General features: G+C 40.8%; 1 protein-coding gene, 1 long non-coding RNA gene and 1 pseudogene across 2 annotated transcripts; 2 read left to right on the top strand and 1 right to left on the bottom strand.

Moving 5' to 3' along the window:
- The first annotated feature begins 609 nt into the window (after positions 1-609).
- Positions 610-84,409, top strand: ASS1 (argininosuccinate synthase 1). The gene is made up of 15 exons (XM_074210920.1): positions 610-718; positions 12,626-12,735; positions 18,501-18,569; positions 19,176-19,364; positions 29,288-29,344; positions 32,108-32,182; positions 40,549-40,619; positions 41,051-41,081; positions 48,103-48,193; positions 52,126-52,210; positions 54,797-54,861; positions 68,806-68,937; positions 75,289-75,445; positions 81,891-81,956; positions 84,110-84,409. The coding sequence occupies exons 2-15, from the start codon at positions 12,631-12,633 to the stop codon at positions 84,153-84,155; spliced, it is 1,239 nt and encodes a 412-aa protein (XP_074067021.1). The 5' UTR covers positions 610-718; positions 12,626-12,630; the 3' UTR covers positions 84,156-84,409.
- On the bottom strand, positions 84,105-91,211 carry LOC141505249 (uncharacterized). Its single transcript, XR_012473569.1, has 3 exons — positions 91,070-91,211; positions 87,670-87,767; positions 84,105-85,508 (listed from the first exon to the last, which is right to left on the bottom strand). It is a non-coding gene; the product is annotated as an uncharacterized LOC141505249 (long non-coding RNA).
- A 13,635-nt stretch (positions 91,212-104,846) lies between these two features.
- LOC141516739 (eukaryotic translation initiation factor 2 subunit 2-like) lies at positions 104,847-106,035 on the top strand (annotated as a pseudogene).
- The last annotated feature ends 15,861 nt before the right edge of the window (positions 106,036-121,896 follow it).

Genomic DNA, 121,896 nt, shown 5'->3' with positions numbered 1-121,896 from the left:
CCCACCTGAGTCTGAAGGAGTGTAAGGAAAATAAACGTGCAAAGCTAGATTGGAACTGGATTGTAGAGGACTTTGTACTCCGACTAGCAAAGCGGTTTATTTTATTTGGAGGCAATGGGGACCATAGAAGATTTCTGAGCAGACTTAACGGATCAAATGTGTGCGTTTGGAATATTAATTAAGCTATGGTCGTAGGATGGATTCTCTGAGAGCGGAGAGAATGGAAGCAGGGAGGCTATTAACCTAAGCTTCTATTCTGGCAAATGGGATCATTGCCTTCCCCTTCCTGCCCCCCGCCCGCAGGGCGCTTCGCTAGAGCTCAGCTTGTTTTTGTGGGGCGCCTTCCAGAGTATGGGATTCTCCCCTCCCTACTAGCCTGGGGGAGAAGGGAAGCTGCGAGCTGGGCAGGAACTGGAGGTGAGGAGGGAGTGGCTGCCCGAGGGGACGCGGTGCCCTGCTCTGGACGCATGCCAAGCATCCCCAGAGCACCGCGCCGGGGAAAGTGGTGGATGAATGGGCAGGGGCGGGGCCTGAGGTGTGCGCCATCTCTACGTCGGGCACCGCCCCCTGCCCCCTCCTCCAGCCACTTTCCGGTGGGGGGGGCAGAGGGAGGGGGAGTCTGTCGCTCTTATAGCGCCAGAGAAGAGCGCAAGGATCGATTCCAGCCGCCTTGTCTCTGCAGCAGGTCGCACTCCTCCAGGGGCCTCACCAAGCACCGGTAAGGAGGACACCCGTCCGCCCACTGGCTTCTGTGCTGATGCACCGACGTTTCCTGCTCCTTCCTTGGGGAAATGAGGCCGGCTCAGGCTCCCCCGGGCTCTCAGTCCTCCCCCGGCCGCGGGGCCACTAGGCGGGCCCTGGGTCCCCAGGTCGGCACCTGCTGGAGCTGGAGGGAACAGAGCCCGGCTCCGGCCCATGCCTCCCGCACCCCAGGGTCCCGCTACCTTGCAGGGAGGGGGATGCCGTAGGCTCAGACGTAGAAAAAGAGAAAAAACCTAAGAGGGGAACGGGGAGAGGGAAAGAAGCGAACTGTGGGACGGGGAGAAGATCGGTTCAGAACAGAAAAGAAACAAAATTTAAATTTCTCGAACCTTGTTCAGCAGGTGCTACCTATGTACCTGGCTGCTAGTGGGGTGGCGTAGGGGCTATCCCGATCCCTTGGATGGGCAAAACCGGCTTCTAGCCCTGCCTTTGGGCCAGCTTGTCTGCTGGACCAAGTCACTTAACTCTGAAGCGGATTAGGGGCGGACTTGTACTTCCCAGGTACTTCCTACGCCCCGAAAATCAGAGGTCATATTCCTAAAAAAGATACGTGCGAGGGACAGTGCTTGGGAGAGAAGTTGAGGTCAGAATGATACATGGCTAAAGTTAGAAAAGTTCTCTCCTCGAGATAGCCCCGAAAGGTATTTACACACTATCCCGATTTACAGATAAGGAAACTGAGGTCCATTTAGGTTGAGGGGATTTCTCAAGTTGTAGGCGAGGAGACAGAGATGAGGTACAGAAGCGAACAAGGAGAAGAGAGAGAAGTCAGGGATAATCGAAGAGAGGCAAGGGTGAACTCTCAAATAAAGAAGACCAACCTGCTAGGGATGGGAGGCAGAGCCTGCAGGCTAAGGCAAGAGGATGTAAACATTTCTGAAAGCCCCTTAAAATGCTATCCCTGGCCGCTTGTTCTTGGAATACATCAATGAATTGGAAACAAAGGGTCTTGGGGTCCCGGGGCGAATTCAGTTCTTGCCCACATAGTTCTTCGGGAGGTCTGAAAGGGGTCAGGTTGCCTTGAGCCTTAAAGAAAGAATGAGCCTGGACTGGTAGATCCCTGCCAACACCGAAAACAGACCTTTCCCTGAACTTCATTCCCCCCCCCCACTTTTTTCCGGTTGAACCTGCCAGGGAGCCACCCAGCCTCCTTCCTGCTGGGGGCTGGGGGACTGGGTCAGCCCTCGGAGTCTTTGCAGAGCAGTCCTGCCTGGCCTAGGGAAGGGCTAGGGACTTTGCTTCATCTGAGTTGGGTAGGTAACTTCCTTCTTCCAATTCCCAATTGCTCTGTTTTTTGCTTAGAAAAATTGAGAGACTGTGCCTCTTCTTTTGCTGCTTCCCAAAGGAGCTGGCCCAGGGAAGCTAGAGAAGGATATGGGAGTCACCCCAAAAAACGGGAAAGGTCCTCCACCCATGGGGGTTTTCCCCTGTCTGATTTTCTGTTGTCTTTGGCCCTGGGGACAAGTTTTTGGAGATGGAGGTTGAGGACATTGTGAAAGAAAGGAAACACCTCCCCATCACCAGTCTCAACTATGTGCCAGAGGAAGCTCTGGGGTGCCCATGGGACTGAGACTTGGGTTGGACTGGGGCACAGGTCTACAACTATTCCCTGCCCTTCAGTTAACCATTTGCAAGATGGATGCCTGAGGTAAACAAGGATGAGGAGTTATGAGAATACAGCAATATATCACCCATTGGCCAGAGGCCAATTTAGAGCCAGCATATCTTCCTAGAGAAAGTGCCTGATGTGGTTCTAGAAACAACAAGAAGAATAAATATTTATACTGTTTTTTAAGACCTGCAAAGTACAAATATAATTTAATCCTCAGAAATATCACTATGAGGTAACTGCTATTAATATCCTCTCATTTTACAGATGAGAAAACTGAGGCTGAGAGAGCTGAAGTGACTTGCCCAGGGTCACACAACTAGTCAATGTCTGAGGATATACTTGAAATCAGATCTTTCTGACACTGTGCCACCTAGATTCAAATCTAGCCCCAATGGTTATTGATTGGATGATCATAGGCAAGTAACTTAGGCTCTGTCAGTCTTACTTTCCTCAGCTACAAAATGTCCATAATAATTGCATTTACCTTGCAGGGTTGTTGTGAGATTCAAATGAGTTTATGGGAGCAACTCGTACATCTTCAAGTTTTGTGCAAACACTTGATATTATTGTCTTCTGTCTTAGGGACAGAGGGGGCTGTCCTTGGTGAAGCAGGACTGGAAGTGGGGGTGGGGTGATGTGGAACCTATCTGTCATCCAGAGGAGAAGTGGCTGGAAATGTTCTCACCTGGGCTCTGGCAGAGGTTGGCAAGGAAGTGACTTTTTTTTCATCTGTCACAGACGGAGCAGGTTTGGTTTGGCCCACTGTAGGTTATCCAAGTTCTATCACCCTGACTCTGGAGTGAAAGGAGAGCAAGGGCTAGAGAGTCCAGAGTTAGACCATCTTCCCTGTAAATAACTTTTTTAATGTGATATCAGTAAATTGTGATTTGTTCAATAAAAAAATCTTAACTAAATTTTTTTAAGTTAAATTTTTAAAAATTATATTCATGGGGTGGCTAGGTGGTGCGGTAGACAGATCACGGCCCTGGAGTCAGGAGTACCTGAGTTCAAATCCAGCCTCAGACACTTAATAATTACCTAGCTGTGTGGCCTTGGGCAAGCCACTTAACCCCATTGCCTTGCAAAAAAAAAAAAACCTAAAAAAACCAAAAAAACTATATTCATGGTTCTTCCTGATTCCTCTGCCCAAACCCCATACAAAACCAACTGTTTCCTCTCTTACCTTAGTCCATAACCATATACATCTTCTAATAAACTAGCACAAGTTCAGGACCAGGAAGGGGAAACCTGTGGTGAGTAGCTAAGGTGATTTAAGCCTTCTCTACTCTTGACTGGAGAAAAAGGAGACACTTTTGAAGGAAGAGGATGGGAAACATCCAGAGGCAAGTAAGAGAGATTGGGATAGGCTAAGTAAAATTAAGTAGTCCTAAAACTCAATACTCTGCATCTCCTTTGCAATATACATAATTTCTTGTAGTTTTTACACCAACTGGAAGATAGACTATAGCAGGGATTTATTGCCCCATTTTACAATTGAGGAAATTAGGATTGGGGAGAAGAACTGGTTGGCATGGTTCAAACTCACTATAGAATTTTAAACTAGCAAAAAAATTCTGAATCCTGGGTTCTTAGCAAAGATGAGGAATTTTTGTGCTCCTGAGCTTCAAGAAGCTTGCCCTTAGCTAAGAGGGAAGGATCAGCCAACCTGCTCTCTGGCTTTCTAGTTTAACTGACTTTCTGTTTCACTAGAAACCCTTTAAATTGGAGTTTTGAAGTTTGTCTCCCTAGGGCATCATGGTACAGTGAAGCACACATGACCTGGATTCAAAACTTGCCTCTATCATTTAATACCCTAATGACCTTGGGCAAGTCATTTAACTTATAGTTTTGAATATCCTTGGCTGTAAAATAAGTTGGAAGTGAACTCTAATTCTGTGGGCTCTAATTCTATGATTCTATGATTCTCCAACCACCCCGCCTTAGTTAGAGCTTTAATAACATGAGAGCTCCCTCTAGGGCTGGTTTGAATGCTTCAGCAGGCAGGTTAGTTACTGGGATATTGCCACTTAACTTTAGCAGTTTCTTACTAGAGGACACTAGAACATATTGACTTGCTTCTTGTTACCCCAAGGTAGGCTGCTTCCCCTTGCCTTCACCTACAACTCTTCTTGAAAATACCCAGCTTGGAGACCTTGTGGCATTCACAGACTCTCTGGGCAAGTACTCAAGAGCCTGGGGAGGGAAAAATCCAGTTCAGTTAGCCCTTTGATGGTTGGAGGAATTCCATTGACTTTCAGGCTGTTTGCCCAATGAATGAAGTACTGATTATGAAGTTAGAAAGCTCTGAATTCAAATCTTACCTCAGATATTTAGAATTTTCTTAGCTATAAAATGAGTATTATAATAATAGCAAGTACCTCCCAAGGTTGTTTTTATATCAGATGAGATCATATATGTAAAATGTTTTGTAAATCTTGGGACTGTAGGTATCACTAACTTTCCTTGCCCATCTGGGTCTCTGAGTTCTACCCTCTGTTCAAAGTGGCTTGTTTGAATGGTTCAGTAGTCAGCAGCCTGGAATGGAGCTCACCAGTCTAGTTCAGCTAAAATAGATGACCTGGTTGTTGTAGGTCTGTCAGCTTCTAACCCCAAAGAGCTCTCTTCTCCAGTATCCAGGCTGAGTAGCAGCCTGTCAGGGGTTAGTGGGCATGATTCCAGTTCATTGGCATGATACTCTTAGCCTGGTAGATCCAGCCTTTTATGTGGATTCACATCAAAGCTAAAGCGGAAAGATGATTGAGGTAGAGCCATGACTAGGGTGGGGATGACTTGGGCTTTGCCTCAGGGCACTAAACAGAGAGAGGGCAAATAGCTTGCAGTACTTCAGCAGAACTAAAATTGGAAGCTACCAGATGCTGCATACTTCCTCCCTCTGCTAACCCTACCTAAACTGGAACTCTTCTCCAAGCTGACCTGGCTTCTATCCTGAAATTTTCCTAGGATTTGTTTTCTTCTGCTTGTCCCCAGCACAAAAATTGCTGGTTATAGTTTACTAAGAGGTCATAGCTCAGATAAGACTTTTCAGAGACCAAAGTCTATGTTGCTTCTTTTCCCACTAGAGTAGTCTTACATGTTGATCTGCCTCCCCCAAGTTCTTTAGACACACACCCCCATCCTTGGAGAGAGAATATGAAATATTTGAATTTACCTAGATCAGAACTAGTGGAGAAAAGAACAGAAATCAAAGGGAGGCCTCTTCTATATATTTTTTGTGTAGTTTTACATTGTATATGTATCTATCTATTTTATTTACTATATTATCATATGGTATTATCTAATCTTATCTCTATTATATGCAGGATTCTTCATATATTTATATTAGTTATGTATATATCCATATTATGCTTATATTTAGAATGGAAGCTTCTTGAAGTCGGATATCTGGGTGGCATAATAGGATAGAGTAAAGGAAGACCTGAATTCAAATTTCCCTTTAGACATTCCTATCTGTGTGATTCTGGGCAAGTCACTTAACTGCTCTGGACTTCAGTTTCCTCATCTGAAAAATGGGAAGAGTAATTATACCTACTTCTTAGGATTGCTGAGGGGATCTAATGTGTTCTAAAAAGTATTTCACAAACCTTTAAGCACTAGCTAATTTTTATTATTTCATTTCTGTCTTAGTATCCATCTAGTACATGCTTAATAAATGACTGAATATTGAATGTGAGAAATGTTGAAAATTGTCTTGCAATCCCTCTGTATCTGTGTTTGAACCTTTTGCCTTTGAGACCTGGAAAGTGAATTCTTTCTCCTGCTTGAAGCACCTAGATCTTCTTCTCTTTATCTTTTTAAGTTAAATTAAATTAAATTTTTTATAATTCTATGCTAAGATAGTTTTCATCATTCATCTATTTGTAAGCTTTTGAGTTCCACATTTTTTCAATCTCCCTCCCTTCCCTCTTCATGACAGTGAGTAATCTGATATAACTTATATATGTGCAATTATGTTAAACATATTTTCATGAAGAATCAATTAAAGGGAAAAACATGAGAAAGAAAAATACATATAAAACAAGTTTTAAAAAGTGAAAATAGTAGACTTTTCTACATTCTACATTCAGATTCCATAGTTTTTTCTTTGGATGTGGATAGCATTTTCCATCACAAGCCTTTCAGAATTGTCCTTGATCACTGAACTTATGAGAACCCATCATACATCCAAGTCCATTATCCAATATTGCTGCTAATATCTACAGTGTTCTGTTGGTTCTGCTCAATTCAGTCAGTATCATTTCAGGCAAGTCTTTCCAGGCTTTTCTGAAATCTTCTAGCTCATTATTTCTTACAGAACAATAGTTCTCCATTACATTCATATACCACAATTTGTTCATCCATTCCCCAATTGATAGGCATCCCCTTAATTTTTCAATTCTATGCCTCTACAAAAGAGCTGTTATAATACATGTGGGTCTTTCCCCCTTTTTAATAATACCTTTGGAATAGAGACCCAATTGTGATACTGCTGGATCAAAGGATATGCACAGTTTTATTGCCTTTTGAGTGTAGTTTCTAATTTTCCTCCAGAATGGTTGGATCAGTTCACAACTCCACCAACAGTACATTAGTGTCCCAGTTTTCCCACATCCATTCCAACATTGATCATTTTCCTTTTTTTATTATTTTAGTCATTCATATAGGTGTGAGATAGTACCTCAGACTTGTTTTAGTTTGCATTTCTCTAATTAATGATTTAAAGTAATTTTTCATATGACTATAGATTGCTTTGATTTCTTCATCTGAAAACTGTCTGTTCATATTCTTTGACCATTTTCAATTAGAGAATGACTTGTAGTCTTATAAATTTGATCCAGTTCTCTATATATTTTAAAAAGAAGCCCTTTATCAGAAACACTAGCTTTGAAAATTATTTATCAATTTTCTGTGTTCCTTCTAAACTTGGTTGCATTGATTTTATTTGTGCAAAACCTTTTCATTTAATGTAATCAAAATTATCCATTTTGCATTTTCACCCTTGCTATCTAAATACTGAAACCATTTCTATCTGATCTTGGTATAGGGTTTGAGATGTTGGACTATGCCTAGTTTCTGCCATACTATCTTCCAGTTTTCCAAGCAGTTTTTATTAAATAAGCACCTAGCTCTCCTTAGCAGGAATTGGATCCTCTTCTGTCCCTAGGCTTCCCAGGAAGCTTGGCTTAACTACCTCTTGGGATGGATGGAGAGGAGAGAATATAAGCTGGTAGATGCTAAGCAGGTTGAAACCTGCCTTGGGAATGCCAGGCTCCTTTTCTGAATTGTCAGTCCTGGGATACAGTTCCAGCTATTATAAATGCAATTCACAATGTATCTGCATCACCTTCTCTGATCACTCCATTGTTTTCTATGCTTATTAGCTACCCCCTCCCCAGCCCTGCCACCTCAATATACACATCCCAGAGATCTGCAGTGGAGAGAGAGTTCTAGGTTAGGAGTTGGAAGAGTTAGACTCAAATAGCAATTTTCTATCTATATGACCTTAGTCGAGTCACATTCATTTTCTGTTCCCCAGTTTTCTCATCTGCAAAATCAGACAGTATGACTTATACAGTCCCTTCAAATGCTTAACCTATAAACAGGGGAAAATATATATACAGGTACAAATCTACCTGGGCTACTAAGTGATAAAGTGGATAGAGGGCCTGGCCTGGAGTCAGAAAGACTGAGTTCAAATCTTCCTCAGACATTTACCAGACTGACCCGGCCAAGTCACTTAATCTGGTTAGCCTCAGTTTCCTCATCTGTAAAATGAGCTGAGGAAAGAAGTGGCAAATCACTTCACTAGTTTTTCCAAGAAAACATCAAATGGAATCATGAAGAGTAGGACATGACTGTAAACAACAACAACAAATCTATATACATATACAAATATGTGTGTGTATATAAACATATAAATAGACCTGTACATATAATTGCACATGTATACACAAATATGTGCACATACAACAGCAAAGATAAAAGAAATAGAATCAGATTTTGATGTGGAAAGGACCTTAAAAGTTATCTAATCCAACCCTCTTGTTTCTCTGATGAAGAAACTGAGGTCCAAAGATTTGTCTAAGATCACATGGTAATCAGAGGCAGAGCTAGGGATCAAAAGTGGCTTCCTCTGACTCCATCCTCCTTTCCATTGCACCATCTTCTCTCTACAGGGTTAAAGAAAATTCAAGGAAAGAAAGTTGGGTCTTCTGGAAACCCTAATGGTTTTATTGACTGCATTGTTTGTCAGCCAGTCAACAAACATTAATTTAGTATTTATTCTGTGCCAGGCACTGCCTGGTAAGCACTGGAAATACAAAGAAAGGCAAAACAAAAAAATCAGTCCCTGCTCTCAAGGAGTTCAGTCTAATGTGAGTCAATATGCAAACAACCATGTATAAACAGGATACATATGGGATAATTTGGGGATCATGTCAGAGGGAAGGCATTAAGATTAAGAACTGGAATAGGCTTTTTGAAGAGAGTAGATTTTTAGCTGAGACTTGAAGAAAGCCAGGAAAGCCAGGAGATGGAGCTGAGGAAGAGGAGATTTTCAGGTAAGGGACACAGTCAATAAAAGTATTCAGTGAGTCTTTAGGTTCCATGGTATGAAAAAGAGCACTGTACTAAGAGCCAAGACCTTGGTTCTAGTCCTGGTTCTGCCAACTAACTCACTTATATGAGCTTGCTCAAATCACTTAGTCTTTCTAAGCCTAAGTTTCCTTATCAGTAAAATGGATGTGATAATCCTTAACCTATTTGTGGAAATGTGCTGATAACTGTAAAACCCAATGTTTAGGCAAGGTGGTCCACCATGGATCTCCTGGGCTTTGCAATTATAAATCCTTCCTAATCCTTCCTCTGGTTATAGTCAGTGTCTTCTTATGGCCCAAAACCTTATTCAGTGGTCTTACCAGCATTTGTACAAGTTTCTTACCTCCAACCACTTGTCCATATTACCCACCTTTCAGATGTGGGCATGACAGATACTGAAACTGGCATAATGGAAATAGCATTGAATACAAAATCAGGAGGGTCAGGTTCAAATCTTTTCTTCAATACTAAGTAACTGTGTGATACCCAACAACTTATTTTCCCTCTCAGAATCTCAGTTTCTTCATCTGTAAAATGGGAACAATAATACCAGCACTATTTCATGGAATAGTGATAAGGAAAAGTGCTTAGTAAACATTAATGAGCTACATGTACACAGGCTGTGTGTGTAGGAGACCTGCTCTGGAGGCAGTAGGGCCCCTTCTGGCTCTCCCAGTCTTTGATTTGCTGCCCAGTCACATGTTGCTCAAAGGGGATTAGAAGGAATTTGGATGCCCCTCCCCACACTCATCCTAGCAGTCACTTGACCTGCTTCTGCCTCAGCAGCCTAAGTTCACTCAACCATAAAGAGAGAAATTCCTGAGCTGAGATACCAGGGCCTATGAGCCCTGGGAAGATTTAGAACTAGGAAGCCCTTCTAAGATCACTTAGCAATGTTTTCTGAGATCAAAAGAAGTGCAGTGATTTTCTCAAAGTTTCAAAAATAATGAGGAGCAAGACTGAGATTTGAACAGTCTTCCAATTCCAAATCCTTTGCTCAGGTAATTTCACTGTATCCCCCCCCATCCCCCTAAGAAGATACTCTTCCACAAACTTTTAGAATGAGAAAAATTCCTTAGTTGGATCCAATTGCAAGGGCTCAACCCCTGCAATATGAAATGTTTTCTCTATCCTCACCCACTTTTTTGTCCACTATGGTGAAAAGAGCATTGGCTTTGTGCTGTAAGGACTTGAGTCCAAATCCTGCCCATCTCTCAATACCTATGTGATCTTGGGTGTCACTTATACTCTGGGCCTCAGTTTCCTCATTTGTAAAATGAGAGGGTTATCTTAGATAGCCTCTTAGATTCCTCCCAGCATCCTCCTTATCAGTTCCATTGCCCAGTCCTATTTGCTATGCAAACCACCTACTGGGACTGTGGCTGAGACTTTGGATGAGAAACTGGGGCTGTCACATAGGTCACTAGACTTCATGGTTAGCTCACTCTGCCGGCTGGTATTATCCCATTCTAGACATCAGGGTGGAAGTTGAGCTGTCATTGTATGTGGGTCATGGTCAGCTCTCCCTTCTGTCTCCCCTACCTTCAGGCACAGCATCTTCAAAGACAAGGGATAGAATGATCACTGATGGGCTTTATCTATCACATATATGCCTTTCTTTAACATTTATCTGATAAATCACATAGGACATATTTTGATTTGTGTTTATGAAATCTATGGTAGTCAGTTTACTTCTGAAAAAAAGATCTGTTCTCTTGGATGGGCTTAGCATAGGATGTGGAACATTATAGGTAAATGTTTGTAAATGTTTGTTGATGGACTGATTTGAGTATGGATCTGAAGTCCAAACTCCCTATCTATTTTTAAGTACCTTACTAAAACTATTTTCCTGCCCATCAAGAGATCCTGTCTGACTGAATCCCATTTTAGTTATTTTGACCTCCAAATCATGATTTTCACAGCTGAACATCCAACATGCATAGTATGAGGACATGTGATTTATCAAGTGCTCTCATGCAAACCATCTCTTCTGATCCTCAAAGATCTATGAAATCATCAGGAGAGAGATTTTTATCCCCATTCTAAAGATGTGAGTACTGAGGTTCAGAGAGATAAAAATACTTGCCAAGATTTGAGATCCTAGACCAGAACCAAGGTCTCCTGATCCTTACTCCAAGATTCTTTCCATTTACTCTCACCTCAAGCTTTTGCTTTGTTATAAACCTTGAGGAACAAACTTTTCTCTGATATGATTGACTGATATGATTCTCTGAGATGATTGACTAACTGACCTACAAGTTGGTTCCCTCCTTGAAGCCTGTCTTGGAGACCTTCCTGGCTATAACAGATTAGATACATAGATAATGTTTGTCCTTCCTTCTTGAAGAAGACCATAACATCAGGGGAAGTGATATCATGACTAGCACATGAGTGAGGGGAGGTGCTGTGCCACACTTTCTCCTCTAGAGCCATCTGGGGTCCAATGGTCAGATGTGAATCAGGAGATGGAGATGGCCCTGGATGTGAGGCAGTCAGGGTTAAGTGACTTGCCTAAGGCCACACAGCTATAAGAGTCAAATGTCTGAGGCTGAATTCAAACTCCGTCTTCCTGACTCCAGGGACTCCAGGCTCTAGCTGCCCTTAGATGGACAGATTGATACATACATACATACATACACACAGGCAGATAGAGTGGAAGTCGGAGGCAGATATATAGACAGATAGATTAGAAAGATAGAATAGAATAGAATATAGATAAGTTTTTGTTGTTGAGTCATTTCAGATTCTTCATGATTCCATTGGGGTTTTCTTAGCAAAGATACTGGAAGGGTTTGCCATTTCCTTCTCCAGATTTTTTTTTTTTTGGCAAGGAAATCAGGTTTAAGTGACATTCCCAGGGTCACCCAGTTAGTAAGTGACAAATGTCTGAGGATGGATTTCCAGCTCATTTTACAATTCCACAGACTGAGGCAAATGGGATTAAGTGACATGCCCAGAGTCTCATAGCTAGGAAGGTCTGAGGCCAGATTTTAACTCAGAGCTTCCTGCCTCCAGGCCTGGTGCTTTGCATCACAGGCTGCCTCAGTTGATAAGATAGGTATAGGCAGATAAATATCATATAGACAGATAGATAGTAGATCATTTATTAAGAAAGGGTTAGCTGCTAACCCCCTCCCCCTTCATTCCCTTCTTTCTCCCTTCCCACTTCCCCACCCCCCACCTCCATCACCTGCTTCCAGGGAGGTAGAAACTGTTCAGCTGATACTGTGTTTGAATGTTCTCTCCTCTGCCTGGACAATGACCTTCTCCTCCCCCAGGGCCTCAGTCTGTGAGATAAAACCCCCAGGGGAACTTGAGGAGGAGAGCCAATCACAGCTTCTTGGGGCAGGAGGAGGGATTGGATGGGAACTTGGAGCTGAGGACGGGGCAGTGCTTTTGTTGGTTCAAGCAGCAGGTGGGGAGGCCTGGGTGGGAAGATTCTCTGGTCCCCACTTCTCTGGGTAGCCTGCCTTCGGGTCATGGCCACATTTTGAGTGGTTGTTGGCTTTATAAGTTGGGCAATCATCTGCAAACATTTATGAAGGCCAGTTGTGTGCCAGACCCTGTATTGGGCACTGGAGTAGGGATATAAAGACAAACGTGGCATGTCTTGCTGCCTTCTCTAGAATGTCACTAACTCTCCCTGTATTTTTCTAGATAAGATGTCAAGCAAAGGCACTGTGATTCTTGCCTACAGTGGGGGCCTTGACACATCCTGCATCCTGGTGTGGCTGAAGGAACAAGGCTATGATGTTATTGCCTACCTGGTGAGCCTTTCCACTTGACTATTTGCCTGTGACATCTGGTTCCTTTGTCATCTGTCTCCTGGCTAGCCTCAGTATGTCTGTCTCTCTTTGTGTCAATGTCAAAGTTTCTCCTTGTCATGGCTAAGGCACTTCCTACTTAGATGGGGTAGTAGTGGAGAGGGTGGGAGATAGGGAGATAGGGTGTGAGGGAGAAGACTGGTAAGGGGCTCAGACTCTTCCTTTAGTCTGATGACCTTAGGCAAATCTCTTTATTTTTTCACTTCTTCACTTTCTTCTTTAAAATATCTATTTTTTCTAGTTGTCAGTAGATTCAGCATTGTCTGGGGGCAGCTTTGTTTCAAAGAATCTTGCATACTAGAATATCAAAGTTTTGAAGAACTTTAAAATATCAGAATATCAAAGAATATCAGAACTGGAAAGAGGGGGCTCTAGGAGAGAGAATGTCAGAGCTGGAAGGGAGCTAAAAAACAATCTCGTCCAAAACCTTCATTTTGTAGATGGAAAACTGAGACACAAGAAAGACTGCTCACGCTCACCCTGGACGATATCCTTACCCAGTCTGTGCCACATCCTTAGAGTCTGTCTCTTTATATCTACTCATCCAGAATTTACATGACTCTCCATTTGTTTTACAACTAACCAAGGGCTACGGGGAGAGTGAAATGGTATTCAACTTATTCACTAGTGTACTGTATTGTTACATTGTGATAAAGCAGGATTGAACCACAATAAAAAGGGCAGCTAGGTTGAACAGTGGGTAGAGAGTTTGGAATCGGGAAGACTTACCTTCATGAGTTCAAATCCAGTCTTAGACACCTACTAGCTATGTACCCTGGGCAGGTCACTTAACCCTCTTTGCATCAGTTTCCTCATCTATAAAATGAACTAAAGAAGGAAATTGTAAACCACTTCAATATCTTTGACAAGAAAACCCCAAAATGGGGCCATAGAGTGTTGAAGCCAATGGAAAGAACTGAATAAATACAACTTTAAAAGCCCATGAATTGAGATATTACATATTTAGAATTTCTTATGGTTCCTCAGGAACTGAGCTAATATTTGTCGAGTTAGACCTCAGTGGTCATCAGACTTGAGATAATGTAATTTAAAAGGGAAAAAAGTCAAGAAGCCCCACTGAATTTGGAAATAAAAAAACCTGATGTGAAATTCTTGTTCTGCTACATAATTCCCCATGTAATCCTGAGTGGATCACTGCATTTCTGGATCTTCTTTCCTCATTTGTAAAATGGGGGGACTGAAATAAATGCTTCCTATGTGTCTATCTGGTAACATGTCAGTTCTGAGATTTATTCCTGTAAGATCCCTTCCACATCTTCACTTTCTGTGATTCTGTGACCAGGACTAAAGGTTCAGCCTAATAGGAAGGGGAGTCAGCAAATTCTGTACATAAGATAGGTCAGAGCTCAAGTTGAGTAAGAAGCAGTTAAGGCAGGGAGGGGCAGGCAGGTAGTATGGATTATGGACATACCAGGGAGCAGGAACCCAGGTTAAAAGGTTGGGGTACAGACATTCATGAGACCAGACTGAGAATCCAGTTGGCTGGTCAAGAATTCAGGAGCAAGAGGTCAAGATCTAGGGGAAAGACACCCTTGGTTGGAATGGGGAAGAAAAAGGGTCAGTGACCCCTTTTCCTTACAAGTTTATCATTGTATTGTCTATGGGAGACAGTTTATCTCAGCAAGTGAAGGAAATGCAAATATTTGGAAATTTTTACTTACCAGAGAGCAAATGGTGGTTTAGAGATAATCTCCATGTTAATTACAAGCAGGACCTAGTTGATGATCTAAAGATATTTTATTAACTCATAGTGATTGCAGTGACTTAAGCCCAACAAAATAGCAATCCTTTATAAAACCTCTAATTCAGACAGGTCTTCCTCAAATTAGTCTGAATCCCTGATGTATGACAGTTCAGAAATGTCCTTGCTTGCTTCTCATTGATAAGAACATTATCTTCACTGAGCCAGAAGCATTAGTAGAAATTCCTATGCTTGAGTTAAATAATAATAATAAATAATAAATAATTATTAATTAATTAATTAATCATTAGTAATTAATAATAATAAATAAATAATTCTTGGGCCAAACAGCACAAATGTGCCTCTGTTTTGGGGAGGGGAGTGTGAATACCTCCTCAGAGTGATATTCTCTAAGACACTCTGAGACACAAGGTTTAGGATTTTTCCCAAACAGTGAAAATCAACTTTCTCTCTTTACCTTCCACAAGCCCCAAATGGGAATGAAAGAAAAAACTACTCTGTTACAAGCATGTATAGTCAAACAAAAACAAATTACATTTTGGCTGTCCAAAAAAAAATTATCTCATTTTGCTCTTTGAGTCTTCTAGATCTTGTTTTCTCATAAGTCTTCTGGAATTGTATAATAAGAGTTCCTAAGTCTTTCAGAATTATTTGTCTCTACGATATTGTAACTTCTCCCAGTTCTGCTCACTTCACTCTGCATCAGTTCTTATAAATCTATGCAGGTTTTTTTTAAATCATCCCCATTCATCATTTCTTACAGTGCAATAATATTCCATCATGTTTATAAATAACATAACTTGTTCTGCTGTTCTCTAATTGGTGGGAAGCCCCTCAACTTTCAATTCTTTGCTACTCTAAAAAGATCTGCTATAAATATTTTTTGTAAATGCTTAGTTATAATTTATTTAGTTAGAGACTACTTCCTCCCTTAATCTATTTACTCTCTTGTTCTGCTTTCACCTTTTTCCCTTTTCTCTCTCCTGCTGAGTGAAATGTGGAATGACCCATGAGAGTGAAAGTCAAGTGTTACTACTCTCCCCACTGCTTCCTTGTTTTTATAGACTTCCACTTGTACTACCTGATGGTATCAGTTAATTTTCTCTAAACTTCCTCTCCTGGACATCTTACTGTTGGGAAGGCTGCTATACTGAGGGAAGAGAGAAGTGCTGTAAGAAGCTCAACTCACTCCTTACCATTTGGTGGTTTCCTATTTTATTTTAATAGTTTCCTATTTTAAATTACTCTTCTTATTTAGGTGTTAATCTATTTCTACATGACTGAAAGATTCTAGCTGTTGTCAATGTCCTTTAAATTAGGAAATCTTTAAATGCTGTCCCTTGGGATAAAGTCCTAATAACCCAGACTTAGATATATCTCTGTCCCTAGACTTCTATCAGCCATAGTGCCAAGAACCAGACCTGAGTTTTAGTATCACCTTTGACATCAACTGGTGTGCGGCCAAGTCATTTCATCCCTGTGGGCTGTCCAGTGGAATTGAATTCAGTTTAAATCTGTAGATATTTATGAATATACTATGTGCTAGATGTGGAGACCTAAAGATAAAAAAACTCTACTCTGTAGAAGTTTACAATCTATTAGAAGAAGCTGCAACATAAATTAAAAACACTCTTTGTATTTTTGCTCCTGAATATCCCAGTAGAATATCCCAGCATAATATGACTCCTTTTCAGCGCCATTATTTATTTATTTATTTATTTGGAAGGCAATGGGGTTAAGTGGCTTGCCCAAGGCCACACAGCTAGGTCATTATTAAGTGTCTGAGATCAGATTTGAACCCAGGTACACCTGACTCCAGGGCCAGTGCTTTATTCACTACGCCACCTAGCCGCCCCTTCAGTGACATTTTTTAATCACTTACTATATGCAAAGCACAGTAGGAACAAATATTGGGATAAATAAGACAATTTTTCCATCCTTAAGAAACTTATAATCATTTATGATTGGACTATTTATTAAGTTATTTTTAATGTGCAATGGGTTAAATTGGGTCCTTGGTGGGAGTTGGGGGTGTGGATAAAATAAAAAAAAAAATCAATCAAAAAGCATTGAAGTATTTACTATGTACCAGGAACCTTTCATTGGCCCTACCAATACAAAGAGCAAAATTAGAATCTTGGGAGTGTACATTCATTCATTTCACAGACATTTTAATACCTTTCAAGCAGAATTCAATTCTGCTTAATTTATCAAGTATTTACCAACTATCTACTACATATAAAGTACTGTTTTCAGTGCTAGGGATACAATGATGAAAAATTACTTAGTTCTTGCCGTCAAAGAGCTTACCATTTAACCAGTCTGCCTCAATTTCCTTATCTGAAAATAGGAAAAATAATAGCACCTACTCCACAGGGATGTTGAAGTATCAAATGGGATATTGGCAGAATTTTAAAGCAAAATGCTAGCTATTAGTAGCTATTTTTTTCTAGAAAGGATTATGCTCATGGTAAGTGCCATGAAAGATAAAATGTTATAGGGGCAAAGAAAGACAATGTCCTTCAAAGCTCTGTCTTTTTTTCTGCTCCCTCTTTCTTAGGAATTTCATCATCTAAGCAGATGGTTCCCAGATTTATAGATTCAACTGGAGTCTTTCTCTTGAGCCCCAATCCCCTATCTTCAACATCTATCCCTAACTGAATGTCCTTTAGGCATCCCAAATTTAACATCTCAGAAACAGGACTCATCTTTATCTCACCTTCCCCCCACCTAACTCAATTTGCTTTTTATCTTTTCCCTGTTAAAGGTACCATTTATCTTCCAGCCATCCTGGTCTGCAGCTTTGGAGATTTCCCCAGTGTTTTGCTCTTCCCCACCTCATGCAAATCAGTGCTAAGTTTGTAGATTCTGTCTCCACCATATCACTCACATCTGTCCACTTCCCACTACCCCTGAGGGCTCCATCACTTCTCACCTGGAATGTGCAATAGCTTTTCCTGCAGGAAAATTCCCAGACTCTTCTTTCCTGTGTTCCACTTTCCATTCAAATTGGCCTTCCTCTCATTTCTCCACACTTGGCCCTTCATCTCCTTCATTCATGCCTTTTTTACAAGTCTGTATTCCAAACCTGGAAGGCCTTCAAGATCTAAGAATTCTGCAGCACTCTAGTCTAACCCCTCCACAGAAATAATTCTGATTATTATGTCCTGAACAAGTCATTCAATTCTTTTGGAGGCAGCCCAGTCTTCTCTCCAGCTCCACCCCTTAGAATACCTGGTTTCCTTTAAGACCCAGCTTACTTGTCATCTCCTATGGGTAACCTTTTGTGATTCCTTTAATTATTAGTATTTTCTCTCTCTCTCTCTCTCTCTCTCTCTCTCTCTCTCTCTCTCTCTCTCTCTCTCTCTCTCTCTCTCTCTCTGTTGGTATGTCTCTATCTGTGTCTCTCATTCTCTTCCTCTCTTTGTCTCTGACTCTCAATCTCTTCATCCCTCTGTTTTTGTCTCTGTCTCTATCTTTCCCCACCTCTTTCCTCTTCTCTCTCTCCTTTCCAAGTGATCACATACAGACATATCTGGTCACAGGATCATAGATCCAGAGCTGTAAGGGTCTTAGAGTTTAGTAAGTCTGACCCTCTCATTTGACAGATGAGGAAACTGAGGTTCAGAGAGCTTAAGGGACTTGCCTAGGTCTCATTGATATATTTGAGGCTAATAAATGATTAAAATTCAAATCTTTTGATGCCAGCTCTAGTTCCCTACCCATTATGAATACTATCTCTTGGTTGAGATCTGGGAAAATACAATTTCCTCAACTGGAATATCAGAATAATAATATTTGCTCTTCCCTTATAGATATTGTAAAGACAAAAATGAAGCAAAGGATATATAAGGACTTTGAAAGTTATAGATACCCTATTAATGTAGGGGAATCTTCTTTCCCTGCTAGGAAGAATAGGAAAAGCTGTTCTTTCTGAAATGGGCTTCCTTTTTTGACAATGTCTCTTTGCACTTCTGTTTTGCAGGCCAACATTGGACAGAAGGAGGATTTTGAAGAGGCCAGGAAGAAGGCATTGAAACTGGGAGCCAAAAAGGTAGCGATCATGTAGGAAGTGGAAACTGGGCAAGGGGTGGGAGGTGGAGGAGTGGTTACAGTGAGAAACTGGATATGGGAAGCAACAGACAAGTCACAGACTTTGGTTTCTGGTTATTATCTAAACTCCAGCCCTTGCTGGATACAATTATGGGCAGCTTCTCTTAACAATAAGCAGAAGACCCAGGGTCCTTTCTGAAATTTTGACTTAGAGGTTCAGAGTTTAAATTTATGCCACTTACTGGAAGACTCAACCTTCCTGCTAGTTTGGGACCATTTTTGTTCTTCATCCTCCACCCCCATCCTGTTAGGAAGATAAACAGAAAGGGAATGGGGTTCCCATTGGAAAGAAATTGTGGTAGGAGCTAAACAATATAGGACCCTTTGGAGAAGAAAAACTTTTTCTTCTGCCCCTGTGACATCTGATAGGATGGTCCAACTGCCTGGGAACAAAGCCTCCAGTATTTTCCTAACCTTCTAGGCAGGGGAAAAAAGCCTTTAGACCTTTGCTCTGGGTTGTGCCTTTGTGTCTATCTTCTTTGAGGCAAGATATTCAGATCAGTCTCAGATTTCCTCCAGTGGTTTTTTGCTCCTTTTGCCCCCATAGGTTTTCATTGAGGATGTCAGTAAGGAATTTGTAGAGGAGTTCATCTGGCCAGCTGTCCAGTCCAGTGCCTTATATGAAGATCGTTATCTCCTTGGCACCTCCCTTGCCAGACCTTGCATTGCTCGAAAACAAGTGGAAATTGCCCGTCGGGAAGGGGCTAAGTATGTGTCCCATGGAGCTACCGGGAAGGTAAGAAATTGGCAGTGCTCTTTGAAGGGGATGAAGGTGTGGGGAGCTTTGTAAATGGCAAAAATGCAGGCTGTTATCTCTAAGGAAAGGTACCCGACTATCCCAATCCTTAAAAGAGGAGAGAGCAGAGAATTATTGTGGTAAGATAATAGCTTAAGAAAAGGAAGGAACTTTGGAAGTTGTCTACCTCTCTCATTTTACAGATGAGAAACCTGGAACACTTAGAGGTAGGATTAGTGAGGTGACCTTGATACATTATGACAAATATGCCCCAAACTCTTTCTCTATGGCTTAGAGATATAGTCAGAGAAATGAAATTAGGCCGACTCACATTCAGACAGAACAGACTGTGTACACCTGTGGTGAGATCAGTGGTGATGGTGTAGAGCAGCCAGATGCATGGGCACCACAATGACCCACAAAACTCCAAGGGCAGCAGAACCAGTTTAAAATGGAATTGGAAATCTTTAACAAAGTTTTAAAAATATAATACAGTATAGATAATATTAATTTGTGGTTTTCTAAGTATGTGGCCCACAGGGATTATTTCCCTGTTTTGGAAGTAGCTGAAATGAATCAAAATAACTAGTTTTTAGTTTGTAGTTCTGCCACTAAGGAGCCATCTTGTTTTGGGTCAGTTTCTTCCCTCCCCCTGGACCTCAGTTTCCTTATATGTAAAGGAAGAGGGGTAGTACTAGCTGATTTTAAGGTACCCTTAATTTAGTAATTTATGATTAAATACACCTGTTCTGGGCACTGTCCTGTCCATTGGGAATGGGAGGGAGAGAATACTTTTTTTTTTTGCAAGGCAATGGGGTTAAGTGACTTGCCCAAGGTAACATAGCTGGTAATTATTAAGTGTCTGAGGTTGGATTTGGACCCAGATCCTCCTTACTCCAGGGCCGGTGTTCTATCTACTGTGCCACCTAGCTGCCTTGGAAAGAATATTAAATCTGGGTGAGACAAGACTTCCAGCTCTCCCACTCTCTGAATCTCTAATTCTATAAAAGATAGCTTTCCCTTGCTCTACACCCTTTTCTGATCCTTCCTAGTTTGCTTTTTTCTTGGTGGCCTGTATGGATACACATGTCATAGCAGAGGAGAATTGATTTTGAATGTTGTGAGAATTATGGGAAAGCAAGTTGCTCTGAAAAGGAGTGGTCAGGCACTGAGAAGTCGAGTGGTCCACCAAAGAAACATGTCCATTGTACACATATGCTGTGCTGCAATATTTACCCTTCTGGGTATCAGAGAGGAACGTGTCACACTGGAGTGTGAGTTCAAGGTTATCCATCTGACCTGAGAAACCATGTCATGGGAGGAATAGCTGAGGGCACTAGGAATGGTTATCCTGGAGAAATTGCCATCAGACACCCAATATCATAGAAGAGGGATTAAGCTTTTTTGGCTCATCCACAGGGACAGAACCAGGACCAGGGACAGGAAGCAGTAGGAAGAAGGAAAATCTTGCCTTAACATGAGACATTTTTTAACAACTACTGATGTTTTTAGAGGCAACAGAGGTATTCAGACAGAGAGCAGATGACATCTTTCAGAAATGTTGAAGAAGATAATTCTCAACACGAGATTAAAATTTTTTTATCTTTTGTTTTTACATCACCTTCATTTCCAAATATAAGCTTCTGCCTCCCCTACCCAGAGAGGAGTCCTTTGAGACGATGAATTAAAGAGGGAGAGGAAAAAAGTAGTTTATCAAAACTTACAAGGACATCAACTGAGTCTGACAGTATATGCAATTTTCCATACCCAGAGGCACTCAATTCTATAAAGAAGGAAGGAGCATTTTCCCATCTCTTTTTTGAGGACATTTGTATTTTTTTGTTTCCATTTATATCATCATAGTCATTATATAATTATTTTCCTTGTTCTGCTTACTTCACTATCAGTTGACATCAATTAACATGCTTATCTGAATTTTTCATTGTGCTAAAATGATTAACCACAAAGATTTAGTAAGTGCTTCCTATTGTGCTCCCTACCAAGCACAGTAGTACACCATTACACTCACATATCACATTTTGCTTAGCAATCCCACCTTTAATAAAAGAATTAATATTTTTAGTGTTTTACTACCATGAAAGTTCTGTTATGAGTGTTCTGGTATATATGGGACCTTTGTTTTTGTCCATGAGTCCTTGATGACTGTGTCAAATGGTCTGGATATTTCTAGAATGATTGGACCTCATTTTAACTCCATTAATAATGCATTAGTATTTCTATCTTTCAGCACTACCATAAGATTTTATAATCTACAGGTGTTTGTGTGTGTGTGTGTGTGTGTGTGTGTGTCTGTGAGAGAGACAGAGAGAGAGACAGAAAGACAGAGAAAGACAGAGACAGAGAGAGACAGAGACAGAGACACAGAGACACAGAGAGACACAGAGAGACACAGCACCAGTGTGGGAAACTACCCCCTCCAGGAAAATTCCCATAGTACCAAATTCCAGCCAGGGTGAGGCCTAGTGGTAGAGAATAGAGTTTTGTTTGGTTTAAGACTTGTAATTCAGGTTGATTAGTGTCTTCCGTGTATACGGGACCATACCATCCAATGGAATGATAGTACCTGCAGGTTCTCTCTTTGGACACTAGAGGGAACCAGAGACTTATGTTTAAAACCCTTTTGAGCATCTTGCCTTTAGGATGAATTCTGTAAGAGAGGACACAGAAATTTTAGGAAAGCCAGAGAACTCTTTCCCTCTTTGTGTCACTACACTGTAGCTCCATGTATTCAACTATCATAGACTCATAGTTGAAGAGTTGGGAAGAGGTAATTACCTAGAGTTCATTGAACCCTCTCATTTTATAGAGAAAACAGACTCGAGACACAGAATCATTTGTCCAAGGTCATACAAGTAGTGAGTAACAGGTAGAATTTGGCTCCAAAGATACCTTTTTCTACTTTTAAATGATGCTACTCCTGTAGTGTCCTTTTAAACCCAGAAAGACACCATTTTGGTGTGTTTTCAAGGCAACCTGATGTTGCCAAGAGGTCTAGTTCCTGAGTCAAAGTTCAAATCTAGTCTCTTCTAAGTCTACTTCTTCTAAGACCTCAAAAATCAACTTAAGCCCTCTGAGTATCAATTTACTCATCTGAAAAGGGAGGATGTTGGCTTAGGTGACCTCTGAGATCCCTTCTAACTCTAGGATATGATGTGACAAGGCTAAATGATAGCCTTCTCAGGGGCAGTGAAGTTTAGGGGTGTTCCTTCCCTCCCTGCCAATGGAAGGTACATAGCCCCAGCAGGGAAGAAGATAGTCCAACCTGTGGAAAGTGTGTCCTGGGAAAATGGTCTCCCAGGAGGGATGGAGATGAGAGAAATAAAGCAAGAGATAGATAGAAGACACTCCAGCTAAGAAGTAAGTGCCAACCCCATTTGCCTTGCAAAAACCTACAAAAAAATTAAGCATTTTCATTCACCTCTAGTATAGAAATCATACCTTATTCTGAGAAGAGTTGATCCATCATCTTCCCTAGACTGTCAAGTCAACCAGGGATGTAAGAAAGGGGAGGAACCTCTGGCGCAGATGATAGTAAAGATTCCTTGCAGTTCTAACATTCTGTAAGACTCTCAAACATCTTGTGGTAGGTCAGGGAAAAGTAGAAGGAAGAGTACTGAAGCTTTCAGAACCCCATGTTATGGGAGAAGAAGGGAAGCAGCACCCCAGTAAAACTTGCCTATGTATGACAGCAGGGACAGAAACAGAGACCTGCAGCCCAAGGCTTCCAGGTCAATAAGGGTTAGAAAAAAATGATAGTAACATTACCCTCAACACTCAGTTTGGTGTTTGTTCAAGAATAAATCCTAGTATTAGGCATGTCATTCAAGAGAAGCCTTGTTACTACCCTGGGTGGTGGGCCAGGCAACCTTTGTTCTTCTCTTTTGACAGATAAGAATATGGAGGCCTGTACATGTGGAGTTATTTGTTCTAGGTCAGAGTAAATGGTGTACTGGAAAAAAGTGCTATTTAAACATATACATATATAAATATACATACATACATATGTGTGTATATATATATATATATATATATATATATAAATTTTACATTTATTTACTTATTTGTTTTCAACCTGTGTTGGAACCCTTAGATAACCTTAGTCAAGTTATAGAGTCATAGATTTCTAATCTATGATATAATCCTGGAAGGGTTAGTGGAGATCATCTAGTCCATTTCCTTAATTTTATGGTTGATTAGGGAGATAGAGGTGGGAAATTGAGGCCCAGAGAAGTTAAAAGATTTGTCTAAAATCACACAGCTCTCTGAACCTTAATTTCCTTATCTATCAAATGGGGATAATGAGAACGATTATATTAGAATGAGGATCAAATGAGATAATAAATGAAAGCTGCTTTGTAAACCTTAAAATACAAAAGCTGTTATATAACAGCTGTAAGCTGTTATCATAAGGCAGTGGGTAGAGAACTAAGCTTAAAGTCAGGGAAGTCTCAGTTTAATTCCTATCTTTGACATATACTGACAGTTGGGGCCCTGGGCAAGCTAGTTAGGTTGGTGCAGTGGTTAGAGCCTGGAATCAGAAGTTCTGATCTTAGACACTTACTATGTTTTCCTGGGCAAGTCTTAACTTCTGTTTGTCTCAATTTCTTCAACAGTAAAAATAGGTTTATATTAGCACTTCCCAGGGTTATTTGGGTATCAAATGGGACGACTATTAAGTACTTAGAACAGTGACTAACACAAAAGTGGCTTCTCTAAAAATACCCATTTCCTACCTTTCCCCTTAAATTGAAGAGATGGTGCTGAGTTTCACTGGCAAGAGAGCATTTCCTCACTAGGAGTAGCTTTATAGTTATGAAATTCCAGTCCAGTACCTATCCTCATTTTTAGGGACCTCACTAAGATAAGAATCCAAGTCTCTTTATGCTCCATTCTAGAGATTTTTTCCTTGGTACCAGGCTGCCTAGATAAAAGAATGAGCTGGTGCTAGATTGTGAGAACATTGGGTTTTTCTTGACTTTTGTATGAGTTCTTTTGGGTGTTGGACCTCTGATTACTTCTCATCAGGTATCAAGGGGACCAAGGACATGCTCTGAGAAGGAATAACTCCCATCTCCTAACCCTTTGGTTCCTCATTGTTAATATGAGAAGCAATGGGATATAGTAGATTGGAATCTGGCCTCAGTCAGAAAGATCCAAGTTCAAGTCTCTGCTCTGACCCACATTGGTTGTAGGACCCTGAGAGAACATCTCACTGCCTTGGGAAACTAAAATTCTATATTTCTAATACTTGCCCTGATAAGAAGAAATTCCTCTCTGGGAATATTCTTGAAATCAATGGGTGAGTAACAACATAAACACACACACACACACACACACACACACACACACACCCCAACACATTCTCCTTTAGAGTACCTATACCTTTTGTTTCTCTGATATCCCAGATGCCTGGTTCTTACAGCATTGTTGGGTTGGGGACCTTATGGGGTAAGAGGTTCCAGGATGATTGCTTTAATTTTCCATATCCTGGGGATTCCTCAGTCCCCATAGGGGTGAAGAAGAAAGTTACTTTCCACCTGCTAATGGAGTCCTTTGCCACACTTGTCTGGGATAGTTCTATCTTCCAAAGATACTCTCAGCCAAGCATTCTATGCTCTATAATATTTTATGTTTGATGTGTTCTGAGTTCAGCCCTATCATTCTAAGCTCTATTCTAATGTTCTGTGTTCAAAGGTCTCTTCATGTTCTGACATTCCATGCTCTATGTTGAAAGCTCCCCTCTAAGAACAAAGGTCCTTTTAATCTCTGTTCTTGGGTTCCTTCTGTCACATTCTATGCTGCCTTCTAACATCCTCTATTCAAAGGTCCCATTCAGTATGAACATTCTATGTTCTCTGTTCTAACATTCAATGTTTGAAGATCCCTTCTAGCCCTGACATTCTATACTTCCTAATGCTCCCCTGAGGGCCCCCCCTTCACACACACACACACACACACACACACACACACACACACACACACACCCTTAGGCCTGAAAAGGGGGGTTAGAAATCTGAACCCAGGGACTCCTGAGCCTCTGGCTGCTGCAGCAGCAGCAGGAGTTGCCTAAAAGGGCACCATCTGTATCACTGTTGTCCCAGGAGCAGATGGACTACCAAGGCCTTTGAGAGAAATGAGCATCTTTCATATTTTCCCACAGGCTTTACACACACCTACACATGTGTCAACATGTGAGTAGCCCTTATAGAGCACATATACAGGTGTATAATCTGCCAGATTGGGGAGGGATGACATTCCAAAGATCCTGGGCCGACTGAGTGAAAAAAGAAATTACCTTATTCCCCTAGGAAGGGTTTTGTACTGAGAAAAACATGTTTGATTTCTTCAAGAGTACACTGGCTTAGAAACAGATCGATGGCCTCAGGGAGGCAGCAGAACATCCTGCTAGCAGCCTTAAAAAGAGTCCTTTTGAAATCAAACCAGTCTCTGTGTTTGTCTATGAGATGGAGACCCTCTAGGAGTTTTAGTTCCATGGGAAAAATCATTTCCTAGCAAAAAAATTTGGGGGAAAATGAAATTTTCTCTGGATAATTTCTTAGTGTATTTTACAAAGCTAAAGCTGTAATGTTGTTTTAAAAGTCTGTATTCCCAAAACTGACCTTGGAGGAAAGTATTATGATTAATGCATTTAAAGGTGAGAGTGTTCTGAAAAATAGGGGAAAGGCTCTTGAGAGGAACTTTTTCTCTTCTTTGCTATTTTTTTTAGAAAATGTCTCTAAAAAATTTTTGCACCCTGGATATTTTCCCAGCTTTTTTTTTTTTGGATGTTTGGATTTTCATCTAGGTCTATATAGCCCAGATTGTAGGTCAATCTATTGACATTTGTTGGTCACTTAAATATCAAAGACCACAAGGACTTTCTCAGCTGGATTGGATTATGATCTTGGATACTTCTCTCTAGGGCTCAGTTTCCTTATCTAGAAAAATAAAGCAGTTCAGCTATGTGAACTTGAATATCAAATCAAGTTAACAAGTCTTTAGTGAATTGCCTATCCTTATGCACTTTGGGGAAGCCTAGGAAAGTGAAAAATGTAGTTCTCTACCTAAGAAATAATATAATAATATATTTCATTGTTTTGGACCTGTATTTCCATCAATATTGGGAATGTCTTGTTTGGAAGCATCTTCTGAGTGTACATACCGGCAAATTTGTGACTTACAGTTTTCGGGAGATGCCTGGAGGCCCCAATGATTAAGTGATTTGCTTTTGATACCATACCCAGAATGCAGCAGATGCAATACTTGAATCCAGGTCTTTCTGATGTCAAATTCAAAGCTGGATTCACTGCCGCTTCACTGTTCCTCACTCACATTTATAAAGTGCTTTAAAGTTTACAAAGTGTTTACCTCATATGTTGTTGATCACATTTAAAATGTCCAACTCTGTGTGACTTGAGGTTTTCTTGGGAATGATACTGGAGGAGGTCTGCCATTTCCTTCTCCAGCTCATTTTATAGATGAATAAACTGAGACAAACAGGTTAAGTGACTTGCCCAAGGTCACACAACTTGTAAATATCTGAGACCAGATTTAATTTTCTTAATCGAGGCCTAGTACTCTATCCACTGGGCTACCTAATTGCCTCTTCCTCATATTTGGCAAATATTTTAAGTGTCATTAGCCCCTTCTTACAGTTAAGGAGAGATTATCCAGTGTAAGAAAGAATCAGAATTTAAAACTGGATTTCTTGTTTCTACATCCAATGTTGTTGGGGGTTTTTTTAAATTACATCCAACGACCTCTTTCTATACTCATGAAAATCACTGGAGAATAGGCACTAGTGGGTTATGAGGAGATTGTAGCACTTTCTCAGTTGAAAAAGGCTTCACGGAGGTTGAGCTAGCTCTTGGAAAAGTGGTAAGAAATGAGGGGAGCCAAGATGTCAGGGATCATCTCCGACCTTCATCCTGTCCTCATTTTCTCTGAGGCTCAAGCCCTCCTCCCCCCCAAGTTTAGTGAGGCTTTGTGTATATGTCTATAAACTCCCCAAGGGCAGGGACTGTTTCATTTTCATCTTTGTGTTAGTCCTCATACATGGTGAGCACTTAATTCCTGGAGATTGGATGATGGATTGATGAGTTCTTTGAGATAAGAGCCTATTTATATTTCTTTTAGCCTCCTGTACATCTGAACAAGAAACAGTCAGCATAGGTCAGATCTAGGGAGCCCCCAAGGTGAAGGGAACAAATGAGGGAATGAACATGGAGGGTGTCAGTCTTGGTCAAGAGACCAGCCTACCTGGAAGGGGCAGATGGAGAAGAGTTGGTGGGGTACACTGAACAGAGAGGCAGTCAGGAGCACCTTGTCCTCACCAACTTGGCAGGTATAGACAAGTGCTTCTTCTCAGAAGGGGCTGAGGGGCTACATACTTCTTTTCCCCATATCCAGAGTCCAGTTTGCAGTCCATTCAGAGTCTGCCAACCAGGATAATCTGGAACCTTAATCTGACCTAGCCTGTATCACTGTGGCCTGACAGCACAGGGCAATAAAGAGGCTCAGACCTATATTACTGAGCTTCCTGACACAACACCCGGAAAATAACATGTTATTCCTGCTGAAGCCTTGCTGCGCTCCATGCAGTTTTCACAGTAGGTGGAAGGCCTCTCTGTTATTTCCACAGCACATATATCTCCCTTCAGGGATATAGCTATTTGGGGGGGATGTAATATTAAAAGATGGAGGGGGATAGCCAAGAAGCAGTCATCATTTTCTCTTTTGTACCTGGAGGTATGATGCAGGAAGAGAAGAAACACTTCCTTTCCTTCATAATCTCCCTGGCAAAGGACCTCACAAGATACTTCAGGGGACACAGTTGAGCATTAAAGTGTCCTCTTTGAAGCTCAGCAGCCAAAGGTTGGTGTGGCGTCAGAAAGAGTTCCTGATCAATATTCTGGAGACAGGGTTCTAGTTTCCACTCCTGTCAGTACTTCTTTATGTGACATTGCACAAGTCACTCCCATCTCTGGGCCCCAGATTCACCATATATAAAATGAGGAAAATGAATAAAGGGGATCCTTAAGGATCCTTCCAGTTCTGACATTCATAGGGACATAGGACTTGAAATGGGTAAGTTAAAGAACATCCAACCTTCTCATTTGACAGATGAGGAACTGAGAATGAGAGAGGTTAAGGGACTTGAATGGGATCACCCAGTGAGTTAAGGGCCAAGTCAAAACTCAAACATGGATCTTCTTATTCTGTCTAATATTCTTTCCATTATAGTATACTGCCTTCCTAACACCATGTATCTGTTCAAATTGTTTATAATGCAAGGAGTATAGATTCATGGTATCATAGAATATTAAGAGCAGGAAGAATCCCTGAAGACCATCTAATATCACCCATCTACCCTGCCATCTTGTAGGTAAACAAACTAAGATCCAGAGAAGGTAAATGACGATTTAAGATCGCTTCCAGACCCAATGCTTTATGTTCCAAGGTCCCTTTCAGCTGCCAGTTTTATGTGTAAAGCAACATGTTCAGCTCTAGGGTTCTGCCTGCTTAGGGTCCTTCCCAGTTCGGATCATCTATGAATTTTAAAGATATAGCAGTAAGCAGAACTAACCAAAGACCAGGACTTACTGATTGCTGATCTCTTTTTGTATTTTCTACCAGCCATGGGCATCTCTGGGCCCAAAGGAATGAACAAGAAGTTGTAAGCCAAATGAGCATCTTAGGTTCACAGGAGTAGTGTTCATGCTAACTAGGCCTAGGACTACACGAGAATGCTAAGTATTGGATCTGAACTGGGATCCTGAAGCCCTAGAAGAAAAGTTAGGGTTGCATTAGATTGGTACAATCTCCCCTTCTCACTCATTCCTTCATGTTTTGCTCAGAGTTCTTTGGCTCACTCCTAATTGTTGCATTTCTTTGTGTTTCAGGGGAATGATCAGATTCGATTTGAACTCACCTGCTACTCCCTGGCCCCTCAGATTAAGGTAAGTCATCTGGAACACAAGACCCTTTGGCATGGTGGTGATATCAGTCAAGGGTCCTGAAAGTCAGGGCATACAGACCATAGGAGATCTCACTTGCAGTAGATGTCTTGATATATATATTAATATATGTAGGATGGCTTGTAAACCTTAAGTTTCTTTATAAATGTTTGCCCTGGTTATTATCATTATAGACATAGAGATCCAGTGTGGCTTAATAGTTAGATAGATGCCAGCCTCAGAATCAGTAAGTCCCACTTCTGAAAGAAGTCACTTAACTTCTCAATATTCCCCCTGAGTCCTCAAACACTCTAATTTGCAAAATACTTGCTACTTAGCATTGGTGGGGAAGGTGTTTTCTGACTGGGAATTTCCAGAACCAAAAAATAAAATAATTAAAAAGGGCATAGATTTTTATGGCACTCAGACTGCTTCACAAGATTATCTCTACAACTGGCAGGAGCCCATCTTCACATTACCATCTCTTCCAGGCAAATGAGTCTGGACTCCCACTGGGGTGGATAATGGTTGAGATGCCAGTTCTCTGTTCTTTTTTAAAACTCCTTGGCTTATGTCATTTGTCCTAATGACAGTGGTGAAAAGGAGAGGAGTATTGTATAGACTTTCTCCACCATTCACTTTCCTCCTCCACAGGATGGAGAAGTAGGCACTGGTACCAACTTCCATTGCTAATACTGTCAACCAAAAAAGAGGAGTGAGGAATCACCAAAGTCTCATAGCATCAATGCTTCTAGTCTCTCTGCAGGTCAGAGGTGATTAAACTGAAGGGCAGGAGTGAAGGAGGAGAAGTGTATTTTTCTCTGTTTGCTCCAGGTTTAAAAAATAAACTGGACACTTCTCAGTCTCCCTGACTTTTCTTTCAAAGGCTTAAGGTCCATGTTAAATCCATCCCAGTTCCTAGGCCTCATTTAAAATACTCCACTCACCCAAGGCCAATTCCTGGCTTCAGTTTTAGGGAGATGGGGAGGTAAATAGTGGATGGAGGGATCTTACCTACCCTAATGACTTTTAATCTTTTTATCATGGTCTTGGAAGAAGCCATAGATGGAATACTTAAATTTACAGATATTTATAGATAGCATCAGATTAGGAGGGATAGTTAACACCTTGGATGATAGAGTCAATATCCATAAGGATCTCGAGTCCCTAGAATGATGGCCTAACTCATATAAGATGAAATGTAATAGGGGTATAAATATAAATTTAAATGGATTTCAAAATTCACTTTAAAAATCAAGATTGGAGGAAGTGCATTTCATGTAAAAAAAAGATGCAAGCTGGGATTGAGAGAGGGTTGATGGATGCAAATTTAAAATGAGTGTGATATGCAGGCCAGATTGAGGCCAACTTAATGGGAAGTCAGTCCAGAATGAAGGAGGGGGATAGCCCTGCTGGCCTCTGCCCTGATCAGACCACATCCATAGTGCTACATTCTTCCACTGTTTACTAGCTTGAGGGGGTCCAGAGGAGAGTGACCAGTTTGGTGAGGAGGAGGAGGAACAAGAATATGATGGGGGGGGGTCAGTTAAAAGGACTGGGAGTGTTTAGTCTGGACAGGAGAAGGTTGAAGAGAAACATGATGGGTTTCTATTGGAAAAAATGTGATGTGCAAAAGGGATCCAATCTGTTCTGTCTGGCCCCAAAGGGCAGAACAGATTTGCAGGGAGGCAAGTTGTGATTTATTGTAAAGACCAGCTTCCAAATACTTAGTGTGGTTCAGAGGTGGACTTGGATTCCATCCCCATGATATAGCAGGGTCTCTTTCACTGGAGTTTTCTTGCAGATGCTGAATTACTACTTGTTGGAGATGATCTAGGAAGGGTTCTTGTTTAGGCATGGGCTAGACTGACTGACCCCAGATTCTGAGTATTCCAACTCTACAGTCATTCTGGGACAGGAAAAAATGTGAGCTCCAGAAGAATGCAAAGTATTCTTCTGAGCCAATACCTATCTCCACAGGGACCAACTATTTTGCCATTTGAATTGAATAGAGAGGCCACATGACCTAGTGAATCCAGGATCTTGATCTTGGAATTATGAAGTTGTTATTGCTATTTTTTAGTCACTCTTATCTAGATTGGATCAAAGGAGGAAAGAATATACATACACATAGACACATTAAAATAACTTTGAGTGTTTTTCCTCAAGGTAGCCAGCTCAGCTCTTTCCATTACCTATGTAGATTCAAAACTGTGACCCTTGATATCTGATGGCAAACTGTTTGGCATTCATTAATCACTGACTATTCATTAATCGTTGACTGATTCTCAAGACCATTAAGAAACATGAATCTAATATAATCTAGAATAAAGTATCTCCTAGAAAGAAGCTCTATCAGAATTTGTGGAGTATATTGGAAGCCAATTTTCCTAAGCCAGTTGTTCTTGATATTTAGAATGTTTGTGTTTCAGGAGTCTCATAATTGAAGAGGGCCAATCTGAGCTCTCCTTTGAGCACAGGAGGCTTTGTCCTGGGGCAAAGAAAGTGCTAGTCCAATTGCTATTTAACCCCAATGCCCCAATAAAATGAACCCTGTTTGAAGAATGATAGTTTAATTTAGGGTCCCTATGGGATCCAATCTCTTTGGGAGGGGAAGAGTCTACAAGAGCTGGTTTAAACTCTTGATTAGATCCCTTGACCCACCATCTAGGGCTTCAGGGCAGTACTGACAGACACTGATAGGTCTCCTGATCTAGCTCCTATTTTCTCTTATCACTGGGGGTCTGATTCCCATCTTTTTTCCAGGTCATTGCTCCCTGGAGGATGCCTGAATTCTACAACAGGTTCAAAGGACGCAATGACTTGATGGAATACGCCAAGGTATGGTGCACTTTGGCTCTTGGCCTTGAGCTTCCTTCTGCTCTCTGTCCCTTGTATTCCCCTAAATAATAGCCTTTCCTAAATAGCCACCTCCAGGTGGTTTCCCCATCTGAATCAGAGGGAGCATGGGGAGAGGGGGGAGAGAATGTTGCTTTGGATCCTGCTAAGAGGCACCATTCCCCTGCGAGGGCCTCAGAGTCCACAGCCTCTTGATTCCCATGAGTTGGGGGATCAGACTCACCCCCCACCCCCACCCCCTGTCATGCGGCCGCTCTCCCACTGGGCCAGCTCCACAGATGTACTCTGAACGGCTCTGGCCCTTTGTCTGTTTCCCACGTCTCAGCAGGCCTTGTTGCAGAAAGCCAAAAGGGTGCTCTTCCTAATCTTTCTCTTGTTCCTGGGGGAATGACGGCTCAGCACTGTGTGTGCCGGCTCAGCAGTGTGGTTGGGGGCAGGAGGGGGTAGGGGAGCTTGGGGGGCGGGGGGTGAGACTGCTTTCTGCAAAGGGCCGTAATTACCTAGAATTTAATTGTCAGCCGCTTTTTCCAAGGGAACAGGTAGTGGCTCAAAGGGGCGACGTCAGACAAAGGCAAAAAACACTGTGCCTTTGTCGTCCTTCCCTTTTGAAGTACAAGTTGCAATAAAACATATTAGAAGTTTTGCATCAGGATCCTTAGCCGCTCTCCAGGGTACCTTTCTTTTTAGCGACTTGATGGCAGTGCTTGACAAACAGCTTCAATCAATCAGAGAGGAAAAAAAGCTACACGGTGCATAGACCAGAAAATTGCTTCAGTTTTTAAATAGCAGTCAGCAACCCAGGCTGTGAAATATTCCTGCAGCCAAGGTGCTGAGTCGGAGGGGATGCTCTGCGTGGAGTTGCTGCCACCGCCCTGCCGGCAGCATCCCATTAAGACCTGGAGAGCCGTGTGCGAAGGATCGTCTCCACCATCTGTTGTTTTATCATTAAGAGGGGAGTTTACAAGAGCAATCCCATATGTTGCCAAACAAACTGTCAAATAGCAGAGTTATTAAGAGAGCCCAGGTTTTGTGTGTGTGTGTGTGTGTGTGTGTGTGTGTGTGTTTTCCCCTGGCTTCTCAGGGATACAGAAAAGGAAACATGTGCCTTTCTTTAAGAAAAACAGACTGGACACCCCCAGGTCCCATGGAAAAGGAGGAGTTGGGTCTGTCCAAGTTTTTTTTCTTTAAAACCCATACAAAAGATATTTTTGATTCTCTCAATGGAGATCAATCTAAGGAGAGTTGTCTTCCCTCCTCATATTTGGAGAGGAAAGAGAATTCTCTGCAGCAAGGCGTTTTACCTTAGTATTTTTCCTAAAGGCCATTTTAAAATGAGGAATTGGAAGCATTCATCAAGAGAAGTACAATCTCCTTCACTAAAGAAAGAAGCTGAGGGAGTCCAAAGGGAAATCATAGGGAGTGATTCAGCATTTCTGGGAGGGTTGGGAACTAATATCCAAGAAGCCACCAGGAGCATAGACTCCTTGTCCAGACCCAGTGCTCAGCATGCAACAGACATCAGCAAGGAAGAAAATCAATGGGGCTTTTAAAATTCTCATCTTTCAGGACTCATAAATAACCAAAGTCCAAAGGTGATATTTGAGACTTGTAAAACAAAACAAAACAGAACATTTGCTTCCTCTGTCCAAAAATCCATCATCTACTTCCCAGGGGGGAAACACATATATTTATACATGTATAAGTATATATCTTTGCTAGTATCTCTAAAACTAAGAAACACAAGACAAAATGGCTCAAAAAAATTTTCAGGTTGTTAGAAGACAACCACAATTCTAATTCTGTTACCCTATTGCGCAGGTTTGATTTGGCCAGGAGTGGGGAGTAGGCGATGGAGAGAGTTATTGAACTGTGGATTAGAGGAGAGAACAATTTTGGTCTTAGTGGTTAGTATTTTCATTTTATTCTGTTCACTCCCCTGGAACCTGCCAAAATAAGTCTCTGCCTCCTTCCTCCTCATTACATTGAAACATTTTGTGTTTCAATATTAGTGCAGACATTTTGTGCCTCTGGCCTGGATAGAAGCAGGAGGGAGAGATTTGGAGAAGTTGGCTTTTGAGCAAGTGTCTCAATTTCTTCTGCAGCACTTAAAAAAAAATTATTGCTCTCTTTTGTTTTTTGCATCTCCTGAATTTTCCCAAGTGTGACTACTCCCCTCTCCTCTTCTCAGAGATAGCAAAGAATAAAAAAGAGAAAACCAACATGTTAATGGTACTAACCAATACATCATATACAATGCTTGATACTCAAAAGAAAAAGGAAATGTTCTTCATAGTTTTTAAAATAACCTTTAGAGGGGCGGCTAGGTGGCACAGTGGATAGAGCACCATCCCTGGAGTCAGGAGTACCTGAGTTCAAATCCAGCCTCAGATACTTAATAACTACCTAGCTGTGTGGCCTTGGGCAAGCCATTTAACCCCATTGCCTTGCAAAAAAAAAAAACCCTAAAAAAATAACCTTTAAAAAGGCCACTCCCCACCCAGGTTAAATAGCAATCTGCCAGTTAGGGATAGTGACAGAAAATATTTTGTTACCTATACTTCCCTTGGGTGTCAAGTAGTATTTTCCAGCTGACATGCTCTTATCCTTGTTTGCTCATGGCTTGTATAATTCAATCAACTAGCATTTATTGAGTAACATAAGGTTGAATTGCCTTCAAAGAGCTATATGGTCTATGTGGGAAAAATATATGTAGGTTCATACAAAATAGATAGAAGGTAATTTGGAGAGCAGATGTGAGGATCAACTAATAAAATAAGTCACTTGAAACTGAACCTTGAAGAAGAGACTAAGAGTTCTAAGAGGTGGAGGAGGGGAGGAGTGAGTGCATTCCAGGCAAGAATTAGTCATTTCAAAGGTACAGAGATGAGAGATGGAGCATCATGTGGGAGGAACAGTAAGAAGACCAGTTTAGTCAGATAAGAATACATATGAAGGGAAAAATATATAAATCAAAAAATATTTCTACTTTATTTCTACTTTGTTATATGTTCTTTTTAAAATGAATGCTCTCATCTTTTCAAAACCTAAAAACAAGGTGCAGTAGATAGAGCACCTACCCTGGAGGCAGGAGTTCAATTGTGGCCTGAGACATTCCACACTTACTAGTCCTGTGACCCTGGGCAAATCACTTAACCCTGATTGCCTTGCCTCCCCCCCCAAAAAAAATCTAAAAGCAAGGCAGGATTTTATTTCATTTTTAAAAAAAATAATTTTTAAAATTTCTTCTGGTTCCATAATTATAAATTTCCTTAGTTTGGGAAATAAAAAGTGAATGATGACAATTTGTCATAGTTGTCTACATCCAAATTGGTATCCTACTGAATGGGATGGACTTGGAAGATCTGAATTTTGAGGGCTAGCTCTACCAGTACTTAATTATAAGCTCTCTGAACCTTAGTTTCTCTACATATTGTTTTGAAATGATATATCTTCCACTATAGTTCTCATTCAATAAGAGTGTGGAGGCTATTTCTCTAGTGTATCCTTCCAAGCTGCAAAGGTTCTGAGTATAGGGATGGCTTGTTTTATATTAATCTCATACACAAAAAAATCCCAACTAGATTAAGAAAAGACTATTTCCTCATTGACCATAAAGTGATGATTTTTTTTAGCCTTAATACTTCATTAAGATGATTTCTCAAGACATGGAGGTATTGAGGTCTTTGTATATAGATTTGGCACCCACATCAGATTCCTGATGTGAAGAATTCTGAGTATAGTACTATTCCATATCATGTCTTAAGTGTGACTATGTCATTGTACAAAGAAGTATCACTTCCTTTTCTTCAAAAGAATTCCAATAAGAACAGATTTAGAGCTGCTAAGAAAACTCAAAACCATTTAGGCTAATCCCCTTATTTTATAGATGAAAGAAATAAAACCCAAGGAAGAGCTAGTTTTCAAAACCAGGACTTCCATCACACTTAGGGAACACTCTGTTCCATCTAACATCTCTTAGAACAGTCCCTTAGTGTTGCCTCTAGGGCCTGCAACCTATTCTTCTGAATATTCTCAGTGATGAGAAATCTCTGCCCTTTCTAAATTTGATTTTGGGCCCCAAAACATTGTAGAGTCAAGAGAGGGGAAGTGAGCTGAATGTTAGAGGCTGGGTAATAGTGTTTGGACTAGATGAACAGTAAGGGCCCTTCTAACTCCACCATTCTGTGATTCTGGTTAGCATATCCAATTCCCCAAAACTTATCCATGTAAATCCTGTGTTCAGCCTCTTTTTGACTGTGTAACATTTTGTTCATGTCTCAACCCAATCTCATCTCTTGTCTAATAACGAGTATGAGTCATGATATGATGAGGATCACTCAAATATGTTGTGCAAAAATAAGATGCATAAGACACATCTGTAGAATTTTATATGCATATGCTCTACTAAAGGTTACATGACTTAGCATAATGCCTGAAACACAGTAGGAATTTAATAAATGCTTATCAACTGACTAACTAGTGCATATGCAACTCCAGAGTGCTGGAGTTGGAGTATGGAAGACTTGGGATCCAATCCCAACTGGAAGACTTGCTAACTTTTGTGATCATAGGCAAAACACTCAACTTTTCTGAGTCTCATTGACTTCATCTGTCCAATGGGTTACTATTACAGTTATAGCACTTCAAAGAGTTGTTGTGAAACTCCAAATAAGATATTATGTGTAAAGAAAGCATTTTGTCAACTTTAAATTCCATCAGTCATCATTCTTATTACATTTTAGCATATGGTTTGCATATCAAAAGGTTCACATCCAATCCTTGCAAAAGACTGTGTGCCATCTGGGTGATTTGGGAGGGGAGGGTGAGCATGTGGAGAGAAAAGTTTGGGAAGGAGTGAAGGAGGTTGCTCCTGTCAGGGAGGGGAAAGAAAGGGAAGAGAGCCTACCGGGAGCAGAGAGCATTACCTCTGGGCTCACCCTGTGCTCATGATTACAGCCCATTCAGGATAAACAAAGGGAAGCATTAATTGGCTAACCAGCTCTTGAAAGCTAATGGAGCAAGCAAGCAAATGTGGTGTGGCTGCCAGAGTGTGAACAGGGTCCTCTCTGTCAAGCCCCAGCAGAAGCTTCCTGACCCAGGTACTGAGAGACAGAAAGAGACAGAGATCCAGAGAAAGAGAGACAGAGAGAGTCATCTAGAACACTGGAGGGAGAGAGAAAGAGATACAGAGAAGAGAAAAAAACAGAGAGAAAAGAGAGAATAGAAGGGAAGGAGACAGAAGAAAAGAGACCTGGAGGAAAAAAAAGAGGAAGGGAGAGAGATAAAGAAGAGGTGGAGAAGGAGAGGAAAGAAAAAGGAGAGAATGTGTCTGTACCTGTGTGGGAATGTTTGGAGATCAGTTGAGAGTGTGGATGTGACTTATAGAAATCTTTGAATGGGTACACTAAAACTGAGAAGTTGAGCCAGCATTTCAGAAATTGAGATTGGACCAAAAGGGGAGATCAGCAGGTTTGTAGGACAATTTGGGGTACTGAACAGGTAAAAGGGATAAAGCTGTTGCTTCAGGAGCATTCTAAATGGGAATGGGTTTAGGGTTGTTGTGGTGTTTGCCCATTGGAAAGGAGACTAATTCAGAATTAATCCACCTGCATTCCACTTCTTGTCCTGCCACTAAATCTCTGTATGACCCTGTAAAATCAATTTCCTTCTCTGGGCCTCAGTTTCCCCATAAGAGACTCAGAGCAAATTAAATCTAAGGTCCTTAATTTTCCAGAGTTCTTTCTCCAACATTCTGTGAAGGAAATGTCTGCCACAACCAACCCATTTGGCTCTGGCTGTTCTGTCCAACCCCCCCCCCCCATTTCATCTTATAATCACAAAGTTCATTTCAGATAAAAATAATTCTCAGATTTGATAGTATAACTTTTTCTAAATTTTTTTCTAATTGTACATTTAATTTTGAAAAATTTAAAAACAGCTCTTTCTGGGGACTTGGCTTAATGCAAACCAAGAACAATTCAGTTTTTGCATACACTGGCATCTGAATCAGACAAGATGATATAAGGAAAAGAATATTGCAATCAGGGAACTTTGGTTCAAGTTGCAGCTCTGTTGCCTATGTAACTTTGGACATGTCATCTAATCTCTATAGGCCTCAGTTTCCTTATCTTTAAAACAAAGGGATTGGACTAGATGAGTTTTAAAATCCCTTCTTTCTCTGAACTTCTATTTTCCTATCTGTAAAATGGAAATAATTGTACCCATGCCATGTGACCTAACAAACAGAGAATTGTTTTGAAGTTTATTTTTAGCAAACCAATGTGATACAGTGGGAAGAATACTTAATCTGGAGTTGGGAAGCCTAGTGTCAAATTCTTCCTATGATGCTTACTAACAGTGTGGCTTTGGGCAAGTCACTGTAAGTTCCCTGGGCCTCAGCTTCATCTGTAAAATGAGAGGTTTGGAAGAGTAGATCCCTGAGGTATTTTTCATCTCTAGATGTATGATCCTTTGAAAGTGCTATTAGTTATGATGATTAATAATGATGATGATGATGATAGCCTGACCTCCTCCAAATGGCTTCATAATCAAATCAAAACCTTTTACTAGCCAGGACTTCCTCAAGATATTGCCTGAGTCCTAGGTCACTGGGACAACCATGAGGAGTTTGGGGAGGCATGGGAGCAGTTTTCCTTCATTACTTTGGGATTTGCCCAGTACTCAAGATATGTCTATTTTTCTCACTCAGGGACCCTGAATCTGTCCTGTTACCATATAATATCTCAGCTTTTAGTGTAATTAAATAACTAAGTCTAAACCTGACCTGAGAATGAAGGTCATAGAATGCTTGGAAGGAACACTTAAAATAATTTAGCCTGCTGTCATTTTACAGAGGATAAGACCAAGACCCAGAGATAAGACTTCTGGGAAGAAGGATGGGTGTCTTCATGGAATTGAAGACCTCTTCCCAAAGAGGAAGAGTTAGTTTTGTCCCTGAGGGCAGCAAATGGCCCTAGGAGCAATGAATGGACAAAAATTTATGGAAAGGCTCCAAGCCAATGTGGAATGAGGAAGACTGGTTAGGAGTATTGTAGAAAGAGTTTGAATGAGTTTGTGGTAGAGTTTGAATGAGCAGACCACAGAGTTTTCTTCCTGCTCAGTTTCTAGCCCTATTGCATTGCCTTGCATTACATTGCCTGGGGTGACAGCCAATCCACCTCATCAGTTTTCCAACCCCTGATCAAGTGTCTATGTTTGTTGATTCAGGGTGAAAAAAGAGAAAGAAAAAGGACCTATATGGGCTATGCGTGATTAGTGAAGCTGACTGGTTAAATTCAACATTCTAATTCAACAAGCATTTATTAAGCACCCCTTATGTTCAGGTCCCCTAGATCAGTGAAATCAGATGTCTAGAACAATGCTCCTGTCCAAAGCACTAGGAATAAAAAGGGAAAACAATGCTCATCCTCCCCTTGAAATTTCCATTGTAAAGAAATGTGGGTGAAGAGCAGATGTCATCACTGGTTCCAGAAATATTAGGGGAGGGGGAAAATGTTGACAAAAGTCAACTGGAGAGATGACCCATGTTTTCCCACTGATCTTGCTTTGGGCTTCTGTCTCTGCTTGAGTTAGTTCAGGAAGGAGATCTTTGAAACCTTCCCTTTCCAAATCTTTCATGGTGTCTCCCTTTTCCAGTAAATCCCTTTAAGAAGATGGTGGCTCAGTGGATTGAGTTTTGGGCCTGGAATCTGTATGACTCAAGTTCAAATTCTGCCCCTGATACTTAACTGTGCTTACCTTCCATGTGTGGTGTAAAGCACTCTGTAAACCTTAAGGAACTATCTCAGTAAGGACTTCATCTGTGTTCCCTGTGTTTCTTTTCTCTGAATTGTCTTTCAATTACTTGGAGAATGTAAAATCATAAAAGTTTAGTGCAATGATCTTTGATATAAACAAGTCCAAGTTCAAATTTAATATTTTGGAAAACTGAGGTCTGAGACTGAGAAAAAAGTCTTGTACTGGGTCAGTCAAGCAGATAATTAATAGTAGCAGATCCAGTTTCTTCTGATGAAGGTCTCCTGACTACACATCCCCTCTTTCCACTAGCCATGGAGTCTTCCATTCAATGTGGGAAAACCCTTTCCAGTGTCTCCAATGAATGGCCATGGTGAGAATACACTTCTAGTAACATACTAGGAGAAGAAAAGCCAGGAGAAGGACTGTAGCCCTGATCAAATGTGCTTACTGTCTAGATTTAGGTTGGTCTTCTGACATTAGAGTCTTGTAGGATATATGACAAATTATAGAATGGCTACCTATGATCTTACCCTACTGCCACACTAGTTTCATCAAACAATCACAATTGGATCTTGTGTTTTTTCCCATAGCAACATGGAATCCCAGTTCCAGTCACCCCTAAGAACCCATGGAGCATGGATGAGAATCTTATGCACATCAGGTAGGAGAAAAGTCCCTTGTGGAGAAACATGCTTTGGAAATCTGCCTTGGGGTTCCTTAGATAGATGTCTCCTTTCTTCCATGGGATGCATGGTTGGTCCCATTGGGAACGGACAGGGGACAGGCATTCCCAGAGCAGGATATTCATTGAACATCATAACCATACCCCAACTTAGGTAGCACCCTCAGATTCTGCATCCTGCCCTGCCTAGAGACACCTGCTAGCTCATTTTATGGTTCCAGGACCAATTGGAGCCCAGACTATGGCAGAGTCAAACAATGTCCCAAGTCAGGTTGACAACTGTCACCAAGAAATGGAAACTCAGCTCAAGGGAAGAGGGATAGATCAGGTCTCTTTCTTCTGATTTCTTGGGGAAAATGTTCCTTCCCTTGTGACTGTCTTCTCTTTGGTTTTGTCTCCTTCTCCTGCAGCTACGAGGCCGGAATTCTGGAGAACCCCAAGGTAATTTATCATTTCCTTTGCGCTGTCCGTCTTCAGGGGCCGCTCTTCAGGCCGATGCTGTGATGTATTTGTAGCCTAATTTGAAATTTCACAGGGGGCCGGGTATGGGGCTGGGGCCAGGCCCTGCCTGTGTTCCTCGCCCCTCCTCACCTCCCCCCTCTCTGGGATGGGTTTGAAGGTCTCCTTCTCTCTCTCTTTTTTTCTAATTGCTGCCGGGATGAATAGGGGAAGGAATTATTTCAGGGCAACACAGAAGGAGAAAATGTCATCGTGAGACAATAAAGAGGCAATTAGACAGATGAGACACTTGTGGGGAGCGGGGGAGTCCTGGGCCCACCAGCTTTCAGGGCAGGTCTGGAGTGATTGTATGAGGGGCCAGCGGGGGAGGTGTTGGGGGGTAGTGCCTTGGGCTCATTTATCTGAGTCTTCTTCCAACACCAAGTGGATGGCCCACTGCCCTCTCTTCCGAGCTCTCAGCCTGGGATCTCTCTGCTCACTCAGCCCTGTTTGAAGCTAAGGATTTCTCTCCCCGGGGTGTTTCTCTTTTTGTCTGCCCTCTCCCCACCCCCACCCCTATTCTCCCTGCCCCAATGTTGGGGGCGGGTGTGTGCAGGAGTTAGGGTGGGAAGGAGATAGATTTATCATGGGAATAGAAACTTCCTTTGTCCTCAGACCCTCCTCTGGCACCTTCTGGCCAAGGGTGTCTGTATTCCCCTGCTCTACATGATACCTCAGGCTTTTAGGGAGAGGGTTTGTTGAAAGAAGTTTCTGGGGACAGCTGCCAGGAAGGTCACCAGGACTGAAAATCTAAAAAAGGCCAATGGGGCATAGGCCCAGAGTCTTGGATTTGAGACTTTGAAGGTGGTTTGTAGTTTTTTCCTTGCTCATTCAATTCAGTCAAATCCAACTCTCTATGACCCCTTTTGGGTTTTCTTGTCAGAGATATTGGAGTGGACTATCATTTCCTTCTCCAGCTCATTTTACATGAAGAAACTGAGATCAACAGGTCTAAGTGACTTGCCCAGGGTCACACACTTAATTAGTGTCTGAGACCAGATTTGAACTCAGAAAGGTGAGTCTTCCCGACTCCATGTTTGGCACTCTCTCAGTTGTTCTACCTAGCTAGTTTGTGGTGGTGCTTCCCCCAAAAGGCCATGGGGAGCTTGACCCAGGGCTGGCATGGGTATCAATTAGACTAAGTTCACTTGGCCTTCAAGGTAGAGTACAGTTCTTTCCCAAGTAGCATCTGGCCTGCTTGGTGACCTCTGTCCCACTCCTTGTCCTAAGAATGGGACAGACCTGCGAGTCTTGGCAGGAGGGAAAGAGAATTAATCCTCACAACCCTAGGAGATAGGTGTGATTATTATTATTATCATTTTGTAATTAAGAAAACTGAGGAAAACAGAGGTTAAATTACTTGCTCAGGGTCACACTGCTGGGAAGCATCTGAGGCCAGATATTAAATGAGAGCTTCCAGATGCAGACCTGGTCTTCTATCCCCAGCATCACCAGGTATGCCCAGGAGAACTTCGAAAAGGGCTAGGTCATTAGGATGGGGTTCCTCAAGGAGAGAAATGTTTTTAGGACCCATGGAGTACAATCCATAAGCTGCCCCAGTATAGAGCTTCTATATGACGCTATAGGAAGGATGCTAAGATAAAGCCTTGAAGGGAGGGACCCCTCACCTTCCACATAGACATTCCCTTATGAACCCTCTCCATGTGTTCCCATTGCTCTTTTCCTGTGGCCGCTTTGTGGGAAGTTCCCCCAGCAGCCCTGGATGATGCCCTGACCTCCCTCCCCACCCCCCTTCACATCCCTCCTTCCCACTCTGGAATCAAGGTGTGTCACTCATCGGTGCTGAGCCCACGCTCCCTGGAGCCTAATCGGGCCGCCTGGTACTGCTGCCTGCTGGCCTGAGTATTTCCAGTTCATGCTCTGTTGGCCCCACGACACTTGGGCAGGCCACCACTAATTATTTAGTCAGTCAAGGGGAAGGCGGGGAGGCCAAAGGGGTGTAGGCCTGCCAAAGGGTGAATGGAGAGGGTGAAGAAGGGAAAGGGGGGGGGGAGGCAAAATGCATCGCAGAATTCTTCTCATTTGTAATAATCCATGGAGGCAGGTCCTGATAGGAATTTGTTCCTGAGGGAAAAAATGAGGGGGTACATTGGCAGATAAATCTGAGCCCTTGACTGTGAGCCATTTCTTCTCTCATCCCTCCTTTCCCTTTGGATCTGTCTTCAGGAAAAGAAGGATTTAGAAAGAAAGAAAGGACTTCAGAGTTGATTTAATTTAATCTCTTCCTTTTAATTGATGAGAAAACTGAGACTTAGGGGAGTAAAATGATATACCTAAGGTCACACAGGTAGTAACAGCTAGAATTTGGATCCAGGTCCTCTAACTCCCAAATCCCCATTCTCTCAGCCTCAGTTTCCGTATGTGTAAAATAGGGGAATACCTCTCTCAGTTCTAACATTCTGTAGTTCTCTCTTGGAGGTATGGATGAGAGGCCTCTGCTTTCTCCTTTGGAGAGGATAATAAATCCAATCTGGGGAATCCTGGGGAAAACAGTATTCCCCTACTCCATCTCTATGGCATTTCTTACTGAGAAGTATCAGGAAGATACTTCCTGGGGAGGGCAACAGGAGGACATTAGGTGTGATCAGGACAAGAGCATATCTGTGACTCCTTCTTACCTCTTCCCCACCAGGATATATGTGAGTTCTGTTGCCTATGCCTGCATGGCAGTACCCCAGCTTAGTACTGGGGAACAAGGGGGGTGATTATGGAAGTACTTAGGGGCCAGGCCGAGAAGTGACCCAGTGTTCTGTGATGAGGCCATAGTATCTGAGACCATATTCTAACAAATCATGGTTCCCTGGCTGTCTTGAAGGGAAGTGGATCCTCCATAGGTTCTCATCTAACAGCATTCTCCCTTTGTGGTGGCCTGGAGAAAGGCATTGGTGGGAGCCCCATGGTCCAGAGCATCTTCTCTTTGGGGGACCCCAGCATCCCTTGCTAAGCTGGCCACCAAAGCTGGGCTTATGGAAAAGGAGCTTAGGGGTAACTGCTCTCTATTTCCCCCACCCCCCAAAAGCCCTGAGATCTGCCAAAGGAGGATTTGAAGGCAGATGGTTGAGCCATTTTCTGCCTCTGTGAGGGCTGATTGAAGAGCAATGAGGCATCTAATGCGGAGAAAGATAGAAATTTACTTGCCTTAACTTCATATGGCACACACTGAAAGAGTTCATTCAGTCCCCGGGCACAACAATATCTGATGGATGAATAAACCATTTGCAACATCGATCATAGCCCTACATCATGGTTTACTTCACGGGCCATTTGCTTCCAATTTCTTCTTCTCCCGGCCTGTTTCGTGCTTTCTTTTTCTCTCTCTCTCCTCTCTCTTTTTTTCCACACTTTCTTCCCTTAACCCCCCCAAAAGATGACATTGCAAGACTTGCCCCCCTACTGGGATGGATAAATAGATGGCATTGATACCCTGCAACAAACTATTTGTCATTTGAGCTGGGCTTTTAGAAAGAGAGTAAAAGAGATCAAAACATCCTCACTCACTCACTCACACAAAAACACACACACACACACAGACACATGCACAACTATGACAGAACTCAAGGAAAATGGCATTTTATTCCTATTTAGTTATTTTATTTAATAGGGGTTTTCAGATTCAGGTTAGGAAATTGGAAGCTCCCTGGTGCCGACTTCCAATGTTTAGTAAAGAGTTTTTAATCCTTGGTATCCTCCCTCTTGTCTGCAGCCCTGATCAAGGAGGCCAGGGCATGCAAAATTGAAATCCCAGGGTCACACTGTTTGTGTGTACCCAGGATAGTCTTTGGGATGTGCTGGTTAAAGGGGGGGAGGAGGAGGATGGACGGAAGGATGTGGCAGCTCAGGTTGAAATTGTGTGGCTAAGACTCAGAGTCCCTATCTTGGAGGTGGGAAGGGGAAGGTGATGACTGCCCTCTGCAACTATTGTGGAAGGTGGGCTATTGCTCTGGCACTGTTCTTGTTTCCTGAGAGGAAGGAGTGTGGGGACAGGAAATGGCCTAGGCAACACCCCTCCCTCCAACTGGCTAAGAAAGGGTCAACAGAACTCTCATCTACTCCCTCGCTTCCACTGATAGTTTGCAGGTGGACTCACAAAAAAACAACTTGCTGTATGCTTGGTCCTTACCAGGGCTGAGATTAGGACCTGACAAGGTGGGTAGATACCTTGGATACAAATACAGAGGGACCATGATGAGGGATGCTTCTTCACATGGCTTTTTGCACATGAACGTAAGTATTGAAGGGGCTAGACAGTACCTCTCTTTTTGATCCAAGAGGAATTATTTTGTGTTGCCAGATTATTTATATAGGGAAAGCTTAATGCTTCCAGTGAGCACACAAGGGCTACAATTTTCAGACTATGCCACAGAGATAACCTTGTCTTGGACCAATTGTGATGGGAGGAATTCTGGGTATAGACTCCAGGCTTTGTTCTCTACTACCTACATGACTTTGGAAAGTAATTTAGCTTCTCTGGGCATCAAAGGGATTGAGCAACATGGTCTCTAAGGTCCACATCTACTCTAAATGCTACCATTCTTATTATGTAACTCCCCTCTCTTTCTCATGGCCTCTCTCTGGCCCCCATCACCATGACCACTAAATTCTCCCCCCCACTATACAACTGAGGACTGTGTATCTGCTATTTGGGAAACCAGAGAGGGGTGGGGAAGAGGGAATGTTTCAAAAGCCAAATCTTTTTTTTTTTTTTTTGACTTCTCTCCTTTGTAAATGCCTTAAGATATACCCTCAGTAAAACAGAAATAGAGAGAGAGGCAAGGTTGTATGATTGTAGATTTAGAGTTGGGAAGGCTGTCAGGTAGCCCAACACCCTTATTTTACATATAAGGAAACTGAGGCTGAAAGTCAAAGACGTAGGCAGTAAATATGATTTATCCTCTGACTCTAAATCCATCCCTCTTTCTCCTTTACCATGTTCTAGCATTAGAATTCAGGGAAAGAGAAAGAGAGTCTGGGGCGGGGGACTCCATTAGTGGTTATTGGCATCTCCCTATTTCCTTGTTCAACTCTGTAGAGTTCAGTGCCCTGAAGAACATTGGAATAAGGTTCCTTTGGACAATTCAAGGAACCAAACATTAGCAGCTAACAGAAAGCACTCTGTCCAGGTGCCTTTTGGTGGTGGAATCCAAATCACCTCAATTTTATAATGCTTATGGAAAGAGCAACCTGTGGACAATTATGTGGTAGAATGGATAGAGCACTGGAATGCAAATCAGGAGATCCAAATTCAAGTTTGACTTTTCCACGAAACTAAGTGATTTTTGGCATTTCATTTTTACCACTGAATTTCCACATCTGTAATCAGGAGGTAATGATCTATGCCTAAATAATATCAGAACATTGCAAGAACAAAAAAAAATAGAATCATTATGGTGGGAGGGTGTTTATTACTTAACAGAGATTCAAAGGATATTAGAACTAGAAGATACTTTAGAAATTCCAGAAAGAATGATGGATTTGGAGTCAAAGAAATTGATTTCAAATCTTGACTCTGCCATTTGTATGACTTTAGTCATGTAACTTTTCTGAGTCTCTATTTTTTCCCTTGTAAAATGAAGAAATTAGAGCAGATGATCTCTCCCAGCTCTAAATCTGTGATTCTATGATCTGAATTCTTATGTTACCTCTAAGGAGACTGAAACCAAGGGAAGGGAACTGGCTTGGTTAAGGACAAATAGCTGAACTGAGATGGAAGCCCAAGTATCCTGACTCTTGTTCCAAGGCTTTTTTCCTTCCATTATTCTGTAAGGAGGACAATCTGGATTTTTCACTGACTTTAGATTAGAATATCCATGCTTCTCTGAGGCTCCACCCCTTAAAGCTTTAACTGTATGATCCTACTCTAAATTGCAATGCAATCCAAAGTTAAAGGACAAGATCCGAACCTTGAGAAACAGGCAAAGAGCCTGTTTCTAAAGGATGGGAAATGTTAAAAAATCAGTCTTCCCCTTCCCTCTGTGCTCCCTACCTTTTACCACCCTTACTAGCCAAGTGGCCTCAGTTTCACTGATTTTGCTCCTGGCTCCAAGTCTGGCGATCCCTTGGAGCTGGGGCATCCCGAGGTGTGAGCTAATTACAAAAGTGTGCTTGTAAGAGACCATCGCTGCTGCCGCCACTGCTGCAGCCGGGGCTTAAGGGAGACAAGAGGCCCCTTTTCTACAAGTCCGGAAAAAATATACATAAAGGTTGATGTGTTTTCAAATGGGTTTTCTTTTGTTCCTCCCTTTTCCCCCTGTGAGTATTAACCTCAGGGACACTGCGGAAGAGTACAGCTTGTTGGAGCACCTGCTGGGGTCACGCTTAGTCATTAGCTTTTCGGTCAGTGCAGAATAAACCCCAATTCTAGGACGAAATGGAGGGGGGAGGGAGAGATGAAAAAGGAGGGAGAGAGCGAGGAGAAAGAGAGGAGGAGAGACAAAGAAGGAAAGACTAAGGGGGGAGAGAGATGAGAGAGAGAGAGAGAGAGAGAGAGAGAGAGAGAGAGAGAGAGAGAGAGAGAGAATGTATTCTCCTGGGAAGTATGTACATGCCTCACTCCTTCAAAGTCACACTCTTTTCCTGCCTGACTTATTCTTCCACAGCTATTCCATCTCCAGCTGTGGGGGCGTCAAAGAAGAAGATGAGATCAAGTTGAGGGGAAAAATTGTCTGATTTCTTGAGCCCATTGTTCCCCAGTTCCTCAAGAGTGATGATGCCCTGCACAGTGGTGGTGTGGCCCATGGACCTGTTGGTCACTGCCAACCAGAGTGGATGTAGGGGCAGAGTGGAGCCCTGTCTGTGCTCTGACTGAGGGTCTCCCCAACCTGGAGGATAACCTAGGGACAAAAGGGGGAAGGGAGGGAAGGGCAGCAGGTACTTTCTGAGCCTGGGAAGTCCCAGCTAGCTCTGGGACCTTTGTCCACCAGCTCTGTTTCTCTTCCATCCTTAGAACCAAGCACCTCCTGGCCTCTACACAAAGACCCAGGACCCTACAAAAGCTCCCAACAGCCCTGATGTCTTGGAGATTCAGTTCAAGAAAGGTATGTCTCCAAACTGGAAACTACAAACCCCTCAGGCTTGATCCATTCAAATATGCTCTCTCCCCCTTTGTCATCCCTGAGCCAAAGCCTAGTTCCTTCCCTTGGCTTTCTGCAAGTCACCATCCAGGTGAGGTTTTTCACAGATAATTGTTTTTCTCCATGTCCACTTCACTTGACATTTGAAGTCATATATGTTATAAAGGAGGGAAGCAATTTCCTCAGCTATTTCCCCAGAGCCAAAACCAACTGAGCTCTCTCTTCACTGCTAGACCTCTAACCAGTCTTCACTAATTAGTATGGTGTAATTTGCAAAGGCCAGTTCCCTCTTTCCTCTTTAGACAATCAATGAATGTTTCTTCATTCCTGACAGGCAAACCGAATCCCAGAAACACAAATGACTTCATTGCTGCTAGGGGCAGACATTATCACAAAAATAACTGGTGTGTGGGCTCACATTTGTTCCAGGGGGCATAGAGTCATGAGACACAATCCCTTTCCTTGAAATGAGATAGAACAAAAATGTAAAAGAAATCTTGATGATACATAGTGTGTGATTAAAGGCCCAAAGAATAGTATAGAGAGTAAATATTATAGGAGTTCAGAAGAGAGAAGCATTACTGAGTGGTATGCAAATTTCCTGTTGAAGGTAAGGGGACTCAATATAGAGGAAAGACAGACATCATCGACCTCACTGAGCAAAGGCTCAGAGGTAGGAATATTAGTGGCAGATCTGAGGGCACATAAATAGCACAGTTTGACTAGAATGTAGGTCTTACTTCATTAAGAGAAAAGGAGGGTAGGTTAAGGTCAAATTATAAATGACTTTGAATGCTGAGTCCCAACATATTCCTTCTTTAATGGAGAGTAGAAAATCCTTGAAAATTTTTGAGTATGAGAGAGACTCGATCAAAGATCCAAAGACCCAGAATCAAATCCTCTCTCTGACCTTAGCTATATGACTGTGGACAAATCCCTTAACCTCAGTTTCCTCATCTGTAAAAATGAAGAGGTTAGTCTAGCTGAACTTAATGGTCTCTTCTGCCTCTGGGTCTATTCTTAGAACTCTGTTTTGGATTAGAGGTGGAAAAATCTAGAGAGATGATGAAGGCAGGTCTTGGTCTGTTCCCTAGACTCTCAAGAGTAAGGAGTAGCAAGACACAATGAAAATAGTGTTAATAATATTTAAGTTATTTCCAAATCCTAAAGCACTTTATAAATGTTAGCTTTCATGATTATTTTGAGTCAGAGGGTGTAGCTTGAAATCCTGGTTCTGCTGTTTCACTACTTGTGTAATTTTGGATATGTCATTCATCCATCTCTAGGATTCAGTTTCCTCATCTGTGAAATGAAGGTTTGGACTAGATAAACTCTAGTGAACTTTCCAACTTTTAGTCTATGATTTTATAATCCCATGAGGAGAAGTGTGGAAGGGATCCCTCTTTGGGGTAATAGTCCCTTTCCCATGCTAGCTTTCTCCTCTTTTACGTCTTCTTCCAGAGTTCATGGGAATTTGGACAACTAAGCCGGTCCTCATCCCCTTCACCTGCGTTTAACCTTTTAATCATAGGCTATTCTAGAGCCAAGGAGACTTGACCATTGTTAACACTCTCACTAATGGATTAAACCTTTGCTGGTGTGGAGCTATGATTCTTTTTCCTCTAGTTCTAAATTTGATAGTGGCTCTATGCTCTGGTTCTGGGACAAGGAGAAGGTTAGCAGGAAGAGATAGACCTTGAATTTTCTCCTTCAGGCCTCTAAAAATGGGACTTAATCCTATTCCTTCACTCCAGGTTGGACATTCTATGCCTCACAACCAGTTGCTTTGGGGTCTGATTCTCCCCTGGTTCATAGACTCCTAGATTTAGAGTTAAAAGGAATGTTAGAAGTCATCTATTCCAGCATCCTCACTTTACAAAATGAGAAAAATGAGGCACAGAGAAAAGAATGACTTGTACAGTGTTCTACAAAGCTGGAGAACTGGAATTTGAGCCCAGGTCCTCCAACTCCAAGACTAGCACCCCCTTCTCTACTCCAAGCTTGCTCTCTCTCTCTCTCTCTCTCTCTCTCTCTCTCTCTCTCTCTCTCTCTCTCTCATTTTCTCTCTTATGCACCCAGTATAGGTTGCTAGACCCATTGACCAAATCCTTAGCTGAAAATGGACTTTTTAATTCCAGATAACCATCTCCATGACCTGACATGCTAGGAGAGACCCAGACTAAGAAGTAGGGCAATCTAAAGAACCAAGAAATAAAAAGGATTGAGTCCAAGACAGGAAAGGTTTCAGCTAAAAGTCTGATAATTTAGCCAGTCCATCTTAGGGTGTATGCCAGAGAGCAGAGACACAGAGACACAGAGACACAGACAGAGAGAGAGAGAGAGACAGAGAGACAGAGAGACAGAGAGACAGAGACAGAGAGACAAAGTGTGGGAGGAAGGAGAGAGAGAGAGAGAGAGAGAGGGGGAGAGAGAGAGAGAGAGAGAGAGAGAGAGAGAGAGAGAGAGAGAGTCAATTCATTTTAATGACTTTGGGAGCGTCAGTCTGGAAAAAAAAAACAGGGAAAAAAGACCCTCCCTCTACTATTCCCCATTCATCCCCTAGTTAATTTATTTGAAGTTTTAATCTAATTATTAACTATTTTAAAGGATAAGCTGCTTTTTCCAACAGCAGCCCCAACAATGTCTCTTCTCCACCCGGGTGGACCCTATCCAATGCCCAGGCTAAGGATGATAATAGAAAAGGAGAGGCAGAGAAAGGGGATGGAGGGAGGGGGGTGGTGGTGAGGAGGGCTTAAGGTTCATTATTGGCCAGACTTACATTTAATAGCAATTTACAACCGAGTTATAAAACCCCTGGAAATGGGGGTTAAGAATGGCGATGCTGACAGACCCTTCAGTGTCGCCACGCTAGCAGGCGCCTCAGTAATAAAGACTCCAAAGAAGGCTATTGAGGCCTGATTGGCAACTGATAGCTCGCTACATGGTAATGAGACGGGCAGATGGAAGGGAGATTAGGCTCCAACTTTGAACGGCTTTTCTTTGTCACAGCTACAGCCCTCTTGTTAGCCTCCTAATACATTTATTGCTCACTTCACACTGCTCGAGAAAATGCCCCTTTTCTATTCAAAGTCAACCCCTAACCCACCCACCCACACCCCCCCTCCACTGCCCCTCTCCACACCCCCATCCCTCTGCTGCTACCACCCCCACTGCCTGTCTTCCCTCCCTCTTTCCCTCCCTCCCTCCTAGTTCCCCTCACTTTTTAGAGGCCATTATAATTAATTCATGGGAGACCCTGCCATTCCAGCCAGTCCTGCCCTGCCATTGGCCAGTGGGGGAGCCATTCCATGCCCATCAGGCTGATAACTTGGACCCTGTGTGGGGTGTGGGCAGGGGGGGGATCAGATCATTGGTCCAACAGACGTTGCAGGGGGCTCTGTGTGTGTGTGTGTGTGTGTGTGTGTGTGTGTGTGTGTGTGTGTGTATGTGTGTATGTGTGTATGTGTGTATGTGCTGGGCTGTACCTCCTCCACAGCGGTCCAGCCCCCCACTAACTGGTGGGACAGAAGGTGCTCCAGTGGTAAGACAATGGTGGAGCGTGAAATTCAATTAGTTCAGGGCCTGGTTGCAATTTCACAGCCCCTAAATGCAAAAGGGAAAAAAAGAATAGGAGGGGGGGCAGAGAGTTTTTATTACATTTTCTCTTTCATTCCAGGGGCTTTCCAGCCCCTCTTTTCCCCCAGCGGCCACAACCTGCACATGGCTTTTTAAGAAGTTATTTGGAGTCCATATCTGTCACATCCATTTAAGGCGTTGCTGATGACCAGGAGAGGGACATTGTGGATAGGTCGAATGGCCAGCCCCCTTTCCCTGTTCTCTCAGCTTCCTTCTTGGCTGCCCTAGTTCTTTACCATCTGCACCTTTTACTCTCCCAGGTGTTCCTGTACAGGTGACCAATGTCAAAGATGGCACATCTCACCGTACGTCTTTGGAGCTCTTTCTCTACCTGAATGAAATTGCGTAAGTTCCCATTTTTGACCTCTCACTTCTTTCCAGAGTCTTTCTTCCTTCTCATTTTCAAGAGATCCCAGGAAACACATCCCATCTCTTTGGGCTCCTGATGAGCGAATGAGAAATTTTTATGAAGGAAAGTTTAAACTAAAAGAAAGGTGAGTGATGACAGCTCCATCATCAAAGCCCTGGAGTTAGGACATGAGGAGGACAGAGATTCTCTTCTTTCTCTATTGAGCTTTTGTGCATTTGGAAGAGAGCAGGATTTTGAGTTTCAAAAACACTTGGTTTCAAATCCTGGTTGTATCATTGCTCTAGCCATGTGACTTGGGCAAGTTATTATTAGTCCTTCTGGATCTCCAGGTCCTTATTTGTAAAATGAGAGGTTTGGACTAAATGGTCTTATGTTCTCAATCTGTGCATTTATGATCCCTATTTTGTTGTTGTTCAGCCATGTTTGACTCTCCAATACCCCATTGGAGTTTTTATGCTAGAGATACTAGAGTGGTTTGCCATTTTCTTCTCCAACTCATTTTACAGATAAGGAACCGAGGCAAACAGGTTATGTGATTTGCTCAGGGTCACACAACTACTAAGTGTCTAAGGTCATATTTGAACTTAGGAAGATGAATCTTCCTATACCTAGAATTATACATTCATAGACACCATGTTAATCGGAAGGGACTTTAGAGATCACCTAGCCCAACCTCCTCATTTTACTACTGGGGAAACTGAAGCACAGAGAGAGAAAATGATTTTCCCCAAAATGATACTCAACAAACCCAGGACTAGAACTAAAGGCTAAATTGCACATTCTATACCACCACACAATTCCATTCTCTATAACACTACTATCCTGCATAGGATAGCAAAATATCTTCTCTTGAAATACCTTTGTAGAAAGGTGAGGGGCACCTGACAATGCTCCTAATCAAAAGAGGTATTGATGACAGTCCCCAATATTACCTCTTGTCTTGGTATTGTATTACTAGGGCTCTTGACCTCTGACCCAATGGAGAATATGCATACATTTTGCTGGTATTAACTTTTTTGAAAGCTATACCAAGAGGTGAGTTAGTCTTTGTATGGTCTTAAGCAGTCAAACTTGCCTTCCATACTCCTTAATCAGTTCTGAAACCCAGGAATGATAACTAGAGATTGGAGTTTGCCCCATATTCATCATAACTTCTGATATAGCCAACGGACCAACTCTTCATATGAATGGATGGTAGGGAAATACAATTTAAATAAGGAATCTGGACAAAGGATCATTTGCAGATGAGACTTGGCTAGAATTTAGATCAACCTAGGCTTCATGTACCTTTTAGAGTATTTTCTATCTCAAGATCAAGTACCAGGCATATCCCCAGGACCAAGGGTGATTTATATGCAAAGCCAGGGTACATTCAGTTTATCACCACACCTGGCTAGCATAACAGACCCTGGGGTCTTCTGGGGAAATGAACTACCAATTACAAAATCTTGGACAGTCAATCAGTTCAATTGGATAAACTCAACAAATATATCTTAAGCAACTATCAAATGACTATGAAACCAGTATTCCAGAGAGAACAGCCCTAAGGAGTGATATCATCCAAGTTCTGAAATGCACCTTTGTCTCTTGGGTCCCCATATTATTGTCTTCTGAGGAAAGGCTGGTGGAAGGATGAAAGGAAGGCATGCTAGGTCTCATGTTGGTTAATTTCCTTTTTCCTGGTAAGATATTGTGTTTAGTGAAAAGAGTCATTTGACCTGGACCCTAGCCCCACATTTGCTGCTAATTCTGTGTGGTCTTTGACAAGACTTTTTCCTTATGGACTCATAAGGCATAGCTGGGTTGTAAAGAAACTATTTCAGAGTTACTGTCTGTAAAGTGCTTTATAAACTTTACTAAGTAAATGTCAGTTGATGTTATTATTTTCAGTGGATGAAAATTACAGGTAATTACAAACTTCTTACCCATTAGAGCTATACGAAATAAAATAGGATACTACATGAGGAGGTAAAGTTCTCTATCAGTGCAGATCTTCCAAAGAACCTCTTGTAAGGATTGTTGAAGAAGACAATATAATTTAGTTATGAGTTGGACTAGATGATTTCTGATCTCTTCCAATTCTGTGCTTATGTAATTCTAGGATATTATTTCCCTTCCCTCTTTGTCTCTCAGTTTCCTCACCTGGAAAAGGAAGAATTTTGCTTAGATTAAACTCAAGATTCTCTTCCAGCTTCATGATTCAGTAGCTTCATTTTATCTACCGACACTTCTAAGAGAAGGAGCAAAGGGCAGGAATGGGTACCAATAATCTTTTTCTTTTTTCCCCAGTAATGTTTTTTATGAAAATCACAAATTAAGCACATAATAAGCTCTTAATATATGTGTTTTCATTCATTCATTTATGTCCTATGACAGAATAATTCAGCCTGGCACCACAAATTCCAGCTGGTCCTGTGGTCACTGGGGCCAAGGGAGGCAAGAACATCCCAAAGCACTGATGGAGCTGAGAAACCTGGTTGGGGGCCTGTGCTCCTTTCTGAAAATTAGGGAGCCTGTCCACCCAATCCCTGACTTCTTCTCCCCTGTTTCTTCCCCAACAGGGGCAAACATGGAGTCGGTAGAATTGACATTGTGGAGAACCGCTTCATTGGGATGAAGTCCAGAGGTAAGCTTGCTTCCAGAATGTCTTTTGAGCACATGCTCTGAGTGGCTTCAGCTGCCTAGAGGCCCCTGCACCTTGAACAACACACAAAGTCCAGATGTTCAAAGGGAAGATGGGGGCCTATCTATTGTCCTCTGAGATGGAGGAAACTGGGACACTGCAGAATAAAAAAATTCAGTAAAATCCTGGAAATGGACCTGTCAGGAGGAGAGCAGGGAAGAACTTATGACAAAATCAAGGTTCTTTGTGATTGTTTGAGAGGATAGGCTATTATTATTATGAATAGTTACAAGGACTGGATCTCTGGTTTCAATGGGTAAGGAAAGTCCCAAATGAGGAAATGCCCTCCAAGATTGAAGGGTGGTATTGTCTCTCTAATTTTATAGAATTGGAGTGTTATCCAGGCTGCTGTGAATAGTGACTTGCTGAGGTACTGTCAGAGGCAGAGCTCAAACTCCTATCTTCCTGCCTTCAAGCCCTTCTCTCACATTCTTATGAATAAAATCCAGAAAATTGTAGCCATGGTTATATATCATTGCTAGGTCAGGAGAACTGAATAATCTGGTTACATAGGCAAATGTGATAAGAGGAGAATTTTTACATACTCCTCTATCAAGACAAGTCACAACTTTTCTGAATCTCCGTTTTCTTATCTCTAAAATGGGCATCATAGTAAAATGGGGGTCTTGGTGAGACTCAAATGTAATCATGTTATGTAAAGCACTTTCACTATATGTCTGAGTGTGGTGGTGCTGATGGTGATGCCAGAAAGTGATAGCCATTTTCAATTGGCTGACATCATGCTAAAGAGCTTTAAATCAGTCAATGGGAGAAATCTAGAGAGGCAGTATCTAGGCAGGGACCAGGGAAATGCTTATACTTGGAGGTCTCTGATCTTAAAGAGTTTACCCTCTATTGGAGGGAAACAACTTGCACAGAAATGAATGAATGAATACATACATACATACATGAATGAATGAATGAATGAATACTCAAAGTAATTTTGCAGAGACAGGGAAAACCAACAACTGGGGAAAATAAGAGGATACTTCCCTTCAGAGGAGTCATTTGAACTCAATCTGTTTAGAGGTTCCAAGAACTGGAGGTGAGCAGGAGGGAGAGAACTTCAGGAATAAGGGACCTTTGAACAAGGGTGAGAAAGTAATAGATGATTTGACATATTCAGGGACCAGCAAGGAGGCCCTGCTAGAATGTAATGCAAATGAGGGGTGCTGTGTACAGTAAGTCTGGGAAGATATAGTGGAACCTGATTGTGAGAAGTTTTAAACAGTAAACAAAGGATTTTATATTTCATCCTATAAATAATAAGAAAGCATGTTAATGGTAGCAGCAATTTAGGGATGCAGGGTTACTGATGAATCAGAGTACTGGACTGGCTATCATTCTTGTGATTTGTGTGCTATTGATTCAGGTCTAAGACCATGGAGCTTTGGAAAGGGACTTCCCTCACTTGGCTATGTAGTGAGACTTGCTTCCTTGGTCAAAGCCAAGGTTTTTCATATAGGTCTTCCTTAGACTGTCTTCTAACAGAGCTCCAAGGAAATGACAGGATGGAGCCAGGTGTTCTGCCTAGAGGATCAGAGCCTGTGTGGTCAGCCTCTGGAGTGTCCTCTCAGGGGCCCAACTCCCATTTGGGGGCGGGAGTAAGCAAGCCCCTTTCATGTCTCCATGAAAAGACGGAAAGGGACGATTTCTTGGTCATTAAGGGTTTCATTCAGATAGCTAATTCACAGCCCCTTTTGAGAATCACGAATACTAATCAGACCAGGGGTTGGCGCTGTCAGTTTGTATGCAACTGCCTTGTGAGGAGGGTGAAGGGGGACCAAGGATTGCACCTAGAGAAATACAGAACTATGGGGAACAGAGTTTCTCAGGGACAGAGGGAATTTGTCTCCATATCTTGCCTTCTCATAATTGCCTTCTTGGGCTAGCTCTGTGGACCCTCTAGTTTAGGAGTCTGTCTCTGATGAAGTCTTGGAGGAATAATATGTAGGGAATCTTGAATTAGTCATATCACCCCCAGCACCCCTTAGTGAATTTCATTATGATTGCACCATCTATGAATTTACTGAATTCTTCTAAAAGTTCTTATATTTTTACCCTGCATTTATTCATAGTGTAGTCTTAGCCATTCTGGGCTTCAGTTTCCCCATTTGTAAAAGGATAAAGTTCCCTTCCAGATCTAAACTTCTAAGATCTTGAGATTCTGTGCCATCTTTAAGTCTTTGAGTTTCTAGCAGAGACAACTAATCATCAGTTTACCCTTTGGAACACTCTGCATCCCTAAGAGAGGCGCCTCCACTTCTGATGTGAGAATGGCAAAATATTTGGCGTTTCAATTAGGGTCTAAGCGAAAGATTTAGGAATGGTTGTACTTCTGGCTCCCTCTGCTCAGCCTAAGAAGCATCTACTACTATATGTTCCCATGTAGAGATTATAGCTGCCTTTCCTAAGCTCTAAGGATATGTATAAGGAAGGGAAAATCACAAAATCATAAAATCTCAAAGCTGAAAAGGAATTCAGTGATTACTCAGTCCAACTAGACTTGAATAGGAGACTCCCTGTCCAATGATTACCCAACCTTTTATTGAAGACCTGCAGGAAAAGAGAAGACACTGCATTACTTCCCAAGGCAGCCCACTCAACTACTGAGTCATTCTTTTTTTGTAAGGGTAAAATTCTTTTTTTTTAAGATTTTATTTAATTTGAGTTTTACAATTTTCCCCCTAATCTTTCTTCCCTCCCCCCACCCCACAGAAGACAATTTACCAGTCTTTACATTATTTCCATGGTGTATACAATGATCCAAATTGAATGTGATGAGAGAGAAATCATATCCTTTATTTTTTAGGTTTTTGCAAGGCTGTGGGATTAGGTGACTTGCCCAAGGCCACACAGCTAGATAATTAAGTATCTGAGGCTGAATTTGAACTCAGGTACTCCTGACTCCAGGGCCAGTGCTCTATTCACTGAACCACCTAGCCTCCCCAAGAAATCATATCCTTAAGGAAGAAAAATAAAGTATAGGAGATAGCAAGATCAGACAATAAGATATCAGTTTTTTTTTTCTAAATTTAAGGTAATAGTCCTTGGTCTTTCTTCAAACTCCACAGTTGTTTCTCTGGATACAGATGGTATTCTCCATCACAGACAGGCCAAAATTGTCCCTGATTGTTGCACTGATGGAATGAGCAAGTCCATTAAGGTTGATCATCACCCCCATGTTGCTGTTAGGGTATTCAATATTTTTCAGCATCAATTCATGCAAATCCCTCCAGATTTCCCTGAATTCCCATCTCTCCTGGTTTCTAATAGAACAATAGTGTTCCATGACATACATATACCACAGTTTGAAGCTATTCCCCAATTGAAGGACATTCACTTGATTTCCAGTTCTTTGCTACCACAAACAGGGCTGCTATGAATATTTTTGTACAAGTGATGTTTTTGCCCTTTTTCATCATCTCTTCAAGGTATAAACCCAGTAGAGGTATTGCTGGATCAAAGGGTATGCCCATTTTTGTTGCCCTTTGAGTGTAGTTTCAAATTGCTTTCCAGAAAGGTTGGATGAGTTCACAACTCCACCAACAATGTATTAGTGTCCCATATTTCCCACATCCCTCCCAACATTGATCATTGCCCTTTTGCATTTCTCTAATAAGCAATGATTTAGAAAAATTTTTCATATGACTATGGCTCACTTTGATTTCCTCATCTGTAAATTGTCTTTGAATATCCTTTGACCATTTGTCAATTGAGGAATAGCTTGTTTTTTAAAAAATTTGTACTGAGTCATTCTTTATGACATTTTTTTTCTTATATTAAACTTCAATGTGTCTCTGCAACTTTTTTTTTTTGTCAAGGCAATGGGGTTAAGTGGCTTGCCCAAGGCCACACAGCTAGGTTTATCAAGTGTCTGAGGCCGTATCTGAACTCAGGTACTCCTGACTCCAGGGCCGGTGCTCTATCCACTGCACCACCTAGCCACCCCCTCTCTGCCACTTCTGCCCATTGTTTCTAGTTCTCTTTGGAGCCAAGCAGAATAAACCTAATCCCTTTTCAACCCTTTTAGCATTTGAAGACAATTATCTTGTCCTTCTAAGTCTTCTCTTTACATACCTTCAAAAAAGTCCTCATATGTCATGGTCTCTGGTCCTTTCATCATTTATTTATTCAACAAGTATTTATTAAACACTACTGTATTAAGCACTGTGCAGGTTATTGGGGATAAAAAATGATGAAATCCCTGCCCTCAGGAAGCTTATCTTCAGTTGAATGTTCTCTATCCACAGGAGGGAAGTTGATGACAATGGGGCCTCTGAAAATTTCAGAATTAAAGGCATTGTTCATATGAGAGCTGCAAATATCGAAGATGTAGTGGAGGTGGGGTTGATTGAGAAATGCTTAGAGGCTACTAGACCTAGCAAGATCCTACTCTTGCCCTAAAGAAGAACAGATAGAAGCTGCTCCCTTGAGTCTTTGGGCCTCCCCAATCCTTTGTTGAACCTTAAGGACAGAAGTACCCCTGATAGCTAGTGTTTTCAGGTTTAACCAACATTTGACACATTGAAGTTATTTGATTTGATCCCACCCCATCTTCCTTTGTCTCTGGAGTCCTGGTGCAGATATCCCAACAATTGATTGCTCTGACACTACTGTGTCATAGTCAGTCAGTTAGTAAACATTTATTAAGCTCCTATTGTATGCTAGGCCATTGGCTTATAAGAAGAGTTAAAGACAATCCTTACTCTCAAGAAGCTATAATCTAAATGGGGAGATGACCTACAAATAATTGAATACTTTCCCATCCATTTTTTTTCCAGCTGCTCCTCCAAACAAACTTTGTGGGATGGGTCAGGCAGGGACTATTAACCCTATTTTATAGGCAGAGAAAACTGAAGCTTCTGTAGAAGACTGAGTCCAGTCCTGGATCATACAGCAAAACTGAATGTCTAAACCCAGGCATGAATGGAGTCTTCCTACTTAACTTGTGTACTCAGAATCCAAGAAACTGAGAGTTGTCAGGAACCTCAGAGATTATCTGGTTCAGAGTTGTCCAACCTTATTTTTAAAAGTTTTTATAGGGGTGGCTAGGTGGTGCTGTGGATAGAGCACCAGCCCTGGAGTCAGGAGTACTTGAGTTCAAATCCAGCCTCAGACACTTAATAATTACCTAGCTGTTTGGCCTTGGGCAAGCCACTTAACCTCATTGCCTTGCAAAAACCTAAAAAAAAAAAAAAAGTTTTTATTGAAGCAATATATTTTGATTTATCATTTTAATGAAAGCCTACAGGCTGTATTTTGGACAGCCTTGATCTAGTTCATACTTGACTCTGACCTTTGGGATTGATTCAAAATTGAGAATATATAGGAATGGACAATGGGAAAGTAGTGACTTCTCCCTTCCTCCTCATCCCTACCCCCCATGCCAGAACCAGCAGGGTCCAAAAACCCAGAACCTGGGCACCATTAGGGTGAAAAAGAAAAAAATGTTGCACACCTGGCATCATTTGCAGGTTGCCTATTTGAACTGCAATGATGCATTAGGATGATAGTAAGTAGCAAGAATCAAGGAGATAATATTGTCCTGATGGAGAAAGGAGGAGAATTAGCAAGAGTGGTACCCTCCTTCTGAGAGACAATCCTGACTTCAGTATCAGTCCCTCTTTGCCGTCTCAAAGTTTCGGTAGATACCTCCCACCCAAAATTTTCTTCAAGCAGTAGATCTCAAAACATGATCTCATGAGTCTGTTATTTCAGTCATTTTTCAGGCAAGGTTGACTCTTTGTGACCCCATTTGGGGTTTCCTTGCAGAGATACTATATGCTTGCCATTTCCTTCTCCAGCTCATTTTACAGATGAGGAAACTGAGGCAAATGGGGTTAAGTGTCTTGCCCAGGGTCACACAGCTAGAAAGTATCTGAGGCCAAATTTAGTCTTCCTGATTCCAGGTCTGGGACTCTTTCCACTGTGCTACCTAATTGCCCTTGAGGTCCCCAAGATCCTTTCAGAAACTTTTCAAGGTCACAAGCTTGATCTCATCATTACTCATCTCCAGTCATTTCGTTCATCAGTCTGAGATAGTCACTACTCAGCCTCATGAAAGCCAGTGCTGTAGTAAGGCCAAGAGCTGCCCAACATTCAATTCAGTTCAAATCAATTATATCTATTTGTATCCATGGCTGTTAGTCGTGTACCTAGTAACAGTTATTCAATTAATTGTTGAATTGCTCTGAATTGAATATTGGACCAAGGCCCCAGATGGAACTACTAACCTTGGTCCCAGGTGAACCCTTACTGACTGAGTCTTCAATCTCAATCACAAGCTCAACCTGCCCCAGAATTGCTCCAGACAGGAATAGCTCATATTTGCATAGCACTTTGCAGAATGCATTATATAGTTGTCTCTTTTTGCTCTTCCTAACAGCTCTGTCAGGCTAGATGCCATAATTATCCCCATTTTGCAGATGAGGAATCTAGGCAGATGAGGACAATTAAGTAACCTGCCCAGGTCATAAAGTTAGTAAGAGCTTGAGGAGGGATTCATATCCAGGTCTTGTAGACTTCAGTAGCTGGACAAAAGTATGGAAGGCTCAGTATATCCCATCCCTAACTGCTAATCAAACAGACTGAAAATGAATACATTCAGAACTATAATTAGGACCCCCCCCCAGGAGAAGTGGTGTGAAGTAGGCCCTCACTTGGTTGGGGACAGAGTAGGAAAGAGTAAGACATTGCCCCACAGGGGAAGAAAGAGACCCTGGGATGCCAGCATAAGACTAATGCTAGGGAGATCAAATCACTTTTGATGGGGAACCATCATTTCAGCCTAGTTCATCATCTGGTAGCTTCCTGTTTTAAATAATTTTTTGCTCACTAATTTCTAAACTCTAGTTGTTTCTACATTCTTAATTTTTATTTCTCCTCACTAAAGGCAGTCACCTAGAAAAATACCCAGTTGACTTTACTATATACATATATATGTGTGTATATATAGACACATACATATATATGTGAGTGTGTATGATTGGTAGGATCAGAAGTCTGAGAATGAGCTAAATGATACCATCCACACTTATATACAGAATGATAAATGCCACATATAAAACAATCTTGTTTTGTAAAACAATTTCTGTGTATCACCTAAGAATCAGCTGCAATTTGGCATCAGTCAATCTAAGTCTAGTCTAACATTTGTTAGCTTGGAAAGAGAAGAAAAAGGAGCTTCATAAAGGCTTGCAGATTCCTAAAGATCATAGCATGACCAACTTGTCATCCTGAGAGAAAAGAGCTCAAGATGGGAGGCCAGAATATCTGGGGCCTCATTCTGGCTCTGCCCCCAATTTACCGCTTCACTGTTTCCTCTTCTCTCTCCCTTCCTCACTCCAAGGGGCTAGACTTTATCTACAAAATGAGCAAGTTTAAACCAAGGATGTATCTCTTTTTCACATGATGGAGCCTTTTGACAATCTCATGAAACCAATGGAATCCTTTCCAGAAAAGTGTCATTTAACCAACTATATTGAAACCAAAGGGGCAACTAAGTGGTGCAGTGGATAGAGCATCATCCCTGGAGTCAGGAGGACCTGAGTGTTCAAATCACTCATACACTAGTGGCTATCTCAGACTGATGAAGCAAATGGCTGGAGATGAGTACTGATGAGGTCAAGCTTGTGACCTTGGAAACTTTCTGAAAGGATCTTGGGGACCCCCAAGGGCAATTAGGGAGCACAATGGATAGAGTCCCCAGACCTAGAGTCAAGAAGACTAACTCTGGGTAAGTCACCTAGCTCTGTTTACCTCAGTTTCCTCATCTTTAAAATGAACTGGAGAAGAAAATGTCAAAGATTCCCAGTATTTATCAAAAACTCCAAATTAAGTCACAAAGTCAGACATTACTGAAATGACTCAATGATAACTGAAGCTAATTATATTGAAGAATATTATCAAATGATTTTTTTAAGTTCATTGGCCCCTTGTTAAGAATTCCTGGTCTGTATTATCTTTATGATCCTTCCAGTTCCAGTTACTTCCATGAAAATAATTAGAAGACTTGAAGGCTACTACTGGTTCTTCTATACCTATGAGAAGGGAGGGATATAGTGAGCAAAAGGGAGGAGAAACTGAGAAGACAGCATATACATACATATGTTTGTATACATATATATTTTGACTAGTAGGGTTAGCTTTCTTTTTTTCCCACAGACTCCACCATGCATGAGAAACAACCTAATATAAAATCTCTGGGGAAGTTTCTGTCTAATTTGTAGCTGGCTAACAATATGCCTAATTAGCTGTTCCCTTTTATCCTCTTCTGCCTTTGTTTTACCCACAAGAACATCTGATTAAATGTCCCTTTGTCTAGACCTGCCCTTTATAGTAGATAGGTTGCCTGTGGCCAACTCCCTATTCCCAAATCTCTACCACCTCCCCAACAGCTCCCCAAAGAAGAAATAGGATAATCAATTTGCAAAAAAATGTCAGTGAAAGAAGAGGCTAAAGACAAGATGCTAGTGTATGGGGCAGTTGAGGTTTTTCTTTATTTTCTAAAATGGATAGATTGAAAGTATCCATGATAGCTGAGAAGGAAAAAGAGGCAGGTTGGGCTACTTATCTCTCCTCCCCTATAGCTGTGGGGATTACCCCTCCCTTCTAGGCTAGGTTATTGGACTGAGTCTCCAGGGCCAAGAGGACATGTTTCCCAAACAAGGTCCAGGTACTTTCCATTCCATTGAAGGGAAGGTTGCCCTGGAAGGATGGAATTTGGGCCAACATTTTAAAAATGAAAAGCAGTCTCTAACTACTATTAATTCATTTCTATGACTTTAGCCAAACTCCTTCCTGCTTGGGGGCCTCAGTTTCCTCCTCTGTAATTAGATAAATGGTCTCTGAGGGATCTTCCATAGTTCTAATATATTATAGGGGGCAGGGTCATATCAATATACAATTTTATCACTTTCTGGCCTGAGAAATAGCTGAGGCCATGACGATAGAAAAGAAAGGTTGGGAAGATAGGAACTGGTTTGGAGCTATTTTCACCTTTTTAAAAAATCTTCAAATCTCTCTCTGCCAGCCTAGGTCCTTCCAAGGTAACTAGCTGGCTAGCTAATTAACTGATGAACTAGAAAGACCATAAATTAATGTGGCTGTGCCATGAAGAGGTTTTTTATTAAGTGCAAGGTAATGAGAGAAACTGGTTAATCGTCAGTTGCTCTGAGGGCAGCTTCTGTAAAGCTATTGTCCAGAACCTAATGGGCAAAAAAAATTCATTTGTATTGATTTTACAAGGCTTGTAATTGAAAATTCATTAAAGACTGATGTCAGGGAGGCAGGAAGGAGGAGTTGGCCAGTGGGCTTGTCCCAGGCTCTGCTCCGGGAGCTGATAGTCACAGGAGCCGGGCTCTTTCTTGCCCAAAGGTTCAGAATGGGGTCAATGGGGTTTCTGGGGGTCCCCCTGACCGTGGTTGCTGCTGATGACAGGGAGCTCAGGACTCACTTGTCTGGGCCGGCAGGGGCGCAGAAGGTTGCAAATGGAGTTGCTTTCCTGAATATTGTGTCTTTTCACATCCTCATTATCAAATTATCTTTTTAACTCCGGAGGGGGGCTAATTAAGTGGAGTAAATGAAATCAGTGGGGGGAAAAGAAGAGACGGGGGAGAGAAGGGTTTATGTTCTCTTCTGCTTGCCTTACTTTGTCTTTCCTTCCTCTCTTTCTCTTTTAATATTCCTCATTCTCTGTTCCCCTGATCCTTCTATTCCCATTCCCCTTTGCACTTTCTGCTCTGAGATTTCCACCTTCTTCTCTTCCTTTCATTTCTCTGAGTCAGAGGTTCCTTCCCTATCACTCACTCTCCTTTCCTTAAGACAGTGCCGATTACTCCCAAAACACTCTCACTCTCTCCTTCTCTTCTCTCCTCTTTTTCATCTTCTCTCTCCTTCTCTCTTTCTCCTTCTTTTCCTCTCTCCTTCTCTCTCCCCTCCTCTCTCTTTCTCCTTCTCCTCTCTCTCTCTCTCTCACACACACACACACACACACACACACACACACAGACACACAAAGAGCTTTTTTCCCAGTTATACCTTGAGTCTAAGGCTTTTGTGATGGAGGTTACTCGAATCAAAGTGAAGGACGTACAGGAGTTCAATAATGAATATGTCTGGGGGCCAAGGCTCAACCTTTGTTCATCGGGAGAAATCCCCTGCCTCATCTGGAGTCCCCAGACACCCAGAGAGAAGGGTCCCATCTCACCCCATAGAGCCACAGGCCTACTTCTCTTCCTCATCCTCCATTGCTCCTTTTGACATGCTTCCATGCCTAGCTACTCAGATAGGAGATACACGCAGGGTACATTTGTCCTTCAGATAATTCAGCTTCCCTGCCTCGAGCCAGCCTTTGGCTGCTGTTTTACGGGAGCTCCAGGCCAGCACAGGATGGCGGGGTGGAAGTGGGAGCTCTTGGTGCTGGCAAGGAGGCCCAAGCTACCAACCCCCAGTTGAATGGACAGATCCTAGTCAATACAAGGAAATTGCTCAATTGGCGCTAAACTGGCAGTAGCAGTTACAAATGAGGACATTTTAAGCAGAAACAGCTGTCTGTATCCCCACTCTTTCCCAGTCCACTCTCCTCCTCCCCTCCCCCAGTTCCCCTCCTCCACAGTAATTATGGTGTGATTGAAGGCCCTCTAGTCACAAATGCTGACACCCCTGTCTTTTTCCTGTAAACATGGAGAGATGAAAATAGACACTTGGAGACGCTTCGAATGTCACTTTGAAGATGTCTGTTGTCTCCTCCACGGCGACACCAGAGGTTCAGCTGTCATCTCCTTCTTCCTTTTGCGCAGTGGTTCATACGCTGACTGTCAAAAGCCCCAAATCTATAGTCTCTTAGCATCAGGTTTCTGTCATGGATTTTTTTTAAATTTATTTTTTTCCCCAGAAGAAACACAGAGAAATCATCTGCAACCCACCCCCTGTGGAGAATAGAGGGGAGATCTTTTTTTTTTAATGTGTGCACGCATGCACACACACACACACACACACACAGAAACAGCAGCTCCAAAAACAAGCTTTTTGATCAGTCACAATTAAGTTTAACACCTTCTAAGAAAATTAATTGTGTTGATGTGTTTTGTAACTGACTTTCCTACCCCTTTGAATATTATTTCAAATTACCCTGCTCCCGGAAAGGGTGCAATAGGCATCCACCTCTGGGGACACTTTCTGCAGGCCCTCCAAGCTGCCAGCCCCCTCCCCTCCCCTCACTGCTCCCTGGCCATAGCCCCTGTGATAGGGGAAGCTTCCTTCTATGGGGCAAGTCTTGAGACCTCTTCCAGCCTCCCACTTCCAGCCATTGGTAAACCAGGGTAAGAAATTTCCTTTCTTTGTAGCCTCTTGTTTCTTCACTTAGGAAACAGGATTAATCCTGCCCTTCCCCTGACCTTCCTGGTTTATAGAAGAGCTGACAGACAGGCTTGAGAATCCTTCATCACAGGAAGAAAATAAAAATTTGAAGATTTCATATGGGAGTTTATGGTTTCTCTCTTTTCTGGTTCCATGTCCTGAGGCTAACCACAGGGTTAGCCTCAGAACTCAGCCTCCTGGCTCTTGGAACTTCTAAGCTGCTGGGGTTTGGTCAGTTGCTCTTAGGAGAAGAGAGATCATAATTATAGTAGAAGAAATCCTGAACTTGGAGTCAGGAGACCTGGGTTCTAGTCCCAGTTTGGGCATGTGTGGGCCTCAGTTTCCTCATCAAAATATTGATCCTAGGGATTTCCTTCAGCTCTGTGCTGCTATGATTCATATAGCCAGGGCAGGTTGACAGAGGCCACATATTGGGCCCAGACCCCCCATGGAATAATCATTTTTCCTGAAGAACTAGAAAACTCTGAGTATTGTACACTTATTATAGACTAAAATATACTATTGTTATATCTTCTCCATAATAACAATAATAATAATAACTTATTATTGCTATTATTCACAACAGGTGACATTTATATAGTATTTTTATACACAAATAAGTTTGAGTCTCACAAGCTACAGTGAAGAAGCTATTCTAGACATTGTTATCCCCATTTTGTAAATTTGGAATCTGAGATTTAAGACTTGCCCATGCCAGCTAGGAAATGTCAGAAGTAAGATTTAAACCCAGCTCTCTGATGATATCCATAATTTTCAAATTTGTTTATGCTATATTCATAATATGAATTTTTAAACTATAGCAGTAACAATTCACTATCCTTTGTCTTTATCACTAGATTTCCTTCCCAACAGTCAAAAATTGTCTTCTTAACTTGGTCAACAAAATCTGTTAGTGGAGCTAATTCTATCAGATATATCAAGGTTTTAAAAATGTAATAATAGCAGTATCTTGTGGTTTATAACTATACTTTGGGGGGGCTCATTTTCCCTTAAATCCATTCTCTCATTTGATTCCCACAGAAATTTTGAGATCTGTAAAACAGAAACTATAACTTCCATTTTATAGGTCATGATACAGAGACATTAATAGGGACAGTAACGTGTCTTAGAATGTTAGTCTGGTGTTATGTAAATGCTACTGTTGTTATTGCTGTTAATATAATGACATTTTCTTGAGGTCGTACTATCTTCTACTTTTCAAGATATTGTCACATACATTATTATACCTATATCAGAATTTTAATACTTTGGGACAACAGCCACAAGAGGCAGAGTTGTGAGGAGGAAGGAACAGTAACCTGATTCAGTGACATTGGGCAAATCTCTTTTTTGGAGCTCAGTTTCCTCATCTGTAAATGAATCAGACATGATAAACTTTAAGGAAGGACCATTCTAATTCTTATATTCTGTGAGTCTCAGAAGAACTGAGGAGGGAAATGGGAGGGTAGGGGAGGAAGAAGAGAGTAGCTTCAACTGAAGCTGGAATCAAAATTAACTTTCATCATAATACTAACATTACCATAAAGCTTTAGTTTGTAAAGCACATTACCTATGTTATTGCATTTGATTCTCACAACAACTCTGTGAAAAGAAAACACTATTCTTATTTCTACTTTAGAGGTGTGGAAACTGAGACTGAGAAAGGTTAAGTGACTTGCTCAGAATTGCAGAACTCATAAATGTCTGGAGCAAAATTTGAATTCACATCCAGTATTCCATCCTTTATGCCATCCATCAACATATGGGTAGACAGATAGATAGATTATACATATATAATATATGTATATATACATATTCATATATACATGGGTTGAAAGGCAGCCAGGTGGTCCAAAGGATAGAATACTGGGCTGGGATCTCAGGAAGACTCATCTTCATAAGTTCAAATCCAACTTCAGATACTTACTGGCTGTGTGACCCTGGGCAAGTCACTTAACCCTGTTTGCCCATAAATGAACTGGAAAAGGAAATGGCAAACCACTCCAGTATCTTTGCCAAGAAAACTCCAAATAGGGTCACTAAGAGTCATATATGGCTGAACAACAACATGCACATTATGTGCATTTATATCTGCATATTTTCTCCTGCCTGTCCCCTTCTCCTTTTCACCGGCAGAGGGGAGGAAGGGATATTTGGGGCCCTGTATCCATGGGCCCATGCTCTACCATCACTCATTTAATTACAGGTTTTCAGCTGTAGACCGGTGGGCATGCTTTGGGGGGAGTAAAGGGGGGCTGCTTCAAAACCCTGTCATTTAGCATCGTCAGAGAGCCCCTTCAAAGAGGAAAATCTAGACATTTTCTCCACAAGGTGCGGAGTGGACTGTCTTGGCCCCAGCATGAGTATAATGACAGATGCATTTTGCAGCAAGCTGGGAGTGAATGGGTCCGACTGGCGTTTCTCTTGTCAGAGAAGTCATTATTTTTTTTGTCATTTGCTGACAGTTTGGGTTTCATGCGTTTGTGTCTTTTTTCTCTTTTTCCCCCTGCCTGGAAAAATGGCTAGGTATCTACGAGACCCCAGCGGGAACGATCCTCTACCATGCTCATTTAGACATTGAGGCTTTCACCATGGATCGAGAAGTGCGTAAAATCAAACAGGGCCTAGGCTTGAAATTCTCCGAATTGGTGTACAATGGTGCGTATGCCTGCCTCCTCCATTCTCCTCCCCCCTCTTCTGACTTCATTCAAGCAAAATGGTAACTGTCCTTATAGGGGCCTGCCCTCCTACCTCCTTACAGCCCCCCCCCCAACTCTTGACCACCTTTTAAAGATGCATTAGATAGATGGGGGAGATGAGGATTCTTGGTTAAGAGCTTTGGGCATTTGGAGACTTCAGAAGTAGAGGTGGCAGTTTAGTTCAGTGGAAAGATCTGGCTTAAGCCCCAGGTTTACCCTAATTTGTTGAATTATTTTGACTAAATCACATTTCTTCTTTGGGTCTCAGTTGCTCTATCTTTAAAATCAATTGGTAGGACAGGAAGATATGAGGTCCCTCTGCCAGATCTAGAATTCTGAGATTTTCAGAATGTTGTGATTAGGTTTCGGGGGGGGGGGGGGGAACACCTCCATTGATTCCCTCAGATATCAGGGTAAGGTTCTTCCAATTTGGTTTTCATATTCCTTCTCAAAGTTGGGACAGCTCATGCATCTGGAGCCTCCATGTGGTTCAAGAACCCTGATTTTTATTAAATGGGAGTTGGAAAGGTTAGGTAAGTGGGAAATGGAAGAGAATAATGTATCTTAGAAAGAGTAGGAGACAGACGGGAGGAAGCTTGTTCTCTGTCCTTCCCCAGAGCCTAGAATGTTAAAACTGATTAGAGGAAAAGGGTTTGAAAAATGAACAAAATGGCATTCCTCCCATCCATTAAGGAATAAACTTATACACCTTGTACCCCAAGAAACTAAACATTAGAACCATGATTATCATAATTGAAAGGAACCCTCAGAACATAGAATATTAGACCTGGAAGAGACTTTAGAACACAAAATGATAAAGCATCAACTACAGAATTTTAGGACTGGAAAAGGCCTTAGAGATCATATTTCCCTTCTCATCTTAAAGAGGAAAAACAGGATTGGGAAAGATATAGAATCCTCCAAAGGTCACACAGGTGTACTTGAACTGAGGTCTCCTGACCCCCCAAAAATGGAGTTCAATTGAAACTTGCTTCAAAAAGGTTTAGATAAGGTTTCAAAGTCTATTACAGAAGCAAATTAATTTTGATTTGACCTCATTTCCTTTCAGTGGGCCTTAGTTTACTCACCAATAAAAGGCAGGAATTAGATGGAAACTAGTTTCCTCCAGCTCTGATAATCTATAATTCTGTGATCCAGACTGTGATCCAGATGTTTGGGTACATCCTTAACCTGTAAAACCAACATTCTCCAAACTGCCCTTTTGGTATCTTAGAGAGGCAGTAACTTACTCCTCAACCAGAGAGGAGGGTTCAGTGTGAGGACAGTGTTGATATTTTTTAGGGCTGCAGAAAGCCTTGCCTTGTCACAACCAACCCTAAGGTATGATCAACAGAGAAAGAGCTTGTTTCTTGTTTCTCTTCTCTCTCCCCATTTTTGTTTTCTTTTAAAACCACATAATCATTGTAACTCGTCTCAGAGTTTAAGGGGATTAGAGATTGCTGGTTGGGTTTATTTTCTCCTCATTGTTTGAAGCCAGCTTTGAAGCCAAGCACTCCCCTGCCTTGGCCCCCACTCCTCCCAGGTATGGGCCAGGTGTTTAAATGCCATTGTCTCCCACCAACCTCGTTTGCTCCATGGGATTTAAATGTTGAAAGCTGGATTTTGGTTACAAAGTGGGAGCGTCATTAAGGCAATTGGTGGGGAGTAGGGAGCAGGAATTGGGGGCGGGAGCACCTGGAGTTTGAGAAGCTGCTAAAAGAGTTTAGAAGGAGGTAGGCGTGGATCCTCCTGATTTTCTTCCCTTCCTCATCTTCCCCCTCCTAAGCTCCTTCCACCTGAGAAGTTAGGAGGGGAAATCATTCAATGGATTTTTTAATTTAGTAATACTGAATTAGAGGAGTAGCAGTTCCAACTAGACCCCTGTATCCTCTATCTTCTTGAAGCTAGGGAGGGAAGTAAACAGTCCTTACTCTGTAGAATAAAAACTGATGCTTAGAGAGAGCTGTGTGAGGGAAACAGAAAAAACAGGCTATCAGGAAACTCAGCCTTAGCTCTGATTTTGACTCAATGACCTTAAAGAAGTCATTTTATCTCCAGACCTCAGTTTTCTTATCTGTAAAAAAAAAAAGTTGGATTAGAAGCTCTATGGTTCTGTCCATCTCTCAATCTGGGGTCACAGGTGAAGATCTTTAAGACTCCATACATAAGCTTTAGAACTGAAAGAGACCTTAAAATGAATCATTTCCAGGGTGGCTAGGTGACGAAGTGGATAAAGCACCAGCCTTGGAGTCAGGAGTACCCAGGTTCAAATCCGGTCTCAGACACTTAATAATTACCTAGCTGTGTGGCCTTGGGCAAGCCACTTAACCACATTTGCCTTACAAAAAAAAAAGTGAATTGAGTTTCACCCTCTCATTTTGAAGATGAGAAAACAAAAGCCTAGAGAGGTGAATTATCCCAGTTCATACATTAGTGTCAGAACCAAGATTTAAACTCAGTTGTTCTGTAATCAAATTCAGTGTTCTCCCTGATACACCACTCTGTCTTCCCAGACTCCGATATTCCAAGTTTCTGGATTTTGAGTTGCTCTGACTTCTGTGAATTCAAACATGACTTTTATCATAGGAGGACTCTCATTTTACAAGAGGGGAAGCAGATTCTACTTAGTTCCATAGACTCAGGTTCTAGACTGCTCTACTAGTTCAGTCTATACTCATCTGCCCTGTTGATGGAAAGATGGGTCTCGGATGAGCTCATTGTATTGAGGTACTCGTAGACTTTCCCTCTCAAGGAGCAGTCCCCCAATCAAGGAAATGATCTCTTTTCCTCCACTACCTCACTAATAGACTTTGATAAGAGAAGTGGCCAAGGGATGGGGAGTCAGTTCCCTTCAACAAACTGAAATTCAGCCAAAGATAAAATGTTTTTGTTATTCATTTAGGAGAGGAGATATGTCTGTGTGCATGGGGATTGGGGCATTTATGTAGATATGACTCAGCCTAACCAAGCTTTAAGTTGGAAAATAATACACATAATTTGAACAGTTGTGGCATGTTACATGGGCTGTAGCCTTCTATATTCCCTAGTCTTCTCTGAGTCATTCAAGATCCAGTCCCCTTCCACCCTCCTCTCCCCTCAACCTTCTCTCTCTCCCCTTAGTTTCTTCCTTCCCAGCTGGGTTTTAGGACCCCACCTATTTAGGAGAGATGGAGAGATAAACCTGAGGTGGATGCTCCTTGCAGACACTTAGTCTCTTTCTCCTTGCTTTTCTATCTCCTGTGTTCATCTCTCTGCCTTTCTTCAAGTCTGGAAATTTAATGGGCTAATTATCTTTATTTAGTTAAAGGTCTACTCCCAGGAAAGCCAGGAGTCCCCTCCAATGTAGCCCTGGAACTCTGTCTTGGGTGCCATTGGGTGGTTGGGCAGTGAGGTCTAAGGACTTATTTGCTTATTCCTATAGAGTTAGTATAGAATGATGAGAAGAGAATTTGAATAGAAATTAGAAAACCAGGATTCTGGTCGTTAACTTTATTTTTCTGGGGCAACAGCTTTCCACATCTGTAAAAAAAAAAAAAGCATATTAGGCTAGATCAGGAGTTGGCCAGTTATGACCCCCAAGTCAAATCCTGCCTGCTGTTTTTGTATGGCCCATAATCTGGGAATAGTTCTTATGGTTTTAAATCAAGTTGCATTAAACTCATATTGTAAATTAAGTTATAGTTTAAAATATAAAAACTATTCTTAGCTCATGGACTGTACAAAAACAGTCAGCAGGTCAGATTTGGCCTGTGGACCCAGATATCTGGGTCCTATCAATCCATAATTCTATGAGCCTTCTCAGTCCCTAATTTCCAAACCCTTGCCCCCTGCATTCAGTGAAAGTCAGGGTACCAGCCTGGACATGGCTTCCCATTCAACCCCACTTTCCTACCTCAAAGGAAGGAAATTGTTCTACAAGTACAAAACTTATTACTGTTGTAAGGACAATGTTGTGATTTCCCCAGAACAACCTATCTGGGCCAATAGAGAAAAGTCACTGGAAAGGGGTTTTTGTGCCACCCTGATTTTGCAGCTCAGATACCCCCAGCCCCACCCTTGCTTCCCCTAAAGTCCCTCTCAAGTCCTCTGTTTGACTATAAACTATATTGAAGTTTATCACTTTGGGAAAATTCTATACAGGGGGAGTAGGAATGAAGTTATCCATTAGATGGGGGATCATAGGGGAGAACTCCATAGCATTGGGGAGCAGGTTTACCAGACAGAGGCCCTGGTGACAATGGGAGCTCAGACAGACAGATGTGCCTGTCACATCTCTCCATGAAGCCTGTTGAGGGAGGCAGGAAGAAAATAGAGACAGCTTTGCCAGAATAAGGTTACTTTATAAAGGAGTGAGGAAGGTGAGCCCACCTGAGAGGCTGCTGGGCCATATGGAGCCTGATCTCTTGCTCTGATAAAGGCCTCGGGTCAGGTCCCTGCCCCTCAAGCTCTTATTCAGCACAGGGACTCCTGGGGCCTGGGATGAGGGCCAGAGGCTTTCTCCTGAAATGAATAGTTCTCTGATAAGAGTCAAGGCCTGGAATTTTCTCCTCTCCTGCCCCAAATTCTCTTCATTTATCTCCTCCCCTCCTTTCTCCCCCCCCCCCTTTTTTCTTTCTTCTCTTTTTACTTGCTTTACTTGCTTCTCTTCTCTCTTCTCCTCTTCTCCCCCTTTTACTAACAGGAAAATGTATAAGTAAAAAGAAACTTCTGAAGGAGGCAAGATTAATAAAATGACAGATTGAGGACTTCCTCCCATTTGACAGATGAAGAAACTGAGATTCAGAAGTGAAATAATTAGCCCAAAGTCACACCATTAATAACAGAGTCAGATTCAAACCCAGTGTTTCCTATTGTAAGTAAAGTCAGTGAGGCTGTTAGTATCACAAGCAGAGATCTCTCTGGCATTCAGTTTACCACTTAAGTCCAGACTCCTGATAATTAAGTACCTCTGACTGGCCCCGCCATGTCCTCCTCCCTGAACCCCCAGCCCCATATGCTATTCTTTATTATTTCTCTATATTGACCTCTCCAAACCTTTTGCAGGTAGATATGTTTTCTTTGGCCCCCAAAGGTAGAACTAGGAACAATGGGGTGAAGTCCCAAAGAAATTAATTTCAGCTCAACAAAAAATAATTTGATCAGAGCTAACAATCATCAAATATAGGCTAAGTAGCTAGTGGGCAATAAGGGGACTTAGTGGATAGAGTACAGGCCTGAAGTCAGAAATATCTGAGTTAAAATCCAGCCTCAAACATTTACTGGCTGTGTGACCTTGGGCAAGTCACTTAATCTCTGTCTGCCTCAGTTTCCTCATCTGTAAAATGAGGATAATAATAGCATCTATTTTCCAGAAGTGTTGTGAGGTTCAAATGAGATAATGATTGACATAAAGAACTTAGCACATCTAAGTATATAAAAGTAGTTATCATCATCATTATTATTGTTATTATTATTGTTATTATTGTTATTATTATTATTATATTCTCTGTCCCCAGAGGGCTTTAAAGTAGAGGCTATTAGGGATGTTGTAGGAATTTCTTCTCTAGTTAGAGATTAAGCCAGTTGGCCTCTGATATCTAGAATCATGATTCTGTGATTTCTCAATGTTCCCTGTCTATTATACTGTGCTGATTCTAGTTTTTATTTCCTGGTATTGTTCCTCCCCTTCTTCTCTAACTCCTACCCTACCTTTAAAAGACTACTTTCCCAGTAATTCAGCCTAGCACTTAATTGTCCTTTCCTTGTTGGCTGCACATTAAGTGGTCTCTCTTCAGTTGGGCTGGAAGGACATTAACAGAGCAATAGAAGATCATATTTTCCATCTTCCATAGGATCCAGCATGGGGTTGAACCCTCCATAGATGTTTGACAAAAAAGGTATTCGATAATCAGTGGAAACAGGAATTGCCACAAACACATTCCAATCATAGAGATGCAGGACAATCTATTATATCTACAAGTTCGCAGTTTTTATTCTTTGGTACCTTTTCATCAATTCTGCTGTGCTTTTTTTTCACCCTCTCCCCAACCATTCCCACCCACCTACATCAGATGTCTTTGAGTGGAGTAAGAAGAGATATTAAGGCCAACTTCCTCTCTACCATTTGCAAAGGGGAAAGAAATTCATTTATGTGGCATTTTTTTTTTTACAAAAACTGAATGGAAAATCCTTGTAGGTTTAGTCCCTTGAGCTGGGGTCACTATCCAGGCCCTCCCCATGGATGGAGGTGGGAGGATGAACAGTGGGGCTTGGGAACTGTGGTATCCTAACCAAAGCTGAGTGGCATATCCCTCCATCTCACCCCCTCCAGGTTTCTGGCACAGTCCAGAGTGTGAGTTCATCCGACACTGCATTGCCAAGTCCCAGGAAGGGGTTGAGGGCAAGGTCCAGGTGTCTGTCTTCAAAGGCCAGGTCTACATCCTTGGCCGAGAGTCTCCCCAATCACTGTACAATGAAGAGTTGGTGAGGTAAGTAGTGGGCAGATGGGCAACTGTTTCTGCTCCCTGTCCTAGCCCTCCCTCTTCCCCACCCTGAGCTTTCTGAACAAAAGAAGCTCAGTCCCTCATAATATACTCACCTCCATTCCTTAGGCGGCCAGAATTCAAGTTCAAGGTAGTATCCAATTGACAAGCGTCTCAGCTCCATTTCCTCTCCTGATCGACTGGTCTCTGAGTAAATGTGAACTCCATTGTGGTCTTTGTTCCTTTCCCTGAAGCCTTCTACCTTGGTTTCTCCACTGTGATCTATTTTCCTCTGTGCTTTCAATTTTCCCTATTTCTTTTGTATCTCTTCATATTGGGATCACTTTTTTTTTTATCTTGAAGTAGAAGATTTGCTCATTTTTCTGAAGCCCTTTCTTTACTTTGTGAAAGCCCACAAGGGACTAGGGAGTAAAGACAGAACCCAGTAATATCTTCCAACATGGTTAGGAAAGATTTTGGACCCTGACACAGAAAAACCAAACTTACCCCCACCCCACCCCACCCCAGTCTCACCCCTTCTCTGAGACTGTCCCTGACCTTGGAGGAAAGGGCTAAGAACGGAGCCCTCTGATATATTAGACATCCCCACCTGTTAAACAACAATCTTCAAGTTTCTTTGCTTGGTACTGACAAGAGGCAAAAGAAGCCTTTCCATGTTGAACCTTTTATGCTGTGCATATGCAAACACATGAATATGGAAGAAAATGTTATCCCCACACTGGTCTCTTCTCTGACTCTTGAAGCTTCTAGATTGACTCCAAGTTTGACTAAAGACATACACAAGCCCATGGCTGGCTAAGTCAGGTTTGGGCTTGATCTCTGATTTAATTCAGAGCTATCGCCTCTACTAAGACGAGTTGAGAATTAAAGCACGAGTTTTGTTTTGCAGTCAATATTTTTTTCTTTTCCTTTTCTTTGCCATGTTGGGTCCCCCCCCCTTCAATCTTTCTAAACACTTTATAAGCCATAAATATAACCGAATCAGTTTAGATCAGTCAGGGTAAATGTCAAATTATCTTCTCTCTTTCTCTTTCTGGCTTTTTCTTCCCTCCCCCTCTAAATCAACAGCTTCTAATAATCTGTCCAACCCTTCATTATGCCTCGCATTCTCACTCAGGGAGATTAAATGAATAAGGTAAAAAGGGAAGGGAGGAAAAAAAAGAGAGAGAAAAGCAGGAGCATTTATTCTCACTGTGTCTCCGACCATTTTCCTTTTCTTTCTGATTTCTACATCGCTGATTTGAAAGCCGTTGAGTGACAGCGTCACAGGGACCGGCGAGGAAGCCGCGAGAGGTAGTGGAGGCTCGAAATGCCGCAGCACAGTGGGTAGAAAGTAACGTAATTATAGAGCAGGTCAGAACCACTCGAGTGAGCAAAAATAAAAGCACAGAGGTTTTCTGTAGACCGTCAGGGGAGGTAAAAAAAAATCATTGTAAACTCTTTCTCTCCCTCACTCTCCCCCCCCTTTCCGCCCCAATTTTTAAAAGAGGTTTTTCAGTTCCTGAGAAATGAGCTGTTAGAACTCTTTGGCCATGTTGGGGCACTCATTTACCCAGATTTAGCCACTCTTTGGGAGGGGGACCTAGTAGTGCGGATCAGGGAGGGGCCCCTTGGGGTCTAGTTTTATTAAATTGTTTGGTATTAACTTATAAGAGAGAAAAAGAAGGAGAATGCTGAGGCAAAAAAAGTGTTCTGAGGATGTCTATGTGAGGAATTATGGGAAGAGGAGGAGGGGTAACGAATGCCTACCTCTAGGTTCCAGAATTCGGTGTTCTCTGAAATATGGCTTGCAGTGCTGGTGAGGGGGGCAGAATTTGGGGTCATGCTTAGGCAAGGTGGGAATATCAAATATTCCTTATTCCAAATAACTCCTCTGAGAAAGTGGTGCAAGAAAGGCCGTTCATTCATTTCCCCAACAGATAGAAGTTTGGAGTAGTGGAGAGTCAGTTAGTCAAATAATTACAAGTGCTCTAGGTAAAAGTCTAAAGAATGAAATAATTCCTACTTTCAAGAAGTTTACATTCTAATGTTTGAATTATGTTTATATGTAGCCATGTATGTTACATCTGACATGTAGAGAGAGAAAGCCAATTTGATTGGGTCACAGAATACAGGATAGTGGAATACAGCTAAGACCTGATTAATGAAAATAGTGAATTCCCTGAAGTGGTCTCATTATTCAAATTCACACTGCATATTTCTACTGGCTGGAACCAATGACTGTATTTTACATAATTATAACTTCTAATAGTGAAATTCAAACACTTGTGATAACTTCAGAGGAATTATTTGCACTAATCAGAACCCAACTGTGATGTCCAGTTAGGCTAGTAATGTAGGTTGGAGTCAGATTGTGGAGTGCTTGAAAAGATAAACAGAGAAGTTTCTATTTTTATCCTAGAAGCACTAGGAAGCTGAGTAGGGAAGCCACATGGACAGATCTGAGCTTGGTAGCAGCATAGGAAATGGGCTTCAGTATGGAGAGCCTAGAGACTGGAGGACCAGAGAGGGAGGAGGCAGTCAGAGTAACCTGACCAAGATTTCCAAGGTTAATATAGACTCTCTAAGGTAGTGTTTGTGTGATTAGAGAAAAGAGGGAGGAATCGAGAGAGGGTGCAGAGGGAGAAAGTTTTGGCAAATGAATGGATGGATGAACTGGATTTGGAGTCAGAGGACAGGTTTTCAAACCCGTTTTACTTTTAGTCCCCGTTGGACTTTGGACAAGTCACTTAACTGTTTTAGGACTCGGTTTCCTCATCTTTAAAATGAGAGGTTTGAATTTTGTGATCTCAAAGGGTCCTTGCATCTCTAAATCCTGTGATGTGTTGAATGCCTCCTCTGTTCTGGCTTCATAGGAGATGCAAAGGAATATGGGACAAAATTGCTTCATTTTTTTTCAATGAGTAAGCAAAGTCTTTTATTAGCTTTGCACTGACACTAAGTAAATAGGTAACAACAACTAAAGAAAGTCAGCTTTCTTTAAACTCTGCACCAAACCACCTGTCAGTGACTCCCACCTTATCACCAACACAAAGGTAATCTTTTCTTGAAACAAATGAGTTCAGTCAAGCAAAGCAAAACAAATCAAGATATTGTTTGTGTTTGAAAATGTATGCCTCATTCAGCACCTGTATTCCATCACCTCAGAGGCATATTTCATAATAGGTCAATGTGTTGGTCGAAGTTCTGAAGTCTCTCAGTTTCTGAAGTCTCTCTTTTTTCCTTTTTACTATTGGGTGGTTGTGTCAGTCCTTCTCTTGGTTCTTACTTTGTTTCATAACACATCATACAAGTCCTCTTAAGAAGTTAGGACTTCTTAAACCTTTGTTTGGTTTCCATGTAGCTTTAGAATTTAGGTACCAGAAGTCATTTCCATGTCCTATAGCCTGTAATCCCTAAGTGAACTAAGACGATATGTTGGTGCCAAAGGTAGATGCATAATCAAAGAAAATTCATGAGACTTAATGACATTTATCACTTATCAAGAGGTTAGGGAACAATGTAAAATTCCAGCGATGGACATAGGAGTTAAAAAAGGACCTCCAGAGACCTTGAGACAAACATCATATAGAGGTAAAAATAGTTGCTTTGGAGATGGGACTTGGGTTCAAATCTAGGACTGCCATTATGTGACCCTGGGCAAGCCACTTAGACTGAACTATTTCTTTACTATTGAAGAAACTGTTTTCCTCTAGATGGGGAAATTGCTCCAGAGAGGACTATCTATTAACATTTGATAAATAGAGTTGAGAATAGGGGGGTGGGGCAAGGAATGATGATGGAATGAGGAAGAAGGGGAAAAAAGGGAGAAAATAAGGAGTGGTTGGACCAGAAAATGGAAGGAATGGAGGGAATGCTGGGTCCTCAAACCTTGTTAGATATGGAAATGAGGCCAAAGAGCAAGGCAGGCAAGAGGTACAGTGGTTTGGGGTTTGGAATGACCTAGGAAACAGAATGAATGTTGAGGGAAGAAGAGAGCTCCAGACTGATTCAGAGATCAAATAAACAAAAACTCCCCTCTATAATTATTTTACCATAAGTCAAGTAAACAGCATAGACTGAGAGGCTAGGAAAAAGGCTTCTAGGGACAATAAGTCTGGTAAGAGATGGAAGGAAAGGAGGACAAGGCAGAGGGGAAGGGAAATAATTAGTGGGTGTGAGGAATATGCTTGTTTTCTCTTTCTTTTTTTGACTCTGTCTTTTCAAAGAAAGAATTGATAACTTTTTTAAGACTATAAGTTCCTTCTTTTGTTTTGCTTTGTTTGTGGAGGCAATTGAGGTTAATTGACTTGCTCTGTCTAGTTCTACCTAGCTGCCCCTTATAAGACTATAAGTTGCAGGAAAAGGCATCCATCTACAGTGGGAGAGAAAGGGAACTCCTTTGCAACCTTGGAATGATAGGTCTATTCCAAAAAAGAATATGCAAAATATGAACTCACATGATAACATAGTTCCCTTGCCTTCAAGAAGTTTATAGTCTGAGATGGTTAAAGAGTAGGTATATGTATATAAATGCAAGAGAAGAAAAGGAGTTAGGCACCTTCCACTACTCTCCCTAGATAAAAATAAAGCACTTATTAAACTCTTACTTTAAAGGGCCCTCTAACTTTGAAACAGGCTTCTTCCACATCTGAAATACCTCAGATTTGGAGTAAGTTCAACAAAGTACCTAGAAGGCAGCTTGGTGGTACAGTGGATAGAACATTGAACCTGGAGCCAGGCAAGTCCTGAGATAAAAATCTGACCTCAGTCACTTCATAGCTGTGTGACCCTGGGCAAGTCATGTAACCTGTTTGCCTCAGCTTCCTCAACTGTAAAATGGGAATCATGGCACCTACCTCCCAGATTTTATGTAAAATGAAATGAGATAATAATTGTAAAATGCTTAGCCTAGTGCCAAGCCCATAGTAGACATTAATAAATGCTTGTTTCCTTCCTTCCAAAGGACATCTATGGATCAAAGAGATGAAAATGAGGGATGATATAAAAACAACCTGAGTAGGCTTTCTTTCTAGAAAGCTAGAAATAAAAACAAAACAATGAAAATTGGAGTGGGTGAGGGAACATTTGTTCACCCAATCCCAGAAAGGAGAATTATTTTCCCCCTGCCACACACACACACACACACACACACACACACACACACACACTTGAAATCTGAAGAGAGCTTCTTGGTACAAACAAAGCACCAAGGCCATCACATTCAGTAATTAATCCTTACATTTGTAGAGCACTTTTTAGTTTTCAGAATGCATGTGTATATATTATCTCATTTTCCCAAGGTCATATGGCAAATTAGGGACAAAGTTGAAATCTAGGAATCCTGACTTCTAGTGCTGTTTCTCATTATATCACATCATTCCCTTTATATAATTGGGAGTCAATTTATGAAGACTGCTATCTCCAGAGATAGTTTGAACAATATCAACATCCCTGGAAGATGGCTGTTTCTAGAATGGGTGATGAGGGGAGACTACTTTCTTGTACAGTAGGTACTTTGTGGACAGTTAAAAGGTATGGTGGATACATCATTGATCCTGGAGTCAGTAAGATCCAGCCTCAGACAGCTCCTAGATTCTGTTTCCTCATCTATTAAATGGGTATAAAAAAGAGTACCCACCTGACAGGGTGGTGAGGATCAAATGAAATTATATATATGTATATATATATATATATACATATATATATAGTGTTTTACAAACATTAACACATCATTTAAATGCTAGGTATTGTTGCTGTTGTTGTTGTTGTTGTTATAGTCTTCAGGAAAAGTTGAATTCAAATTCTGCCTCAGACATTTACCAGCTGTGTGACCCTGGGCAAGTCATTTAATCTCTAATCTCAGTTTTCTCATCTATACAATAGGGATAATTGCACCTCCTAGAGTTGTTATGAGGACCAAATGAGATAAAAGCTTTGCAATTTTAAGCACTAGATAGGTGTCAGCAGTTATTATTTGTGTTGATGTTGTCTGACTCACCAGAAAAAGACCTGGTTTTTTTTGCCTTGGATGCCAATAGTAATTAAATAGTAATAACTGTTTAATAAATCTTTTTTGATTGATTGCTTTTGGGACACGTCTGAATTCCAAGTCTGACAAAAATGGAAAACAATTGTGTTGTCATCATCTACCTCCATCAGACACTCTCTAGTTTTGTGATCCTGGGAAAGTTACTTAACTCTGTTTGCCTCAGTTTCCTCATCTGTAAAATGAACTGGAGAAGGAAATGGCAAATCATTCCAATATCTCTGCCAAGAAGACCCCAGATGAGGTCATGAAGAATCAGAAATAACTGAAAAAACAATTAGCAGCAACAAAACCTTCATCAGAGATAGGATCCAGGACTGCAGAATGTGGGGCTGACTCTAGAATTAATGCTGTTGTTTGATGCTCTGATTGCCTCACTTCTCTCTTTTTCCTGTCTTATAGCATGAATGTGCAGGGTGACTATGAGCCCGCTGATGCCACTGGCTTCATTAATATCAACTCTCTCAGGTGAGTAGGGTTAGGCTAGACCGGGAGGGGAGTGGGGTTGGGGTCTCTTGTGGTACCAGGCCACATCTTTTCTGAGCTTGGACCATTAGGCTCTGATCACTAATCTTTACAAAATCAGGAGAGAAAATGGGTCTCTGTCCTCTCTCAAGATCAGTCCTTAGAAGAGTTTTTCATTCCATCCATCCCTGAACAGCACAGATCACAGAGCACCTCCTATGTTGTCATTCAGCTCTTGAGAATGGATTAGGAAGTGGTAGAGAAATATGGAGGAGCTAGGTGGAACAATGGGTAGAGCACTGACCCTTGAGTCAGGAAGACCTGTGTTCAAATTTGAACTCAGACACTTATAAACTATGTGACCCTGAGCAAGTCACTTAACTGTTTATCTTAGTTTCCTCAACTGTAAAATGAGAAGTAACTCCAGTTTCTTTGCCAAGAAAACACCCAATCAGGCAAACAAAGAGTGGGAGATGACTGAAATCACTAAATAGCATAAATGGGCTGTTTGGAATATGTTTATTTTATGCTATTTTTTTTCCTTTTCTTGGTAGGTCTGAGATTTATGGAGAAGCATCTTAAAGTGATCAATTAATTAGCATTGACTATCTTGTTAAAAGAGACCTACTTTCTGTCCCAGGGCTGCTGATAGCATGGTTAGCAAAGGAGACAGGCTCACAGAAAGTTGTCACCCTACAAGACAACCCTATGAGAGCTGTTTCTAGAATCAGGAAGTCCTTAGTTCAGGTCCTACCTTTCACCATTTAATGATTGTGGGCCTAAGAATATCACTTCTCAATGCTTCAGGCAACTTTAAGACTAGAAGGTACATAGCCTGTGCCAGTTAGCATTCCCAGAGGCAGATTCTTCCTTGAGCCAGTGGTGAAGAACTCAGAAACAGGTTCATGCTAACCACATATTGACCTGGTTCCCTAGCCCAGTGGTGACAAACTCAAATAGAAATGGATCCATGCAGGGCAAATATTGACATAGAAAACTATTAATAAGCATTATTTATGTGTAATTACATTTTTGTTTTTCTTATTAAACATTTCCTAATTACATTTTAATTGAATTCAAGCTTCACTGAACCTCAAGTTGTAACACCTCTTCCCTAATCAATGCAATCACAGGGTCTGGTCCAACTTTTACAATCATACTTGACATCAAGTCAAGTCAAGAAACTGATTTTTTCCCCCTAAAAAGCCCTCTACTGACACCTGTCATCTCAAGGCCTGAGGATGAGAATCTCCAAACTTAGCTAAATATCTCAGAATCATAGAATCCTAAGGTCCTCAGTCTCTGGATTGGGACCTCAGAGGCCATCTTGCTTTGCAGATGAAGAAACTGAAGTATCCAAGAAGGATAACAACTTAGCTAAGGTCACACAGCTAGCAGGTTATCAGAGGGGATTTGTACCCAGGACTAGAACTAGCCCTCTAACAATAGACCTGGGGTTCCTGACTCCCAGGCCAGAACTGTTTCACTCCCTTAACCTCCTTCCACACCCCTTTCACAATCTAAAGAGAGTACTTAAAGCAAAAAGGAGAGTTAGCTCAGGGCTCTTTCTAAGGTAGAAAAAGATACATGCATATCTTCTCACAGATTCTGAGGTGGGAAAGCAGAACCATGATGTCTCCCATTCAGTCTATGCCCATAAACAATATATTATTCTATTTTATTCCCTCTCCACACATCCCTCTGCCTCCTTTTACTCATCCTTTTTAGAACTGACCATAGGGTCCCCTGATTCTGTTTGAACCAAGGGCTCTATTGAGTCCAGAATTACCATGCCAACTCTGGGAGCATCCTTCCCTCCTAACCGCCCCCTCACTGTCCCCTTAATTGTGTGTTTTTATAAGGCCTGATAAGCCCTTTTAAATTGCATTGAGCAAGACATATTTTCATAATGGCCTCTTCATTTTCCATCGCCAGTTAACTGCTTTGTACTGAACAATAACATGAACTGTTTTCTCCCAAAGATAAATTAATTACATTATCAAGGGGGAGGGAAGAGGGCGGGCACAGGAGGGGGGGGAAGACAACTTCACCTACATCTTAACAAACAGCTGCCCCCAGTTCCACCTGAATTAATTGAACTGAATGTGTGTTATTACTGTCAATTTACCTCTTTTTGTTTTTAATCTGGTTTACAGGCTAAAGGAATATCATCGTCTGCAGAGCAAGGTCACCGCCAAATAGACTAAGCAGCCGTCAATAATGGGGAGCGACTCTCAGTGTTGCTGATGATTTTCCCAAGTAATGGCACTGAATGTCCTGGCATTTTGTGATTGTTGTTCACTCTCCTGGGCTGCAGCTCAGCCAGGCTTTGTTTCATGTTCCTGTTGCAGGCAGAAGTGTCTACAAAGGCAGTATGGGGTGGGGGATGGAGTAGAAAATACAACCATGATAATAATAATAATAACTATCATAATAAATAATGAAAGGCTACCATGGATAGAGTTTCTTTATTTCCTGGGTATAACATTTGCTTGTATGTTTGAAATTAGCCAGTCATGCTTTTCTTACTTCTGAAGGCCACCCTTTTGCCAAGGAATGTAGCTTCTATCAACAGGAGAGAGAGTTCAAAATTTCACATGGACTCTCCCTAGACAATCCAGACTTGGCTTTCCTGATTTTGATATGGGGATCCCATCCAACCCAAGATCCTGCTGCCAACTGAGGCCTTGAAGATAGAGTTGTCCTAGTGGACATCAGAAGCAAAGCTTAGATCAGTCCTAGTTTCTCCTAGTAGATATGTGACTGTTCTCTGGAAATAAGAACTAACAATTATATAGCACTTTAAGGTTCACATAGTATTAAATGTATTATTTTAATTCTAGCAGATCCTAACAGAAATCCTTTAAAGTAGGAACAGAAGTGTGACCCATCTCTTGAGGGTTTCATTTCTAATTCTTACTAGGATCCCTCTTGTGCTAATGACTTTCTGAAGTTTATTATTTATTCTGGTAATCAAAAATAGCCCTTTATACCCACTTTGTAGGATTACAAGGTGCCTTCCTGCCCAAGGAGCCAAAAGGACTCTCAGCACATCTTATCAAAACTTTCATGATAACACTTGAAGAAATGGAAACCTAGAGGGTGGATGTGATTGATCAAAGTTAAACAGGAAATCGGTGACAGAGTTGTCATTCAAACTCAGCTCCTCCAACTCCCAAATCAGCTCTTTTCTCACTATACCAGACTGAAAACTGAATAACAATAACAATGGATGAAAATTAAAATACTGCAGATTTCCTTTTGAGATAAGGAAAATTTCTCCCCAAAAGAAATGATGACCTTGGGATATAGTGGGTGCCATATCCCCAGAGCTGGTCAAGGGCACTAGATGTCCACATGTCAGGGATTCCTGCTTAGACTTGGATTGGATGATTTCTAATTCTGTGAGACTGTGGTTGGTTGGAGAGAAGGCTAGACATAGGGCTTTTCAATCTGAATTCAAATCTCTCCTCAGATAATTGATTATTGTAGAATCCTGGGCAACTCAATCACTGAGTCTTGGTTTCCTCATTTGTCCAATGGAATCAATAACACCTAGAACACAAAGTGATTGTGAAGCTTAGATAAGACAATGTATTTAGAGTACTTCGTAGTATATTTTATAAATAAGATAATATAATATTATAAATAATATAAATATTACTAGCATGAAAAGAATATCATTTGTGTTCAATTTTGTCATCTTTCCAAGAACCTAGGCATAGTTTAAGTACTATGTTCAATGAGTACTTGATTGATTAATTAAATGCCTTTCATAAATCTGCCGCCCCCCCCCCCCACCACAGAGCACATAAGGAGTGGGAAAGAGCTCTGTTCCATTTGCTAGGGAAAGGATGCTTGGCTTATGACCCTGCTGGGTCCTGGCCTGGCTGGCTCTCCCAAGGTCTGCTGCCTCTTCTATGCTGCTTTATTTGCTGGGACATGGCTACCATCCTTAGTGAATAGCACATGGTTTCATGAAGTGGCTGTCGTGTCTAGAATATGAAAACTAGGGCCTATGAGTACATTATATTATTACAGGTTATTAGGAATGCACCAGGGGCTTGTGAATCACTTCTGATCTTCAAAGCACTTTAATTAGCTTATGTTTGGGGTCTCCTATTCAATTCTCTCCATACTTCAAGTACACACATATTACTTAAGCAGGAATCAAAAGCTGCCAAGGAATCCAATTTCCCTTCAAAGTAGGAGAATAAGGAGGCTCTAACTTTACAGCTGTGAAAATAACATGTTATTTCTCCCCTCCTGGGATATGGGAGTATGAGCTAGGATTTGTGACAAGAAAACGGGTGCCCGGGTTCCTGGGTTCCAGGCTGGGATCTGCTGCCATCTGACTCAAAGATATAATGTTGTTTTTGTTCTTGGGCTCTTTCCCATGACAGGACTCTGGAAGCCTATCTTCCTGAGCTATGAAGGAGATCTACCAGACCCTGGATGGCTGAAATGCCTTTGTACAGCGAGATTGGAAGCCTAGAATTCTTTAATCTGTCCCTTTTGGGGAATCAGAAAGAAGACAATTGCATTAAGATTGGAGTACAGAACCTGAATAGTGGGGTCCTGGATTGGACTACTTTCAGGCAGAGGATTAGGAAAATTCTTGGGACTTTCTAGGAACTGTTTTTATAAAGGCAAGAAATTAGACTCTAGAAAGGGATATAAAGCACATAAAAATGTTAATTAACTGGGTGGAAGACACAAGCTAGATAAATCTCAAATATAAAATGAAAGAATCTTGGGACTGAAAGGGGCATTTAGGTCCTCTATTCTCATCTCTGGCAATGATTCTTAATTTAGTGTCCATGAATTTGAGTTTTTTCCCTAATATTTTGTAAACCAATTTGTTATAATTGATCTTCTGTGTGATTTCATGTGTTTTATGCGTTTAAAAACATTATTCTGAGAATGAGTCCATGGGCTTCAGCAGTTTGCCTGAGTCTATGAAAACAAGATTAAGAACCCTTGTCTTAAGTATCTGTGTCAGCAACCTTTTCTTATTTACATTATAACTCTATATGGAAAATTTTAGCTTTTTTTAATAATAAGCTGAAAACTGCCTTCCTATAACTTGACCCCAGTGATAGTAACTTTGATTTTACAAGCCACCTAGAACAAGTATGCTCCCTATCAAAACTCTTCCTCAGTCTTTTATCTAAACAAAACATCCCTGGATCCTTTAACTAAAGCCACCCATGGTGTTGTCTTGGGGACACTCTCCAGCCCCATAACGCATGAAAGTCACTTTTAAAGGCGACCACAAGAAGAATGTAGTACACAGAATTTCCCAGGTCAGCTCACAGGAGAAAGGTTCTGTCGGTCTTTTCCTCTGGATGAGAAATCAGACCAATTGCAGGGGAACACTCTCAAAGAAAGACCCATTGCTGGGGTCCCAATGTGACTGGGGAAAGGGAGAGTTGGGGGGGGATAGGCACCAAAAGGGAGATAGTCCCAAAAAGCAGAATTAGAAGTCATATGTGAAAGTTACAGAGAAGTAGATTTTGTCAGCATATCAGGGCTAAAAAACTTCCTAGCAATTAGAGTCATACAAAAGTAGGTTGGGATGTCTCAGAAAATGGTGGCTGTTCCATTAGTGAAATAGATGATGCCTCCTGAGCAGAGGCTGAATATTGTTTGTTGGGAATATGACTCAGAGGATTCCTGTTGGGAAATTGGTTGGACTAAATGATTGCCAAGATACCTCTGATTCAGATGCTCTGATTGTCTCATCCAGAAGTTGTCTTGAAAGTCAACCTTATCTCCCTTACGGTTTTGCTGAGTTCTGCATCACTGGATAATCTGGGGGTGAGAACTTAAAATAAAGACCCAAGCAGGCAGTAAATGAAGCACAGTGTTGCAGAGTTGGAAGAAATCTAACTAGTCATCTTAGCCAAAGCTTTACCTGCCCCTCCCCTCAAAAAAAGTTAGGTAGGTCACACAGCAGATAGAACATTGGGCCTAGACTCAAGAATTGAGTTCAAATCCAATCTCAGATGCTTACTAGCTGTGCGACCCTGGGTAAGCCATTTAACTGTTTTCTGCCTCAGTTTCCTTAATTGCAAAATGGGAATAATAATAGCACCTACCTCCCAGGGTTGTTGTAAAGGATCAAATGAGATAATGTTTGTAAAATATTTACAAAGTATTATGTAAATGCTCGATGTTACCCAACAGATGATTATCTAGGACTTAATAGAAGACTTCCAAAGTGTGGGAAGTGATTTCTTTCCCAGTCTTCCTATTCCATTTCTAGATACCTCTCATTGTTAGGAAGTTTCCACTTCCACCAAGCTTAAATTAGCATTTTTTTACCATTGTCATTGGTTCCTCTCAGGACAAACAGTACAGATGTAATCCCTCTTCTGCACTGGTAGCCTGTCAAATACTTGAAAACAGCTATCAGGCTCTCATCCCCACCTCTCAGGCTTCTCTTCTCTTCTTAAGTTAAAAATCTCTAGGTCCTTCAACCAATCACATGCCATGCTTGGTGCCCTCCATTTTTATAAGTGACTTTCTAATCCCTGGTGTCCATAATTGCTGGTCCAATGCTTCACACATGGTCTAACCAGGAGTCAGAATAATTGCCTCCTTGATCCTAGAAATGATGCTTCTTTTCATGGCAGCCCAAAGTGATATTAACTTCTGTGGTCACCATATAGCACTCTTGATTCATCTTGACCTTCAAGTCCATTGAAACTTCCAGATCATTTTCAGACAAATTGCTTTTCAATTTTACTTCCCCATCTTATCTCTATTTATCTATTCATCTTAGAGGTGGTTAGACTATTGGGCTGCTTCTAATAAGATGAAATGTAGGAATATGTTGTGAACAGCTAAGTGGTTTGGTGGATTGGTGGTTAGACAATTGGTAGTGGTTAGACAATTGACCTTGGAGCCAGGAAGACTGGGATTCAAGTCCTGTTTCTGACCCCTAATGGCTATGGGACCCTAGGAAGTTACTTACCTCTCAGTACTCCAGACAATTCTCTATGACTCTAAGTTGCAGAAAAAGTGCCCAAAATCTTGGTAGAGGGAGTTCATTACTAGCAGGAAAATACCAAACTAATACATATCCCTTTTTTTGTTGTTGTTCAATTGTTTCAGTTGTATCTGACTGTGACCTTATTTGGGGTTTTCTTGGTAAACATACTGAAATGGTTTGCCATTTCCTTCTCCAGTTCATTATACAGATGAGGAGACTGAGACAAAGAGAGTTAAGTGACTTTCCCAGGGTCACATAACTAGTAAGTATCTGAGGCCAGGCTGAACTCAATTCTTCCTGACTCTAGACTTGAGTGCTCTATGCACCATACCATAGAGCTGTTCACAACATATGATACGTTTCATCTTATTGGAAACAGCTCAATAGTCTACACTGTCAAGGCCTTTTTGAATCCTAACTCTGTTAAGAAAGAAAGCTTTGAGTCATTTGCAAATTTGAAAAGCTTGCTACCTATGCATTTATCCAAGTCAATGATAAAATATTAAATAGCACAGATAAAATATTGATAAAATATTAAATAGCACAGAACCAAGTATAGATCCCTGGGTTACTCCACTGGAGACTTTAACTTTTATCATTAAAGAATAAGTCCAGTCATCCACACAAGGTGTGGGCCAGAGTCAGGTCTCAGCTTTCCAGAACATATTGTTAAATTTTCATTGTGAGCATTTACCCCTTGGAAATAAGGGCTTCATTTATTTTAAGAAAGTGTTCATTATGCAGATTAAGTTTAAAAGTGTGTACACACTTTTTTCTCTCCTGAGAGCCCAGCTGTTAAACATTTACTAGCCTACCCTATTCTGAATTTAATTGTACTAACATCTAACCATCATTCCTCCATCTTTTTCACAAGTCTAGCAGGAAATACTTTATCCATGTTTTGATAAAATGCAGGCAAATTTTTCTACAGCATTCCCCTGAATAATAACCCTGTCAATAAAGGAAATAAGGTTAGTGTGACATGATCTATTCTGTTGATGTCATGTTGACTCTTTGTAATCACTTCTTCATTTTCTAGATATTCATTAATTATCTCTTTAATAATATTATAGAATTTTTCTATCCTATTGGCCTATAGTTTACAGATTCTATTTTTTCCTTTAAAAAAATTGAAGCAATATGTTCCTTTCTCCAGTCTTGCAGGACCATTCTCAGGCTTCCTAAATCATTAGCAATAGTTCAGAAATCATATCCAATAGTTCTTTTAATCCCTAAGGATATGATTGACTTAGGCCAGATGACCTGAATTCAACATTTATTGTCCACCCGTTAGCTACCCATTTCTTTGCTGGGCACTGTGAAAAAGTCATCCCTTCCTTCAAGGAGCTCACAGTTTAGTGGGAGGAGACAAGACACATCCCAAGATAACTTATTTTGAGACATACATACTAAATACCAAATAAATTCTATGGAAAGAAGGTGAAACAGGATCACTGAGGACTTAGGTGATCAAGAAGATCTTTACAAAGGAAGTGGGAATTGCCTTGGGCATGGAAGGATGGATAATAGGATGATTTCTAGGCCAACACTATGCACCAAGAAATTTCTGTGCTCTCTGCAAAGGACACAAATAAAGTAGAACTCAAAATCTCTGCCTTCTGATAACTCCAAAATTCATAGAGAAGATAACATTCACATTAGAAGACATAAGCTAAAATGCAAAGAGGAAATGGAATTGAAAAATCTTTTAGGGGAAGTTATAGGGAGAAGTGGGAGAGAGTCTCAGAAAGGTTTGGAAGGAGGAAACAGGATATGGATTGATTGAGAGAAGATAGATTCTCCCTATTGGGACTGGAGGTTGGATGAGGAGCATATTCAAAAAGCAGGTTTGCTCATCTTCAGGCACCCAGGATACTGGCAGCCCATTCAGGCGTGCCCTGTTGGAAGCTATTGTTATCCTTGATGTCCCCCTTTTTTCAGCTAGGGACTGTGGCTAGCACTGGAGCCCAGGGGTTCTTGCCTTAGACGGTCCATATTGGGGGTGGAAGGGGGCAGCAATGGCAGGGGCCAGCCGTCATCTTGTTGGCTTTGGCCTGGGGCGGTAAAGCCGGCGGCCAGGCTGATCTGCACACATCTCAGGCAAGGGGGAAGGGCTCACCTGGGGTCACCTCAATCGATATCTCATCTGTGGGCTCTCCTAGCGGAAGTGATAGCATATTGGAACATGGTAATGGGTGCTCTCTAGTGGAAAAGGCTAATCTTCCCCAGCTGTACAGGAGCTCTGCAGGTGTCCTCCTTCGGGCTCGCCCTGGCAGCTCTGCTCGGCCAGGCAGGGGACGGCTGAGATGTTTTTAAAGCCACAGTAGCTCCATTTCACACTAGCCAAGGAAGACTTCATTCTCTAAATCTTGTCCCCTGCAAGAGACTAACTCACCCTGGCAGTATCAGACTCAGGATGGAAAGAAACCGTTCCCTCGGAGAGCAATGAGAGATCTGCCTAATGTCCCGGGGCGGGGGCGGGGGGGGGGGGGTGTACAATCTGGAGACACTATAATTGGCAGTAATGTAAAGAACATTGGACTGAAAGAGTCAGATGATCTAAGTCCTAGTCTTACCTCTGCCAATGAATAAATGATGTGACCCTGGACAAGTCACTTTACTTTCTTGGACTTTTTTTTCCTATGTAAAATGAGTAGGATGGGCCTCTAAGGTTCTTACCACCTCCAATGTACTATTTTCTAAGGTCTCTTTCAGCTCTAGTTTCTAGGTTCTATTATCCATGTCCACATCTGGAAGATAATGATTATTGGTGTTAATGATAATATTTAAGAAGCTAGGTGGCACAGTAGATAGAGTGCCAAGCCTGGAGTCAGGAAGACTCATCTTTCTGAATTCAAATCTGGCCTCAGATATTTAAGTAGCTGTGTGACCCTGGGCAAGTCACTTAACCCTGACTGCCTCAGTTTTCTCATCTATAAAATGAGCTGGAAAAGGAAATAGTAATCCACTCCAGGATCTTTGCCAAAGAAAACCCCAAATGGAGTCATGAAGAATAGGTCACATCTGAACATGACTAAACAACATCAATAATATTTAGCCTTCCCATTAGAGCAAACAGGGGACAAGGAAGGGAGACCCTGCAAGACCCTGCCCAATTAATAACTCACAATGATGAAACTGTGTAACAGGCAGAATTTCTATCCCGGGACACAAGATGACTTGAATCTTGGTCTGTGGTTAATGATATCACCCCAAACTCTTGATGGATTGATAGTTCTATGAATTTAACCCCATAGCTGTTTATCTCCCCCCACACACTTATTATTTATTTATAACACACACATAGACAATCTCTGGCCTCTAATACATTCATCTTCAATGGTGTAGGTCCCCAGGGATCTTCCCTGTTGCAGTAGGTCCTCATTCATGAAGACAGATGTCACTGGCTACAGACTTAGACCTTCCTCCTTTTCTGAATGCTCTCCAGGACTCATGCAGCTTCAGGAAAAGAGATGAGGTGTCTATAGTTGCAAAGAATTATAATATATTTTTTCTTTCTCTAATGAGAAGCAAGTCTTAAAGTTGAATCCTTGTCTTATTATGATGAGCTGCATGGCTCTCTGGAGATTTGGGAAGACTCCTCCATTCAGAGGCACTATAGATGAGAAGTGGCAAGCAGGTATGAACCCTAGGCAATTGGGTAATGCAGGGAATCATAGAAACCTATACTTGGAAGCAAGCTTTGAAGTTAAACAATAAAAACTCTCTCCATGGTAATTGATCATCCAGCTTCAGTTTGGATCCTTTCAGTGACAAAGAGCTCACTATCTTTCAAATAAATCAAATGTGAGAATGAGAGTTTCATGATTATAGTAATCTGCTGTTTGATAAACCCAAAGAGTCCAGCTATTGGGATAAAAACTCTCTCTTCGATAAAAGCTGTTGGGAAAATTGGAAGTTAGTATGGAAGAAACTTAGATTAGACCAACACCTCACACCCTATACCAAGGTAAGATCCAAAAGGATATAGGATTTAGACATAAAAAAGCAATACTACAAGCAAACTAGAAGGTCAAGGACTAGTTTACCTGTCAGATCTATGGAAAGGGAAGTAGTTTATGACTAAGAAAGAGATGGAGAACATCACTAAAAACAAACTAGACAATTTTGATTACATTAAATTAAAAAGCTTTTGCACAGACAAACCACTGTAACCAAGATCAAAAGAAATGTAGTAAACTGGGAAACAATCATTACAACTAATGGTTCTGACAAAGTACTCATTTCTAAAATATACAGAGAACTTAGTAAAATTTAAAAAAAAGCCATTCCCCAATTGACAAATGGTCAAAGGATATGCAAAGGCAATTTACAGATGAGATCAAAGCAATCCATAGTCATTTGAAAAATTGTTCTAAATCATTACTTATTAGAGAAATGCAGGGATGGCTAGGTGGCACAGTGGATAGAGCACCAGCCCTGGAGTCAGGAGTACCTGAGTTCAAATCCGACCTCAGACATTTAATAATTGCCTAGCTGTGTGGCCTTGGGCAAGCCACTTAACCCAATTTGCCTTGCAAAAACCTTAAAAAAAGAGAGAGAAATGCAAATGAAAGCTTCTCTGAGGTACTACCTCATACCTCTTAGACTGGCCAATATGACCAGAAAGGATAATGATCATTGTTGGAAGGGTTGTGGGAAATCTGGGACACTATTACACTGTTGGTGGAGCTGTGAATTCATCCAACCTTTCTGGAGAGAAATTTGGAACTATGCCCAAAGGGCAACAAAAATGTACATACCTTTTCATCACATACATATATGTCATGGAACACTATTGTTATATTAGAAACCAGGAGGAATGGGAATTCAGGGAAATCTGGAGGGATTTGCATGAACTGATGCTGAGTGAGATGAGCAGAACCAGAGAAACACTGTACATCCTAACAGCAATATGGGGGCAATGATCAACCCTGATGGAATTGTTCATTCCATCAGTGCAACAATGGGGGACAATTTGGGGCTGTCTGCAATGGGGAATACCAACTGTATCCAAAGAAAGAACTGTGGAGTTTGAACAAAGACCAAGGACTATTAACTTTAATTTAGGAAAAACCTGATATTTTATGTATGATCTTGCTATCTCTTATACTTTGTGTTTCTTCCTTAAGGTTATGATTTCTCTCCCATCACATTCAATTTGGATCAATGTACACCATGGAAACAATGTAAAGATTGGCAAATTGCCTTCTGTGGGGGGTGGGGGGAGGAAAGTAAGATTAATGGGAAAAAATTGTAAAACTCAAAATAATTAAAATCTTTAAGAGAGAATGAGAGTTTCTGACTCTAAGCATTCCGAGAAGGAAAGTCACATTGGGGTAGGGATTCAGAGGAGACTCTTGTTATTTTTTATAAAATTTTGTTTTTCCTAATTACATGTAAAGACAAATTTTAGCATTCATTTACAAATTTTGAATTCCAAATTCTCTCCCTCTGTTCCTCTCCTTCCCAATATTAGACAATTTGGATTACTATCAAGTTCTTTAATGCTGAAGTGAAATTTCCCTCTCTATAACTTCTACCAGTTAGTCTTAGTTCTCTTTGGAATGATAAAAATCACATGATCTCAAATCTATATTGCTCCATCTCTATACTAAGAAAAATGAAGTTGTATATCATTATCTATTTCCCAGAAGTGAGCTTGATCATTATAATTAGAGTTTAATTACTGTTTAGTCTTATTTTGTTTCTCATTATTGTATCATTACATGTATTGTGCTGCAACTTTGCATCAGTTCATGTAGGTCTTTCCATATTTCACTGAATTGCTTACATATAATAATCAATATGAAGCAAGTTATACAAATTGCATAATTCTAAAGTGAGAAAAAGGAACATCAAAGGACCAAACACAGACAAGAATCTCCTTTACAATATAGATAGCAAATCAAGTTCAACCAATTCTTGAAGATCTGCTTTGAGGGGAAACTCACTACCTTTCTCTGGGAGGGCCATTCTAATCCTGGATAGCTAGGAGGTGCAGTGGCTAGAACTCAGGACCTGGAGTCAGGAAAAACAGAGTTCAAATCTGGCTTCAGACACATACTAGCTGTGTGATCTTGCACAAGTCACAGTCTCTGTTTGCTTCAGTTTCCTCATTTATAAAATAGGGATAAAATAGCTCCTACCTTCCAGAGTCATTGTGAAGATCAAATGAGATGATATCTGTAAAATACTTCTTACAGGGCCTGGCACATTATAAGAAATAATTTTTATTATTTGTTAAGAAGTTTTTCCTCACATGAAACCCAAGTTTCCTTCCTGTAACTTCCACCTACTTTCCTAGTCCTGTCTTCAAGGATCAAATAGGACAAATCTGTTCTCTCCTCCCTATGACATTAAACATCTAACATCAAAAGCTAGATCAGACACATCTAAATCATTTAAACCATTTTCACAAGACATTATCTCAAAATCCTCTCCCTTCTGGTTTCCCTTCTTTAGACGATTCCCAGCTTATTAAGGTTCCTTCCAAAATGTGATATCAAGAACCCAAAACATTTCAAATGAGGTCAGGCTAAGGCAGAATACTACTGTAACATCACTTCCCTCCCAGAAGTGGACATATTTCATACATATGTGGTCTGCTCAGTCCAAAACAGATGGCCTATCTTCTCCCCTACTAAGTCATCACAAAATGACATTAACTACCACATCACAAATTGATTTACATTGATTTTACACTATACTGTACTTGATTTGTTGATTTTTTTAACCCAAGAATAGTGTTTTGCATTTATTTATAAACTTATTTATAAATTATTTATAAATAAATTTATTTTAAAATATATTTATATAAATATATAATTTATATAAATAAATTAATTTATTTATAAATATATTTGTTATATTTTACTTTTTAGTCTGTCCTTTCAGTTTGATTAGATTTGCTTTGTTTTTCTTTTGCAAGGTAATGTGTCTAAGTAATTTGCTCAAGGTTACACAGTTAGGTAATTATTAAGTGTTTGAGACCAACTTTAATCTCAGGTCCTCCTGACTCCAGGACTGGTGCTCTATCCACTGAGCCACCTAGCTGTCCCAGATTAGAATTTTTGTGTGTAAGTTTGTTACCCAACACATAAACCTATCCCTCCCAGTTTCTGATCATTAGCAAATGTGCTCAACATATTTTCTTTATTCATCCAAATCACTGATAAAAATGTTAAATGGGACAATGAGTCCCCCTCTCTTCACACCAGTTCAAATCATTTCCATCCTTCAAGGACCAGTGTGTCTCACCTGCTACAAGAAGTCTCCCTTAGGCTTTCAGAAAAACTTACATGAACTGATACAAAAATGAAGTGAGTAGAACAGATGAACCTTGTATGATGATTCACTGTGAATGACCTAGCTATTTTTAGTGATACAAAAATCCAAGATAATTCTGAAGAATTTAGGATAAAAAAATGCTATTCACCTCCAAAGAAAGAATTGATGGAATCTGAATGCAGACCAAAGCAAACTATTTTTCACTTTCTTTATTCTTTTCATGGAATTTTTTTTGGGGGTCTGTGTTTTCTTTCACAACATGACTTTTATGGAAATTTGTTTTGAATGACTGCACCTTTATAAACTATATCAAATTGCTTGCTGTCTCAGTGAAGGGGGAGAAGTAGAATAGAGGAAGAGAATTTGGAATTCAGAACTTTAAAATGAATGTCAAAATTTGTCTTTACATAGGAAAAATAAAATATTATTTAAAAATAACAAGAAATCTTCTGACTACCCTAGTAGTCAGAATTCTGAATTCTGTAGTATGAAACTCTCAATCTCATGCTTGATTACATACTGTCTATTATCTTCTAGTTGCTTCTTTTTTAAAAGTTGTATTGATGTCTTTTGTTCTTTTAACACATCCATTTTCAATATTCCCTTTCACTGAATGCTCCCTTATATACTAGTTAAATAGTTAAACATAGTTAAATTGCTCAGCAACTGCTGAGTTGTATATGCATCTGAAAGTATATGCAGTATTTCCTATCCTTAGTTTCCTGTCTCTATACTAAAAAGAAGGAGATTATTTTATTATCTGTTTTTCAGGAGCAAGATTGAGCATTCCTATTAATTAGAGTTGGCTTTTAGTTTAGTTTTATTTTATAATATTGTAGTCATCACTTATATTGAGTTCTAGACTCTACTTCATTTTGCATCAATTCATACAAATCTTCCCATATTTCTCTGAAGTATGTATATGTATAATTTAAATGGTATAATATGATTTTCATCAGTCACAATTTATTTAGCCATCCCCTAGACAATTGATACCAACTTTGTTGCTAGTTGGGTTTTGGGGGGTGGGTTTTTTGGCTACCACAAAAAAGTGCCACTATTAATATTTTTGTATATATAGGGTCTTTCTTTCTTTCTTTGACCTCCTTGGGGTATAGGCTCAGTAGTGGGTCATTGGGTCAAAGGGTAGGAACAGTTTAGTGACTTTTCTCACATAATTTCAAATTCTTTTCCAGAACAGCTGGACCAATTTCACAGCTCCACCAACAGTACATTAGTAGTGTGCCTGTCTTCTCACAGCACCTCCAACATTATTATTTCTTTCTTTGTTTTCTTTGTTAAGTTGCTTCTTATCCTTAGGTCTTGCTTTTAAAACTGCACTGTAAGATCCTCAAGGACAGAGAGATCTTGCCTTTATATTTCAACAGCACCAAGTAGGCTCTTAATGAATACTTGTTGAATGATTAATTAGTTGAATAGAGTCAGGCAAAGAAATAAACATCACTCCTAAGAAACTCAGAATCACCTTTTAGCCCTACTGCCTCAGTAATCTTGAACCTCCAAATAAACATCTCTCCCTATTCCCAGACTTCAGCTCCCTCCCCCAGTCTACTCTTGGTCCCCCTGGGTTACTTCTTCTTGCTTGCTGAGGCTCCTCTGGTGGAAATGTCTTGCCAACTAACGGGGTATCATTTTCTCTGAGCTCCCTGTAACAAGGTGGCTTTGTTTGAACATTTCACAGGGATCCTTCTGCCTTCTTCCCAGGAGGTTCCCAAAGCCTAGCCTGCGGAGGTTTGAAAGGATGCATTATATCTATCCCTGGGACATATTGTTGGGAAGAGAGGAGTCTGGGGGGAGGGGGTTGTGGAAGCAGGGGAACAGCCTGGCCTTATTTCTCTGAGTTGGAGTCACAGAACAGCCGATATAGAAGATGGGGACAAAAGGATGCCCTGGAGGAAAAAGACGGTCAAAGCTCTACCCCAGAGAGGAAGACAAGAGATCTACACAGGAGCTGGGTTTTCCCTCCCCCCACATCTGGTCACTCAATAGCAGTGGTCAGTGACCTAATGCTTTGTATAACTCACCCCTACCTTAGTCCCCCTCCTTGATGGGAAAAGGAGGCAGGTAAGATTAGGGACCTACTGTAATCAGAATCCCTCCTAGCTCCCCTTTCTCTGATCTCCAGTTACCAGGAGAAATGACATGGATGAAGAGGATGGGAGAAGGCATATTCCAAAGAATCATCATTGTGAAATGCCTTCCACAACCACTTCTAAAATTTCTTCCCACATGGACCAGGGTGCATCGATTATTGATATATCAGTAGATAGATAGTAGATAGATCCCCAACATCTGAGAAATTAGGCTGAGTTGGTATTAAAAAAAATCAGTACAGTAACAAGTCAATCCTTTGCTAAATGCATTCATGTCCAGGAAAACTACAAGAACAGATGACATTATTACCAGGGTTAAGAGTCAAAGTCACCATTATTCTGGTAGGAAAGTAGAGCCTTGCTTTCTCATATGTTGTATCAATGAGATTTGGATTAAGGTGTTTCAAGAATAAATTCTCACAGGACAAAGATGTAGGTTTGAAACAGCTAGGATTCCTCCTTCCTGGTCCTCCCATATCCAAATGTCATCAAATCCTTTTTTGGCCTTCATCTGTTTGCCCTCAAAATATAAAATATAAAATAAGGGGTTGAAGTAGTAGATATCTTAGTATCCTTCCAGCTCAGATATCCTCTGATTACACAATTTTTCCTTCTACCTTCTCAATGTCTTCACATCCTTTCTGGTTCATTCTTACAACTCTTACACTGATGCACACTTCTCTTGCATTATCATTTGGCACTTAATTATTCAATTCAAGAAATATTTGTGTTCATTGGATCCTATATTCAATACTGAGGATACCACAATGAAAAAAACCCCACAGATTCTGCCCTCAGTGAGCTTAAAAATCAAATAAGAGGATTACAATGTATGCACAAATAAGTATAACACAAAGGAGAAAGCAAAAAGAACAAAGAAAGATTCAAATGAACTGATCTTAAAAATAAGAGATCACTTTTATCTGGAATATTAGGAGAGGAGAGAAAAATACTTTAAGGAAAAATAATTTAACAACAGCTCAAGACTGGGGGGGGGGGGTGTTCCAGATATGGAGAACATCCAAAGCAAATGCACAGTGGTAGAAAAATACAGGATCCAATTGATAAATAGCCAGTAGACGCCTTTGACTGTAACATGGAATGTGTATAAAGAAGAGGTATGAAATAAAAGTGTAAAAGCAGATTGAAGTTAGATTGTGAAAATTTATAAACTTTGGGTTAAGGAATTTGTACTTTATTTACTAGACAATAGTGTTTTTGGAAAGCATTATAATAGGAAAGTTCTTTTGACAGCTGTGAAGAAGCTACAAAGAACTAAATTTATGTTTGATGTCAGGAAAAACAAAAGCTTTCTGACCACTAAAACTGTCGATGAATTGGGCTAACATGGGAAGTAATGGGTTCTTTCCTCATTGGAAGTCTTCATTTAAAGATTGAATAGAAATTGGAAAGACAGGTTATTGCGCACATTATCAGAAGAAATTCTTCAAGTACACATCACCATAGCTCCTTCCAACTCTGAAATTCTGTGATTCTGAGATCCTGGGGGTGAGAGCAATGGGAATGGAGAGCAGAGAACATATAGAAGACATTATTTCAGAAAGAGAGTTGACAAGATATTATAGAGATAGAATCATTCATTTACTTGTGACATCTTTTGTATTGTTATTTTACTTTTTTCTGTGAGACCATGGGCAAGTCCTTTTCTGACCCCCATCTGATTTCTAATGAGTAAAATGAGGGCTTGGACCAGTTGATATCTAAAGTGCTTTCCAGGTCTGACATCCCAAGTTGCTACATTCTATGGCAGATGTCATATCTTGTCAATTAGACTGTCAGATGTTAAGGACCTGAACTGCTTCTTCCCCCTTTGAATCTTCCCCCGCCTTATATTTACTGGAAACCTAGTAGGAGAAGCGCAAGAAATCCTTTTTTTTTTATTTTATTTTTTTTAGGTTTTTGCAAGGCAAATGGGGTTAAGTGGCTTGCCCAAGGCCACACAGCTAGGTAATTATTAAGTGTCTGAGACCAGATTTGAACCCAGTTACTCCTGACTCCAGGGCCGGTGTTTTATCCACTATGCCACCTAGCCGCCCCTCAAGAAATCTTTACTGAATTATTTCTCCAACATTTAGCCCTCAGAAATAAAAAGAATGTTCAGGTATTGGGCTTGCTCTGCTTATAACTAAGGTCAGATACATAGTTATAGTTCTCTGGTTCTTCTTTGCCCATCAAGAACCTTGGTCAAGAGTCTTCTGAGAATGAGGCAGAAACCCAGTATATCTCTCTGAGGTACACTTTGGCTTGTCTATGGTGGCTCTGTGCAGACCATCTTGTTTTCCACCGGGATTTCCAATCCAATTCTATGAAAACTTACTAAGCACCACTATGTGTCAGATACTGGGCTGTCTCTCTCTCTCTCTCTCTCTCTCTCTCTCTCTCTCTCTCTCTCTCTCTCTCTCTCTCTCTCTGTCTCTCCCCCTAGATTGGGAGTCTGGTTTAGGTAAATAGGATCATAGAAGTTTAGATTGGAGAAGGACTTTAGCAATCACCTAGCTCAACTCTGTTTTTAACAGAATAATCTACAGAGATGAAGCAACTTAGATAAAGTCACACAATTAGGAGCAAAACCTTTATTAGGACCCTGGTCTAGTGACTTCCAATCCAGGGTTTTTCCCACTCAACCAGATTGCCTTTCCTTTTTTAGGTCTTTTCCTTTTGACTTTGGTCTTAAACCCAAACCCTGAAAATGACCCTGACTGTAGCCCTGAATTGGCCCTTGTTCTGTTTCTGGCTGTTGCTCTCAAATTCTTCCTCCTCCCTCGGACCTGGAGTTCAAGCTGGCAATCCCAGATTCTATTAAAGAGTTGTTTGATGGACCTCTGATATTTAAAGTCTCAACCATTATTTTAATCTTGCTAGCAAATTCCATAGTGCACCAGTTTGCGGATTTGCAAACAATCAGTATCTCTGCCCAGCACATGCTGGAGAAGGCATAGGTATCTTCTTGCTCACCAGCAAAGGGTTACCAACCACTATGGGTGAGTGATTTTTGCTATCTTTCTTTAGATGAGACAATCTCTCCTTGAATTGTTCTCCAAGCTTAGTTGCTACATATAATGCCTTGAATTGGAAATGGGGTAAGAGAAGCCAAGTCTTCCTTTGCCCATCCTACTTAATTCCAGTGGTCAAAGTAAACATCCTTTCTTGATTGGGGTAGAGAGATAACTTAGACCTGGCTTTTGATTTCATTGGTGTAGAGAATTCTCTTTACTAATAGAAATCCGTAATAACTTAGCAACTTACAGAGTTTCCTGGAGTATTTAAGGTTAAGTGACTTGCCTAGAATTATATAGACTTCAGGAAGATACACAAACAGTCAGAGGTGGACCCAGGTCTTATTGATTCCAAGGCCTACTTACTGAACTCTCTGCCACCCTGCTTTTCTAGTATTGTTAGCAATAACAGCACAAGCCTTCTGATCAGCTGTTTATTGGTTATTTGATCACCAGCTTGGCTAAGTACAGAATGTTTTTTGACCTTGGCAATTCTCAAAGACTCCTGTGTCCTTGAGAGCTTTCAGGTATGTCTGAGGCTGTGTAACCAGATTGACAAAATCACAGAGCCTTGAAATGCTGACATTAACAATGACTCATATTTATATAGCCCTTTGAAATTTGCAAAGTGTTCCCCTTAAATAATTCTGGGAGACAGATAGCTCCAGTATTATTACCTCAATTTTCAGATGAGGTCATTGAAAGGTAGGTGACTAACACAGATTTGTAAGGGCAGTGAGGAAAGCAGCATGCTATAATAAAAGAAAATATTGTTTTGTTCTAGCTTGATAGTTGATTCATTGTGTGGCCTTGGGCAAGTCACTTAGCTTCTAGAACACTCAGTATGCTCAGATGTGAAAATAAGGTAATAGGACTGGTTCTACCTCAGCTTTATTGTGAGAATTGAAGGCTCAGAGGATTATAGATTATTGAAGGGATGTCAAAAGTCATCAAGTTCAATCCTCTCATTTTTCAGACAAGGAATTCAAATGACTTCCCCAAAACCACAAAGACCTTTTGATTATAAGATATTGTGTTCAAAGATTTAGCACTAGAAAGGAAAGATCAATTACTCTAATCTTTTCATTTTATACATTAGGAAACTGAGGCCCAGTGGGGTTAAATGTTTTACCCAGGGTCACAGAGGTAAAAATTTGATCTGAGGTGGGATTTCAACTCAGGTCTTCCTGACTTTAAGTCTAGAGTTCTATTCCTTATACCTCAGCTGAATAATGGATCAAAAGAGCTTTGAAGAGTATAAAGCACTTTGTGCTAGTGAGATATAGTTGAGCCTGTCCTAGAGAATAATTCTTACTATTTAAGACTGGTTAGGGGCTGCTAGGTGGTGCAGTGGATAGAGCACTGGCCCTGGAGTCAGGAGTACCTGAGCTCAAATCCCGCCTCAGACACTTAATAATTACCTAGCTGTGTGGCCTTGGGCAAGCCGCTTAACCCCATTGCCTTGCAAAAACCCTAAAAAAAAAAAAAAAGACTGGTTAGTCCCAGAGGGTTACTGACCTTTTATATGAGATTGAAAATATGGTTTGGGGCATTTTCAAAGAGGTGGTGGGAGAGAAATTAAGGAATGCCTTTGGCAGTTTTCCCAAGATTTGGGGGATGGTGTAGGAGATTGTACAATTTACCTTGGAAAGTTCAATCCTGGCCTGGTCCTGTGCCCCAGAGAAACCTCTGAAAAACAAGCTTAAGAGAAACAGCACGATTTCCCTTTTACCCTTCCCCGATATTCCCTCCCCAAACTCACATGCTATGACTATTTATGGCCTATTTAATTTGGCTTGTTTGGACATGGTCCATAGCTGTCACCCTTCCAGGCTTAGCCTCCCACTACCTTCCTCTGTGAGATGCCCCAGCCCAAGGCACAGAAGCTGCTATTAGAAGCAGTCATTTGAGCCAAAGCACACTGCAGTATCAGAGGGTGGTGACCCTGAGTGTTTTGAAGACAGTGGGGACTCATGGGAAATTATTTCCTGCTATTTTCTGGGCAAGCCACAGTAATCGCTCATTCAACAGACATTTCATACAATATCAAAGTTGGAAAGGACCTTAGAGACCATTTAGCCCAATGTGGACCTGAATTAGATTCTCCCCAACCTACCTAGCCAGTGGTCATCTAGCCTGTGATGCAATGAAGAAGAGCCCACTACATCTCAAGACAACCTGTTCCATTTCTGGAGAGCTCTGATAGTTCAGAAGTCTCTTTTTGCTTCAAATCTATATCTGTCTTTTGGCAATGCCTACCTGCTGCTCCTCATTTGTCCTTTGGGATTAAAGACAGCAAGTCTAAATGTTCTCCCAACTAAAATCCCTTCAAATACTTGATTACAGTTATTCCCACATGAGTCCTTTCTTGTCCAGGCTAAATATCCTCAGTTCTTTTCCTGGTTCTCATGTAACATATTCTCCATTCCTCTCACCATTATGATCATGCCCTTCTGGAATCTCTCCAAAATGTCCATGTGCTTCCCTAAATATGAAACCCAAAGATGAACATACTATTTCATACATGATACCTCAGTTCAAATTACAGCAGAACTGCCAAGCCTCTTCCGGATACCATGATTCTTTTAATGAAGACTAGGATATTATTACCTTTGGGGTTGGGGTGAGCCTGTCATGTCATATCATTGATTCATACCAAATTTCTAGTTCACTAAAACCTTTTGTTATTATCCCTATAAACAAGGCCCAGACATTCTTCCCCATCCTTTACCTTGTAGAGTTGAATTTTTCCATTTAAGGGTAGACTTTCCTGTTATTAAATTGAATATTATTCTATATAGTTCATCATTCTAGTCTGTTGAGGTCTTTTTGAGTTTTATTCTGTCATCCAATACATTAGCCCTCAGCAGATCATGTGATTTGCAGATTTGACAAACATGTTTTCTATGCTTCATCCAGGTCACTAATAAAAATATTGCACAGCATAGATAAAAAACAAACAAAAACATCCAAAAAATTAGATTCCCCAGACATTACACTCAAAATCTTCTAAATTTATATTGACCTACTAATTATTATTCTATAAGTCTTTCAGTTTCAAATCTACTAATTGTACTATTATCCAATCTCTACCTCTCCTTCTTGTCCTTGAAGTTAGCATGAGAAGCTTTATCAAAAAAAATTTTTTTTTCCAAAATATAGATGTACTGTGTGGGTATACAACTTTCATCATTGTAGTAATCCTCTCAAAAAAAGGAAGTGAGAGATTAATGACCTTGTCTTAATAGAGCCATGAAGGTATCTTTTAGCAATCACTACTCCCTTTCTAAATTCTCACAAACCATCCCTTTAACATTAAGAAAGTATTTTTTTGGGGAAACTCCCATCCCTTTACTGATGCAAGAGGCTAGTGTGGCTCTGGGAGCAGCAGGAACAGTAGTGGCAGATCAGGGCCTGAAGTGGCAAATGGGCCAACTGACTCTCCTTCAGCACTGAATCTTCTCCAGCTACAGCCATGTCAGGGGCCAAGATGATTTTCGATCCAACTGTGAGCAAAAAGGAGAAGAAGAAGAAGAAGAAGAAGAAGAAGAAGCTTTTATGCTGGATGAAGAAGAGGATGCACAAACAGAAGAAACACAACCCACAGAAACAAAAGAAACTGAACCAGAGCCAACAGAGGACAAAGATGTAGAAGCTGATAAAGAGGATGGTAGAAAGATACTTCTGATGACCTGGATGACTTAAATTTTTTCAATCAAAAGAAAAAGAAGGAAAAAATAAAAAAGGTATTTGATATTAATGAAGCTGAAGAAGGTGTAAAGGACCTAAAGATTGAAAGTGATATACAAGAACCAGCAGAACCAGAAGATGACCTTAATATAATGCTTGGCAATAAACAGAAGAAAAAGAAGAAAAAGAGGAATGTCAAGTTCCCAGAAGAGGATGAAATTCTGGAAAAAGATGAAGCTTTAGAAGATGAAGACAGCAAAAAGGATGATGGAATCTCCTTCAGCAATCAAACTGGCCCTGCACGGGCAGGCTCAGAAAGAGATTATACTTACGATGCGTTGCTGAATCGAGTATTCAACATAAAGTGGGAAAAGAATCCAGATATGGTTGCTAGAGAAAAAAGGAAATTTGTCATGAAATCTCCACAGGTTGTTAGAGTAGGAACCAAGAAAACTTTCTTTGTCAACTTCACTGTAAACTATTATATCGACAACCCAAACATCTCCTGACATTTTTATTGGCTGAACTGGCTACAAGTGGTTCCACAGATGATAATAACCAACTTGTAATCAAAGGAAGATTCCAACAGAAACAGATAGAAAATGTTTTGAGGGGCGCTAGGTGGCACAGTGGATAAAGCACCAGCCCTGGAGTCAGGAGTACCTGGGTTCAAATCCGGTCTCAGACACTTAATAATTACCTAGTTGTGTGGCCATGGGCAAGCCACTTAACCCCGTTTGCCTTGCAAAAACCTTTAAAAAAAGATGTGACAAGAAAATGTTTTGAGAAGATATATCAAGGAGTATGTCACCTGCCATACATGTCAGTCACCAGATACAATCCTGTAGAAGGATACACGACTCTATTTCTTACAGTGTGAGACCTGCCATTCTTGCTACTTTGTCACCAGCATCAAAACTCAGTTCCAGGCCATCACAGGCAAGAGAGCATAGCTCCATGCTAAAGCTAACTAATTTGCTAATTGACACTGGATTTTGCAAAGTATTTGGAGATGTGGCTGGACATATTTACAATCAGAGTAGATTTACCATTGTATTAAAAGCAAGAAATAAAAACTGCCAAGTTCTCAATTGCCATTGGGTTGGTTGGTCTGCGAAATCCTTGCAAGAGGCAGATCCTCAAGCTGTTCACATACTCATTGAATATTTTAACAACTGTCAGAGATACATGATGGGGAAAGGAGGAGGTGCTTTTTAAAAACCATTCCTAAAAAAAAAAATAGAAAAAAAAAGTTTCTAGACTTCTGTAAATTAAAGTTATTCTAATAGTGGGAAAAAAATTAAGTATTTTTTTTTTAGTTTTTGCTAAGCAATTGGGGTTAAATGGCTTGCCCAAGGCCACACAGCTAGGTAATTATTAAGTGTCTGAGGCTGGATTTGAACTCAGGTACTCCTAACTCTAGGGCTGGTGTTCTATCCACTGCACCACCTAGCTGCCCCCCCTCTTTTTTTTTAAAGCCAGGTCATTTGATCTTCTCTGTTCAATCTTCCAGATATCATCAACAGTGACTCAAGGATTACATCTACCATTTCTGAAAGTACCAGAGAATGCATTTCTCTAGAACCTGGTGATGAACTCATTGAAAACTTTTTCTTTATCTTTAGTTCCAACTTGTTTTTCTTTTTCTGTCCTATCCCAGTCTGAAAGTCATTCTTTTTGGCATAGAAAACAGAAATAAAATAAAAAGTTTTTTCTACATTATCCATTATCATCATTCCATTCACCCCAAGATATCCTCTCTCTTAATTGATCCTATTCACTCTCAACCAAGCTTTAAAAAACAAATGCCTTTTTGTTAATCTTAGTATTCATCACTGTTGTTCAGTATTTTTCAGTCATGTCCAACTCCTCAATATCCCACTTTAGGGTTTTTGTCTCAAAGATCCTGAAAAGTTTTGCCATTTCCTTCTCCAACCCATTTTATAGATGAGAAACTGAGACACCATTAAGAGACTTGTCCAGGTCACCCACCTAAGTAAGTGTGTAAGGCTGGCTTTGAACTCATGGCAATGTGATGCAATGAAGAAGAGCCCACTACATCTCAAGACAACCTATTCCATTTCTGGAGAGCTCTGACAGTTCAGAAGTCTCCTCTTGCTTCAAATCTATATATGTCTTTTGGCAATGTCCATCTGTTGCTCCTCATTTGTCTTTTGTCCTCAAAGGACAAACAAGTCTTCCTAATTCTAAGCCCAGTGTTCTATGCACTATGAAATTCAGTTGCCCAACATTCCTCACTATCCTCAGCTTTTTTTGGGCTTTAGCTTTAATGCTCCTATCACTATTCTTGCAAGACTATATTTTTATTTCATATTCATACTCCTTTATTTACCTTTACTTTCATCTTCTATCTATCTATAGAAATAGATATATAGATAGAGATAAAGATAAAGATAGAGAGAGAATAGAGATAGCAATGGAGATAGATATAAAGCTATATCTTTATTTTTATTTTTTAGAAAGGTTTTGTTTATTTTGAGTTTTACAATTTTTCCCCAATCTTACTTCCCTCCCCCCACCCCCCACAGAGGGCAGTTTGTTAGTCTTTACATTGTTCCCATGGTATATATTGATCTAAGTTGAATGTAATGAGAGAGAAATCATATCCTTAAGGAAGAAACATAAAATATAAAAGATAGCAAAATTACATAAGATAACAGTTTTTTTCTTAGTTAAAGGTAATGGTCTTTGGTCTTTGTTTAGACTCCACAATTCTTTCTCTGGATACAAATGATATTCTCCATCACAGATAGCCCCAAATTGTCCCTGATTGCTGCACTGATGGAATGAGCAAGTCCATCGAGGTTGATCATCACTCCCATGTTGCTGTTAGAATGTACAATATTTTTCTGGTTCTGCTCATCTCACTCAACATCAGTTCATGCAAATTCTTCCAGGCTTCCCTGAATTCCCATCCCTCCTGGTTTCTAATAAAACAATAGTGTTCCATAACAAACATATACCACAGTTTGTTAAGCCATTCCCCACTTGAAGGACATTTACTCAATTTCTAATTCTTTGCCATCACAAACAGGGCTGCTATGAATAGATAAAGCTATATCTTTTTAAAATTTGAGATGGTTGATGACTGTTAAATTCTCTTTGCAGTCAAATGGTTCTCTTGTTTTCTTCGTTGCAAGAATCATTTACATTTTTGACTTTCAGCCCTTAAGTCAATTCTCTGAAAAGAATTAGACTCTTGGATCTTCCTTTACTTTATCTGATTCACAAATGAAAAAAGCATTTTTTAAAAAAAGGAAATACTGAGTAATTGTCATGACTAGGTTTGAATCTAGAGAGGTGACCTCCTTACCTTTTCTGCACCAATGGGAGACTATGGTTATGTTTTGATTTTATTGAACTGATTTTTTCCTCTTTTTTTAAACAGAGTATAGCTTTTGGGTTGGGTGGGAAAAGAGATCTTTGAAAGTGAAGGCAATATAAAAACAAAAATATCAATAATCAAAAATGTATAGGCAAAGAGAATAACAAATAAAATACTGATTTTGCTTTTTATTTTTAAAAATGCTTTCTGGGGAAAAATAGCAAATCTACTTCCCCAACTGTTCACCAGTTTTTGCCTGACTTTTTCCTCTTTTATGATAGAGTTGTCCCTTGTTCCCAAGGCAACTATTATTGCTATATCTACTTAATACCTAGTTTTCCTTGTTGGTCAGAATTAAGTTCAGGACAGCAATTCCTCTTGTTACTTTTAACTTGTATTTATTTTGCATAAGCCTATATTTGTCATTTCCTTTGGTTAAAATATAAGATCATTAAGGGCAAGGACTGCTTCATTTCTAATCTGAATTTCAGTGCCTAACACATAATAGTTATTATTAAATGCTTGTTTACTGATTGATTGATTGATACTTTTATAGTAAGGGTACTTCTGTTATCCCAACAACTACTGGAGCAACCTCTCAGATAAAAGGATATTTTTTCCCATGAGCATATCTTCTTGATATGGAATACTATTCCACTATGCCTTTTATCTCTTATTTCCTGCTAAATATACATATTACACCATTTCATAGTCATATTATAGACACTAATATCATCCCACTCTGTCTTAGATATAGTCCAATTAGTCTCTTTGCTTTGGCATATCTCGTTCACCTTTTTTATTACCTAAATTTTGTCCATTTGTATATACAGTCATCTGAAACCAGATGTCTCACTTCTTGAAAACACTTCTTGAAGTGACTGGTTCTCTCCTCTATGATCATCTTTCTGCCTTGAATTGATGCTCTATATGATATCAGGTTTGATGGACACACAGTGTTTCAGAAGTCTTAGTGGAGTTTTAAGCTATGTGTAAATGGTTTGATCTCTCCTTTCCTTGTTTAGTTTAAAGAACTCTTGATCAGATTCACAAAACTCCAGGAAACTATATTTTTACTTGCTAGATATATTTTCATTCTCCAACCAAAACACATTTCCAGGACACTGGGAAAAAAGCTGTGGATCAGAAATTCAGACATCTTCTTAGCTAGCTGCCATTTCCTAAAGCTTCTTTCTTTTCTAAATTCTCTACCTCCAATAATCATTTATCATTTGCTCCTAAGCTCTTTAGAGTTTTACATGGGAATTTGTGATCCTCATCAATGTTGTCTAGGTTCCTTCCAGAAGCTTCATATGCCCCTTCATGAATTACTGAGTCACAGAAACTCAGAGTTGGAAGGGACCTGAGATGCTTTCTGATCCAATGTGCACCTGAATAAGAATCCCCTCTATATAATGTTTGTCCTTCATTTTCAAAGAAGACTATAACATCAGGGAGTTGAGAATTTGAGTGATCCTAAGGAAGCCTACCCCACTCATGAATAGCTCGAAACATTTGGAAGTTTGTCCTTCCATTGAGCAGAAGACTATCTCTACAATTTCCATATATTGTCCTCTGAGAGCAAGAAAAATAAGTCAATCAATCAATGAATCAACCAACTTGTATTAACTGCTTCTTATTCCCAGGCACTGTGATAAGTACAAAGTGGAATACAGTACACTATGGAAGTACAAAGATAAAAATGAAAAATTCCTTCTCCTTAAGGAGCTTATTCTAATGAGGGAGATAAGATAAACATATAAATATATGTTGAATATATACAAAATGAATACAAGGTAGTCTTGGGAGGGAGTGCTTTAGCATCTAGAAGGAACCAGGAAAGATTTTATGAAGAAAGTAGCACTTGATCTGAGTTTTGAAGGAAACCAAGGATTTCATGACATAAATGTGAGGTGGGAGTGCACCAGGTAAGATGGATGGCAGAAGCAAAGACATGGAAATAGGAGATGGGGCTTTGTGGGTAATTCAGTAGAGTTATATTGTAGAGATAACAGAAAGGAGTAAAGCATAATAAAACTCAAAAGGTAGAAAAGAGTCAGGTTGTAAAGAGGATTTTGATCAAGGATTTGATCCTCGAAGCTATAGAGAGACCTTGGAGTGTTGGGGGGTTTTTTTGAGTTGGAGAGAGCTGTGTGACATCATCTGCACATGCCTGCATTTTAGGGAAATCACTTTGGCAACAGGGTGGAGAGTAAATTTGAATGGGACAGGGCCTGAGGTAGGGAGATCCAATAGGATCCAGAGGAGAGATTAGAAGGGTTTGAACTAGAGTTCAAACTATGTGAGTTCAGTTATGTGAATAGAGAGAAAGGGATATAGTGAAAGGCATTGTTGAGTTAGAAATGTCAAAATTTGGCAACTGACTGGATGTAGGGGGTATGTGAAAGTGGAGTTGAGGATAACACTGAAATTGCAAATATGGGTGACTGGAAGAATAGCAGTATCCTTGATAATAACAGGGAAGTTCGGAAGCAGATAGTTTGTTGATTGATTGATTATGGATTATAGTCTTTGAAGAATAGTGGATTGAGGAGAGGGCAAAGTTAATGAGTTCTGTTTTGGACATATTGAGTTTGAGATGTCTATGAGACATCCAATTACAATGCTCAATAAGTACTTGGTGATGCATGACTGTAGCTGAAGAGAAAGACAAAGGCTGAATATATAATTTTGGAAGTCATATTCTTAAAGATAATAATTTAAAACTGATAGAGTATGTTTGGAGAAAAGAGAAGATTACCCAGGATGGTGACTTAAGGGTGCATCCACAGTCAGTGGAGTGACAAGAGGTGATGGATTAGCAAAAATACCTGAGAAAGTCACTAGAATCTTAGAAAGAAAACCAGGAGATAGCAATATCCCCCTAACCAACTTAGCAATCCTTCAAATGCTTCAAGACACTTATTATGTCTCCCTTAACTCTTTTCTTCTCCAGATTAAATCCAGATCTTTTAACAGATTCTTATTATTTTGATCTCCAGTCTCTGCACCATCTTGGTCTCTTCCTCTGGATTCAAACTTTTCCTTCTTAAAATGTGGTAACCTGAGATGAATCCAACTAGCAGAAATGGGTACTGATCAAATGTATTTGACAAGAATCAGGAGTCTCCTGTCATGTCTCAGTTACATACCCTGGGAGAATGGCAGCCCTCACTATTGTTAGTGTCGAATTGATAAATAGCCACCTTGGTACTGCTCAACAGGGAGTCATCAACCATCATTATTCATCTGTTTTTCCTCTGACCATTACTGGATGACCTTTCACCTTATGGCACCTATGGATCCACATATTAACATTCCTAGAAGCACAAGAAGCTGCTTTCTCCAGAGAGAGTCCATTTGCCTCCCATAGGAAGTCTATTGCTTAGCTCCAAAAATTCTTCCCTTCCTTTTCTGTGTCTTAGTTTGATTACCTCTTGACCCAGCTTGGGATTCCCTTCTGCTCCCTAAATATCTATAATTTTTTTAAAATGTCCTCCTTATTATGACATTTATTTCATTTTTTTCAAAAATAAATTTATCTTTCCTGACAACTAGCTATGCATTCCTCTAAGTCCTTTGCCCTCTATTCTACATGGAGACCAGCTTGCACTTTGAGAATTAATCATCTTGGGAGAGAGGAGGAGAGAGATGTGTTCCTTGGCTGGGAATATTTCCCTATTCTCTTTGGAACTACATTCCCCAGAATTCTGTATGAGAGTTCAGCAGGTGATAAGAAGTAATTGCAAGAAAATGAGCAGATAAAGCATCAGGGAGGCAAACAAGTGGACACAAATGGAAAGAGATTGGGAAGAGGAAAAGAAATAGTCACTGAGTTCAGTTTCTACCCCTGAATTTAGTCTCCTCCTACTGAGATTGACCATTACTCCTCTCCGACATGTCTGTCAAACAACTTCCTTCCCTCCTGATAATTTCCTCATGAGCTCTGGATTGCTATTCAATGGCACCAAGGCTCTATATACATACACTATGTAACATTAAAACTCACCCACTGAATAAGAATATTCCAATAACTTCATTCCACTGTTTCTTCCCAAGTGGTAACTGCTGAAGGAACTAAATTTTAGATTAATTTTAAAAATGAAAAACTAATATTTTAGTTGTCTGTATCTATAAGACTATCCATAGCCAAAGGTCAACAGATTGCTCAGACTTCCATATGAAATCAAATGAGATTTGGCTAATCTATAGGAAAGGAACCTTTAGTGACTTACTTTGACATCAGTTTTCTGAAGGACCTGAAACCTTCTGTGACCATACTGCTTCTAATTGTTTCATCCCACAGTCTGGACTTCCCATTCCTTTCCATTTAGCTCTATTTAAGGCTTAAACCTCATATTTGCTACTTAAATAAGAAACAAGGAAAATAGAATCAGAACCTGGAGTGAGTTGATTTCCTGAGCTGCCACTGGAAGTTTGGAGTTATGGGAAAATATAGGTCCAGGATAGATACATTTAAAGAATTGGCACAGCCATGGAGGAATTAATCAGGAGAAGTGGATAATGACCAGTTTAAAAATTTCCCTGTTAAACATAAATAGGAAATAGACACAAAGGAAGAAACATGCAAATTCTATAAAGGATAGGTATATAGATGAGAACATATTTAGAAGGGGCAACAAGTTGAAAACTGGAACTCTCCTTCCAGATACTACATGTATCTGGTCATTTAGTTTTCCTGGTCTCTCATTTTCCTTTCTTTTTTCAATCCTGTCTTCCCCCATCCATGTCCCTACATTCTCTCCACAAACCCAGAGGGGTGATCAACTCACAGATTTACTGTGACATGTTAAGAACATGGCTTGGAGCCAGCCAGAAGGTCATCATGTCACGACTGCCTTCCATTGATCTGTTTGGCTCTTCCTTGGCTAAAGCTCTCTGGCCCCAACCCCCTCCCCCAGAGTCATATCAAACTTCAGCTACATCACCCTAGTCCTAACATTCCCTATCCTGACCTCAAGAAAAGGGCAGGGGGCTGCCTTTAAAATGGAGCCACTGGGCTATTTACCAGCTGGACTGCCGAACTCTTGACCTCAAGAGGAGTTGTAATGCATCTCCCTGGTTTAGTGGGATCGATCACACCATAAAAAACAATCCCACTCAGACAGGCTAAAGAGATGTGGGTGAATGGGATGTGAGAATGAAGGACTTCCCAAAATCCCACCAGAATCTATGTCAAATCAGGCCTGGTCTCTGCCCATTCTACTGTAGCAATCAAAAATTGGTCAGGGTCACTATCTTCCTTTTCAGAGTCCATCAGCATGTTTCTATGTGAGGTCACTTTCTACCATCATTATTTATAAAAGTTTCTTGGTCATTTGCATTCTCAATGTGTCAATATCTTCTATTTCCGTGGTAGAAAAATAGTCCTGATCATCTGTTGCCTAGACTAGTTACCTACCATAAAGTTTCATTTAAATTGAAGACTGGAGGATTGTCTTCTTTTCTTCCCTTGACTCCAGGCAAAGCTCCCCAAAACCACAGGAGACTTTCAGTAACATGTCTTCAAATCCTGACAGGTAGGACTTTTTTCATGTCTAATCAAAGTCAGAAGCAGGATGGAACTCTTTTCTTACCCCATATTTCCTAAGATCTGATCCTCACCTACTTTAACAAATAAAAGCAATTACCCTTCTCAGAGGAAAGCTTACAAGAATGGACTAGAGTTCTGTATTCAAATCTATTGTGAATTTCCCAAGCACTGCCCCATCACTCTTCAAGTTTGAAGAGAGTATACTTCCTAAGTGCAGTGTCAGACAAATGATTAAAACACACATCTATCCTTTCTGTGAACAAAGAACAAATGTCCCCAGTGGAAAGTAATATTGCTGTCAGAATCACAATCACAATTGAAAAAAATATTTCCTTGCCACTACTCCTCCATTGAAGAATAAAAGAAAAACTTCCCAACAACAGTACTACAAAACAAATGGTACTACAATAGTACTACAAAACAAATGCCCAACCTAACCATGTCAAAAAAATGTATGTCTAATTTGGTATGTTAAATTCATTGCCCCTCTGATAGAAGTGGGGGGGGTGCATGTTTCACATTTAATTCCTCTGAGTCTGTGGTTTATCACATTGATCAGCATCCTAACATCTTTCAAAGTTGTTTTTTATCTATATTATTGTCAATGTATAAATTGCTCCAGTTCTACTGACTTTGCTTTGCTTCAGTTCACAGAGTTATCTCTGAAATTGTCTGTTTTGTCATTTCTTATGATGCCATAATATCCCATTACATTTACATACCATAATTTGTTTAGTGGGCATTCACTTAAGTTTCCATTTTTTTGCTACTATGAAAAGAACTACTAAAAATAGGTGTCCTTTTCCTCTTTCTTTAATCTCTTTGGGTTGTAGCCATAGTAGGGACATTACTGGATCAAAGGATCTAGTAATTAAGTTAACTTTGTGAATATAATTCTAAATTGTTCTTCAGAATGGTTGACCTAATTCATAGTTCTATCACAACATCCCTCTTATTGTTTTCAGGGAATATATTTTGTAGAAAGTTCTCTTTTGTATTTGCTGAAGTGTATATACTGTGACCAAAAATGTCAATAACATTTTAAATTATATATAAAATAGCAACAATTATAGCATCATGAATAATCCAAGGCCTGGAATTCTTTTTGAAAATAATTTTTGTTTCCTTCCCAAAATTTGTGAAGAGAGGAGGTTCACTAATTTAAAATATAAGAAAGGATGCCTCTAAAGTTATTGGTAGAAGCTTCCTTCTGATGCTTCATCATGGTGTGAAAGCAATCAAAGTTCTCAAGGCCATGATCATAGAAACCAAGTTAGAAAAGTTTGAATGAACTTTAACACTGTTGTCTAAGGACCAGTCTAATAATTTAAAAAGCATAGAAATCCATCTGTAGAAACACAATTCTTCCTGCAATTAAACGTAGGAAGGATCTGTGAGGCACAGAGCCTCCTTCTCCCTATTTTTGCCCTTCATCATCCCCATTGGTACATAGATAAACCTAAGTTTTTATTCATAGTTTGTGAGGCAAAATGGAAGAAATTCAAGACTTGTAGTCAGAAGTTCTGGCTCTATCAGTCTGGGATTTAATATGATGGATCTGGAAAGAACCACAAGAAATTATCTGACCCAGCTCCACATCTTCATAAAAGTGATGAATTTTTAATTCCTACTTCACAGATGAAACCACTAAAAGGAGTAATTAGAAATTGATATTTCTGACACTTAATAACTGGGTGACTTTGGATAAGGTATTTAATCCTTTTGGGTCTCATTTGTCCCATCCACAAAATAGAAGTATCACTTCCTTCCCTACTCTTGTAAAGATCACATATTATAAAGTACATGAAAGTGATTTGTAAACTATAAGAAATAGGAAGAAAGTAATTTTTTGAGTGGCACTATGCAGAGTAAATAACATGGATATGGTCACTGCCCTATAAAAATTTCCCACCTGGCAGAAACCTCAAGTATGTGATTCCATTATGTCAGATAGTTTTGGATTGAATGGGGCTCAATATCTGGAAGATGACTGTCATTGGCCCTAGGAACTAGAACCATGAGTTCATTAGGGAATTGGAGGAGAAGTATGGGGAACCCATCCCAATTGTGTTAACCTTTGTTTAATGAACACAGAAATTCATCTGCTGAGGATGTTAAATAGAGAGGAAACTGTAATCTCCATGTCTCAACCATTTGGGTTGTTTCAGTGCTTGCAAAGTGGGAAATCAATATTCTGAGATACTAAGTGCAGCTTTCAGCAAATTATTTATGCCTTTTCCCAAATAGGAGCATGAAAGGAGGAGGCTCTCTCTAACAGCTCCTTCAGTGTTGGGGTAAAGCTCTAGTGGAGGCAAAATGACTTCACTAATCTCTTCTGCAGATTAACCAACTATACTACCAACATATGATGAAGTGGAAGGGGAGAAGGGTGGTCAAAAAACTTGGATTCCAGTCTCTGGTCTACCACTAACTTGCTTCACAAGTTATTTCCTCATTGTGGGGGTTTAGTTTCCTCATCTGTAAAAAATAAAGTCATTGGATTAAAATGACTTTTAAGATCCCTTCCAACTCTAAATCTTATATTCCTAAGAACAGCAACCAAAAATCTTTCAGAGAGTGAGTTCTAGTATGGACTATGGTGCTGTCCACCCTGTGGGTGCTGATAAAGCCAAAAGAAGTGATGGCATATGAGGTCTCAGAGGAACAGGGGTCCCAGATCATGGTTCCAGGATGGAGAAGATTGCTTGTGGTCACTCAAGAGGGAGTAAAGACCCTTTTCTCAATTCCAAGACATAAGTGAGCATTAGCAATTTTAACTAAATGAGAGTGGAGGACCTCATCATAGATTTAGAACCAGAAGAAGTTCTCACACTAATGGTTTTAGGGGAGCAACATTGCTGAGTAAAGAGCATAGGCCCTGAGCAGTGACCACATCTCTCCTTAGATATACTGTGTTAGAAGCATCAAAAATCTATAGGACCCCCCCCCAAGCTCTGAAAACAGCAGCAAAAATGTCCTAAAGCTTAGGAAGTGTCCCCTCCAACTGGGAGCAGAATCCAATTTTACAATAAAGGTAAAAGTCAAGAAATAGATGAGAAAAATAAATGAGTGCACAACCAAAAAATAAAATAATAAAAGAATGAGCCCATAGCAACTATGGTGACAGAGTAGATCCAGACAAAATCAGAAGAAAACAATGTCAGAGCAGTGACATGCAAAGTCACAAAGGAAAATGTGAATTGGTCACTGGCCCTCCCCCAAAAATAATTCTTGGAAGAGTTCAAAAAGGACTTTAAAAACGTAAGAGAGGTAGAAGAAAAATTGGGAAAAGAAATGATCGTGATATAAGAAGATGATGAAGAGAGTCAAGAGCTTGGCAGAAGAGGCACAGAAATACTATTAATCATTCTTCGGTGTTGTATGGTTAAAAAAGTATTTTCCTATTAATTCTCTCATTTTCACCTGTCATAGCTTTATTACATGAACTCTGATGATGAATTCTCTGCATTACTGATATGATACAGCCTGTATTTGAAGCATGTTTTTATCCCAGAGACCATCTAGTCCATTCCCCCTCCTCATTTTGCAGATGAAGAAACTGAAGCTCAGAGAAAGAAAGGAACCAGATACCTAGATAGACATTAGAAGGATGATTGTATAATCTCATATGAGTTAGATCTAGAAGGAACCTCTCAGGATCATCTGTTTCTATTTCCTCATTTTACAGATTAGGAAATGGAGACCAGAAAGTAACTTGCCCAAAGCCAATTAACACTAGAGGTGAGATTGAGTAAAAGACCCTTCAATTCAAATTCTGCACTTTCCACTATACTATACTGCTTTCTTCAATATTGGCCATAGCTGATCAAGATTTGGGCTGAAGAGAATGCATATTAGCCTGGAGCATTTTCCTCCTTATTTCCCTTTCTTTTCCCAAAAGTAACTACTCTCATGCCTTTTGCTTTTAACCAAACCAGCAGCAAAACCTTGGCAACCACTGCCATGTAGGTAAAAGTGGGCCTTTTGTTGGAACCTCTCTGGTGGTGGCAGACTTCCCCCTCCCTTCCCAGATCCTTCCCAGACTTGGTGACTTTTGTCCTTGGATGGTTTTGCAGTTAGAAAAGGTTTTATTCTCTTGCAGATAGGTAGCCATTAAGGAAAAAGCTAAGTGCATTATCCTTTCACAGCACAATAGTTTGCTAATTCTGTTATTATATTTTACTTCAAGATTTTTTTTAAGCCTTCCCTTCAGAACAACACAGACCCCATCTGTCTGACAGTTTGCTCCTATGTTTTCTACCATTATGCTTCCACTTGGCTTTTTGGACAAGATTGTGTGTGCGTGTGCAATTGTGTATGTGTGTGTGTTTTCCCCCTCTTGCCTCTTTTCATCTTTGCCAAAGCTAAGCAGAACTTGCTTAATAGAGTGATGTCAGATGTGTGCAAAATAGACCAATAAAGCCTAATGCACTCTCCCCTTTTGTCTGTCAGTCTCTCTAGTACCTAACATTTCCCACTCAGAAAACCACTTAAAACACATCAGCAGCAACCCCCACCCCACAAAACAACCACTTGTTAGCTAATTGTACCAAGTAGCTACCTCCTGCTAGGATCTCTGGGTTCCTTCAAGAGAGACAGTTTATTTTTGAAGCACTCCTCCCCTGCCCCCTTGCCTCACTCTCCAGTTCAGAGAACTTTCATTTGTACCTTTTTCTCCTCCTCCTCCTCTTCTTCTTCCTGTTTCTTCTTTTTCTTCTTCTTCTATCCTTTTTTCTTTCTTTCTAATTATTTTTTCTTCTTCTCTTCCTCCTCCTTTTCTTCCTCTTTCCCCTCCTCTATTAGAAAATTTCTAGTGCACATTGACTAGAAGTTTGTTTTACTGGCCTAGATTCTACTTTGTCACCCTAAAGAGGACCAGAAGTTCTGTGAATGCAGGGAAGAGAATCTATCTAAGCTCCCCTAAGGAGATCAGCATTTTCTTGCACAGTAGTGAAATCAGTATTGAAGGAGAAAATATCAATAACCCTCTGGTCTTCTTTTCGACTCTGAATTTAGAGACATCAATAGTGCTAGAGCTTCTGTCTAAGAAATGGAATAATGTGAATGGACTCCGCCTTCCAATTCCATGCAATTCTCTTGATATCCCCCAAGCCTGGAATTCTTCTTATCAATTCTGTCTTCTGGTTTCTTACAAGTTTCAGTCTTAAAAATCTAACCTACAAGAGGGTTCTTTCTTTAAATTTCTCAATGCTAGTGTCTTCCTTTTCTGATTATTTCCTATTTATCCTTTATATGTCTTATTTTGGTTGTTTTCCTATTTTATTCTTCATCAGACTGTTAACTTGAAATCATGGGCTCTTAACAGAGGGCCTGACACCGTGTGTAAGCTTAATAAATGCTTACTGATTTAGATCTTGATTTAAGCAACAAAAATCAAATCATAGGAACACAGAGCAGGAGAAGAATTCATTCAGAGACCATCTATCTAACTCTCTCATTTTAAAAAGGAGGAAATTGAGGTTCAGAGATGTTAAGTGATTTGCCTAGCATCAGATATCTGGAAAATGTCAGAAGTAGGATATGAACCCAACTCTTCCTGACTGCAAGTCCAATATCCTATTCCCTAAGTCATACTGCCTCAAAAAAGTAATGGGTTAATCCAATTTTTGTCAAATGAATCTTCTGTTTCCATTGTTTCATTATGAATGACATAGCATTGGGGCAGGAAGAGATCTTAGTGGTGGTCTAATTTGGTGCACCCCTTCCCCAGAAAGAATCTACAAGAATCTATGATGTATATACTACATGCATAGCACTATTTCAACCTCCTGAGTAGAGATATAAGGTTTATTAAAAAAATGGTCCCTGCCTTCATGAAGTTTACAGCCTTCTAAGTAGCTATAGGACATATCCAGATAACTATGGAAGGGGGGAGAGAGAGACTCATCTACCCTGAACTAGGAGCCCTACCCTAGCTCTCAACTGGGCAGACCTAAGCAATTTCATTCTCCTCTTTCCCCCAGCTTCCACCTGCTGCCTAAACCAGGTTTTTCTATTGAAGTGGCCACTAGAGGGCAAGAAAGATGAGCACCATGTTGAGGAGGAGATATAACTCCCACTCCACTCCACCCCAACATGGGGTAGGTGTGGAGGTTGTGGAGGGAACTCCAGAGAGAGATGGACTCCAAAAAGGATCAAAGAACTGGTTCAAGCTCAGTTCCTAGGCAACTCCACCCAGTATTGTCTCATCCTTTGAGTGACAAAAGGTCTTGAAAATTTGAGGAAGAGAAGAGGAGAATCCTAGACTCATAGAACATTAAAATCCTATATTCTCAGAGTTGGAAGAGGTCCTAAAAAGAGTCATCTGGTTCAATTCAGTGTAGGAATATGACTTGCATTATCCTTAATTTGGTCAAATAGACACTGCTTGAACACTGTTGTTGATGGGAAACCTAATTCTTTCAACCAGAGAAATATGATGGTGCAAAGGAAACAATTCAATTTGGAGTCAAAAGATGTTGGTTTGAATCCTGACTCTGCCAGCTATTTTTCTGTGTAACCTGAGGCAAGTCACTCCTTTTTGGCCCTCAGTTTTCACATCTGTAAAAAAGGGGGGGGTTAGATTAGATAATTTTAAGGGTCTCTTCTAAATCTAGAGTTATGATCATTCTTCACATGACTAGTAGTACTTCACCATCCTGCTAACCTTTCTCAGGACACATTCCAGCTTATCAGTTTCCTTGCTAATGAGAACATGGTGTCCAGAACTGACCCAGGTATTGCAGATTTGATGTGACCAGTGCAGAGGAGAGTGAGATGCTTCATATGATCTACTTTACCTTTTTACCAGAACTCTATGCTTTTGTTGACTTACCCTTCACTTCCTGCATTAGAGCCTACCCATTGACTCTTTGAGACAAGAGACACTGGAGACTATTCTAACTCTGGAAGGGACTATTGACCTGCAGAGACTGTGAGGGTGGTCTTAGTAATGGCTGTACATTTGCAGTTTAAGCATCAACCTAAATTCAAAGAAGCTCATTCATTACCAGACTGGTCACAGAGTGGTGAATTTTTCTGGCCACTCTCTATGTCTAGCAAGGCAATCAAGAAGTTGAGATTTGTATCCACAGAGGGGGTACCCACTTTCATGAAGCTGGAGACACTGAAAGGATTAAAATAAGTTTTGGCATTAACCTTTTTAGCTGCCAAGTCACACTATTGGCTCATGTGGAGATTGCAATTATCTAGACCCCCCAGACAGGAAGCCTGACTGCTCCCACTGAGAGCCCTCCTGCAGGACACCCACCTGGATCAGAGCAGCTCACCTGTGGTGGTGAGAGGAGGAAGGGGTGACAGGATGAGTGAGCTGAAAAACAAGGCAGAGATCCATATGCTTATCTAAGTGTCTTCAAGCCAGTGCAGCCTTGATTGGGTGTACATGTGCACAAAGATACATGAGGTCATTTGTGTTCATATATATATATATATTTGTACATGAATCTTATATGTATATGTCATCATATGATAATTCTGGTTTGCTATTGATGAACTCTCCTGTTGGGGAGGTAATAATACAAAGAACATTCCTGAGAGGTTCAGAATCTGGATGAAACTCCCATGTCCAAGTTGATAAATTGATAACAGGTAAATCTCCAGCTAAGGGTGGAGAGCAAAGAGCTAGGAGAAGAGGGTGGCCATGGAATCAGATGCTAATCCCCTCCCTCCCACTCCTCACTTGCTTTGAAAGTCCCAAGTCGTTGGCTGGCAGATTGAGCAGCTGACTCTCTGGCCCAATAGAGAAGAAGAGTTAAGTACATCTTCAGATTCCTAAATGCAACTGAAAATCAGGGCCCCTGACCTCTTTGTGGCTTCTCTTCCTTCTCAACAGCTGTCCCTGAACCCCAGGGCTGGCTGCCGGCCAATTTGGAAATGAAAGGGTTAAGTACAGCCAGCCCCAGCAGAAATCAAAGG

The sequence above is a fragment of the Macrotis lagotis genome, chromosome 1 (assembly GCF_037893015.1).
Source record: "Macrotis lagotis isolate mMagLag1 chromosome 1, bilby.v1.9.chrom.fasta, whole genome shotgun sequence".
NCBI lineage: Eukaryota > Metazoa > Chordata > Mammalia > Peramelemorphia > Peramelidae > Macrotis > Macrotis lagotis.
This window is presented reverse-complemented; position numbering and strand designations above follow the sequence as displayed.

Coding starts and splice junctions, on each gene's coding strand:
- ASS1 (XM_074210920.1), top strand. CDS start 12,631: ATGTCAAGCAAAGGCACTGTGATTCTTGCCTACAGTGGGGGCCTTGAC. Junction 29,345..32,107: donor CCCTGGCCCCTCAGATTAAG/GTAAGTCATCTG, acceptor TCTTTTTTCCAG/GTCATTGCTCCCTGGAGGAT. Junction 68,938..75,288: donor CTCCGAATTGGTGTACAATG/GTGCGTATGCCT, acceptor CACCCCCTCCAG/GTTTCTGGCACAGTCCAGAG.